Source organism: Schistocerca serialis, chromosome 3 (assembly GCF_023864345.2).
Source record: "Schistocerca serialis cubense isolate TAMUIC-IGC-003099 chromosome 3, iqSchSeri2.2, whole genome shotgun sequence".
Lineage (NCBI taxonomy): Eukaryota > Metazoa > Arthropoda > Insecta > Orthoptera > Acrididae > Schistocerca > Schistocerca serialis.
In genome coordinates, this window is record NC_064640.1 from 754,337,086 (window position 1) to 754,481,264 (window position 144,179).

General features: G+C 43.4%; 1 protein-coding gene across 1 annotated transcript; it reads left to right on the forward strand.

Annotated features, from left to right (window-relative positions):
* Nucleotides 1-51,747: 51,747 nt before the first annotated feature.
* Nucleotides 51,748-116,745, forward strand: LOC126469574 (uncharacterized). Its single transcript, XM_050096693.1, has 6 exons — nucleotides 51,748-51,883; nucleotides 91,880-91,976; nucleotides 93,045-93,125; nucleotides 96,011-96,100; nucleotides 96,231-96,332; nucleotides 116,486-116,745. The coding sequence occupies exons 1-6, from the start codon at nucleotides 51,777-51,779 to the stop codon at nucleotides 116,660-116,662; spliced, it is 654 nt and encodes a 217-aa protein (XP_049952650.1). The 5' UTR covers nucleotides 51,748-51,776; the 3' UTR covers nucleotides 116,663-116,745.
* The last annotated feature ends 27,434 nt before the right edge of the window (nucleotides 116,746-144,179 follow it).

The window sequence follows — 144,179 nt, forward strand, 5'->3', positions numbered from 1 at the left end:
CACGGTCTTGTTGGAGGTGGTATGCCGTTGCTTTCCTCCGATCTTTGAGTTGACTTACCTAGCCAGTTAATAGGGGAACCTACAGTTTAATGTGGCTTTCGGACCACAATGCAACTCGGCATTTTTCAGATCAAAAAACACTGCTCGAGGGGAAATAAGTGTAAAATGGCACATAAAAATCGTGAGACTGTTGAGCGATCGAACCTCAGACCGTCGTATCCGTAGTCTTGCTCTTTATCACCTTGCCACCATGCAGCCAACACTGTGGTTTCTGCTTGGCATTAAAATTAGGATCTCTCGTTTGTGCCTGCGCTGGCAATTGCGTGTCCCTTAGGAGACCTTACCTTTTGGATTGCCCTCGTATACGTGTATGTAAACGCCTTCCAATGCCCACTCAAGGAAGACAAGGATACACAGTCTAGCTTCAGTATTACAAATACGCCTCAGTTTGGGGATGAACGCAGATTTAGGTTGATAATCATTTTGAATCTTTAGCAGTACTGTACCCATTGGTGTTAAACTCGTTTTCAACCAATGATTCCCACAGATACAGGAACACTACTTGTGACACCTCTCAGACAAAATACTTACGCAGTGGTATCAGACGAAAAGATCAACCTGACACAAACTGTGGGAAGTTTGTTTTACAATCTTTGTGCCTGGATAAAGAGCTTTTCCTATTTGAGATATCTGTGAACGTTGGTGCATAAGACGATTTAAGATGATACTAAATTCCTTCAGCTACGCCATCGTTTATAGAAATCGTTTTAAAGGCACTAAATCGTGGTTTGTGAATCGTTTACCGGCCGTACTCTGCCGCGTTTCGCTGGTTGGAAGGCAAAAAACTTACAGACAGATTTCACAGAAGGAAAAGGGGAACGAAATGTCTCCCACTGGAAGGTAATGTCGTTTTATTTAAATGATTACAAAATCAGGTAAGACGACCAGTGAGGTTGTCAGTATAGCACATTACTGTTGTCAATATGATGTTGCACTGCCCAGGGTCTGTAATGATAAAGGGCCCGTTTAGGTCAGGCATATTGTATACAGAAGTGGAAGAGGGAGCACCACCAAAAAATTCTACAATCCGTATGCATTGTACACGCACAGAAATTACTGTTACAGTGTACTTATGGAGCCCAACGAGTGAACTGCATATTTTCCGGTGAGAAAGATCACTGGCAAACAGTCTTCGCTACATTAGGTTTCTTAAACTGGTGTCACTCTGAGCTAGAATTTATGGTCAGCGGCTAAGTGTAAGGACAATGAGTCGGATGCGGATTTTGCAACTTGAAATAATTTTCTACAGTATAGAAGCGAATATTCAATTTGAACTAATACTGAGAAAATTATGGACTTGGATAGCTTAGAATGAAAGCCTTTCTGTTTATCGCAAAGGAAAACAATTGATTTTCTAAAACATTACCTGTCATACACAACTTGAAACAGGTCACGTCGAACAAATCATATGGAAGAACTGACAGTGACGTACATCGGAAGGCAGTAAGATCCCTTGGCTTTTGGTTTGGCAGTATTCGACAGCCATTTCTAGGCGCAAGTAAATGAAGACAGGCAGCACGTTTTTGTTATCAAGTAACCTCTTCATCAGTTACTTTAGTTTTAATGTGATCTACAAGTAATTGCTGATGTTTGATATTAACATGAAAAGGATTCCGTAGGCGGGGAAAGAACCTCTTCTTTGGCAACTACTTCTATAATGACAAAAAGGCTTTAATGATCTTCAAGCACTTGTGTTCCAACAGCAGTATGAAGAAAATGATAGTAATAATGACGGTAATAATCGAATTATCCGGTAACTTCGCACTTCACAGTGGTTATTCTCGAACTAAGAAATTTCCTGAATTAGTGAAAATTTCAAAATGGCTTCACATCGAGGCTATGATGCCCAGAAGAGTCTTTACATTCTGCTGACATGAGAATAGCATAATCTCCACTTCAGAAGCTTCTACTTAACCATTTAATAGACTCGCATTTTTTCCACCGTAACTATTTTGTAAGCTAAGCTCGTCATCCGTTACAGCACACTCCTGGGGCTGGGAAATGTGTCCGCAATGGTCTAGTGGAACGAACTATCAGAAGTACAATGCGTGGGTTCAGGCATTTACTTTTAAGAGGCACAAACAGATTTACTTTACCTCTGGTAACCTCAAGAGAAAGATGTTATAATCCGGAATCCTCATTAAACATCACGTTCCTTCATTCCCAACTGGACAGAGCCGGTTTACGTTGGGAAATGACATAGGTGGAGGTCATGGTAACAGAAATACTGTCGCCAGTAAATTTACTTACACCAGAAAATTTTATTTTACTTGATGAACCGATAGCCATTTAAAGGAAAAGGGCTCTTATTTTACTTGTACTTGATTGAACTAGAGACGATGAAAAATTTGGTGCTGGGCTGTGATTCGAATTCATATCTCCTCTTTCGAGGACCTGAATCTCTCGGAACAGTATAGTTCAATAATTTCTTTCCTTTTCCCAAGACAGCAATCTTCTCTAGGTCTCCTGCAAAGGTAAGTATGTGGGTCTGAAACCTGATCCAGTAGAAAAATATTCATAATTTCATTTCAAGCCGTATCACGTGCACACCGGCCTGCTAGTGAAAATTAACGTGCATTTTTAATGTCTGTTCATGTGTTGCCAACAATTTCTGGTCAAACACGCATACATATTACTGTTGGTGAGTAAGCAATTGATACTTAAGCTATATTCGTGGACGATAAAGAAGAACGATAGGAGTGCGATTCGATTGTCGCTCAGGCACAAAAATTTGTATCCTTATTTTAGATTCAAACACCTAGCAACTGGTAAGAAAAATCGATACGTCACATTTGATTTTACTTAGTTAACAATCCGATTACGTGTTGGGTTTGTATCTCCGTCACAGTACTTCACATCATGTGCTTCATCTTTAAATGGATACACACTTTGTTACTTATGAATTGAGGTATATCAGACATCTTTCGTGGTTAGTTAACAGGAATGAAAGGGTCTTGATAAGAGTCCCGGTTTATTACAAAAACCGTCGTCTTTTAGTTCCGAGTTTAGATTTGGTTACTGATATTGGCGAAAATTTCGGTAATTCATGACTCTTCATGACTCGTCAGCAATATGATATGATTAGATTAATAATTGTTCCATAGATCATGAATACGACATTTCGTAATGATGTGGAGCGTGTCATTTTAATGAAAGATTTCCTTACATACCAATATACAATTTCTTTACAACAATTTTTTACCCTCTCCCTCATTCTTTTTTATTTTTATCTCTCAGTCTCTCTATCTTTCTTTCTCTCGCTCTCTCTCTCTCTCTCTCTCTCTCTCTCTCTCTCTATCTCTCTCTCTCTCTCTCACACACGCATTCTCTTTTAATTTTTATTTGTTTGTTGTGCTCGAATATCGGCGAGGTACGAACACGTCCGTGAACGAGTTTCTTAGTTTTGAGTACAGTTACGAAAGAAATATAAAAACAACTATGAGAGTTACTGATTTATGATGCTTAGTTAGCAGTCAGTTCTGAGTATTATGAGTAACTACGCTCCAGTCCCTAATACTAGTTACAGAAATGCGAATCAGACGCACTACGAATTTCAGGCCGTAGCAGCCGCGTCTTTGAGACGCCAGCTGTGGTCACTTCCCAGCCCGCTGTAGGATCACATCGGTTCGTCTTCTTCCTGCTGGTACTGTAACTGAGATTTGGGAGCAAGGCAAAGTAAGTTTGGCAACACTGTGATCGACGAGTTACTTCCTGGCGTGAACGGAATTAAGCCTCAAAGTTCACTTGATTTTTCCTGTCATTTCCATGAATAATCTGAGTTATTATCGCTTTAGGTGTAACAGGAGATTGTAAATTTACGGTTTTCAGCCCAGGAAAGTAGTTGCACGTGGACATCGCAACTAATCTCGTCCTTTAAATAGCGGGTTACGAGTTGTAGCTCCTAGTACACTCTCAAGAGGAACGCCGACCACGTAGCTCTTCGCTAGCTTTGTGGTGAGGTAGTGACCTGTGGAAAAACGTATGTTATGGTTCGCGGTTCCAGTCTCGCTGATTATATAATTTTTATCCCTTCTGTAAAAGAGCTACAGGCACTAAGATCAAACATCGATAAGCAAATCGCAAGAAAATAGTTTCAGCTCATAGTGCAATGGTGAAAAACTTACAATGCTGCACAGCAGGTAACGCCTCTTTCCGCTGCAGACAAGCAAATTTTGGATTTATAAGAGCACATAACTTTATTTATGAAATGCCACATTTGCATACCTGTTGAGTATGACACAGCATACCAATTAAACACAGACCCAATAGAAATCTAAGTAAGTAGTATTTTAATTATTCGTGCCGACAGAGGCACGCTTGTGTACAGATACTCAGTTTTATTAAACCAGATTTTCGTCGTAAGGTTATCGTGGGTAGTTTTATTTCATTTCTTATAATACAGTGCACAGTTTTCGTAAGGTTTGTTTTTGTCTTGTTAAAACAATACTTAACATGAGAGAAAAATTAATCATCAATGATATATACGAATTCTCTGGTGTTATCTATAGCAGTCTGACAATGCACATCCAGTTTATTGATTACACGCACGTAGAAAACTTGTTCTAAGTTAAAGCTGTCAGACAAGGTTTGAAGAAGAATAAAATGCCACTACCACATGACACCTAATGTAGAAAATACTTTTCTATTTTGGCACGATGCGCTCTCCCCATACATAATACAAATGCTGGGAGATGCATCTGCTGCCTGGCTGTCTATTAAACCTGAAAAATACAAAAAGTCGCAGAAGTTAGCCCTTTTTCCACATGTGACTATTTTGGGTTTAGAAATGAAGGGAATTATGTTCAAAGTTCCATTAAATTGGTAACTTCAGCAGCCAGCAGAATAGCGTTCTAAAAAATGTAGCAGTGAATGTACGCATACTCACAACACCTTATCTACGGTGCACAACGCTTTCCATCAAGCTACCAGCTAACACATAGTTACAGCCCCTCAGAAGTTAACAACAATTCCTCTAGAACTTCCGTATTCCACAGTGCTGTGAGATAACGCATATGGCCGGATCTACTCTTCTGAGAGACGGACAGTTACAGCTTTTCTTTGCACTGCACGACGTTTTCAACAAACAGATAGGGCAATATATTAGCTCAAGTGGAAAGGAACACTTCCTATTTAAATATTTGCATCCTACAGTGTTGGCAGTTCTGTGTAGGTGGCAGTTATGTTAATTTATTTCGGTGATTACAAAATAGAGTTGAACGTATGCACTGGGTAGCCGAGGCAGCTAGTTCATGGCGATTCGGTCAACCAAGTAAATGAACGTACTGAACATGCTGGAAACCACTACGGGGAGCCTGTGCGTCATAAGTCTAATCCAGTGTGGCGCAATGGCGCTATGATAAGAAAATAAGTCGACGCAAAGAGGGTTTGGTGGTCTGTTGAATTGATGAGAAGTTCATATTCTTGTGGTCGGGGTTCGATTTCATCTTCTATCCGTGATTTTTGGTAGGGAGAGACAGATTCTATTCTCTTGTGGCTACACCAAGTGAAGAAGGTATAGTAGCACAGTGGTCTGAAATTCACGTTAAGCATGATATTCCTTCTCTACCAAGTAGACGTTACGTTGAACCACAATAAAGTCAGGAGTGGCGACATGTAGGAACTCTATCATCAGTATCCTTTCTTATACTAGTTATTTATTTCTAGTGTCGAAACATACGCTATGTAGGGTCACAGGACACTTATTCCATCTTTTATTTGAGCTTCTGTATGCCGATAAAATAGGTTCTGAACTGGGAATGCAACTCAGACCGCCCTTAACCCGGAATTTGATCCCTTCATGACAATACAGCTCGACTACAATTTGTTGTTTGTTCAAAACTGCGGATTCCTCAACATCTCCACATATTGCGCGTGAATGGGTTCGCATCTTGGCCTGGCACTAAGGTTTTCATTATGATTTATCAAGCTCTAGCATGAGAACACCATCTGCTGGTCGATAATAATTTTGATTTTTAGTGCATTTTCATTCGTTGTCAACACTAAAGATATTTGACGTTTTTGACTCCCGATGAGTCACTGTAAGTTCAAGGATGTTTTTCCGAGCTGCTGGTGGAGAAAAATTTGGTAGCTGACGTCTGTGTGTAGAGCCGATATGTGTGGGGTTCGATTCCCAGTCTCTTCGTCATATTATTTTTAGTTCAAACATGCTCACATGTCGCTGCTGGTGTAACAAACCCACATTTAACGTAAGTTTTCTCTAGAATATAACAGCAATAGGTGCCGGGTTGGAGTCCTGGGAAGGAAAAAATTAATGTTTCGTCTCATCACTTCAGTTAAAACATCTAGCTACTGCCGAGAAAATCCGATATGTCACAGTTGATTGTGCTTCGATAACAATCCGATTAGATTCTTGGTTCGAATCCCCGTCCAACACAAAGCTTTGCCGGCCGGTGTGGCCGAGCGGTTCTAGGCGCTTCAGTCTGGAACGGCCCGACCGCTACGGTCGCAGGTTCGAACCCTGCCTCGGGCATGGATGTGTGTGATGTCCTTAGGTTAGTTAGGTTTAACTAGTTCTAAGTTCTAGGGGACTGATGACCTCAGCTGTTAAGTCCCATAGTGCTCAGAGCCATTTGAACCATTTGAACAAAGCTTTACCTCACGGCATTTCAAGCAAGTTACTTGTGAAGAAGCAATATTTAACATCTCTCGTAGTTCGTTAACAGGGACAATAGATGCTGAGTAGGTATTCACGTCCGTTAAAAATGTTTACTTTATGTAATTTAAAGTTTATATTTGCTAACTGATACTGACTAAAATCGAGATATATCACTCTCTGTATGCCTGGTCAGGAATGACTTTTAGTTTTCGTCAGTCACGAAATCTTAGTTTGGATGACCTGGGTTTCAATCCATATGCAGAACGAGACGGTTCGTCGTGTCATTTGAAGTTCATACATATTCTCAACTAGCTGCTCGTGAACAACTTAATGTCATCAGTCCACTAGACTTAGAACTACTTAAACCTAACTAACCTAAGGATATCATACACATCAATGCCCCAGGCAGGATTCGAACCTGCTACCGTAGCAGCAGCACGGTTCTGGACTGAAGCGCATGTGTGGATGTCTGTTGTTGCCAATCACATCGATTATAGTTAATGCAAAAAAGAATCACAGAGGACTGCAGCGACAAAGTAACATCAAGTTCTGTTACAAAGTTCGGAAAACATCGACATATATCTCTGCGGTGTTGTTGCAAGTTCTCAGAACAGAAATCATGAGCAGAAAATGTTTTTCAAGCTATCTCAAATGCTGTCAGAACGGGAAACCCACTGGTAATGACACGCCACGCCTATATTGAACATCAGCAAGCAATTCGACAGGGAACATTAAGCAAATGAGATACGTGCTAGCAAAGAACAGGCGCCTGCCTCGCAGACTGATGCCAGAAGCTCTTGAGTATTCACAAACAGCGTTAATTCAAAGATTTGCGAAAGCATTTGTTTCGTAAATACATGGCTTATATTTTCTAATTTCACATATTTCTCTATAGATATTGTTGACAACTGATCAGGTCTGTGTTGTATCACTACGTTTAACATCTGATTTCTTGACAAGTCTGTTTGTTACTGAATTGTGCAGATCGGCACACGCAAAATGCCGTTATTTGATTATAGTTCACTCGCATACAACGAAGTCCTAAATAAACATACGCTGTTAAAAACACGACAGATTTCTAAGTGTCAAACTGGCACATCGTAATTAGTGCATCATTAATGGCTTGCCGAGCAGTTCTTAGATTTCACTGCCGTTTACTTTAGTACACAGTATACGACAGTTAAGTTATACTTACACATCTGTACGTATACACTGCTAATTATGCACAGTTTAAGGTAATTTTTGACCATGTGGATGGTGTGTTGACATTTCCGACCTCAGCCGCAATGTGTTATGATTTGTTTTAATGAACTTGTTTTTATTCCGTGCCCAGTCTAGCTGTTTATAAAGGGTATATTTCCAGCTGCTGATAAATAAAATAGTGGTATGACAGTATGACGTCTGAGCAGATAATATCTTTCAAAACTGTTCCTTTACAAAGGAATACTGCCTCAGAAGTACTGCCCCAGTTCAAATCTGTCATTACTTCAAAGACGAGTGATACAGTTAATAGTATCAGCGGCGTTGAGAAACAGCTCAAATAGCTAAAACTGAACAAGGCTTCAGGGCCCGACTGAATTACTGTCAGACTCCATATGGTGTTTCAGGATCTCACCGACAAACTTTGAAGAAAGATGGATCACCCAAAGAGTGTGGTGTCACCGCCAGACACCACATTTGCTAGGTGGTAGCCTTTAAATCGGCCGCGGTCCATTAGTATATGTCGGACCCGCGTGTCGCCACTGTCAGTGATAGCAGACCGAGCACCACCACACGGCAGGTCTAGAGAGACGTACTAGCACTCGCCCCAGTTGTACAGCCGACTTAGCCAGAGATGGATCACTGACAAATACGCTCTCATTTGCCGAGACGATAGTTAGCATAGCCTTCAGCTACGTCATTTGCTACGACCTAGCAAGGCGCCATTACCAATTTGTATTGCGATTATTATTGATGTATCAACAAGAGCGATGTACACCACTTATGGATTAAAGTTAAGTATTACATCAGCTACGTACTTTATTTGCTACTATTAATTCCCTTAACTGTTCCAGACCTCGCGCCAGTCAGCGTGTAATTAAACGCGTGCATTTCGGCTTCCTCTCATTGTGACTTGGCTGTCTTGCCAAGTCACAACAAAGAGTATCATTTTTATGAAGGAACGTGTAGCTTTGAATGCTTCCTTAATGTTGTTGTGTTGTTGTGGTCTTCAGTCCTGAGACTGGTTTGATGCAGCTCTCCATGCTATTCTATCCTGTGCAAGCTTCTTCATCTCCCAGTACCTACTGCAACCTACATCCTTCTGAATCTGCTTAGTGTATTGATCTCTTGGTCTCCCACTACGATTTTTACCCTCCACGCTGCCCTCCAATGCTAAATTTTTGATCCCTTGATGCCTCAAAACATGTCCTACCAACCGATCCCTTCTTCTAGTCAAGTTGTGCCACAAATTTCTCTTCTCCCCAATCCTATTCAATACCTCCTCATTAGTTACGTCATCTACCCACCTTATCTTCAGCATTCTTCTGTAGCACCACATTTCGAAAGCTTCTATTCTCTTCTTGCCCAAACTGGTTATCGTCCATGTTTCACTTCCATACATGGCTACACTCCATACAAATACTTTCAGAAACGACTTCCTGACACTTAAATCTATACACGATGTTAACAAATTTCTCTTCTTCAGAAACGATTTGCTTGCCATTGCCAGTCTACATTTTATATCCTCTCTACTTCGACCATCATCAGTTATTTTACTCCCTAAATAGCAAAACTCCTTTACTACTTTAAGTGTCTCATTTCCTAATCTAATCCCCTCAGCATCACCCGATTTAATTTGACTACATTCCATTATCCTCATTTTGATTTTGTTGATGTTCATCGTATATCCTCCTTTCAAGACACTGTCCATTCCGTTCAACTGCTCTTCCAAGTCCTTTGCTGTCTCTGACAGAATTACAATGTCATCGGCGAACCTCAAAGTTTTTACTTCTTCTCCATGAATTTTAATACCTACTCCGAATTTTTCTTTTGTTTCCTTTACTGCTTGCTCAATATACAGATTGAATAACATCGGGGAGAGGCTACAACCCTGTCTCACTCCTTTCCCAACCACTGCTTCCCTTTCATGCCCCTCGACTCTTATAACTGCCATCTGGTTTCTGTACAAATTGTAAATAGTCTTTCGCTCCCTGTATTTTACCCCTGCCACCCTCAGAATTTGAAAGAGAGTATTCCAGTTAACGTTGTCAAAAGCTTTCTCTAAGTCTACAAATGCTAGAAACGTAGATTTGCCTTTTCTTAATCTTTCTTCTAAGATAAGTCGTAAGGATAGTATTGCCTCACGTGTTCCAACATTTCTACGGAATCCAAACTGATCTTCCCCGAGGTCCGCTTCTACCAGTTTTTCCATTCGTCTGTAAAGAATTCGCGTTAGTATTTTACAGCTGTGACTTATTAAACTGATAGTTCGGTAATTTTCACATCTGTCAACACCTGCTTTCTTTGGGATTGGAATTATTATATTCTTCTTGAAGTCTGTGGGTATTTCGCCTGTCTCATACATCTTGCTCACCAGATGGTAGAGTTTTGTCATGACTGGCTCTCCCAAGGCCATCAGTAGTTCTAAAGGAATGTTGTCTACTCCCGGGGCCTTGTTTCGACTGAGGTCTTTCAGTGCTCTGTCAAACTCTTCACGCAGTATCTTATCTCCCATTTCATCTTCATCTACATCCTCTTCCATTTCCATAATATTGTCCTCAAGTACATCGCCCTTGTATAAACCCTCTATATACTCCTTCCACCTTTCTGCCTTCCCTTCTTTGCTTAGAACTGGGTTGCCATCTGAGCTCTTGATATTCATACAAGTGGTTCTCTTCTCTCCAAAGGTCTCTTTAATTTTCCTGTAGGCAGTATCTATCTTACCCCTAGTGAGACAAGCCTCTACATCCTTACATTTGTCCTCTAGCCATCCCTGCTTAGCCATTTTGCACTTACTGTCGATCTCATTTTTGAGACGTTTGTATTCCTTTTTGCCTGCTTCATTTACTGCATTTTTATATTTTCTCCTTTCATCAATTAAATTCAATGTTTCTTCTGTTACCCAAGGATTTCTATTAGCCCTCGTCTTTTTACCTACTTGATCCTCTGCTGCCTTCACTACTTCATCCCTCATAGCTACCCATTCTTCTTCTACTGTATTTCTTTCCCCCATTCCTGTCAATTGTTCCCTTATGCTCTCCCTGAAACTCTCTACAACCTCTGGTTCTTTCAGTTTATCCAGGTCCCATCTCCTTAAATTCCCACCTTTTTGCAGTTTCTTCAGTTTCAATCTGCAGTTCATAACCAATAGATTGTGGTCAGAATCCACATCTGCCCCTGGAAATGTCTTACAATTGAAAACCTGGTTCCTAAATTTCTGTCTTATCATTATATAATCTATCTGATACCTTTTAGTATCTCCAGGATTCTTCCAGGTACACAACTTTCTTTCATGATTCTTGAACCTTAATGTTATAAGAATAAATAACTACAACTGCACAAAAATTACCGTTTATTATTATTAGGCATTTTCTTCACTAATTTACAGGGATGGTTCAAACAATCCACCCAGTGCCTTAGTGCATGCTGCACATGTTCGTATCAATAGCCGTCCAACTCTGGAAATACATTAGGATCGGATTTGGTGGAAATGAAAAGAAATGAGCGTATGGCATCATTGGACGGAAGGCCCCATGTGGGGAAGTTCGGACGCCAAGTGCAAGTCTTATTTCAGTCGACGGCACATTGGGCGACTTGCACCCCAGTGATGAGGATGAAATGATGATGAGGACAACACAACACCCAGTCCCCGAGCGGGGAAAATCTCCAACCCTACCGGGAATCAAACACGGCCCCACTTGCATAGGAGGCGAGCACGTTACCACCCAGCTAAGCAGGCGGATAGATTTGGTGGAATGCATCAGTGATTGGGGCTAGTGGCAACTGGAGTAATGTAAACTATACTCTAGAAATGTTCGCAGAGGAAATAATCAAGGGGCGTCAAGTCAGCGGAACGCACTGGCCTCGCATTGGGTCCTCATCGTCCTATCTAATGTTCCCCAAAATCGACTGTTAGCTGTGCCCAAGCGTCAACGTTAAGTCGTGTTGGAGCTCCATCATGCTGGAACCAGAGACCACAGTGCTCAGCAGACGGTGTGTTATCCGGCAGTTCCAGAAGAGTGGTCTGCACGAACTGTACGTAAGTTGCTCCTGTTAAAGTAGCTTTCACTATTACAGGTCCTAGATGATTAGCCATAGGTCCTGCCCACTTGTTTACGGAGAACGTTATGTTGGTGCTCTAGAACAGCAACTGCATACAGTTTTCTCACAGTCTCAGGTGTGGCTGTTCACGCTATTATGATACCTGTCACGTGTAAAGGAGGGCTCATCTGTAAACAGGACATGTATGTGGAATGCAACATCAATCACTCTTCGGTGTATAAACCACTGCACAAACTGCAAACGATGTGGGTAATTAGCTGGTTCTAAAATCTACACCCTTCGAAGATGGTACACGTGTAAGTTGTACTCCTGCAGTATTTTGGAAACGCATACGTGATCTGTTCCCATTGCAGGAATACAACACCCATGCTGCTTGAAGGTTCATTGCTAAATCTACGGATCACTTCACCCTCAAAATCTGGCGTTCTCATGTCACGCCTATCACCATCAACATGTTAAGCATGCGAACTATGTTTCTCGTAATCGTCCAAGCATCGCAGCAAACGTACTGTGATGTAGGTGTCTTCTGTTAGGGAACCGAGCTGCATTTCCATTTCCCCTCACCTCACCGTAACAAATAATCATATCAGTGAGCTCATCATATCCACACTCCAGGTTTCATTGAGTGCTAACAACAACAAACATGAATTCAGCACTAGTGAGAGGCACGCTAAAGAAGACACAGTATTGCAACAAATCAAGCTGAGTGACAGGACTTGTACGACTCCACGGAATGGCAACATCATTATAAGCTGCGGAGCAGATCGCTAGGTAGCCGTGCGCATCATGACCATGCGTATGTACCTCATTAACGGAGGACCACAACGTATGTGATCCTTTATGTGATGAATGATCCCTCGAAGTTTGTCGGTGAGGTCCTCAACCACGCTTTATATGTGGAATTCGCAGCTGAGTCAGTTCCTCTCTTAATCATAATCTCTCCAATAAGAACTGTCACCACTGTCTGGAAGAAAGGACGGATAACTATCATCTACAAGAAACCTACCACAAATGATCCACAAAACTACGGTCTTCTATCATAGACATTAATTTGTTGTGGAACCTCATAACGTATTCTGAGCTCAAAAGTAATGAGATAAGTCGAACAGAAGGATCTCTTCCATGCCAGCCTTGCAAAGACATTGGCCATGACAATCCCAACTCACGCGTTTCTCACTTGACATCCTGAGGTCAAAAGATCAAAACATCGGGGCATCAGTATTTCGTGACTTCAAAAAACATTTTACTCCGAACCACATTGGAGACAAGTTGTCAGTATACGAAGATGATTAAAAAACAGTCGTGTGACCCATCGCAGGATACTGCTGACTTGTGTAGATTCCTTACAGATTGTGACTAACAGAGAATTTCTATGTACATACAAAGAAAGGCGGCGCGAATGGTCACGGGTTATGATATTCACGAGAGTGTGTCACGGAAGTTTCACGAACCGACATCAAGCAAAAAAATCCATGAATATGCTTCCACCCCCTATGTATCGCTCCTGTAGGGACCGCGAAGGCAAAATTAGACTAATTAATAGCTTGAACAATAGTATTTAAGCAACTTCCCACGTACTCGGCAGGAATGGGACGAGATGATATATGGTACAATGGGCAGCACCATCTACCAGAAGTTCAGAGTGGTGTGCATAGTATGGATGTAGATGTACGGGTACATCGATATGAAATGTCTGCAGCTGCGATGTGTGGTGCCCAGAAAATATCTATACATAGGCGAGGAGTGTGCCGTGATTTGCTTCGCTACGTCTGGGGTCCACATTTACATCTTGCTTATCATCTGTCATACAAGATATACGGGACCATGTGATGCAGTTTCCAGGGCTTCAGTCTCTACTTAACTATTCAGCACACTCTGCAAAAAGTAAAATAAATAAGTAACAGCCACACTGTGACACCAACTGTTACATCGGGAACGTGAAATTTCTGTAGTTAGCTTTATAGCAGAAAGTCCGGCGTAGTTTTTCTCCTATGTTAGCTATTGATTGGCCTAAGTGTTTACAACCCGACGTCAGAATTATAAAACATATGTAGGTGGCTTTATATGAGAAAGTACGACATAGGTTTCGTCTCTTGACATATCTGGGCAAACCTAAACGTTATGCTGCTCTATGATTACTTAAAAACTTCCTCTGCAAGCCATTCGCAAGTTGCATGTATTCATTTGGCTGAGAGTCCTAACTGTACGACAGCATAAACATTTTTCAAAGCAGATTTATCCAGTTTGGTGGAGACTTCGTATTACTTTGATAACGATGTGCGTGTTTCCGCAGACTGTTCTCAGAATATGATGTAGCGATTTCTATTTTAGCTTCGCTGGAAATGAATCGCCAAAAGCGTGAACGCCAGCCTGCGTCACGACCTTGGAACAGAGAGACGTCCCGTCCTGGCACGAACTTTAAATGTCAGCAACAGGGATAACCGAAGCTTTCTGTGAGCCAGTATTACGAGTACAGAAATGTAACTTGCAAAAATCAGTCGAACTTTACAAATGGCCGAAAGGAAACATGGAACGACTGGCAGAGAGAACGTATGAGGAACCCCTCCAAGCTTGTGACATCTTCGTCATATCTGTGTATGTCAGACTTTGGTGAATTATGAATTGTTCACACGCATATCATGAACATTTCCCGGTCGACATCAGGACTTTGGCACCAACGCCAATATGAAAAGTTTTACTCATAGTGGAAGAAATAGCTAGGATGGACTACGAAAACTTCAGGAATCCCTTCTAGTGCTTTCTGTCTCGATCGTTGGATTGATCATACAGAGGTATTGCGCAGCCATGAAGGTCATCCGAACATTCACCCCACACTGCCTGTATAGTTTGTGAGGATGACTGCAAAAAATGATTCAAATGGCTCTGAGCGCTATGGGACTTAACTTCTCAGGTCATCAGTCCCCTAGAACTTAGAACTACTTAAACCTAACTAACCTAAGGACATCACACACATCCATGCCCGAGGCAGGATTCGAACATGCGACCGTAGCGGTCGCGCGGTTCCAGACTGGAGCGCCTAGAACCACTCGGCCACTCCGGCCGGCGAGTATGACTGCAGTCCGAAGTGTATTGGCAGACAGTGCAGACAGGGAAGAATTCCTCGTTCATGTTCATGTACATTCTGAAGCAGAACATTGACAGATTCAGGTGAACAGACATAGGTTTCCGTAAGGCGCTCTACTTGATGCCACATCTTCGAATAATTGTAGGTTACTGGTATATTCTAGGACTCGTCAAAGGCATTTGACCTTGTACATCGCAGTATACTTTTATGTAAATAGGAATATTCGGCGTAACAGTAAAGGCTGCAAAATGGTTCAACTCGTATCTCTCTAATAGGATATAAAGGATGATAATAGAAAGGAGTCCCGCATTAAGTTATCAGGCGTCATCCAACTGGGAAATAATTAAATTTTGTGTATCACAAGGCTCATGTTATGGTCCTTAATTTTTCTTGTGCATATTAATAACTTTTCATCAGTAACATTGCCACATGCCAATTTGTTTTGTTTGCAGGTGATACAAACATTGCAATAAACTGCAAACAAGTATCGTTTTAGGAAGGTCTGTTCGTAGAGCAGAGATTTTTTTTGGCCTATAACAAGGCGTGAAAAGACAACGACTTCAACCCTATCGAGCCTTTTGCCAAAGAGAGAGTAATAAAATAAAATTCAGTTAACAGTTCCGATCGTTTTTGCCAAAGAGAGAGTAATAAAATAAAATTCAGTTAACAGTTCCGATCGCGGATTCGGAATTTCCTTGAAATTACGAACCAAATGATTGAGGTCACAGGCGGCTAAGAGTAATATTTCAAAACTCAATGAAAGCAGTCAGAGTCCACCATGCCCTTGCCTCAGCATTGAACTCGTCTATTGGGGGAACAGAAATTTTCCGAAACTCGGTTTGATTATTGCAAATAATTTGTAAGATGGGGAATTTCTACAATGGCTTGCAGGCCGTTTGTTTGAAATTCATGCCTCTGCTACTTCGCGACAGAGGGACACTAGACGGTCTTGCTCTTCTCAGGATTGCCGTCACCCCAGTACCCCGAATTTCTGAGCACTGTGGCTTGGCTTCGCTGGCCAGAACAAATCGTTAACTGCCAGGCAGGTTAGGCTGAACACGGAGTCTTCTTTCAGCTGGAGGACGTATACTGTGTGGTTTGGTGTCCGAATTCACAAAAGTGACGGGAGACGCGGTTACCATCAGTTCTTGACAAAGCATTTCGTGATCCGCAATAGCGCAATACTGCCGCCAGTTACGAAGTTTGATACATGATTCCGGGGCTTGATAGGTGCCGTTAACAGTGCAGATCACGTTGGTACACGGTGCGTATTACCGATCGTGATTTTTTAGTGAAGCTTCATCTAGCTTGATGAAGCTTTCCATGCTTACTCGATAAGTAAACTTGTGCCGCCCCTGCCTAGGGCTTGTCAACGCCAATCTCTTGGCTAGAAGTTCTTTCCGTCGTAGTTTTCATTTCGCATTCTCTCTCTCAAGAAAGGGGCTGAAGGAATTATTTATTTTCCTTTTAAAAATAACTTGATTTCAATGAATTTGTCTTGACCTGCAATAAAACATTTTCTATGTCACGTTTGTGCTAATTCCGTGTGTGGAGTAATCACTATTCAAAATGTAACAGGCTACCTCGCATTTATCGTATTTATGGAATAATATATTCAAGTTTTTATCGGATCTGTTTGACTCCTAGTCTGTAGTATTCCCTTGTAGACTTACATAAATTTCAACTTAACTGCCTGAATCCACAGCTAGAAGAGATGAAGTCTGGTGCCATTACGGTCGAGACAACAGTGAAGTAACAGGCGAGACCTTTATTCCAGCTAATAGGAGATCAGGAATAGACACTCTAACAAATAGTACCGTCATTTCTTTTACCATACAGCAACAAAGCAGCAAAGTTTACAGCTTAATGAAATTTTCATGGACATTACTAAATGGCACATAGTCAATTCTTTCTCTCTAAACCTCGAAAAAACACATTGTAGGCAATTCAGTACATGTCTAAAATATGAATAAAATATGACGGCAAGCATATAGAAGACGTTGACAGTGTTAAATTCTTGTAATCATATATAGATAATAAATTCAATTCGGAGGAGGACAGCGCAAAACTACTGAAACACCCAACAAATCGTTATTTGTAAGGGCCTTGTTGTCAGATATAAGTGACAGAAAAATAAAAATCTAGCTTACTTCTCTTACTTTCAGTCAGTAATATCTTACAATACAATTCTTTCGAATAACTCATCAAGCCACGCTAAAATTTTCCGAGTTAAAAAGCATGTAAAACCAATTACACTGACAGAATAAAATCGCAACACAAAAGAAATAATTAACGTAGGGTAATGCAATTTCGGAATACATCTGACTAGGTAACATATTTAAGTGATTAAAACTACAAGATCATAGGTTAATGTAAGCGCGAGATAAGCCATTGCAAATGTGAAATATTGGTACATTAATAAACGGTGCAACTGGCAGAATATTACATGCAAACATGCAATCGTGCATACATTGTGTTGTACAGGTGCCGGATGTCAGTTAGTGCGACAGAGTTCCACGTCTGTTACACTTGGTCGGTTAATACAGTGACGGTTAATGACGGTTTTGGATGACGCTGGAGTTGTCATTCGATGATGTCCCATATGTACTCAATTGATGTCAGATTTGGTGATCGAGCAGGCCACAGCAACGTGTTGGCACTCTGTAGGACATGTGTGGTTACAAGAGCGGTAACTGAGAGAACGTTATCTTGTTGGAAATCCCCCTGGAGTGCTGTTCAGAAATGGCAGCGCAACAGGTAGAATCATCAGTCTGACGTGCTAATTTACAGTCAGGGTGTGTGTGATAACCATGAGAGGGCTACTGCTGACATAAGAAATTGCTCCCCAGACCGTACCTCCAGGCGAAGGTTCCGTGTGTTTAGGCCGCAGACAGGTTGATTTCAAATACTCGCCGGCCGCTGTGGCCGAGCGGTTCTAGGAGCTTCAGTCTGGAACCGCGCTGCTGCTACGGTCGCAGGTTCGAATCCTGCCTCGGGCATGGACGTGTGTGATGTCCTTAGGTTAGTTAGGTTTAAGTAGTTCTAAGTCTAGGGGACTGATGACCTCAGATGTTAAGTCCCATAGTGCTTAGAGTCATTTGAACCATTTTTTCAGATACTTAGTGAGCCTCCTCATAACACACGGTCATCACTAGCACCGAGGCAGACCAGATTTCATCAGGAAACACAACGGACCTCCGCCCTGCCCACCAATGAGCTCTCGCTAGAACATCACTGAAGCCGCAAATGGCGGTGGTTTGGGGTCAGTGGAATGCACGTCACAGGGCGTCTAGCTCGGAGCTGTCCTTGAAGTACTCGACTTGTGACAGTTCGTCGTGTCACTGTGGTGTCAACTGCTGCACAGATTTCAGCTGCAGATGCAGTACGATGCGTCAGAGCCATACGCCGAACACGATGGCATTCCCTCTTGGTAATGGTACATGGTCTCCGGAGCCCAGTCATCCTGCGACCGTACATTCTCGTGACCACCACTGTCAGCAATCATGTACAGTGGCTACATTCTTACCAAGTCTTTTTGCAGTATCGCCGAAAGAACATCCAGCTTCTTGTAGCCTTCACACTACTCATTCAAATTTAGTGAGGTATTGATGATGGCGTCTTTGTCGCCAACTCATCACGTCCAGTATCAAAGGTAAATACCACTGAAGATCGTAACAGATGTATTTAAAGCAAACCTGATTTGCATCCTTCTAGTGGCGCTGCTAGCGCCACTCTCATGCGATTGGCGCGAAATCTGAATAGACATCATCTTTCAGATGTAGAAATTTGCCTACCAACTTTCGTTTATGCCGCACAGCAGCTTCTTGGTGTTGCTATTTTTTCGGCCAGTGTAAATGTCCTCCAGAGGTATAACAATGGAACTTGAGGGTACTAATTGCTGCTTTCCAATATAGTTATTCCTCAATGAAATCTGTCATAAATACACTACTGGCCATTAAAATTGCTACACCAAGAAGAAATGCAGATTATAAACTGGTATTCATTGGACAAATATATTATACTAGAACTGACATGTGATAACATTTTCACGCAGTTTGGGTGTATAGATCCTGGGAAATCAGTACCCAGAACAACCACCTCTGGCCGTAATAAAGGCCTTAATACGCCTGGGCATTGAGTCAAACGGAGCTTGGATGGCGTGTACAGGTACAGCTGCCCATGCAGCTTCAACACAATAACACAGTTCATCAAGAGTAGTGACTGGTGTATTGTGACGCGCCAATTTCTAGGCCACAATTGACCAGAAGTTTTCTGTTGGTGAGAGATGTGGAGAATGTGCTGGCCAGGGCAGCAGTCGAACATTTTCTGCATCCAGAAAGGCTCGTACAGCACCTGCAACACGCGGTCGTGCATTATCCTGCTGAAATGTAGGGTTTCGCAGGGATCGAATGAAGGGTAGAGCCACGGGTCGTAACACATCTGAAATGTAACGTCCACTGTTAAAAGTGCCGTCAATGCGAACAAGAGGTTCAAAAATGGCTCTGAGCACTATGGGACTTAACATCTATGGTCATCAGTCCCCTAGAACTTAGAACTACTTAAACCTAACGAACCTAAGGACATCACACAACACCCAGCCATCACGAGGCAGAGAAAATCCCCGACCCCGCCGGGAATCGAACCCGGGAACCGAACAAGAGGTGACCGAGACGTGTAACCAATGGCACCCCATACCATCACGCCGGGTGATACGCCAGTATGGCGATGACGAATACGCGCTTCCAATGTGCGTTCACCGCGATGTCGTCAAACACGGATGCGACCATCATGATGCTGTAAACACAACCTGGATTCATCCGAAAAAATTACGTTTTGCCATTCGTGCACCCAGGTTCGTTGCTGAGTACACCATCGCAGGCGCTCCTGTCTGTGATGCAGCGTCAAGGGTAACCGCAGCCATGGTCGCCGAGCTGATAGTCCATGCTGCTGCAAACGTTGTCGAACTGTTCGTGTCTTGTTGCCTTGCAAACGTCCCCATCTGTTGACTCAGGGATCGAGGCATGGTTGCACGATCCGTTACAGCCATGCGGATAAAATGCGTGTCATCTCGACTACTAGTGATATGAGGCCGTTGGGATCCAGCACGGCGTTCCGTATTACCCTCCTGAACCCACCGATTCCAAATTCTGCTAACAGTCATTGGATCTCGACCAACGCGAGCAGCAATGTCGCGATACGATAAACCGCAATCCCGATAAGCTACAATCCGACCTTTATCAAAGTCGGAAACGTGATGGTACGCATTTCTCCTCCTTACACGAGGCATCACAACAACGTTTCATCAGGCAACGCTGGTCAACTGCTGTTTGTGTATGAGAAATCGGTTGGAAACTCTCCTCATGTCAGCACGTTGTAGGTGTCGCCACCGGCGCCAACCTTGTGTGAATACTCTGAAAAGCTAATCATTTGCATATCACAGCATCTCCTTCCTGTCGGTTAAATTTCGGGTCTGTAGCACGTCATCTTCGTGGTGTAGCAATTTTAATGGCCAGTAGTGTAATATGCTGCGAGCTAACCGTTGTCTTGTAACTTTACTTAAACGCAGAATAGAAACCAACTTTTAAACAGATTAATGGCCATTTTCCAGGCAAAACCATCTGATGACGCTATCTGACTCGATAATTATAACAACAAACGTTTCAGCTTTCCCAAGCGCAACGTAAATGTCACTGATGTTTTAGTGGAGTTAAATGGTTAAAATGGCTCTGAGCACCATGCGACTTAACTTCTGAGGTCATCAGTCGCCTAGAACTTAGAAATACTTAAACCTAACTAACCTAAGGACATCACACACATCCATGCCCGAGGCAGGATTCGAACCTACGACCGTAGCGGTCGCTCGGCTCCAGACTGTAGCGCCTAGAACCGCACGGCCACTCCGGCCGGCTTAGTGAAGTTAACAGATATACCACGGAATTCTGCAGAGCTATTGAATACTTCACGTAATGAGTTTCGGCTTATAGACAAAGAAAATAAACAACTGTTACAACCCCCAAGACTCAGAGGTTGTAATATATCATAACGAGCAAGAGATATATTCTGGAACAGAGGGGTGACTGCCGGCCGGAGTGGCCGAGCGGTTCTAGGCGCTACAGTCTGGAACCGCGCGACCGCTACGGTCGCAGGTTCGAATCCTGCCTCGGGCGTGGATGTGTATGATGTCCTTAGGTTAGTTAGGTTTAAGTAGTTATAAGTTCTAGGGTACTGATGACCTCAGCAGTTAAGTCCCATAGTGCTGAGAGCCATTTGAACCATTTTTAGAGGGGTGACTCACGTTGACGTATGCTGAGAAACACCGACAAGTGTGACATTTTCTCTATCGCTTCGGAGGTACACAGCGGGCCTTCCACTGATCCCAGTGATGGCGCCGCTTAGCTTGCATGTGTGGGTCAGTGCAAATGCCACCGCCGGAATCTGTTGCATCAGCGTCCGGCCGCCCAGCCTTACAGACGTAGTGCTCCTACTCACGTCACGGCTAAGTGGCCGCTAAGTGTGTTGGCTGTGCTGGTAGCACGGGACGTGGCCGGCTGCTCCCTCAAGCGCAACTTGTGGATGATATGTAGAGTACCGAAGGGAAACAGCCGGCCCCCGTCACTGTAGTAAGCATTAGCGGCTTCTACCGTCCTCCCAGGACAGCTCGGTCGGTGACCGCAGACAGCTCTGGAAGGCCGAAAGTTCACGGCCCTGCCTCGTCCTTGCGGACAGCAGCTTGCAGTCCGCCGGACGATATCACCGAGAGAGCGGAGGCTAGCAGCCCTATCGCTCCTTGCGCCGGTGCAGCGCCAAGGTGCGGCCCGCCCACCGCGGCTAGGCGCGTCCGTGCAGCGGTGGTTGATCGCAACTTAAACAATCGTCTTTCTCTCTGTTTCTAGACGTAGACAGAATGACGACATACGGGGTGTACGATAAATTGCACAAATCTAAGGGCTGTCAGTTCGACTAAATACCTAGGAATTACAATTACGAGCAACTTAAATTGGAGAGACTACATAGATAATATTGAGGGAAGGGGAAACAAGACTGCGCTTTGTTGGCAGAACACTTAGAAGATGCGACAAACCTACTGAAGAGACAGCCTACATTACCCTTGTCAGTCCTCTGCTGGAATACCGCTGCGCGGTATGGGATCCTTACCAGGTAGGATTGAGGGAGGTCGTCGAAAAAGTGCAAAGGAGGGCAGATCGTTTCTTGTTATCGAGCAGTAGGGGTGAGAGTCTTACTGACATGATACGTGAGTTGGGGTGGCAGTCACTGAAACAAAGGCAGTTTTCTTTGCGGCGAGATGTATTTACGAAATTTCAATCACCAACTTCCTCTTCAGAATGCGAAAATATTTTGTTGACGCCCATCTACGTAGGGAGAAATGATCATCATAATAAAATAAGAGAAATCAGAGGTCGAACGGAAAGATTTAGGTGTTCCTTTTTGCCATGCCCCGTTCGAGAGGTGAATGGTAGAGAAGTAGTATGAAAATGGTTCGATGAACCCTCTGCCAGACACTTAAGTGTGAATTGCAGAGTAACCATGTAGATGAATATGTAGATGACTGTCACCACACGTTAGTGCCCCGTGCTGCCTTGATTACTTCACACTTGTATACAGTGCCGGCTGTGTTATGCCTTTTCGCTTGCGAGTGGTGTTGTCAACACTGCCATCCGATGTGACAATCGGTTCCTTAGCTACCGCCTTCCAGCCATCGCTGTACGAAATTAGCAACAATTCCCCAAATCCACGCCTGTACTTATTCGTGGTGCAGCATACCTCCTCCCTTCCAAGAAGATACATTCCTGATTTTTAACATCGTGCTCCCACTTTACTACCTTAACTCTAATAATTTACATATTGAGGATAATCTCCCGGATTCACCATACAGGACTTCCGCTCACACTTTACTGCTACCATAAACTCCTTATCGTTCCCTTATACCCTCATTAACACCTTAAAAGTAATTATTTCCCCAGCTAATGCTGGTCAGCCATTCTACCGATAATTGGTGTGTTGGCATATTCACCGCCTCTGCACTCTTGTATCTTACCCAGAAATACAGCACGAAAAAGCCTGCTAGATAGATGCCACAGCTGGTGGCCGATACGCTAACCACTAATACTTTGTGCTCCTGTTCTTCCTGGAAATGGTGTACAGACTGCCACATTTGTTCCGTCGAAATTCCCCTTTGCCGGGAGTGTATTAAGCAAAAGCTCTGGACTGAGTCTTCCATATAAATATATTAAATTTTGAATGGGTAATACCCTCATAAATCCTCCTCGCAAATATAACATTTTCCACGACAATGTCATAGCAGTTGAGCCTGTACGCATAGCCGGTAGAGGAAAATCTGTCCGGACTACCTCACAAGTCGTGCCGTTAATGATCATTTCTCTTTCCCAGAGCTCGAAGTTTTTCAACCCTACCGGTCTGCCTCCTTTGAAGTGGTTCAACCGTGTAGTTTCCGTTGTGAATATGGAGTGTAACCAATGTCTACCCATCCTCTGGAAGTATTATAGGGCTGCTAGAAGCTCCTTCCCTCAACTCGTCCCTTTTTCTTTCCCTGGGAACAAACTTACTTCACATGTCCGCATATCAGTCCGTACTTGGCCACCCGGAGAGATCAAAACCTTGCCTTGTACAAACCTTTCCAGCTCTGCCTGCGACGTTACCACGTGAGCCTGCGTACCCTTCGAGACTACCAATACTTCCCATGTTCTCACATCCACTTCCCTAATATCCCCCTTTTCACAGGATACAGGTGAATGGCTCCATTTGTTTCCACCTACACCCTAGCTATATGGAAGAACAGTACCAAACTCCCCTGTGACACCTTAGCTATATGCTGTAACCGTGCGGGAAACTGACTTCTTTCAGAAAACTCTCTGAAACCACCACATATGGTCCACATCTCATCGTTCTACACAACAAACTCTAATGCATAATGAACTGTGGCTGTGACTTAAAATGCCTGACACTTCTTATCCGTTGCCTGTGCCCGCTGTCACTTTTCAAAGCTCTTCCCTAGCGTACTTAACATCGCTACCCCGAGGCTTAATGAATCTGCATTTGCGTGTGATCTTGGTTTATGAATTACCTCATACTCAAACTCACAAAGCTTAAGTGCCCACCTAGTTAATCTACTAGATGGATCTTTCAAACCAAGCAACCATTTAAGTGAGACATGGTCTGTCACGACCCTAGACTTCGTACCATACAGATAACATGGAAAACACGTAATACCATTTGTGGCTGTCAACATCTCTTTCTCCATTGTTGAATAGTTATGCCCCGTCTTGTTAAACTACCATGAAGCATAAGCTACCGGATGTTTCTGACGAGCTACCACATGTCCCAAAACACAACTGACTGCCTCATTTGAAGCATCACACGAAAGGAGCAGCTCTTTCTAGAAATCAGGAAAAACCAAAACTGGTTCTTTCAATTTTTCAAATGCCTCCTGAAATTCCTGCAACCAGTGGAATTTCGTTCCCTTCTTCAGTAGCCTGTTCAAGGATCCGACTATTTTCGCAAAGTCCCTTACGAACCGCCTATATTACTTACAGCGGCCAATGAATGACTCTACCTGCTTAGTTGTTTGTCGTATTGGATAATTTTGAAATTCATCTGTAAGACGAGGATCAGTCTGTATGCCACACTCATTAATCATGTGTTCCAGATAGTTTACCTGGTTTTGCGCAAAATGGCAGTTCACACTTAACGTCAAATGTACCGATCGTAGTGTAGTAAAGAATCCTCCAAACGTCTCACACGCTCGGGTAAATCCTCTGAATAGATAGTTATGTCATCGAGATAGACTAATCCAGTTTTTGTCTGTAATCCTCTCAGTACCCCATCTAACAACCACGGGAAAGTTGTCGGTGCATTCTTTAGTCAAAATGGTATGCGTTTGTAATGAAAATGTCGTGCTTGGGTGGTAAACGGTGCTTTCGGCCTATCTTCAGGGGCCACCTCCAATTTATGGTATCTGCTCCTGAAGTCCATACTTGTAAAGAACCGACACTGATCCAGATTATCCAAATTTTCCACGATATTTGGTATTGGATAAGCATCTGAAACAGTTCGCACATTTAGATATCTGCAGTCACAGTAAAATTAATATTTCCATGTCCCATCCTCCAATTTCTTCATCACGACGACAATATTCGTGCTCCAGGGGCTATCACTCAGTTCTGTGTTCCCATCCCGTAGTAGTTGTTCAATAAATTCTTCTACACTTGGTTGCAACTGCTTTACCATACAGTATCGCTTCCTATAAACTGGTGCGCTATTCCCTGTCGGTATGTGAAGTTGCTTCAGCCGACCTGCTGGTAACCCTCCGTTCGCACAAAATAAATCACCAATAAGTTCTCCGTTGTCATTTGATCACTGCCCTTCAAATGACCACATTCCCTCGTAACAGCTCCATATCAAAGGTTTGCTTGTGGCTTTCCTCGAGGCTCGACCTATCGAAGTCATCTTCCAAGATTTCCAGAGTGGCTGTTATTGCACCGTTTGACAGATTCACCTCCCCTCCGACAAAGTTATCCACACTAACCAGAATGCTCTGTTCCCCATTAATGTCACTCACATGCGCCAAACTTCTGCGGATAAAACAATGCGAACTAACCAACCCTTCATTGTTTAAGAGCTGTTCAATCATATAAAATGTTTCCTTAGCAAATCGGTATCAACAGAAACCCACAGTATCTCTCACATACCTGCTGGTATTTTATCCTGCTGACTGATCTTTACGGAAAACGTACACAGTTTAGTTGGACGCAGCCCCATGATAGGTGAACCTTGCGCCATTGCCTCAGTTGCTGCTGTTTCTCACAATAGAAACGAAATCCTACTGACTTATACTGTGTGTTGCAAAAGATAATCTTAGCGTGATGCTTGTCGAGAAAGTTTAGCCTGAGAATCATTGAATAACCTTCGCCTATACATGGAAACACCTGCATGCGTTCGCTGAACTTATTTTTCCCAACCGAAAAGTCCAGTAATGCTGTACCCAATGATTCTACTCTATTACCGCCAGATACACGTAACCTATATCGTAGTGTCACCAGTCTCCTCTTTCCCACGAGCTCCAGACTGATAACGGACATATTCGCACCTGAGTTCATGAAAAATCTATGTTTCCTCCCATCCATTAAGCCCACTAAACTGCATTCCGTCCTTGCACTAATTTGTGCCGTGTTACCGTCTATCGGGACTGTCTTCTGACGGTTGAAGCAATCCCGTTCGGCATTTAACGGCTGCTTCCCTTGCCAGTGCTTTCCACCCTTTCTACCTCTACACTCAAAAGCCCGGTGGCCCACTATGCCACATGCATAGCACTCTGGTTGCGTACACTGCTTCCTTACATGCCCCTCCCGACCACGTCTATAACTCTTGACTTCAGAAGCAAGAAGCGGTGGTCCACACTCTGCTTTGAGGGCATATCCGCCTCTGCGTTCCTAAGAGCTCGCTCAAAGTCCTCCAGGTTCTCCATCCGTGCCCTTTGTGACATTTCAGCCGTATACCACGCAAAAAAACATCCACCGCTCTATTACTGCCTCTTGTAACAGTACCATATTAGCTACTGCATTCTGGGTCTGTACAAATGTAATTGCATTTAGCTTACAGATTCTATCCAAGAATGCTTCCATGCATGGGCAAAGTACTTAAGTTCTCCCGAAAAATTCGCGCGCTGTTCTGCTTTCGGTACCGCTGGCACGTTTCAGCGACCCACTTCTGGAACGTGTGTGCTTTACTCAATGTCTCGTGGTAGACAACATATACTTCGGCTTCCCCCGCCAAAAATATATTAGCAACATATAAGGTTACTTTATCTGACCACCCTTGTGCGTCTGTAGCGTCCCTGACATCCCTAACGAAAATTGTCACGTCTTGTGTTGCCTTGCGCGAGAATGAATTAATCAGTGCGACCATCGCCTGATCATACGGAACAGAAGGCACTCTCAGTCCAGACTTACTTTCCTCAGACTGATTGAGACTGATCGCGACACTGTGTGAACCTTTAATTCAGATTAAGTTCGAAATATCTCTGTTTCATTTCTTCAAACTGCTCTGATAACGTTTGCAATTGCATCTGAGGTAGAAGCACGTGTTGCCACCATTTTGTGTACTCTGCTTCCATCTTAATTCAACCGATTTTTTTAAGAGGCAAAACACAAATTTCATTTAACACTACACAAAACATTGTAATCACAAATTAATTCCTCCAGCGAATTAACACATGACCAGTAAGCCTACATACAGAACAAACTGGAGCTGCAAACTCTGGTCATGGCAACTCGTGCCCAGGAAAATGCAGACTGGCACTAAATTATCACGTCCACCATAACCTCTAAACAAAGAAAAGTCCACGAATTCCTGTGGCTTCACAAGAGTAGCTCTAACATCGAATATCTCAGCTCACACAACTAACTCTGACGATGAGACCAAACATCAAGAATAATATAAATAAAACTGACTCACCACACCACGTTGTGCTGAGCTGGTATCTGCAGCAGGTGCCACTGCCTCACTCACCACTCACCAAAACCAACTCTCTCCCAACACGTAGTGTTAGACGTGTATGAATACTTGCTGACACCACGTAGTGTGGTGGAAAGCGAAACGACTACTTCCTGACATTAAATTGTTACAACCCTCTCAGCCCAGAGGTTTTAATACGTTGGAACGACCAAGAGAGGCCGGCCGGAGTGGCCGAGCGGTTCTAGGCGCTACAGTCTGGCGCTACAGTCCGCTACGGTCGCAGGTTCGAATCCTGCCTCCGGCATGGATGTGTATGATGTCCTTAGGTTAGTTAGGTTTAAGTAGTTCTAAGTTCTAGGGGACTGATGACCTCAGAAGTTAAGTCCCATAGTGCTCAGAGCCATTTGAACCATTTTCGGCCAAGAGGTATGGTTTGGGAGAAAGGGGTGACTCACGTTGAAGAGTGCAGAGAAACACCGGCAAGTGTGTCTCTGACTTTATTATATCGGAGGTACACAGTGGACCTTCCGCTGATCCCGTTGATGGAGCAGCATGGCGTGCGTGCAGGGGTCAGTGCCAGTGCCAATGTCGAAATCTCTTATGCCGGCGTCCGGACGCTCAACCTTGCAGACATTGCGCTCCTACTCACCTCACGGCTAATCGGCCACGCACGTGTTGGCTGCGCCGGTAGCCCGGGACATGGCTTGCTGCGCCCACAAGCGCAATTCGCGGACGCCATGAGAGTGTCGTAGGGCAACAGCTGACCGCCGTCGTTGTGAGCTTTAGGAGTTACGGTTGGCCGCCCTGGGCATATCGGTCAGTGACCGCAGACAGCTCTGTACCCGGGAGGCCAAGAGTTTGCGCTCCAGCCCTGCCCTTGCAGACGTGAGCTTGCAGCCCTCCAGACGATGTCACACAGAGAGCGGAGGCTAGCAGCCCTCTCGCTCCTCGCGCCGGTGCTGCGCCGAGGTGCGCCGCCCCCCCCCCCCCCCCCCCTCCCATTATATCAAAGGCGCGTCCATGCAACTGTGGTTGATCGTAGTTTCAGCGGGCCAGTTGGCCGCCGATATCCATCACCAAAATGTCGTAGTGGCTGGCCTCCAACTTAAACAATCGCCAATCTCTCCGGTTCTAGACGCACACACAATGGCGATACGACTGTCCCCCATTTGAGTCTCCGGGCTCACATATTTATACATCTTTTCCTATGCCTGTGACGTAGTTCCTCTTGAGGAGGGGAAAAGTGGAGTGCTCTTTAATAATTAAGTCAACTTTTCTCAACCTGCTTTCGGCTCCTACACACAGGTCAGTAGGTACTGTTGTAACTGCAACATATGTGTTCTTCACCGCATGTCAGTGCCCTGTGCTGTCCTAATTACTTCACACTGGTATACAGTGCCCGCCGGGCCATGCCTTCTCGCCTGCGAGTGGTGTCGTAAACTTGACTTGCAGATTAGTTTGCTAAATATCGACACTGCCCGTGCCTGCCGTCCGATCTGACAATCGGTCCCTCAACTACTACCTTTCAGCCATAGCTGCACGAAATTTACAGGAATTCTTCAAATCCACGCATGTACTTATTCGTGGCGCAACACTACTAAACCTTAATAATTATCGACGAAATTGCATAGAGGACTGATTTGCTGCAGAACTGTAGTCAGCTCCAAACAGGAACAGTAATACCTACCGAGGAGCTGAATATGTTACATATGAGAAGAACAATGAGTGGCAGTACAAAGTGTGCATTCTCCACTGCAAAAGAGTCATTAAAATGAGCCAAGAGTCAGACAATCCAAGTACTGGTCTCGAATAAGCTAAACCAAGTGGTTTCATACTTTCAGAAAGGTCAAGTTTAATGAACTTATTAGAGGATTGCTAATACTTTTTACAAAGGCGATCTAAATTCAAGTACTGTACTCTGATTAGAGGATATGTAATCGTATATGGGTGACTCCAAACTGTCCCAATTATAGCACAAAGGTCATCAAAATCCTATTTTTAACACATAAGCAGCAAGATGATAAAGGTCATGGGAGACCTCCTAATATCGTGTCTGGTCTCTTTTTGCGAGGCTTAGTGCAACAGCTCGACGTGGCATGGACTCAGTAAGTCGTTGGCAATCCCCTGCAGAAATAGTAATCCATGCTGCGCTATACCCATCCATATTTGCGAAAGGGTGGCCGGTGAATGATTTTGTGCAAAAACTGACCTCTCGAATATATCAAACAAACGTTCGACGGGATTCATGTCGGGCGATCTGGCTGGACAAATCATTTGCTCAAATCGTCCATAATGTTCTTCAAACCAATTACGAACAATTAGGGCCCAGTGACAATTGCATCGTTGTTCAGAAACATGAAGTCCATGAAAGGCTGCAGATAGTCTCCAAATGCCGAACGTAACCATTCCCAGTGAATGATCGATTCTGTTAGACCAGAGGACCCAGTCTTTTCGATGTAAACACAGCCCACATCATTTTGGAGCTGCCACAAGTTTGCACAGTGCCTTCTTGAGAACTTAGGTCCATGGTTTCGTGTAGTCTGCTCCACACTCAAACCCTACCATCAGCTCTTACCAACTTAAATCGGGACTCATTTGACCAGGCCACGGTTTACAAGTCGTCTAGGGCGCAACCGATATGGTCACGAGCCTAGGAGATGCGCTACAGGCGATTTCGTGCTGCTAGCAAAGCCACTCGTGTCAGTCGTCTGCTGCCCAAGACTATAAACACCAAATTTCGTGGCAATGCCCTAATGGATACGTTCGCCGTACGTACCACATTGATTTCTGCAGTTATTTCACGCAACCGCCGCTGCTCTCAGTCGTTAAGAGAAGGTCATCGGCCACTGCATTGTACATGGTGAGAGGTAATGCCTGAAACTTGGTGTTTTTGGCACACTCTTGACACTGGGGATCCCACAGTATTGAATTCCCTAATGATTTCCGAAAATGGATGTCCCATGCGTCAACTACCATTCCGCTTTCAAAGTCTGTTAATTCCTATCTTGCTGCCGTAATCACGTTGAAAACCTTTTCACATGAATCACCTGATTACAAGTGACTGCTCCGCTAATGCACTGCCCTTTTATGCGTTATATATGAGATATTAAAGCTGTATATATATTCGTCCTTTCTGTCTATCAACTATTAATTAACCGATCACTTTGATTTAGATTGTATTTATTTACTTATTTACACTGAGGTGAAAAAAATGGTTCAAATGGCACTGAGTACTATGGGACTTAACTTCTCAGGTCATCATTCCCCTACAACTTATAACTACTTAAACCTAACGAACCTAAGGACATCACACACATCCATGCTCGAGGCAGGATTCGAACCTGCGACTGTAGCGGTCGCGCGGTTCTATACTGTAGCGCCTAGAACCGCTCGGCTACTCCGGCCGGCCCACTGAGGTGACAAAGAGCCATGTGATAGCGATATGCGTATTTATATGTGCATATCGCTGTGTATATTGCAATCATGTATGCAATCACTGTTTCGGTTCTAGCCATCCCCAGAAGGTGTTACCCCTCCACCAAGACTCTTTCTCAATCTCAAACAATCGAAGTCAGTTAATCATTATGTGATAATCAACAGCGTACCAGTGGATGGATGGGATGGAAAAGACACCGTCAGTGTACTGTAATAATAAGCATCACAATTGATAGTGTGAACAATTTTAGCAATTTTACAGTAATTTCAACACTGACCAATGATGCGACAGAATGCTGCCCAATTTCAGCATCATCACTAAATCGCCCCTCCTCTATTTTCCAAGTACCATCGTCAGTGAAGATAGATGACTGTGCAGAACGTCCATTCATTGTTAATTCTCGAACATATACATCATCAAAGTATACCAGATAGCGATCTACATATCTCTAGCAGCTCAAGCATAGTACGTAATTTACGATCTTTCTCTATGCGGATGGAGTCACAGGGCATTCTCGGATTCTTAGGATAAAGTTAGAGACTGAAAGATCCCCTCGCACTGTCTTTCAAAAATGGTTCAAATGGCTCTGAGCACTATGGGACTCAACTGCTGAGGTCATTAGTCCCCTAGAACTTAGAACTAGTTAAACCTAACTAACCTAAGGACATCACAAACATCCATGCCCGAGGCAGGATTCGAACCTGCGACCGTAGCGGTCTTGCGATTCCAGACTGCAGCGCCTTTAACCGCACGGCCACTTCGGCCGGCGCACTGTCTTTGACCAACCCGCCCTGCAGCACCGTTACCGATTTAATCTGCAGCTGACCAGAAGTAGACCGCTATATTCTGCGTTTAGTGAATGAACAGTGCTTGCCGCACCCATCCAAGTGCACAAGATTTCTCCAGACGCGAGAATGTCGAGTAGGTTAGCACCCCTCATCGGTGTATAGTAGTAGATTTGAAAGTGGTGTGGTGTAATAGCAGACGGTTAAGAAGAACAAGAATCCGGTGGTTTTATGCATGATGGAGCTCCAGATGGATGGAGTTCGAAGCATTTTACGTAAATCAACTGCGCTATCAATTGTAAAGTATTGTTCTAGTGTCTGGGACCAGTACCAGGGAAGTATTTGTAAGAGCGAACATAAACACATTCCCTCATAAGGCTACACGGTTCTGCACCTAAAATAAGGCTATAATGTTAGATCACTGCAGTTTCTGACCTATTAGTCATGTGGAATGCAACGCTGTTAATATTCCAGTGTAAGAAATATATTTCCATGGAATGACACGCATCCTTCTTACAGATTTCTCTACGATAAACTATGGTAAAAAACTGTAAAATGAAAAAACATTGCTTCCTTTAAACATCGATTCTGTGTGACACATGCACAATATAGCTTTCCAGATACGTATAGCATCCACTGTTCATATCCGATCACGATTCAGAAATTACACTATGCCCGCATCAGTCCTTTATAAAATGATGATTAGTAACGGAGAATACCTCTTACAAGGAAACAGATAAACGCATAGCAGCGGCGTTTGCCACGTCATGCCGCCACTAACTCTGTAAACAGGACATCTGTCAAGCAGATGTATGCATGGGGATTGCAGTGCCTTACAAACAGCTCTCGCTAAATTTGAATCACCTTAGTTATGAAACTGAAGTCTCCATATTATACCCAAGACGAGACAGTGGAATGGAGTATGTCACATAAATCCTTGTTTATGTAGAGGAACATGTGGAAATTGGATGCTCACGTTTCATCACACATAAGATGTAAGTCCACTGAGGAGCGAGAGGTTTGCTGTTAAGGATCGTAAGTAGACAGTGCTCTAAGTCACGCACAGATCACATGCGCAAAGCTGCAGGGATGGCGGTGCAGAGACTGAGGGGCAGTTGCAAGATGCACAGGACCGTTGGAATTTTACTGTTGCAGACAGGTCCGAAAAAGGTGCCTCTTTTCGAGATATGAGAGTGCTACAAATATAAGTCACTAGTGGCAGTAATTGTTAAAAGACTTCTCCATAGGATCCAATCCGCAGGTATGTGGCTGAGTGGAAAGACTTGACTCCAAATCGCAGACAGCGTTTCTACGGGAAAGCGTAGCACTAGCAATCTGAAAAGCCTGTGTACATTTCTTACGACCTCAATCAGCACAGAATATGCTGTTTGTGATCATTCTCGATGAACCATCGCCTATAGCCCAATGGATATATCGCAGAACCTCTGATGTGGCATCGAGATAGACTGCGTTACAAATACTGGAGGAATATCTAGCGGGGTCATGAGGGAGCTCCAAATACAGGCATCATACCGCGTTCCTTAGCCAAATCATTTTCTAAATTCGGTGGTTTTATTACGAGGTTACACCGTCGGCGACGTGTAACTGCACTTTGTCTGTTAATAAACACTCCGGCGATCACCGTCTATATTCAGTGTCGTAGTATTTGTGTGGAAAAACCACTTCATTCGGAGGTAATGCCTTGCCAAGATTTATAAGGCTTGTACAGTTTTTAACATGGATATCGTTAGCGATACTTGTGAGCACCTTAGAAGCAAGACGGCCTGTGACAGTAACATAATCTTTGCGATCGTATTTTTAACATCTGGGGAGTTGTAAGACAATTACATCTCTCTTTCTAAGACACTGTGGTACCATTCCCAAGATAAACTTCAGAGGCATGTCCACCCATCGCTGATTTTCGCTCAGTACTTTTTCGTATCGCCAGCCATCAGTTATTGGCGAAGTATTATACTTAATAGGAGGGAATCCATACCTTGAGCATCAGGCTTATAAAGTGTGTGTGTGTGGTGTGTGTGTGTGTGTGTGTGTGTGTGTTCCGACATATGCAAAGAAAATCATTATGTCCTGTCGTAAGGGAAGGTATGGATCTGACGTGGAATACTAAGACAGCCGCAAAGGGAATGAAAGATTTTTTTTTTACTTGTAAATGTATGTCAAGTCATAAGAATGGTACAGATATTTCTATTTCCAGAGCCACAGTCGTCAGCAGCGGGTTTTTCCGATACTTCGCTCATTGCCGAATGAGACCGCAATCGTAATACTTAACTGTAAGTGTATCGATTGAATATGTATTTGGCCGATTTCCTAGGACGATTCTGTCTGGGGGTGCGTGGCGCGCAGCGACGGTGGTCTGTGGTGGCTAACAGCAGGAGCTGTCCGAATGGAAAGGCCTGTTGGGGTACAGGAATGTACCTGACCTAACCGTGTCGTCGTCTAGGTGGCTGAATAGCATACTGATATTCAGTATTTGTTGGGCAGCCATCGTGATCGTGTCTGTTCTCCATGGAAATTTTAGAAAATTCAATATGGACGTGTGTTCGCGCTGGACCATTATTTCCTCCCATGTAAATTGTCGGGTTGACTGCTTCTGCACATTTTCCATCTTTATTTGTTTGAGACAACATAGATTGTGGTGTGTGTTATGTGCATCTAGCAGGAGAAAGACGGGTGGAAGTCACTTTTTCTGGTTCTCTAGACATGAGAAACTCCTTAGTTGACTTTGTAAATTATAAGGATGATTTGGAATCTCTACACCACCGACATCGATATTCGCCAGTGAAAATATCAGTTTTCTCTTTTTTTTACGTTTTCACGTAAAGGTCTTCACAGACGAGATAGGTTTCTAGTTACTCAGTAGTTTACCTCGCTAAAGTTTCGGATTTCTAGAGAAATAACTTCCAGTCTAACTCTTCGGAATAATAGCGTGTAAGCGATCGGTTGCATACTGTTAAGTGCTTGATATCGAGAAGTATCGCGAAAACGGTATGATATTCTGGCAACTCATGTGAAAATACATAAGTCCTTGTAATCCCAGAGTCTGGAGATATGTGTAGAAAGCAAGCAAGCAGGTGGGGGCAAAACAAGGTAATGCCTTTGTGCCGAGGGGAACCGAACCAGCCTTTGTAAAACAGTTTGGAGAGTGACATCGTTTCGCTGTGGGCGCTCTGCTCATGGGTCGGGCCAATGTGTGTGTGGAGGTGGAAGAATTGTGACCTTCGGATACAGTGGATGACCGCCCGACCTTGCGGGTAATATCTAGTGCTGTGAGGAGTATATACGATGCATGTGCTTATGCTGTCTGTCTTTGAGGTATATGTACGAGTGTCTGGTGGTCGATAGCTATAAGCAGGATGCAGAAGTGGCGATTTTGTATGGCGCAAGATACGAATTTTGTGTTTACTACATCGATATGGTACTGGGAGATCAGTTTCATGCTGAAATATTCAAGCTTCCATCGTCAGTGGCAGAGCAGTGTAATTGACGAAGTGTCTTTCCCTGTTTGGCGATCTGTAGACCACTTCTGCAGGGTTTAACTGTCAGAGCAGTATGGCCATATGTACAAAATAGTTTTGCTGCTGAAAGTCCCATTTGCAGAAAAAAGTGGCGGACAACGCTCCCACACTGGCAGCAGCAACAGTTAGTTGGTTAAATTCAGTATGAGCCAATCAGAATGCTACATTCATTCACAAGACATCCTTTGTGCTGGGACATAGGAGCCTCTACAGATTGGTTCGAACAAGTTGGGGGCAAGATATGTATGGAAAGCTCTGAGAGCGAGGTGATGCATTCTTTGTTTAAGTGTTCAGCGACAACATGAAGCAGACTATCCATCTGTGGCTTGATGCTGTCCCTCATCCGCCATGTGGCATTAGGACATCTCCCGACCAGTGGCTGTAGGACACCAAAAATTCAAGCTACGCTATGCAAACCTCTTGCGTCTATGCATCAGCGACATTGGGCAGGTAAACATGTGTGCCGCCTGATGCGTCTCGCATGTGGGACGGGCTGTCTCGTTAGGATCGCTAGGAAGATTGCAACCTATGTTATTCTGGGAAGCATTTCAATAGATTTCTGTAGTGCATCCAGATGGAGACTTGGCTGTTATTTAATAGTCATGTGATGTTAGTATACCACTGACCACCTTTTTGCTGTGCTTCCAATGGTGAGGCGCTAGGCAAACATCTCTCATTCGGCCATTAGGCTTGCGCAAGTACAAAAGCTATGTGTCAGCAACAGTGAATATGGGCACACCCAGAGACGTCCCACATGAGGGACAGGCTGAACCGGTGTGTGCGTGCCACCCCAGCGTGTGCCTTGGACCTCTGTAGAGAACAGTTCACTGATACATTGCAGTCGAATTTCTTAACATTAGTTTGGAAGCGTATTTACATGCAATGCGTGTTTGTGCAGTGCATTATTTTCGCCTGTTTAAGCATTGTGAGCGTGTCTGCAGAGCGTTATACAGGCTTTATTTTGCCAGTTTCATGTGTAGTGAACGTGTCTCTTGCATAATTTTGTGAACAGGTCTGTAGGCTGTGCAATGTATTATTTCGACAGTTTACAATTAGTGAGCATGTTTTCAGAGCCTCTTACATTCATTTTTTTTTTTTTTTTGGCAATTCACGAGTTGTCTGCACATCTGTACCTCAGCGTACAGTATTATTTCAGTACTTTACGAGTAGTTTGCAGGTTTGCAGGCTATATATTGTGATCCTAGGCGCATCAGAGCGAGTGTTTTGTATCAGCATAATATACTACGTGAAATCTATCCCTCAATAAATTGTTTCTACTTTACACTGAATATAAATAAAGTACACTCCTTCCTCTCTCCAGCAACTGGACACAGACTAAGTCCCAAGTCTCCATCTGGATACGCTATAAAAATCTCTTGAAATGCTTCACAGAATAACACAGGATGAATCTTCCTAGCAATCCTTCCTGCCATTTTTCCTCACATCACCATGGGATGACAGCGCCCTCTGGTGGCAGTACTGTGTACTAGGTCTACATCTACATCTACATCTACATTGATACTCCGCAAGCCACCCAACGGTGTGTGGCGGAGGGCACTTTACGTGCCACTGTCATTACCTCCCTTTCCTGTTCCAGTCGCGTATGGTTCGCGGGAAGAACGACTGTCTGAAAGCCTCCGTGCGCGCTCTAATCTCTCTAATTTTACATTCGTGATCTCCTCGGGAGGTATAAGTAGGGGGAAGCAATATATTCGATACCTCATCCAGAAACGCACCCTCTCAAAACCTGGCGAGCAAGCTACACCGCGATGCAGAGCGCCTCTCTTGCAGAGTCTGCCACTTGAGTTTATTAAACATCTCCGTAACGCTATCACGGTTACCAAATAACCCTGTGACGAAACGCGCCGCTCTTCTTTGGATCTTCTCTATCTCCTCCGTCAGACCGATCTGGTACGGATCCCACACTGATGAGCAGTACTCAAGTATAGGTCGAACGAGTGTTTTGTAAGCCACCTCCTTTGTTGATGGACTACATTTTCTAAGCACTCTCCCAATGAATCTCAACCTGGTACCCGCCTTACCAACAATTAATTTTATATGATCATTCCACTTCAAATCGTTCCGCACGCACACTCCCAGATATTATACAGAAGTAACTGCTACCAGTGTTTGTTCCGCTATCATATAATCATACAATAAAGGATCCTTCTTTCTATGTATTCGCAATACATTACATTTATCTATGTTAAGGGTCAGTTGCCACTCCCTGCACCAAGTGCCTATCCGCTGCAGATCTTCCTGCATTTCGCTACAATTTTCTAATGCTGCAACTTCTCTGTATACTACAGCATCATCCGCGAAAAGCCGCATGGAACTTCCGACACTATCTACCAGGTCATTTATATATATTGTGAAAAGCAATGGTCTCATAACACTCCCCTGTGGCACGCCCGAGGTTACTTTAACGTCTGTAGACGTCTCTCCATTGATAACAACATGCTGTGTTCTGTTTGCTAAAAACTCTTCAATCCAGCCACACAGCCGGTCTGATATTCCGTAGGCTCTTACTTTGTTGATCAGGCGACAGTGCGGAACTGTATCGAACGCCTTCCGGAAGTCAAGAAAAATAGCATCTACCTGGGAGCCTGTATCTAATATTTTCTGGGTCTCATGAACAAATAAGGCGAGTTGGGTCTCACACGATCGCTGTTTCCGGAATCCATGTTGATTCCTACATAGTAGATTCTGGGTTTCCAGAAATGACATGATACGCGAGCAAAAAACATGTTCTAAAATTCTACAAGAGATCGACGTAAGAGATATAGGTCTATAGTTTTGCGCATCTGCTCGACGACCCTTCTTGAAGACTGGGACTATCTGTGCTCTTTTCCAATCATTTGGAACCCTCCGTTCCTCTAGAGACTTGCGGTACACGGCTGTTAGAAGGGAGGCAAGTTCTTTCGCGTACTCTGTGTAGAATCGAATTGGTATCCCGTCAGGTCCAGTGGACTTTCCTTTATTGAGTGATTCCAGTTGCTTTTCTATTCCTTGGACACTTATTTCGATGTCAGCCATTTTTTCGTTTGTGCGAGGATTTAGAGAAGGAACTGCAGTGCGGTCGTCCTCTGTGAAACAGCTTTGGAAAAAGGTGTTTAGTATTTCAGCTTTACGCGTGTCATCCTCTGTTTCAATGCCATCATCATCCCGTAGTGTCTGGATATGCTGTTTCGAGCCACTTACTGATTTAACGTAAGACCAGAACTTCCTAGGATTTTCTGTCAAGTCGGTACATAGAATTTCACTTTCGAATTCAATGAACGCTTCACGCATAGCCCTCCTTACGCTAACTTTGACATCGTTTAGCTTCTGTTTGTCTGAGAGGTTTTGGCTGCGTTTAAACTTGGAGTGGAGCTCTCTTTGCTTTCGCAGTAGTTTCCTAACTTTGTTGTTGTACCACGGTGGGTTTTTCCCGTCCCTCACAGTTTTACTCGGCACGTACCTGTCTAAAACGCATTTTACGATTGCCTTGAACTTTTTCCATAAACACTCAACATTGTCAGTGTCGGAACAGAAATTTTCGTTTTGATCTGTTAGGTAGTCTGAAATCTGCCTTCTATTACTCTTGCTAAACAGATAAACCTTCTTCCCTTTTTTTATATTCCTATTAACTTCCATATTCAGGGATGCTGCAACGGCCTTATGATCACTGATTCCCTGTTCTGTACATACAGAGTCGAAAAGTTCGGGTCTGTTTGTTATCAGTAGGTCAGTAGGTCAGTTGGACTACAGAACTCATGGTGAACACACTGGATGGAGTTACTGCCTATGATAACTCAAATTGCTTAAATAAACACTGCATGCAAAATAAAGACATATGTCCATCCTATCCAGCAGCCCAGTACAGGCTGAGTCCTTTTCGCGCCAACTCCAAGGAAGAGGTGGTGGTCGGATGATTTAGGTTAGTGGAGGTATCCCAAATGACCTTTTTCCCACCAAAATTTGAACTTCCCACCATTTTTTTGGGAACAAGGGTGGGGAGGGATTTGAACTTCCTACCATGATGTCACTGTGACAATGCCACATCTATCGCCGCCACCTTGGATAAATTTGGCAACAATGCAACATGGGATGACACTGTCTTTGCCCTACTTCTAATAATATCAAAATGTTCGCCCTTGAGCTGACGATCTGCGTAACTCTTTATGGAAAGAAAGCAAATTTGTTGTATTGGACAGTCAGATCCAGGTGTTTGTATGTAACAGCATTTTTCTCGAATCTACAGAGAAAAAAGTTTATGATCTGTATACAGTATTTACAGTTTTAAAACATACATACATACATTCATACTGCGAAGGCAAATACCTTGTCAATGTGACCACTATCTTTTGTCATTGACTAGTCGTTTCAGTTCCACGTAATTATCATAGACTATCCCCTGCTTGCTGTCTTGCAAATAATTCATCCTAGACGGTCAGAAGATAAGTATTGGCGTTCTGGGAGACAGTTCATTGTTGCCAGACTACTCCTCACTTCCCCACTATGATGTCATCGATGACATGCATTGTTGCCACGTTCCTCCTAATCTCCCAAAAGTGCTATGTAAAGAATGGCAGAAAATTCAATAATTCACAGGAAATGCAAACATTTGCAGGAAATTAAAAAAAAGTCTCAATTTTCAAAGAGAACAGTTGTGCTAGTGGGTCCCCCCCTCCCCCTCGCATTCCTATGATGTCACTGTGAAACCAAGGCTATTGTCCTAAGTATAAATCGGTGCAACATTAAAAAATCCAATATGGAACATTGTGATATTGGTCTGAAATTCAAAAATTGAGGATAGCATTCCAAGATGGTGAGCTTTGTGTACTAGCACAGGCTCCATTAGGTCAGAATCCATGGCTGATCAAGGATACTGACAGTCTGCATTGTTGCTAAATTTCCTGGGTTTTTCCTGGTGTCACTAACATGTCTCCCAAGGTTACCCCCCCCCCTTCCTGTGTACGAGATATAGGACAAAGGGCATTGTCTTACTGAGGCAAAGGATGTTTTTCTGCAATGTAGGTCCCAGCTTGTTTGCTGTTTACAGCCAGAATGAAGGGTGTCTGTTTTCACTGCAGGTCCATACCTGTCTGTTAGACATTCAAATAGATTTCAGTTCAAATTGAATCCAATTCATTTCAAAATCCGAAGAAAATTTTCCCTGAGTTTAACAACGTCCGTAGCCCATCTGTCCTGAGTTTAAACAGTTGCTCCTCTGACTAAGTTTAGTAAATTACCCTCTGACATCGAAGTTTAAATAATTTCCCCATTCCCGTGATGTCAAAATTTCAACACTTGTCAATATAAGTTTGGGTCTGACGTTTGCTGCATTTAAATCCTCTTGCACTATGCACGGCTACCGTCAAACTGCCAGTGGACCCTAGTTTCCAGTCATTGTACAGAGCATCGTTGCAGGGAGGCTGATTCTACCTGTGGGTCTGGATTGTACTGAACCATCACTTAGGAATGTGGACAGTTCTTTACACATATTGTGCTCTCAGGCAATGTACACCTATCACAACTGACTACATTATAGCGCACTTAACCATAGAAGTGTACAACAGGGTCCCTTTGACCTTGGAGTTTTTTGTTTGTTACTGTGCGTGCACCATAGCACATACGCAGCCCTCTGCCACAAACGTAAATTCGGTAAGTATTGAGTGAGACCTTGTAGAGGATGGCTGTTTGAAGTTTTGAGACATTGTTGTTTAGTTAATTTGACGGAAATATTTTCTGAAGGGTCACTGTGAGCCTGGAGTACATATCGTGTAACTGTTCTGTTGCCGAGTATGAAATACATTTAGGTGAATGTCGCACGCTGGAATGACATTTTGTTGACGGAAGATAGTATACGGGAAACACTGCCAGAAGAACTCAACAGTGAAAGTAATGTAAGTGAGTTTCTCAACGAAAGTGATTCTGCAGACTATACTCCTGCAGCACTTATGGACAAAGGCGAAAGTGCCTAATTTTAGACAGGGATGAAGAAAATACAGTCGTCCAAGGAAAGAACGGTCATTGTTGGAACATAGCTGTCCGTAGTGGAAGAGGCCAGCCAGTTGGCTATAACATTGTAGTCCATATTCCAAAAGCGTGCAAGTAATGATTGAATCGATTTATGAATAATTGATAACACCTCAACATATTTGTGTAATATGCCCGTTTTATTAAATGAACAGCGCGTTCATCTAATTAAACTGCAAATAAAGTCTTAAGAAAAAGCTGACTTTTGGGTTTTACCGTTGAAAATCGTCCATGGCAGTATTTACTTACTCTCGAATTTTGGATGTATTAATACCAATACTGATTGGAAAGTACATTATAGAGGTGAAATAAAATGCATTCAGTATGTGAGAGTTCAATTTCATTACAAAATATTCTGTATTCAGACAATTTGTAAACCAAATAATTCAGGGACACTGTGACCCTGATGTAAAGTTCATTTAACTATTTCAGAGATATACACCGCTAGGATTAAGAATTGTAAGGAATCTTTTTGTGCTGTGTGCCGGATCTCCTCTGCTACTATCGCAAGCGAGCTCGTTCACCGCGCTCCCGTCTCTGCCCACATACACCCAGCACAACACGGTCACAGGGTATTTCTCTGGCGTTTAAGGGCATAACAGGACCATACGGAAGCACACCTTCGCCCGTTTGCTTCATTTTCGAAAGGAATATGGATGTTATTTTCGCAAAACTTTAACGTGAAAATTTACAACAAATACAGTTGCGATAATGATTTCGCAAAGTCTTACAGTCCCTAGATAGGTATTTTAAAGTAGAATCGACCAGACAGTGCAACTCATATCTATTGGATACGCACATTTATTAGCGCTGTATAAGTACCAGGTACTTTCCTCTAAACATAGACTAATGAAGATGATGATGTTTGGTTTGTGGGACGATCAACTGTGCGGTTATCAGCGCCCGTACATTTCCCAATCTTTACTCAGTCCAATCTCGCCACTTTCATGAATGAGGATGAGACGTTGAGGACAACAAAAACACCCAGTCCCCGAGCAGAAAAATCCCCAACCCGGCCCGGAATCGAACCCGGGACCCCGGGATCCAGAGGCACCAACATTAGTCACTAGACAACGAGCTGTGGACAACAGAGACTAAACACTTAACGTTCGGAAGTGTACACTTGTTTTCCCCTTGCTAAAGTATCGTTACTTGAGATCATAGACCATCGGTCAGACCATTTATCATTTGTACAGAAATGCGAAAACATGTGAGACTTACTGTCAGTTCTATAAAATGGCAATGACTGCTTAATAGCATGTTTGCATGCATTACAGCGCCGATTCTGTACTTCACAGTACGAGGATCTTGATCACGACACCACTACGTCTTAAATTTGACACAAAATGTAGAATCAATCCTGTAATGTAAGTCGAACAACAATTCGTCTATAAGTGTGAAAGGTTGTCATGATCATAATCGTAGCGGTTTGATATGTTTTACGCAATTTTACATATTAAATGGCACTTCATCTCTTAATTAAATTATGCTTACGCATGTAGCTGGTGATATGTAAAGGGCAATGAAAAAGTTTCGGTTCGAAGGCCGCACAGTCCAGAATCGGTATGTCAATCAGGCAAAATCGCCGTGTGCATTGAGTCAGCCATTCCATCTACGCACAGGGTTGAAGATACCGATTTGGTGAAACACGTGTCCTGCTGCATGAGGAAGTGCATGACTGCCTGCTGCACATCCAGGTTCAACAGGAATTGTCGATCCTTAAAGGCCTTTTTTTAAGGAATCAAAGGCATGAAAATCGCATGGGGAGAGTTCACAACTATAGGACTGATGCTCAAGTATCTCCCACTTGAGTTGTGTGATTTCTGCATTACGACATTTGTCATATCGGGACATGCGTCATCATGAAGCAGCAGGACCCCTTGACGGACCAGTTCTGGTTTTCAACAGACATGCTGCCCCATAAACATTCTTTATTCTCCGATGGATGCCTACCGGTGTTGGTCCTTCGTCAGCCAAGAAAAGAATAACAACACGTTGGTTCTATTTGAACGCACCTGGTAATAACGTAGCCATACTTCACGATACCGTCTTCATTACGCGCATGTCGGAAAGATACGAATGCCACACTGCGAGTAATCCCTTGCGCCCATGTCAGTGCCTGTACATACGCATGAGATCCGCGCTACGTTGAGTGTATGATGCAGCAACGCCCTCAAACGGAAACCTTTCGATCGGCCCTATACGTTTCAGTTCTCTGGAAGCCTTGAGAATGATTTCTGTGGTTACACGGATTGGACAAGAACCTGCTTGGTTGAAAGGTACTGAAACGTGTCATTTTTAAAGCGCTATACAAAAATGTTTTGATCGTAGCAAGCAGTCTTCATTTCGCTCGATATCTCTTGTCATTCACCAGAAACAATATTCAAGAACTGTTCGTCTAGCGTCTTCTTTGCCATTCTACTTTACAGTACATGGCATTTTTCGCGTACCATTCCAGAAAACTGTCTTACATCCGCTTCTCCATTACTTAATGAAAGCAAAGAACGATTTCACCGTATCTACAAAAGGTTTTCATAATCACAAACGTAACGGTTTGATCTTTTTGCGTAATTACACATGTTTAGCCGTATTGTACTTCTCAAGTACACAATGTTTAAGCAGATATTTAACTGGTGATACAGCGTCTCACAGCTGGGCATTCCCTGCATTTCGTCTCTACGTAACTGCAATACCCTACACGAAATAGCACACAGTTAACTTAGAAAGTGGTAGAAGTGTCATGACTACTATCACAGTGAACTACATGTACCTCCAAACCAATGCAGCAAGATTCAGCCCTTGTACCACTGTGCCGTGTGGTACTTCCTGCGAGATTTTCTTTTGCCATCGACCGTCGTGAGCTACAGTGTTAATTATAAGACCCGCTGCTTCAAACCTTGTTGCACACTGGGTAGTGGGCAATGCCCTCTAGCGTTAGCCAGTGGAATGCCGGCGGCGGCCTGGAGAGCGTGCAGTGAGTCGGACGGAGCCTGCTCGGTGGTATGTGCAGTGAGCCATCGACATGTTATTGTCATTGGGAGTTGCTGCAAGTTGTTTTTATTGTTGACTTTTTGTTTGGTTTGGTCGATATCCTTTGAAGAAATGCGTAGCTACAGATCGTTGACTACCTCGATTAGCTTCTGGCCGTCGATGTTTGCAAGTTGAATGGTACGTTTTTCTGCTGGTGTTAGCTGTTGTTAAGGAAATACGAGCAGAAACTAAGAATTTATCACTCTTGGTGATACGTTGTTGTACTTGTTTACTTCTCCTTGAGAGAAATTCGACTGACTTTTGTTAAGCTATGAATAGCATAGCTCGAAGGAAGAAAGAAAGATTGGGTTTAACGTCCCGTCGACATCGAGGTTATTAGAGACGTAGCACAAGCTCGGACTGTGTCAAGGATAGGGAAGGAAATCGGCCGTGTCCTTTCAAAGGAGCCATCCCAGCATTTTCCTGTAGCGGTTTAGGGAAATCACGGTACACCAACATCTGGATGGCGGGACGCGGGTTTGAACCGTCGTCCTCTCAAATGCGAATCCAGTGTGCTGATCGCTGCTCTACCTCGCTCGATAGCGTTGCTTCAGTTGTTCTTCAAATATATATGAGGTTGTAAGTGTTGCGCTGACGAGCCTGGCACGTATTAGGTATGGTGTGCTGATGATATGTCCCTGTCATTTTACCATGTACAAGTCCATCAGAGTTAGTAATATTCATGTGGAGTGCATTGGATTACCGTATACGCATATCCCTTGAAGTGGATTTCTTTTAGTTTCGTGTATTTCCTTAAATTGCCGATTAGTGCATATACTGGTGCCCAAAATTAAGGCAACAAACGGAAGTTTAGCGAAGTTGCATTTATTTTCCCACAAAAGAGTATAAACAGGTGATAGTAAAGTAGAAACAACGTAAAGGATGCAGAATTTAAACAAACTGCAACATACAAAATGGTAGACAAAAATGTTTCGTGTATTTTCTTAAATTGCCGATTAGTGCATATACTGGTGCCCAAAATTAAGGCAACAAACGGAAGTTTAGCGAAGTTGCATTTATTTTCCCACAAAAGAGTATAAACAGGTGATAGTAAAGTAGAAACAACGTAAAGAATGCAGAATTTAAACAAACTGCAACATACATAATGGTAGACAAAAATGTTCGTCATTTTTTCCACCTTAACGGCTTTGTACACATATTCCGACAACTCGTCAACGCGCTCAGTATGGGGAGTGACTACCTCTGTCAGCAACACAGGCCTGACAACGATGGGGCACGAGTGGATGATGTCATCAATCTCACGTTGAGGCAGTAACGCCTGTTGTTCCTGGAGAGATGCTCGCATGTCTCGGAGGATGGTTGGTGGATACTGATGTGATGCAACCCGTCTTCCTAGAGCATCCGAGACACGCCCGAATTGGGGGAGCGACCAGGCCACGCCGTGTGTGCAATATCTTCTGTTTTCCAAGAAAACATCAACCACCTGTGCTCTATGAGGTAGAGAGTTATCGTCCATCAGTACAAGGTCTGAAATGAGTTCAGTCCAATATGAAACTGAATTGTTTCAAACTGAGTTGAAAGTGAACTGAATTAGAATTGAATAGAATTCGAATTGTAACTGAACTGCACTGGAATTGAAACTGAAATGAATTGGAATTGAACTGAATTGAATGTGGGTCAGCAGGGAAGTTCAGTCTGGTCACTACCTGTTGGGTGAGAAATAAGTTTATGTAGCCGACTGGCTCAGACTGGTATCCTTTGCGAAACAAGCATCTTTTGTCCTGGCTGTGAGTAGCAGACAGCAGACGGGCGCGGACCTGCTAGGGAGGGGGGGGGAGGGGGGGGCGGAGGGGGGGTGAATCATCCTTAGCCTCAGGGGGATACAATGTGGTAACCTTAGGAGGCCATGCGCTTTTTCTCAAAACCACAGCTCAGATTAGCTAGAGAGAACCATCTTTTGTCTAATAGGCAGGCTTGGACCTGTATGGAGGGGGGGGGGGGGGGGGGGGAAGGCTCTGTGTCAGGCGAGTGATGTCAGAGGAAAACCCTAAAACAGCAGTGAGGGTGGCATCATGAGAGAGTCCTACGTGCTGGTCGCTGTGGCCAAGCGGCTCTAAGAGCTTCAGCCCAGAACCGCGCTGCTGCTATAGTCGCAAGTTCGAATCCTGCCTTGGGCATGGATGTGTGTGATGTCCTTAGGTTAGTTAGGTTTAAGTCGTTCTAAATCTAGGGGACTGATGACCTCAGATGTTAGGTCCCATAGTGTTTGGAGCCATTTGATTTGAAGAGTCCTACATAGCAATGGGATCTTAAAGCCGATGATGGCTAATCTTGCTAGTTTCTGCATAAGTTTGGCAACTTTATTACATACATATGTGTGTGAAAGCTACGCTTCTCGCCTAAGTCTATGCCCAAATACTTACATATCTCACTGCGGCGCCCTGGAGATCTTCCAGTGTTCAGAGTAGTATTCCGCGACCGGGAGAGGCTGTCTTTGAGCAGCAGTTAAGTAGTATTACTTGTTATGATCTCTAATTTATTATCTGAGCGTCACTTTTGCATCTGAACAAGCACATCACATGCTTTTCTTTCTGCCCTCGTTCTTGAGTCCCTATTTAAGCCAAATTTAGTACATCTACATCTACTATCTGCTAACTAGCATTAAATGTGTGCCAGAGGGTACTTCCTACTTTATTACGTATTTTGGTTTCTTCACGTTCCATTCGCAAAGGAACATAGGAAAAATTACAGCTTAAATGACTTTGCATGCTGTATTTAGTTCAGCTTTGTTACTGTAGTTCCAGTGAGGGTATACCTAGGGAGCTGTAATGTATTTCTAGATTCTTCACTTAATACTGCATCTTGAAATTTTGTAAGTAATTTATCCCAGAACAGGTTCAAATGGCTCTCAGCACTATGGGACTTAACATCTATGGTCATCAGTCCCCTAGAACTTAGAACTACTTAAACCTAACTGACCTAAGGACATCACACAACACCCAGTCATCATGAGGCAGAGAATCCCAGAATAGGTTCACCAAACGTTCTAAGACCATAGTTTTGATGCATTGCTAACAACTCTGAATAAAAACGTTCAGATGTCAGGAATACTAGCCATTCCTGATGATAATCTTATTGTTGTTGCTGCGGACTCAAGTACTGGGGTGGAAACAAAAGAATGTGATGTGCTTGCTCAGATACAAAAGTGACGCTCAGATAATAAATTAGAAATCATAAGGCCGATTACACTATATATAAAATATGAGAAATTGATAAATTGGCAGGAAATTTAAAAACTGCGGGAGGCCCTTGTGAACAACGCTCACTGATCCATCTCAGTACTCAAATGGATGTCGAGCCCCATGTCACAGCGCGCAATTCACAGTACTCTAGGAAACTGTGACACAAACATTATGGAACCTGTAGTTGTCTCAGACGTCAAACATTCCGGGCCACCACAGATTGTCAATGTGCCCGCAATGTCAGCCATAATCTCCACTACATACTTTGCGCTACAGTTATCCGCATTACTGAGAGCACAGTTAATTGCGTCCCCTATGAGTCTGCCTTTTCAGAAGTCGAACTGGCTATGGCTGAGGCCGTGTAGCTCCATATTAGACTGTAGCCTTCTGTACAGCAAGCGCTCCTGTACTTTACTCAAGGCGCCAAGAAGGCAGATTGGTCTGTAAGTCTTTGGAATCATTGAATCCTCACCCATGCTCTATTTAGTTTCACAGCATGTGCAGACTTCCACACTACTCGAATGCTAGCTTACTTTAGTGATTCCTTGAATAGGTGTACGACTTATGGAACAGGGGTTCCCGTCAAAAAATGATCAGTATACCGTCCTACTCCACGTATTGGAGTTGTGTTTGATGGCGGTAAACTGCGAGGTAATGAGCGCAACGCTTCACATACCAAACATTCCGCCGGCGCAGTCCGTGTATCCACTTTAAACTGATGGCTTATGAGTTGCATAACTGATTAGGATACTAAACAAACTCTGGAGAAGCTTTCACATCAAACTGATAACCATTTGAGTTGACTAGCTTCTCGACATCTTACGAAGTGTTTCGAGCCTGGCGAAATTCTCTAGTGGGAAATTGAAACGGAACGGTCTGAGACAATGGGCTCCGATGATTTAGTTTACTCTAATATTAGATTTGCTAGGCACTGTATATTTCCTGATAATAGGTCATATACCTGGCGACAGAAATTACTTCAAGGTTTCTCGTTCTACAATGTAGATATGCGAGCATGGGTTAATAAGCGCAGTGTCAGACGCCATCTTGAGAGAAATCGTACCACGCTACGTCCAGCTGTTGTTGCAGCTGATCAAGGCGTGTCGTCAATAACACAGAAAGAATTAGACGCTGTATCGTAAGAACCCACACCATACATAAAATTAGACAGTCCCAGGAGACATGACGCTAATACCGTGTCACAACTAGTATAGCCCTATTAGTGGCTTCAATTCGGCAAGAAATCCCATAAGTTTCTTCAGGTATGCCAATCGAGGTGCAACCATTTATTTCTGATTATATCAACTGCAGGTATCAAACAACAGTGACGTTTCATTCATTGTTCCAAATTATAAGAAACATTTTTTCAAGGGATTGAGATCGGGTGATTTGGAGGGCCAGTCGCGGTATAGTACGGTGGTTACGTATTTGTCAAAGCAGGAACATATGAGTGCAATCCTTTGATCACGGCTGTTGTTATCTTGGAAGGTGCTAGAGTCCACAAAATACTGATCATCAGGATGTAGAAGAAAGGGCAGTTGTAATCTCTCAAAATCGGGTGTACTGTCGTTGGTCTGCGTTTTTCGAACACGATATTTCAATGTCGTTGTTCCGCGTCTTCATCAGTTGTTTCCTGAAGATGGTGGACTCATACGTTCCTGCTTGGACAAATACTGAGGCATCCTATTGTACCGAGATACCCCGCTAAATCACCCGATCTTAATCTCTTGAAAAATGTTTGGAATAATTTCAAACAGCGAATGACACGTCACCACAGTCTAAGGAAACACCCCATGAAGACGCCGAGCTACGTGTGGCCGAGCGGTTCTAGGCGCTACAGTCTGGAACCGCGCTACCACTACAGTCGCAGGTTCGAATCCTGCCTTGGGCTGGATGTGTGTGATGTCCTTAGGTCAGTTAGGTTTAAGTAGTTCTAAGTTCTAGGGGACTGATGACCTCAGCAGTTAAGTCCCATAGTGCTCAGAGCCATTTGAACACCGAGCTACAACGTCGAAATATCGTTTTGGGAAGACGAAGAACACCTGTAGTACACCTGATTCCACGAGATGATAGCGAATCGCTGGAAAGTCTAAGAAATTGTGGCAACACGTGGTCACTGAGAAAGTTGAAACAAACATCTAAGTTCAGGATAACCTCAATCAGTTAACCCAACTCACGGTAAGCAAATCATCCCCAAGACATCACAGAACAGCCTCCAGCCTGAACTACTAAAACTATACAGGACTGCCAGCGCACTCGAAAATCGCGACTCGTCGGACCACACTATACGCCTCTAGTCAACTACCGTCCATTTTCTGTACTGTTTAGCCTCCTGATGATGTGCCGATTAATGAGCCACGATGATTAATAACCTTTTGCGAGATGTCGGATTCCAGACGTCTACTGTATGAAGCTTTCTTCGCAGAGTTCACTACGGAAGTGACTGAGATGGACCTGCAGTAGCTGATAGCGGCAGTTGCTGAGTGTATGAAACCGACAGTAATTAGGAAGGCGTCACTCTCGTCTCTGGTCTCTGTCTTTTTACAGTCCACGTTGACATACCAACAAATCGGCCAACTTCATTCACAGGATGGTCAACGGCACGCCAAAACACGATAGCGCCTACCTCCTAGTATGTCACATCTCCAGGTCGATCTATCTTACAGCGGCAATCCAAGAAACCGACCGCCATAATATGCACACTACTTCACCGCCATGACCAGCGTCGGAGGTGTAAGGTCGTGTCACCGCCTGCTTCCAGTTCTACACCATCTACAAACCTCCAAAGCGACCAGAGCACTCAATTCAAAATGCGAGGGCATTCTGAAAAGTAATGCCTCCGAAATTTTTATGTGAAACATCTTAACGCTTTTTAAATGAAGCAGACGTTATTAACATTCTTCACCTTTACTCTTCATGTCTACATATTTGCAGCGCTCTGCCGTTAGAGGGCTCCAATATGTAGCGTATAACGAGCTGGTGTGTAGCGTAGCTATGTCGGTGTATGAGAAACAGCATGCTTTAATCGAGTTTCGAAATCGAAAAGTTCGACCACATATGGAACACTCTTTCCTTTAGAATGACAATGCCAGACCAGATACGAGCGCTGCGACATCGGCAACAATCCGATTGGTTGGTTTGGGGAAGGAGACCAGACAGCGTGGTCATCGGTCTCATCGGAATAGGGAAGGAAGTCCGCCGTGCCCTTTCAGATGAACCATCCCGGCATTTGCCTGGAGTGATTTAGGGAAATCACGGAAAACCTAAATCAGGATGGCCGGACGCGGGATTGAACCGTCGTCCTTCCGAATGCGAGTCCAGTGTCTAACCACTGCGCCACCTCGCTCGGTGGCAACAATCCGACGTCTTGGGTTCACTGTCATCGATCACCCTCAACACAGTCCCTACTAGGTCACATCCGATTTTCATCTGTTTAAAAAACTGAAAGAACACCTTCGAGGTCTTCACTCTGATAGTGAAGAAGCAGTTCAAGCAGAGATGAAGTTGTGGCTCCGTCAAAAAAGTCGACTAAAGTGACAGTATCATCAAAAATGGTTCAAATGGCTCTGAGCACTATGGGACTAAACATCTGTGGTCATCAGTCCCCTAGAACTTAGAACTACTTAAACCTAACTAACCTAAGGACATCACACACATCCGCACCCGAGGCAGGATTCGAACCTGCGATCGTAGCGGTCGTGTGATTCCGGACTGTAGCGCCCAGAACCACTCGGCCACACCGGCCGACTCACGGTATCATCAAACTGGTCTTTTGTTGGGAGAAATGTGTTCGTCGCCAGGGTGACTGTTGAGAAATAAACACGTAGACATGAAGAATAGAGATATAGAATGTTAATAGCGTTAGTTTTATTTTTAAAAAAAAAACATAAGAAATTCGCTGGCATCGCTTTTCAGTACGCCCTCGTATTTTGCTCGGTGAGCTATGAGCATCGAAAATTTGACATGAGGAGCGTAGGATCCCAAGTGGCCCCTTAACCACTGCGCATTCTTACTCTGTCTGAAAAATTGTCGTGAAGCGACAGGTAAGCACAACGCAGAAGAACTGCGAGCGGCGTGGGAAATCCCTAGGCTCAAGGCTGTTGTAAGTGCAGGTAACGAAGCGCGCGTTGTTTTTTCTGCGAACGCCGTGACGTCAGAGCGGAAGCTCTAGGCTATGCAATCGTGAGTGTGTGTGTGTGGCGGTATATAGCGGCAGCCGCTGGCTCGCGCCGCACCACACCGTCCCAGCCATGGCCGTCGCACCTGTTCTGCTCGCCGTTGCCGTTGCGCTGCTCGCCGCTACCGACAGCGTTGCTGTGCCCCCACACAGGCCTCCAGTCAACGCCTACACAACCAGGTATATACATGCCGAGGCTCCTCGAAGTCGCTACCTTTACATGGCATCCTAATGCCTATACTCAGTAAACTGACTACGCAAGTCCGTGTCTAGTTCCTCTTAGAAACGCTCCAGAATTGTATTGCCTGTTCGATTTCGTCTCTAGACCTTCGGCAGACATTTGCTTAATGATTTTGCTGGCGTTTCGTCAGCACGGCTGGATGGCATTGCAATGCCAGACAATGGAGTGTGGCGTAACGTCAGAAAAATCGTTATAAAAACTTTGGGCGATGATTCCGAAATGAAAGCAAACAGGCAATATGTAAGCAAGTGATCATCAAAGCTTCAAAAGATTTTTACTCCAAAATGGATTCTGTAGACACAATTTCGGTTACCAGATTTCAGTTTCCACAATCTATGTTCGTCTCCACGTAAGCGCCCTACTGAATTTAAATCGTGATTCTGATGTCCGGTTGCTATTTGCCTGTTAAAGTGTCGCTTTAAGTACTGACCTAAAGAAATCAGTTTCTTTTATTTAACTGCCGAATGTTTTTATACTTGTTCAGTAAAATAACTGATGATGCCCGAAGTAGAGATGATATAAAATGCAGACTGTCAATTGCAAGAAAAACGTTTCTGAAAAAGAGAAAATTGTTGAAATCATAAGAGTACAAATATCGATCCTATAACTGAAAGATCTAACCAACACCATTGCTACAATGCAGCAGCATCGCTGACAGGGATGCTCCATCGTCCTAGAAAGAAACGACTCGTTCCTGGAAATCCTTCGGTGCGAAGTAGGGAGGAAGCAGTAGAGCCTGAAAGCTGTAGGCCAGGTCCCGTGAGCTCGTGCTACGCGCATCGCATGTAAAAAAGTGAATTAGTCTTGTGGTATTGCGGATTATTGTCAGTAGGGCTGGAGCATGATTGCAGAGCAGATCTCGAGTGTATCAAAGTGATAACTTTGAAATCAGATTTAAATTTGGTATCGAGGGAATTGTTACGTACTGAAAAGACGATCGTGCAGTAATGAATCGACAATGGTAAACTCATACAGTTTCGTGATAAATGAGTGACTGCATTTGCAGAGTGAGTGGAATCAGATCCAATGTGGACGTGTTATATGAATTCAAAGTGGAGTGAAAGTAACTGTGTGGTACAAAAGTTTTTACATATTACAAGCTCTTCATTATTAATAGAGTATTTTGGAATCAGAGAACTGTGTGGGAGAATACATAGGGCATGCATCACAGGCTCACGTTCGGCGCATTTACCTTGGGAGTAGGTTCGCCCTCTATATCCGGCAATTTATTAGTGTCCGATGTTTAATTTTAATGCTAGGAAGTCTTTGATGAAGTCAAGGCTTAATTTCGGTCGGAACGTGCCAGAACGTCTTGCGGCACCTCCCAGGGCACTTGTCAGCACCGGAGATTTAAAATAGCACAGCCACGTAACGTCGTTTCTCCCGCTGCAAACACGGCCGAACCTAATGCGAGGCTAGTACACAAAGACAGTGTTGTTTTACTTCAACTTTTACTCATAGTCTCATGTTAATTAAATGGTAAAGACGTTTCTCTTTGGCTAGCATAATAGAAACGGCTTGTTTAATTTAAAAGGTGCAAAATACACACACATTTCCAGTTAGCCATTTACTTATGTACACCCCATTTCCACCACCTTGCTCCTCATCCGCTTTAAAGTTAATGCGAGCCTATTTACTTTAACTCTTGTGCAGTTGTTTCCACAGCGTGTCTGCTTAACTAAATACGGCACTTCTTGGGTCCGCAACAAGAAAATGTAGCTTTATAGAGGTTACATTATATAAAAGTGTAAAACATATATCACAGATATGAACTTAAATCATTCCAGCTGTAATTCAACTCAATTAGCAGAAGACAAACGACATTTAAAGCGTTTACGAAACACCCAACTCCTTGTCCCATGTCACATCATGTTTCGTTTTTCTAATTCTTCAGGAAGTCGGAATTGTACGTAATCTCAATAACCCAGTAATATCTTCATTGTCATTCGTTGCTAAATCCTTTACTAATTAATTCTGGACACACGTTCACGGATCAGCTAAGATGGAATTGTTTGTATGTTGCGGCAGACAACAGTCGCAAACATGTCATAGTTACCAAGACTACGACTTGTGCTGTTATGTATAAAACAAAACTAGGGAGCAAAGGGGCACCGAAACGGAGATATACGGTAGTTATAGGTTTTATCACAGGTTTTCAAAAATCGTAGCTTGTGATTTTTTATGGCTAAGTGAGGGGCTGGGATGGAAGGTGGGGGAGGAGGTGGAGGTAAGGGTTGTATGGTTAAAGAGGTGCGTTCTAGCACCTAAAATTTAAGAAGGTGGCTGAAGGTATTTTGTCATGGTGCTGCATTGTATGAAAGTCAAACGTGAACGATAAACAATTCAGACAAGAGGAGAATACAAGCTTTTCAATTATGTTGCCACAGAAAAAGCTGAAGATTAGATGGGTAGATGGAATAACTAATTAATGAGGAGCTACTGCATCGAATTGTCAGGAAAAGTAATTTATGGCACAACCGTACAAAAGTTGGGTCGGTTGACAGGACACATCCAGACGATCAAGGAATTGTTAATACGGTAAAAGATGGAAGTGTGTGGGGTACAAGTTGTACAGGAAGACCATGGCTTCAGAACTATGTGATAAAAAGTACCCGGACACCTGGCTGAAAATGACTTACAAGTTTGTGCCGCCCTCCATCAGTAATGCTGGAATTCAATATGGTGTTGGCCCACCCATAGCCTTGATGACGGCTTCTACTCTCGCAGGCATACGTCCAGTCAGGTGCTGGAAGGTTTCTTGGGGAATGGCAGCCCATTCTTCATGGAGTGCTGCACTGAGCAGAGGTATCGATGTCGGTCGGTGAGGCCTGGCCGGAAGTCGGCCTTCTAAAATATCCCAAAGGTGTTTTATAGGATTGCGTTCAGTACTCTGTGCAGGCCAGTCCGTTACAGAGATGTTATTGTCGTGTAACTCCTCCGCCACAGGCGGTACATTATGAACAGGTGCTCGATCGTGTTGAAAGATGCAGTCGCCATCCTCGAATTGCTATTCAACAATGAGAAGCAAGAAGATGCTTAAAACATCACTGTAAGCCTGTGATGTGATAGTGCCACGCAAAACAACAAAGGGTGCAAGCCCCCTCCATGAAAAACACGATCACACTATAACACAACCGCCTCCGAATTTTACTGTTGGGACTACATACGCTGGCAGATGACGTTCACCGGGCATTCGCCATACCCACGCCGTGCCATCGGATCGTCACATTGTGTACTGTGATTCGTCACTCCACACAACGTTCTTTCTCTGCTCAATCGTCCAACGTTTACGCTCCTTACACCAAGCGAGGCGTCGTTTGGGATTTACCGGCACGATGTGTGGCTTATGAGCAGCTGCTCGAGAATGAAATCCAAGTTTTCTCATCTAACGCCTAACAGTCATAGTACTTGCAGTGGATCCTGATTCAGTTAGGAATTCATGTGTGATGATCTAGATAGATATCTGCCTATTACATATTACGACCCTCATCAACTGTCAGCAGTCTATGTCCGTCAACAGACGAGGGCGGCCTGTACGGTTTTGTGCAGTTCGCGTTGCTTCACGTTTCCACTTCACTGTCACATCGGTAACAGTGGACCTAAGGATGTTTAGGAGTGTGGAACTCTCGTGTACAGACGTATGACACAAGTGACACCCAATCACCTGACCACGTTCGAACTCCGTGAGGCTCTCTCACGATGTCTAATGACTACTGAGGTGGCTGATATGGAATACCTGGCAGTAGTTGGCAGCACAATGCACCTAATATTAAATAAGTATGTTTTGGGGGTGTCAGGATACTTTTGTTCACATAGTGTAGGTTGAAATGGACGTACAGGAGGTGGAAAAAATTACGAAAACATTCTTAAACGTGAACACAGATGCCAGCCAAGCTCTCAAACTGCGCTGTTATATTTGACCACGAACGACACCTGTGCAATGCCCTCAATACGTTTCAAGTGTCAGTCGTGTCTGGAATAGTGTTCTGTGTAGTTGTGAGTGCATTGTATTGGAGCTAAGTGACTTCCAACTTGGCCAAATTGTTGATGCTCGTATGGTGGGCGCTTCTGTAGCTAAGCTAGCCGAAGTATTTGACGTTTCAAAAGGTATCATATCGAATATTTATAAGGCGTACAGGGAAAGAGGAAAAACATCATCCGCTATGTCACAACGCGGACGAAATTATTTTTTGATTAGTCGTGACAGACGGTCATTGAAGAGGATTATCACGAAAAGCAAGACGATGACAGCATCGAAGGTCGCTGCAGAACTGAGTGTTGCACTCGCGAATCTTGTCAGAAGCAAAACAACACGAAGTGAGCTCAATACGCAGGGAATTGCAGGGTGACTTGGAATTCCAAAACCAGTCATTACTGATGCAAATGCCCGTAACAGGAAAATGTGGTGCCGAAGCCATAAAATCTGGCTACAGAGCAATGGAAGAATGTTATTTGGACGGGGGACTGTTGTTTTACACTATTCCGAACTTCTCGCCGAGTTTACGTACCAAGAATTAATCATGGTGGGATTAAGTGATGATTTGGGTAGACATATCATAACATTCCATCTGCCCCCTGGTTACTCTGCAAAGTCACACTACTACCAAAGTTTAGCTGTGCGACAATTTTTGCTGGTCAGGTCCGTCCCATGGTATGATGTTTGTTACCCAATGGTGATGTTACAGGGCCCCTGTTCACACAGCTCGTGTCGTCCAGGACTGGTTTTGTGAGCACGATGATCAATTTTCGTGTCTATCCTGGCCGTCAGAGTCACCAGATCTCAATATTATTGATAGAAGTGTGAATGGATAGAAGTGTGAATGATCGCTATCCATCACTATCGTCGTTGCCTGAACTTGACACTGTTTTTCAAAAAGAATGGTATAACATTCCCTTGAAAACCATATAGGACCTGTATTTATGTATTCTGAGACGACTGGAAGCTGTTTTGAATGCCAACTGGTTTCTAACGCCGTATTAAATATCGCAGTGTGTTCTTTTTGGTTTTATCAAATTTTTCTCCAACCCCCTGTAGGTTATGGTACTTCAGAAAAGATGGAGAGGCTTGTCTAGGATAGATTAGACTAGAGTGCTACATGAAACCAGTCTTAGAACTAAAGACCACAACAAAAATTGTCAAGAAACACACTATTCTCTTAATGAGATGGAGATACACGAAACCTGATAATCAACTGGTAGAAAATGTTGCGACATACCTACCATTTACATGAATTCTCAATACGCTCTTCCTGTGGTTGAAGCTGACTTTCTGTGTTTGCTTTTAATTTTATAATCGTGGAAATAGGTTTCTGCTTTGAACAAACATAAATTCTTCCGTAACACCTCTACATGTTTCGGTGAAGTTTCATCATCAGTGGGTTCATTTTATTTTCTGTCAAATAACATATAAAAATATTAGGTGATAATATATGCAGTTCTGGGATAATGGGAATGGTATTCATAACATTTTTAACAAAACGTATACATTAATTTTACATATTTATGTTTGTGCAGCTCTCTTTTGTTTTCAGTGGGGGAGAGCGTTGTAGCTTGAGGAAAATGTACTTAGCAACACATGTTTCTTGGTCGATGTTTCAATCTAATGACCGATTTCAGAATCAGCTGAATGAACGGGCACTAGGTACTATGGCAGTTTCCAGCAAATTCTACTGTTTTTGTCATTGCGAGACTTTAAGGTCGTGTTTCGTGCATCATCTATAAATATTCTGAATTCTGCATGTCACTGGATAGAGGAAAGTTCAAAGTTTTATATTCACACAGACACTATACCGTGCACTCAACACGAGCACCAAGCGTTACTCGAGAAACATCAAAGCGGTAGACCATTTCATTCCACACACAAATGAACGGGTCCCTGTTTAGAGAATCGACAGCTTCAACAATTGATTTCTTAGCTCTTGAAGAAAGGCTGTCATAGGTGGGACAAATACTGTCTTACTTCAACAGTAAAAATCCCAAGGCTGGAGGTCGGGTGACGTGGGAGGCCAAAAACAATGATTAAGATCTTGTTGTCACTTCTTAAAAAAAAAGGTTCAAATGGCTCTGAGCACTATGGGACTCAACTTCTGAGGTCATTAGTCCCCTAGAACTTAGAACTAGTTAAACCTAACTAACCTAAGGACATCACACACATCCATGTCCGAGGCAGGATTCGAACCTGCGACCGTAGCGGTCTCGCGATTCCAGACTGCAGCGCCTAGAACCGCACGGCCACTTCGGCCGGCTGTCACTTCTTCAAATTCAACGGTTTGGCATGGCGTTGTTAAGATAACGCTGTACACCAAGGTGAAAATGAAATCTTTGGAATCTTCGCGAAGTTGAGGAAACACTCAGTTTTGCAGCATGTCGAGGCATGACTTTCCTGTCAAAGTTTCCTCCGCAAAAAGAAAGGTCCGTAAAATTTGTGAACAGAAACGGCACAAAAAGCATCCAGTTCGGTGAGTTTCTCTGATGTTCGACGACGACGCCAGGATTTTGTAACCCCAAGTTCTTACATTATAGTGGTACACTTTACTCCATGTCCGGCCCTGGTAGTTGAGTGGTCAGCGTGACGGAATGTCATACCCAACGGCCCGGGTTCGATTTCCGGCTGGGTCGGAGATTTTCTCCGCTCAAGGACTGGGTGTTGTGTTGTCCTTATCGTCATCATTTCATCCCCATCGACACGCAAGTCGCCGACGTGGCGTCAACTCGAAAGACTTGCACCAGGCGAACGGTCTATCGGATGGGAGGCCCTAGCCACACAGCATTTACATTTTTACTTTACCCCATAAATGAAAACTTCGTTTTTTCCAGAAAGATGAGTTGTTCGGAAAAAAGTGTCTTCTGTCATATTGAGGAGACTTGAAATGCAAAATTCGTACCTTCTGTTACGGTCGGTGGGACGCAATTGATGAGGTAACTGCAACTTGTAAGGCTTCATACGCAGGTGTCGTTCCACAACACGCCACATCGTTGTTTGAGAAAGTTCATACTCCTAGGCTGCCCATATTGTGGATATGTGAGGGTTCCGTGTGATCTCGGCATTTTCATCAGACGTGCGTGGCCTGCAAGCACTCTTCCCTTTGCATCTGCAATCAGCATCTAAGAATTTTTTATGCCAGTTACAAATCTGCTCATGCAGAGGCGGCTTCTTGCTGAATCGACGGCGGAATGTACGTTGCACGTGAACAATGGACTAACTTCGCGAAAATTTCAACACACAAAATGATATCTCTTGTGGTGTAGTCGTCATGTTGCTACAAACAAACAATAGCGCAGCTATGTCAAAACTTTGATCCTTCCTCTATCCAGTGACATGCACAATGTGTTTCTATCTTTTGTAGTTTTCTGCAATGAACAACTGAAATCCGTTTTTCTTAATCGCCCGATAAATTAAAGATATTTGGAAACTAGTTTTAACTCTTCAGTTACAGAATTTTATGGTGAGTAAAATTATGTATCTTTTTAAAATTGTTTGTATAACGTGTGGACGGTCAAATTCTGCTTCATCGATCGTGCACCTTCTTGTGTCTTGAAACGGATGGTCTTCTTCCATGAATCATGTAGTATTTGTAAATGAACTAAGACCATTTAATTTCTTATCGCCTTTATCAGTCTTGAAAATGAAAATGTATATTAATCTGCAGTAGCCTCTATTTCAAAATGTATTTAACTTGTATCTAGGTATACACAACTATCGGAATAGAAAAGCTGTTCATTGTGCAGGTATTATAGTAGCGGCGTGCATAATGAAATTCGTCCTGTGCAAGCAGTCTCTGCAATCACATCACAATCTCTTCTAAATTTCCATCACTCGCAGTACGGATATCGCGCTAACGATACAATGAAATTTGTCATCACATCCTATAGTATCTCAACGGAAATGGATTCAGATGTCACTAAGATCGCTGATTCAAGCTCGTCTAGCGTGATGGGATGTTACCTGTAGAGAGTGGCTTTTAGTCTGCCCCACAAAAAGTATTAACAAGGAGTTATATGTGACGAATTGGAGACCAATCTATCCATTCACCAGAAAATTTGCAATAATCCAATGGAGTGCTCGGTGCGATGGGCTCTAGTCCCATCTTGTATGAAAGACGTAATACATGTTCGATCCTCCAACGCTAGCTGTGTGCGATAAATTGTTCTAAAGTTGCAACTTACCCTTCACTAGTGATCCATTTTTGCATAAAAAAGGGCCAGTAACGCCTCTGCTGCATAACGCAGCCCAGGCGGCAACTTTGGGAGAATACAAGAATTTCGCTTCACACATATGGGGATTTTCGGAACCTCAGAATCAGCAGTTTTCTTTATTCACCACTCCATGCAGGTGCAAGTGTGCTTCATCTGTGAACCAGATGCAGCCAACATCAAGTCATTGTGATAACCTGGTTCGCAAAGTCAGCCAACTGTGTCACAGCTCGTACAAATATGGCCTGGTGGCTTCGGATTTTGAATGAAAACATTTGTAGGCTCTGACTCAGTATTTTCTGCTTGCTGGAACGCTTCAAACCACTCTCTGCTGCAGTTCTACGGATTTTGATGAATAATTCCAGAAACCATGGCGACTGTTTCAGAAATAGCTACTGTTAGCCGCGCCGTCTGTCCGTTGGAATTTGGCGTAGAGCTTGCGAATGGTTTTCGCGTCAAGTCCTTTTCGAACATCTAGTTGTGTTTGAAAACTGGGTGTTTCTGCCATAGGACTATGATCTATATCAACCAGATTAACACGTTGTTCAGTGGAATACTTGATATCAACCTCCTTGCAACGGAGGAACTGATGGCTCTTAGCTGCGGCGCAGTATTTAAAAAAAAAAAATGTGTGAAATCGTATGGCACTTAATTGTTAAGGTCATCAGTCCCTAAGCTTACGCACTACTTAACCTAAATTATCCTAAGGACAAACACACACACACCCATGCCCGAGGCAGGACTCGAACCTCCGCCGGGACCAGCCACACAGTCCATGACTGCAGCGCCTGAGACCGCTCGGCTAATCCCGCGCGGCGGCGCAGTATTTACAGGAATTATGTATTTCGATTACAGCTTCATCTGTTAGCAGCTTTTCGAACTATATCGAAATTTCTGTATAACTATCCAAGATGCTTATCCAGGCGGGTGTAAAATGAATGTGCGCAACGGAAAATACTGAATGCGAAAATGAAGATTTGGCCCTGTCTGACTACACCCTGCAGCAGATCTGAGGACCTCTGACTGATGATATTATCTCCTCCTTCTTGCTCTTTAACATATAAATGACAACATAAACATAAATGAATAATTAAGGGAACAGGTAACTACAAATGATAAATGCTGTTTCTGCTTATATATTTATTGTGGATTAATACTCCTTTATATATAACAATTGTTTATATATCAATGTTCAATGGACATAAAGAGATACAAATGGATTTGCTAACTAATATGATTGATCGACTGCCCAAATCTGACCCTTTTTATGGCTACGCGATCTAATATAAATAACACGAAATGACTGACATCACCTACATACCAAACACTAGAAGATACTACTTTCAAAGATGATCTACAGTGGTGTGCAACCTCAGTGGAAATAACATTTACGTAATCACAGCTGTTTAGCTTTATAGCCCTAATAAGCCGAAGCAATTAGCAATATCACCGCATGTACTGCGTCCTGTGCGTCGGTGTGATGGTTCTCGTACACGTATGCGACGATGGAAGAACTCTAGCCACAAAAAAAAAAAAACTCTTTCAAATACAAGAACGGCAGAAGGCGGTCCTCTGACTAGTATGATCTAATACAATCTTCTCCTCTCTTTGTTCTACAGACAAGAAACGCGAGCTCCCAGTCACAAAGACGGAATTCAGATAACGTCTCTATGTGAGTATAAACAGAGGATGTGCTCTCAATCACTGAACGCTGCGTATTCGATGACGACTCCCTACCCGGAGGCGAAGTCGAAAATCGTATAAGTTCGCAACACTACAGTGCCTAACCCTTCTAACTATAAAATCTCCTGAGAGAAAAGACGGCAAGTCCGTCTGTACCAACAAAAGCTGATACTCAAATGGTTCAAATGACTCTGAGCACTATGGGACTTAACTTCTGTGGTCATCAGTCCCCTAGAACTTGGAACTACTTAAACTTAACTAACCTAAGGACATCACACACATCCATGCCCGAGGCAGGATTCGAACCTGCGACCGTAGCAAAAAGTTGGTACTAAGCGAACATCAAACACAGGAGCTCAAACCGAAAGACCTCTTTCTCTCCACCGCTGGCTTCCCAGAAAAGCTCGGCTCCCCTCCCTCGTAACTGCAGAAGGCGAATCATATTCTCAAAACCACGGAATATTCTCGCTCTCTACAGATTCTTCCGAACGCCGACAAACCATATTTTAGTCTTTTGTCGTCCAGCGCGGAAAGTTTGCGAGGAAATACCTATCCCCGTTAATTAGTAATTCATACAGTGGCATGCTTCTCAGAATAAAAATCCTCGGAAATAACCCAGCCTGCGTGATTTCCGAAGTAACGCTTCCTTGTTCCTCTCTGCTGCATGCAAGATTTTCAGAATTTCCGGTTATCCTTTCGGCTTAGCTACAATACTGGCCAGCCGCCACTCTGTTGTGCTTCAGCGCTCAGGTGACCCGACCGTCCGATCTGGATTACTTCTTCTGTTAAGCAGGACCAACACACCTCTGCGGGCTTTTCCACCCATGGCCTGAGTTACGTCTGCCGTTTCATTCCTACTGGCGTTCCAACCTCTACTAGTATAGGCAAGCATTCATTACGCCGTTTTGATAATAAAGACACTCCATCACCTTTCATGCAATAAACGTTATCAACTATTTACAAGGTGTACGTGACAGTGACATTGTTCTTTAAATATTCATATATACAATGGACAACCTATCCAATGATACCTAATTCTGGGTGTAAATCAAGGCAAAGTATGTAGATGACTGCTTGTAAGGTGCGAAATTATAGCCACCTTACAACTTCTCACACCTCTTACAATAAACATACAGTTTGTTGCAGTCGTCTATCGATCTTAATTTTGGAGATATTTAACTCTGAAAGCAGGGACTGCTTCGCTGTGTATTCTGTAGGCACAACTGGCTGTCTTTTTTGGGGGCGTTTCTATGATTGGCAGCTATTTTCATTTGTGCTTATTATTCTGAAAGAAGACTGCTTCATTCTGATATGAGGTCATCAAACAAAAGGTTAGTCACATACTCAGAAAAACACGTTTGGAGAACTGTAGATGACGTACAGTCTTAGACAATAAAACTGACCGCCGGCCGGCCGCCACAGAGACTAAGTCCGAGTCATTCACTTACGGTTGCCAATAGAACTGACCGCCCCTGACAACTCTCAGTCCGGCAATCTGCACAATCTGGCAACACTGTAAGATGCGGAGGTGTCAGGAGGAAGTGTTATCTACTTCCGAGACTTTGTCGGACTACGTGAGCCCGTGGTCTAGTGGCAGTCTGCTTTAGGCAGTGGCGCGGCACGGACCTGCTGTCCCGGCCGCGGGCGCGCGTGAACGAGGAAGTGTTTACACCGCCGGTACTCGCGCGTGTTGTTGTCTGACTCGATCGCCATGGCACACAATTTTCGAAAGACTACGCTCCAATTTACGTTCGACAACGAATTTGCCAGACCCAAAGCTTTCGAAATAGAGCGTTTTTTGAGGGAAGAAGTTCGTTTACCTGCTGCAGACATAATTGGAATACACCTGTCCATTGTAAGCAGTACAATGTACGTAAAGATGACCGATGAAGCTGCGTGTGAAAGAACTCTCTCCGCTGCTCAAAGAGGATTTAAATTTCGACACTCTGATGGCCATATCAGCGATGTAACAGTAGCTCCTTCAGGATTGGGTGTGAGGGTCATTCGGATCTTTGAATTGCCGTTTGAGGTGCCAGAATCGATGGTTACTGAATCGCTGCGACCATATGGAACGGTACTTAGTCATACGCCTGAACGCTGGGCTAGTTTTAATACCTATCCTGTGCTAAACGGCGTGCGACAGGTGCGGATCGTCCTTACTAAACATATCCCGTCTTATTTATACATTGGCGGATGTCGAGCTATTGTGATCTACGATGGCCAGCCACGCACCTGTTCTGGCTGTGGTGGAGAAGGACATATCCGCTCGGAGAGCATACAACGCCACGTCGTGCAACTGCCACGTGGAGAAGCGTCACAGCGAGAAGTTCCCACGCAACTGCCGATGACGTACGTGTCGGTGGTCCGCCGGGAAGTGTTGCCAAGTTCGGAGCGTGACAAGGACGTGTTTATGCAAGAGCAGACCGAGTTACGGGAGCATGGAGGTGACTCGGAGAATGTCCCTGCACCCATGTCACGACAGTTGAGGGAGGAACCTTCCGGAAACTCACATGTAGCAAGAGACGTGGAAGTGGAGGTCCAGACGGTGGCGCCGGCAACGGACCAACGAACGACCGACGAACACAGTGAGGCAGCAGAGGGTAGGGCACGCAAACAGCGGTCGCCGAAGCGTCGCAAAAAGCGTCGCCATAGTTCGGGTGACACGTCCCCCCCTAGCCTAGGGGACACGGAAGGTATCCTAGCCGAAGAACTGTCTGACACAGAACACGTGTCTTCAGAGGACGCTGACAGGATTCCGTCCGATGGTGACCGGATGTCCTGCCTTTTAGATGGTCCCTCTTCATTGATACCGACTGACCCAGCGCTGCCGACGAAGGAGTCAGGGACACCAATGTCCCGGCAGCCACGTCGAAATACATCAGAGGACGTTTCTCGGATGGATGACCACTGCGACTGGGCGGAACCAGTCGAAGACATACAGGAATTGCCACCCCCAAATGATGACCACTCACCTACAGGATGCACACCACGGAACGACAACGACGGAGGACAGCCCGTTGGCGGGCACCCCTCTGAGCACGAATAGTGGACTAAAGGCCTTGGAGTTCTCAATGACATGACACGAGCATGACAACGACAACGAACCAAGCATATAAGGTGGGCACAGTGAACATTAACACCGCACGTTCGCTTGCAAAGATGCAACTTCTCCGGGACATTTACGCCACAGACGTTGATATTCTGCTGATGCAGGAAACCTTCAATGCTGCTTTTCCCGACGTGCATGGATACAACACTCTACATCTACATCTATACTCCGCGAGCCACCTTACGGTGTGTGGCGGAGGGTACTTATTGTACCACTATCTGATCCCCCCTTCCCTGTTCCATTCACGAATTGTGCGTGGGAAGAACGACTGCTTGTAATTCTCCGTATTTGCTCTAATTTCTCGGACTTTTCGTTGTGATCATTACGCGAGATATATGTGGGCGGTAGTAATATGTTGCCCATCTCTTCCCGGAATGTGCTCTCTCGTAATTTCGATAATAAACCTCTCCGTATTGCGTAACGCCTTTCTTGAAGTGTCCGCCACTGGAGCTTGTTCAGCATCTCCGTAACGCTCTCGCGCTGACTAAATGTCCCCATGACGAATCGCGCTGCTTTTCGCTGGATCATGTCTATCTCTTCTATTAATCCAACCTGGTAAGGGTCCCATACTGATGAGCAATACTCAAGAATCGGACGAACAAGCGTTTTGTAAGCTACTTCTTTCGTCGATGAGTCATATTTTCTTAGAATTCTTCCTATGAATCTCAACCTGGCGCCTGCTATTCCCACTATTTGTTTTATGTGATCATTCCACTTCAGATCGCTCCGGATAGTAACTCCTAAGTATTTTACGGTCGTTACCGCTTCCAATGATTTACCACCTATGGCATAATCGTACTGGAATGGATTTCTGCCCCTATGTATGCGCATTATATTACATTTATCTACGTTTAGGGAAAGCTGCCAGCTGTCGCACCATGCATTAATCCTCTGCAGGTCCTCCTGGAGTACGTACGAGTCTTCTGATGTTGCTACTTTCTTGTAGACAACCGTGTCATCTGCAAATAGCCTCACGGAGCTACCGATGTTGTCAACTAAGTCATTTATGTATATTGTAAACAATAAAGGTCCTATCACGCTTCCCTGCGGTACTCCCGAAATTACCTCTACATCTGCAGATTTTGAACCGTTAAGAATGACATGTTGTGTTCTTTCTTCTAGGAAATCCTGAATCCAATCACAAACCTGGTCCGATATTCCGTAAGCTCGTATTTTTTTCACTAAACGTAAGTGCGGAACCGTATCAAATGCCTTCCTGAAGTCCAGGAATACGGCATCAATCTGCTCGCCAGTGTCTACGGCACTGTGAATTTCTTGGGCAAATAGGGCGAGCTGAGTTTCACATGATCTCTGTTTGCGGAATCCATGTTGGTTATGATGAAGGAGATTTGTATTATCTAAGAACGTCATAATACGAGAACACAAAACATGTTCCATTATTCTACAACAGATTGACGTAAGCGAAATAGGCCTATAATTATTCGCATCTGATTTATGACCCTTCTTGAAAATGGGAACGACCTGCGCTTTCTTCCAGTCGCTAGGTACTTTACGTTCTTCCAGCGATCTACGATAAATTGCTGATAGAAAGGGGGCAAGTTCTTTAGCATAATCACTGTAGAATCTTAAGGGTATCTCGTCTGGTCCGGATGCTTTTCCGCTACTAAGTGATAGCAGTTGTTTTTCAATTCCGATATCGTTTATTTCAATATTTTCCATTTTGGCGTCCGTGCGACGGCTGAAGTCAGGGACCGTGTTACGATTTTCCGCAGTGAAACAGTTTCGGAACACTGAATTCAGTATTTCTGCCTTTCTTCGGTCGTCCTCTGTTTCGGTGCCATCGTGGTCAACGAGTGACTGAATAGGGGATTTAGATCCGCTTACCGATTTTACATATGACCAAAACTTTTTAGGGTTCTTGTTTAGATTGTTTGCCAATGTTTTATGTTCGAATTCGTTGAATGCTTCTCTCATTGCTCTCTTTACGCTCTTTTTCGCTTCGTTCAGCTTTTCCTTATCAGCTATGATTCGACTACTCTTAAACCTATGATGAAGCTTTCTTTGTTTCCGTAGTACCTTTCGTACATGATTGTTATACCACGGTGGATCTTTCCCCTCGCTTTGGACCTTAGTCGGTACGAACTTATCTAAGGCGTACTGGACGATGTTTCTGAATTTTTTCCATTTTTGTTCCACATCCTCTTCCTCAGAAATGAACGTTTGATGGTGGTCACTCAGATATTCTGCGATTTGTGCCCTATCACTCTTGTTAAGCAAATATATTTTCCTTCCTTTCTTGGCATTTCTTATTACACTTGTAGTCATTGATGCAACCACTGACTTATGATCACTGATACCCTCTTCTACATTCACGGAGTCGAAAAGTGCCGGTCTATTTGTTGCTATGAGGTCTAAAACGTTAGCTTCACGAGTTGGTTCTCTAACTATCTGCTCGAAGTAATTCTCGGACAAGGCAGTCAGGATAATGTCACAAGAGTCTCTGTCCCTGGCTCCAGTTCTGATTGTGTGACTATCCCATTCTATATCTGGTAGATTGAAGTCTCCCCCTATTACAATAGTATGATCACGAAACTTCTTCACGACGTTCTGCAGGTTCTCTCTGAGGCGCTCAACTACTACGGTTGCTGATGCAGGTGGTCTATAGAAGCATCCGACTATCATATCTGACCCACCTTTGATACTTAACTTAACCCAGATTATTTCACATTCGCATTCGCTAATAACTTCACTGGATGTTATTGAATTCTTTACTGCTATAAATACTCCTCCACCATTGGCGTTTATCCTATCCTTGCGGTATATATTCCATTCTGTCTCTAGGATTTCGTTACTGTTCACTTCCGGTTTTAACCAACTTTCCGTTCCTAATACTATATGCGCACTATTTCCTTCAATAAGAGATACTAATTCAGGAACCTTGCCCTGGATACTCCTGCAGTTTACCAATATTACGTTAACTTTTCCTGTTTTTGGTCTCTGAGGACGGACGTTCTTTATCAACGATGATAATGTCCTCTCTGGTAAGCCGTCAGGTATTTTATCGTTTCGCCCAAGGGGGGGTCCCTCTAACCTAAAAAACCCCCGTGTGCACGCCACACGTACTCTGCTACCCTAGTAGCTGCTTCCGGTGTGTAGTGCACGCCTGACCTGTCTAGGGGGGCCCTACAGTTCTCCACCCAATAACGGAGGTCGATGAATTTGCAACCATTATAGTCGCAGAGTCGTCTGAGCCTCTGGTTTAGACCCTCCACACGGCTCCAAACCAGAGGACCGCGATCGACTCTGGGCACTATGCTGCAGATATTAAGCTCAGCTTGCACTCCGCGTGCGATGCTGGTTGTCTTCACCAAATCAGCCAGCCGCCGGAAGGAACCAAGGCTGGCCTCAGAACCCAAGCGGCAGGCGTCATTCGTTCCGACATGTGCTACTATCTGCAGCCGGTCACACCCAGTGCGTTCAATAGCTAGCGCCGACTCCAGATGGAGGACGTGGCACAGCGATACTAGTCCGGGAAGGGATTCCGATGTGTGACCTCGATTACCTTCCTTCGGCTCGGGGTTTGGCTATGACCGTGAACGGCATTCGTATCGTCAACATCTATGCACCCTCCGGATCTGACAATCGACAGGCGCGTGCACGATTCTACTCGGAGGAGATTGCCCCCCTATTCCATGGGAGGTATGACCACATCTTGGTAGGGGGGGATTTTAACTGTGTACTCACACCGAAGGATCAAACTCCTAATTTCAGCTCCTGCCACGCATTGAACACGATCTGCCGGGACATGGCCCTTATGGACACGTGGGAAAAGATCCATGGGCAGCGAGAGGGCTACACGTATTTTACTAGCCACTCGGCGAGCAGGCTGGATCGGATTTATGTTTCTGACGGATTAAGAGATCACGTGTTGGCTGCTGAACGTTGGCCCACAGCTTTTACGGATCACCTTGCGTATTTATGCACGTTAACCCTCCCACGGCAGCGGGTCTGGCGGAGTCGTAGTTCCTGGAAACTTAATTCCTCCTTATTGGTGGATCTCGAATGTCGCCAGCGGATCGAAGAAACATGGCAGACTTGCACTCGCCGTCTACCGCTGCACCGTACGGTTCTTTCGTGGTGGCTGCAGTGTGCAAAACCGGCGATACGAAGAGCTCTCATTACGTATGGCAAGGAAAAAGCGAAATGGCTCCGAGATACACTTGACTATTACTACATGGTGCTCCGCGACCTGTCCTCCAGGGCCCCATCGCCCGAACGTCAAGCGGAATACATCGCATTCAGGCCTGCATTTTATCGATCACGAGACGTCGACTGGAGGGACTTTCGATCCGTGCTCGGTGCTTGGACAACGTCGATGGAGAACGTATTGGCGTGCATCATGTGTCCAAGGGAAATGCGCGTAATCGCCGATCCCTAATCACAGTCCTCCATGATGACGATGGTCGGCCCTTGACGTCACAACAGGCCATTGCTGCTGAGTTTCTGGAGCATTACCGCCTCCTTTTCACTGGAACGCCGACGGACAATCGGACAGAAGAAGAAATTTTGCGACAGATGCAAACGGAGGTGGATGGTCCGGATGCAGAGGTGCTATTGGCACCCCTAACGGAAGATGACATCCGGGGCGCACTCGCGAAGGGTGCGGTGCATAAATCCCCTGGGCCAGATGGGTTGACACACGAATTTTACCGCGCATTTGCGGATTTAATGATGTCCCAGTTGGTATTGATGTATAACGAGTTATTGAGCCCTGACACGGATGTTCCGTCGCAGTTCATGGCGGGACTGCTTGTACCAATACCAAAATCGACAGCGAGTGACAGCGCCCATCAATTTAGACCGCTCACGATGCTCAATATTGACTATAAGATCTTTGCGCGAATGTTGGCGGCAAGGCTCAAGATTGTAGTATCCAAAACAATACCACCAGACCAGGCTTGTCTAGGGGTTCGGAGCAACATACATTCTATCCTCGGCGAATACCGTGACGTAATTTCCCTGACGGAAGCTTGTCGCATGCGAGCGGCGTTCGTATCGGTGGATTTTGATCGCGCCTTTGACAGGATCAACCATGATTTCCTTGACTCGATCATGCGACGCATGGCGATACCACAGGATTTTACTACCGTCCTCATGCGCCTCCTTCGCAGCGCTTCTTCGACGGCGAGAGTCAATGGCAGGGAGGTAGGAACGATTCCTGTTCGCAGCTCAGTTAGGCAAGGATGTCCCTTGTCGATGATACTGTTTACAATAGCGCTCGAACCATTGATGCAGACTCTTAGACGGACTCTAACAGGCGTCCGACTCCGTGCGAGCTCCTTCACGTGTCGTGCATATGCCGACGACTTGATGATACTCGTCCGGTCGGAGAACGAAGTAAGTCAGGTGGTTACCCTTCTTACTACGTACGGGGTAGCTGCGGGAAGCAGGGTCAACATGAATAAAACCAAGATCATGCACATCGGTCGAGGGCTGGACGCTCTGCGAAGTCCGTTTACGACGGTGGACATCTTGCGATGCTTAGGTGTCTTGTTCACCCGATCGCTACGGCAATCAGCGGCGGCGAGCTATCGACGTCTCCTCCAGAACGTCCGACTGCACATACGCAACAATTCACTCCGAACGCACGACCTGCTCCAAAGGGTGGACTACACTAATGTTCACCTGGCCTCGCGACTGCCGCACTTGGCACAGGTACTGCCAATGCCACGTGGTCTCGCTGACAAATTAATGGCGGCCTTTGGATACTATGTCAGCCAAGGAATGTTGTTTAAGATCAAATACGAGACTTTAACTCTCCCATACCACTCTGGTGGACTTAACCTCATGGATGTGCGGAACAAGGCTCTAGCTCTATACCTGCGAGCGACGCTACGAAGTTGGAACCAGCGGCAACACGCCATCACGTCGGCCATCCTGGATGTGCTTCTTCCCACGTCCTTTGAACCACCGGTAGCAGTAGGCACCATCTCGCCCTCGTTTTCTCACGTCACGCGATTTTTTGTTGATTTTAGTTATGTTCAGTTACAGATACCTTCTACCACAATCCCCACTACCCGTGAGATATATCGATACTTGCGGCGTCATCATGGCAGCAATGTTGTCGAACTTAAATACCCAACACGAAACTGGCGACAGATTTGGCGAGCTGTCCACACACCTCTCCTCACCACAGCAGCCCGATCGTCATGGTATACACTAATCAACCGCAAGACAGTCAACCGCCAACGATTGTACGACATTCGCATGGTAGATTCCCCGCTCTGCCTTATATGTGGCATGCAGGACACCGACGAACATTCTCTGCAGTGCGGTGAGGCAAAGGATGTTCGGCGGCTGACGCAACGCATCATGGCCCTCCTCCGACGCACCGACGAATCCACGATCACGACGGACGCTTTATTTTTCCCTGACCCTGTCTTTTTCCCCTCACACAAAACATCGGCAATCCGATGGATTGGAGGACACGCATCACACTACGTGCTCTCGCGGAAATTGATATCGGTCATGGACTATTGGCATTATCTACTAGAACAACACGAAATCATCAGACGCCACTCTAAATATAAAACGCATTTTGCGAATTTTCTAGGCAGTATGTTTCATAACCCCCCGAAGCGGTGGGGAGTCCCAGGTTTACGTTGTTTCGAGGGATAGGATGTACTCCCAGTGAAGTGACGAGGATGTCACTTCGGCCCTATATTTATTTCCCTTCTTTTTTATATATGATTTTTCTTTTGGGACATTAAAATTAAATGAATAGATAAAATATTACTGTTACTAAAAAAAATAATTAAAAAAAAGATGGTAGAGCACTTCCCCGCGAAAGGCAAAGGTCCCGATTTCGAGTCTCGGTCGGGCACAAAAAAAAACGGGTAAAAAAAAAAAAAGTGGCAAGCGTCGGGCGTTCTAAACTGATAGTCGCCTGTTCGATTCCAACTGTGTATATATATATATATATATATATATATATATATATTACCACAGTTGGTCTAAAGTTACGAGTCTGATTGAACATCAAAGATAATTCGCTTAACATTCTACCCACCAGCAATAACAAGTATTCCAGAAACAATTCCGCAGGATAGCTCATGGCTGCGCCGCGATCATAACAGCTTACGCTCGAGCGTTTCTTCGCGCTGCAGCGGCTACCGGCCACTGGCCAGACGCCACCCGCCGCCTGATTTCCGGCGCCGCCCAGGTGAACGCGTCGCGACGCTGTCAGTGTGTGTCTCAACTGTCATTTTCGAGTTTCAAGTTCTAGTTATCATCTGGCAGCTAAGCAATGGATTTTGCAAACTTGAAAATCATGAACTACAGTTAAGCATTGTAAAATTGAGTCGTAAGTGGAAATAGGTGTAACATCTGCAACACAACGTTTACTTTTGGTACAACAGAGGGGTTAATGCAGAGGAGGCAGCTAGAAAGATTTGAATTGTGTGTGGAGCGACTGATTTTGGGAAAAATACGCCAGAAAAAGATATTCTTGTTTCAACAAAGATCGTTCTGGCATGAATGATTTTCCACATTAAGGAAGTCTCGACTACTGATATATGTGATAGATTACCATTTTACCATCATGCGACATTTGCATTCAACAAGCAAAGTTCAGAAGTCTGGTGTAGGAGTACTGCATGCTCTAATTCCAAACAACAAAAATCAACGGAGTGACTATTATTGAACGTCATCAGGTCGCTCATTGAGCATTCGTATGCAGTACTGTTACTGGTGACGTGTTATGATGCCTTTATCGTTAACTTCCTAAGAAGAAATGAAAGGCTGAGCCCCTCCAAAAGACATAAACTCGAGCAAAGAGTAGTATGAACATAATATTTTACATCTGATAGCTCCAAAAGTGTGTTTTGGGCTACGAATTCTGCCCCAAGGGCTGTGTGCAACACAGCTGTAATTTGTTGCCAACAACTGAGACACCTTTCGGTCTTAGCGTAAGAAAATCGAGCAACACAACTACATTACATGTGCTACTGTATGATAACGCACTTCTTGATTTGAGAAACAAAACTATCCAGGAGATTGAAATTAAAGTCGTCTCTCAAGCACTTGTATTGATAGAGAAGTCCTCTCTCAAGCACTTGTCCCTCTCGTCATATATTCGAAAAGATTTACCTTTCCCGCTCTTGATCGATCAACCGTCAACGCAATTCATTTCTAGACGAAAATACTCTTAAAACTGCTCTGGTATAATGATATCGTTAGAACCAGTAGGTTTCTACTGGCGTAGAATTTGTAAACAACCTTAGCATTGTCAGATCGTTTTAGATATCGTGAAAGAAAATTCTTTTGCTGATTAATTTCTCTTTGATGATTACTGTTGCGTTTAGTAAACTAATGGAAAATCCAATTAAAATATTCACTGTACTAATGCAAATTAAATTCAGCTTACTACAGAAACATCACGACGGCAGACTATCTTAATAAAGCATTAAGTATCTGTAAGACGATTGAGCCTATTTTAACACGAATTAGTAAAACATTACCGACTTTTGACTTCGAAAAGATCTGTATTTACTTCATTTCCTGTATCGTTCGCAATTATTATGAAAATGTGACATTTCATAGATAAAATTATGTATTCACAACAACAACAAATATGTCGTCATTATGAATTTGGCGGTACCGTAAGGTTTACGCTCTGACACTAAGGGTTACTGAAAGTAGCAAGGCGCATTTTGCTCGAGCGTTGTCTTGTGATTTCCTTATTGCGTTTGTATCTGCCTGCTTGTAGCTCTGCTACAAAAGAATTAAAAATCTGGCTCCCAGCGAGTCTCAAAAGGCGATCGAAAGCAGCTTGCACCTGGTAGCCAAACAAGTTTCTTGGGAACAGGCTTCTTCCTAAAGTGGGAAGACATTCTTCTGTGGTTGAATTGTTGGCAGATGTCAGTCAGACGTGTGCCGTTGGTCTAAGCGTTTCGGTGTGTTGAATTTGTACCAATTATTTTTCTACAGGTTTTTTCTGTCCCAAATAGAGAGTTGAAGTCTCCCATTAGTATTTTCACGTCATGTTGGAGAAATTTTGCTGATAGTATTTTCGAGTGTGTATCTTTCATAGGGGCTCTGAATGAGCACAGTCATAGGTCGATTGTTGATGGTTGCTATTTCTTTGACAGAGTTGATGATAGATCTGTGTTCGAGAAATGCAGTGCCGAAGATTGGTACGCCTTTCGCTACCTTTCGTTGTATTTTGCTCTTGAAGATGCCATGGTTTCCGTAATGCAAGTTTTAGTTGTCAATTAATCGTGATTCTTGAAGAGCAATGATGAGAATTTTATGGCGGACGATTTCTTTTGTGAGATTATTGAGGTTTCTTGTTTGGATCAATGTACCGATGTTTAGTTTTTAAATGAATGTTTTCTGCTTGTAGGGAAATTTACCAGAGATCTTCGATATTCTCTGCCGTGCTAACCTGGACTCCCCAGAGTGCGAAAATCCAATTGCCGCCTATCGGTGGCCAGGTTGTGTACCACCTCGGGTAAAGATACCTTTGCTTGCATTGTTCATGTTTTCTTGTGTTTCATTGGTTTGGCCTGGGTGATACCGGGACCAGACAGGACCAGAGGGTGTTGAAGCCTTTGGAAGCAAATAGTTTCAGCCAAGCTCATTGAGATAACAGACGGTGACCAGAGTAGCGGTGATTTTCACTCAGATTTGTCTGGATTTTGGGTTTAATGGATTAAGTAGCCGTTCAGGATTGTGTTAGTATTTGGTTCACCCCAAGTATTTTATTTCCTCGGTACCACCCATATGGGGGACGGTTTCCCCTATCGGCCACAGAGGATTTTTATTATTATTATTATTATTATATCATCAGCAAATCTGATATGCAGTATCTTCCCTCCACTGAAATAGATGTGTATTGTTCGATTCAATATGTCCATCAGATAAATATGGGTTATAATTACGTTACATTGCTGCTATTCGACATATTTCTCACTTTTTCTTAGACAGTTGCTAGCTGTTACTCCATCATAGGAATTTATGTGCGCAGAATTGTTGCAATACAGACGTTCAAATTATCCGATTTCTGTAATTTCATTTCGATGCAAGATCGTCCTAATCGGATTCAGCCAGTCAGTCTTAATGTGGATATCCGATTACGACTTTCATCATATGATACACTGGGCGAACCACATTCTTAATCGGACTAATGAATCCAGATCACTTATCTATGACAGGGAATGAACTCATAAACACTGTGGAAAATAATAAGTTATTTAAATATAAATATATGAACTAACGAGATAACAATGTATTTACAGGAGCAGTAAAGCAGTGCTAAATTGGTTTCAGGGTCAAGAGAGGATAAAGCTGTTGCCGTTTGTTCAACGATCACCGAATATCAACCAGATAGAGAATATGTAGGCAGAGGTAACAAGGTCATTGCCATGTGTCCCTACAAATGCAAGCGACGTTTGGACGAATATAGAAAACGTATGGTGGGAAGTAAACCATCACGCTACACTGTCGACGACTTAATGAAATCAATTCCCCTACGCCCTCGAGAAATCTTACGTAATGATCGTGGGTGGGTTGGTTACTAAAAGTATACTAGCCCACAAAGCCCATGTGGACAATTATCTGATAATCGGTCAAGCTTTGCTTTGTCGCAGCTCTTTAGCATACAACAAGTCCATTTACGTTCACTCCCCTCCTTACAATTCTTGCAATGCAAGGTAATTGAAAAATCTCATCCACTCTACGCCAACTGAGGAACTGACTGGTGCATGTGTTGTTCAACCCACAGTAGTTGTCACCCTCACTTGAATCAATAACTGTTTGTGTTTGTGTGTGTGTGTTAGCGCACATGTGTGTATTCAGCAATGACTGCCAGCTGCCACAACACTTCACAGAATCCTTGCGGCAGGCAACACAACTGTGCGTGCACTTCAGACTTCATTCAGTGAGACGTCAGGAGATGGATGAAAACGTCAAAATAACGTCGCTTTCCGAGTCGTATTCAATCCAGAATGAGGTGTTACTAAGGTAGTTGAGCGTTCTAGCAATTACACTTTTATGATTCCCATATGAGTATTTCGAAAGCCAAAAGAACCCGTTAGTGTGAAACTATCGGAAACTGCATTAATATCAAACTGCAAGAACTTGAGACAATACGTGGACTCTTCTCTTCGCTGGGTGACCTATTACTGTTATTTAGCATTCTATCCGTCCTAGTCGTAATGCAAATGGAACTTCAGAGTCGCTTTCCGCTATTCTTGATAAACATCAGCAACCTGTAACCACTGAGAGGCACAACTGCGTGATGATAATGGTTCAGGTTGTCAGTAGTTGTGGTGGTGTTATGCTGTCAAACTGCTTACGGTAACGTTAATGGTGGCGCACATAATTTAGCGCTGACTACCTACTTAAGTAAAGATAGTGTTGTGGCGTCATCGCTTGTCTTTATTTGGCCTCAGCTTGAGTAATCCGATTCAACTAACATAGTACTTCAGTCGCGGACTCCTAATACAGTATGACAGCTGAGATTATCGTGCGGGTATTATATTATTTCTGCAATGAAATGCTTAACAAATCTTACCCTCAGCTATGCAGCTGGAATGACTCATCACACAGGTACTCCATGTTGCACTTGGTTAAGTCATCAGTTCGCTGCAATCCTGCTTGTACTGTTCGTAAATACTCGTATGCTTCCGAAATGGTTCAAATGGCTCTGAGCACTATGGGACTTAACTTCTGAGGTTATCAGTCCGCTAGAACTTACAACTACTTAAACCTAACTAGCCTAAACACCTCAGACACATCCATGTCCGAGACAGGATTCGAACCTGCGACTGTAGCGCCTGGAACCGCTCGGCCATCCCGGCCTGCATACTTGTATACTGACCATTCGTTATTTGACTAAATATGAACTACAATCTGATTCGCATATATATGACATCGGCTAGCGTTGGCACAAAGTAATCACTAAGGGTTGGATGCCGTTGAAGTCCTGTTACATTGATGGCAAGACAAATGTTCGCAAATCACCTCTATTGCCTCAAAAAGAATTGCATCTTAAATATCGAAGGACCGACGACCACACTGTCACAGCGCGTTAAAATACAGCAACGACGGCAGATGAAAATTTGTGACCGACTGGGATTCGAACACAGACCTCCTGCTTACTAGACAGACGTTCTGATAACTGGACTATTATTATTTGTTTTAATGTTTGAGAAGACTTTCAGCACCAGGTAGGCGGAGGCAAAGAGGGCAGGGGTCGAAGATCTGACTCCTGGCCGCAATGCCTCTCCCATACCTGTACTGAGCAGCTGCTATTATTCCCACGTATTCCATGCTTGAACCCGTATATTCTTTTAAATTGTAGAACAAAAGTGAAGTAGTAATTTAGGTAAAATAAATTACAGATTGCCGCCTCCAGTGGAGTGCGTTCCTTGTAGAACATAACTTATAACAATGGAAAGGGTGACGGAAAAATCCATAACAACATTCATTCAGAAATATATTTATATTTTAATTTATTATGCACTGGATGCATATGAGGTCTGTAAGGAAGCCATATATTTTTCAACAAATAAAAGAAATTTCGGAGCCGGTGGGGTTTTGCCAAATTAGAACAGTTCTGATTTTAGATCCAACGTAAAAGAGTATTCCAGGAATAAAAAAAGTGAAAGAATAGTATTCCTCTTCTAATGAATAAAAGTGCCCACCTCTTTGTAGATAAAAAATTGAAAACCATTCCTTATATTTGTTATTCTTCTTCAGCTTGAAATGTTCTACTGCAATATAGAACATATACTCTACTATGTTTTGTTTTTTATGACGTAAAACACAAACTGTCCCAGAAGCCACGAATAACTGTTATTCTTTGCGGACGGGTAACATTTCCAGTCGGGTTGTAAAGCTTCAGTTATCGGTATTTGACTTTCTGCAGTTCTACTGACAGTGCTAACTTCTTCGAAGTCCAGTTCCAAATTCTGATTCTATCTTCACATGAGAAGATGTGCGCTACAGTTTCTACAAGCCGTCATTTGTCGCCGTATGGTGATAGTTTCAATTTGATTTTACATAATCGTTCCGCTGTGGGTATGGTTTCGTTTACAAAGTCGCACCATACGGCATTTACTCTAGTTGGTATAATTTTATTGTTGATATTTTTCCAGACGTTCCTCCAGTTTTTTGTAGGTTAAGTTACCGGAATTGGTTTGTGAAGACGATGTATGGTAATATAATCATAAACGGTTCTAGTGTTGGTTTGTGCTTGTGGAAGTCTTATACAGCTCCAAACGCCATAGTACTTTCGGACGTAATCGAGGCTGGCGTGCTACATTAACAGGAGCGTTCCTATCCCCAGGATCTAACGAGAGGAACAGAAGTTTCGTGATGCCTGTCTTAGTGGCGTGTATTAGTTTCAAAGCACGTCTTTAATTCCAAGTCCTCCGTTTTGCCTCTGCAAAGTCGCTGTGTCGAAGGATACTTTGATGATATTTTATTTCCACACGTACCAAGAGGCTACAGCTTATATTTTTATGTGCAGTGACCTGCAGTATCGGTAAGACTGTTCCGACGTAATATATTTTTCTAAGTATGTATGTATTTATAATCTGAACTTTGTGCAGTCGGTCTAACTATCGCATGTCATGGTCCTTCAACAAGGTTCTGATGACATTAAGTTTCCGCTCCCAATTGTTCGTGGCCTTGCGCTTGGCATTCGCCCTTAACTACAATCCGAGTTGGAGTCTCTCTTCAGTTACATCCAACCAGTGCGCACCTATTGCACTATTGCAAGAACCGAGATGCAGTATTTTGGTATTAAAATTTTGTAAATCCGGGTTCGAATCTGGTCAGGCACAAATTTTCATCTGACGCTGTTGTTCTGTTTTAATGCCCATGACAGCCTGGACATCTGACCTTCAATCTTTAATTGATTAAGAAGTCTGTCTATTTCGATTCGTAGTGTCTGTTCTTTCGGAAATGTCCTAAGAACAGACATACATGCACACACACACACACACACACACACACACACACACACACACACACCTTTATATCATAAGTGCTATTCGGAAAACGTTTGGCAACTCAGTGATAGTGCCGGACTGGAGCTGCATCAACCTACTCATTTCACTAGATATTGTTGTAATTTTCTGAACAATTCCTGTTTAATAAGTGACAGCGACAGTGTCTCTCATCGTTTACTTTGTCGGAAACCTGCTTCTTCCTGCCCTAGGCTATACTATAGCAATGAGTGATTGCTCACATTCTTGATACCTCACTGGACGTGCTACTGCAACCGTAACCAAAGATTCAAATCCCACTGGAAAAGTATGTTTCAAGTCAGATGGTTTTGCTCCTCCGCTACTGTCATTGAAAACGATCACAATGAAATTAAGTATAGGTATTCTATGAAACCCTTGAGTTCATACTGCGGTGCTGTGAAGATGAAAAAGTAGTTTTCACAATTATCAGATGACAGATGGAACTTGTCAGATTCCACTAATTATGATTGCATCATTAACTGTTGGTTCACAGGCGCTTTTCTGCCGCTTATTGTAACTGTTATTTGTATGTTAGAGCTGGAAGAATAGGAACATAAAATTTTCGCCATATGGAATGTTCGAATTCACCTTAAGTCTTCACGTTTCGAGCAAAGGCAGAATATCCATCAGGAAAGCTGACAACAATAAGCCAGGCCATGCCTGTCTTCTGGTGGATGTGCCAATGACAGTGATTGTACAGCAAAGAGGCATTGCCAACTCAACCACTAGAGAAGCTCCAAAATTGTGAATCGCGTATGGTGAATACGCTTTCAAGGTTTCGATCCGATTAAGACAGTAAAACACAAATAATTGTCGCAGTTATTAATATATGACATTTACTTTGCATTCAGTGCATCGATGTATTACAAGTAATTGCACTCTAGCCTCTAAACCTAGTTACAGAAATGTGAATAAGACTCATGGGCATATAATGAGGATCTTGCGGCCCTTGCCAACCGCAACTTTGAGATGAAGCTGCAGTCACTTCCGAGGTCACTCACAGAACACATCAGCTGGTATCCTTCCTGGCACTATAACTGAAACTTGGCAACAGCGTAGAATATGTTTGGCAACTCTGTGACCGACGAGTTACTTCCTTGATGGCACAGAACTATCCTGCTAAATTCACTTGATATTATCGTGTCATTTCAATTGAATACTGTAAGTGATTTTCTCTTGAGACGTGACGTAAGGATATCAGTTAATGCTTTTGAGTCAACGAAAGTGATTTCACACGGGAAATACAACTACTCTCGTCTCTTATGTTGCGATTTATTTGACATAGCGGCTACTGAGCCAGTAAGTACGTCAAAGACCCGCACCTGTTCGCTAGCTCCTAGGTAACGTGCTTGCATGTCAGGTGCACGCTGCCTTTGTTCGCCTTTCGACACTCGCTGAATGCAAGATTTTTAATTCTTTTGTAGCAGAACTACAAGCAGGCAGATACAAATTCAATGAGGGAATGTTAAGACAACGCTCTAGCAAAATTCGTCTTGCTACTTTTAGTAACCCTTAGTGTCAAAGCGAAAAACCTTACGGTACTGCCAAATTCATAATGCCACTTTTATTTTCTGCCGACATACTTTTTTGTTATTGTGAATACGTAATTTTATCTATGAACTGCCACATTTTCATAATACTTACGAAGCAAATCATGTGAGGTAACACTTCACCAACTTGTCGGGAAGGTGGAAAAAGCACTACCCTTTCTGGATGCTCTCTGTATCTTCCTGGATGTCGAGGGGGTTCTAGTAATACGACCTTCGAGTAAATGGTTAGAGATGAAGAACCTAGTGGTGAATGAACTCATAGATGAGCTGAATGCGAGAGACTACTCTTGAAAAGAATAAGTAGACGATTTATTCACAGTAAGACTTAGAAAATTTGATAGTATTGTTAAACCTATGTGCACTGAACATTGTGAAAAAGTATTTCAAGACAAGCCGCACGAAAATTAGTGTAGTATTATTTATGGGGAAGCATGTCCAGCACATACACTGAAAAGTTATGTTTCTCGATGAAACTCTAGAGAGGGTTGAAGTGTATCTAGAGGTAGCCCTGGATGGAAAACTATTATGAACACCTCACATAAAGAATATATTCCACTGCGAAAGATAATCTTATAAGCACTAGAAGCTGCTGTATGGTAAACTGGGGTCTAAACCCAGTACGTACTGGATATACACCTCTGCAAAAATACCAATGATAATTTATTGTCATATAATATGAACAAAGTCGAACAGAAGGTGGCTGCTAGGGAGTCTCGCAAAGTGCAGAGACTGGCCTGCTTTCACAAACAGACGGAATTAGCAGGACATCCACTCTTGGGATGGATATTAGGCTAGACATGCCCGCCTTACACCTGTGGCTTAAAATGGAGGCCACAGCAGGGACATAAAAGCTAAAAATTGTAAATAACTGGATATAGTTAGAATATACGGAATCCCAAATCAGTATGGCGATGGCTGGGGAAATGCCGACTAACTATACAGTAACTTCTAGCTGTTTCAATAAACCTTGCCATGTAACAGTTGGAAGCAGGGAGCAGTGGAAGAACGAACCACTACACCGTTCAGGAAACATAATATAGTTGTATACTGACAGGTCGAAAACAGATGAAACCACCGGGTCTGGTGTACTGCCTAGAATCTCTTTAGGGAAGATGGCCACAGTATTACATAGTATCTTCTATCAGCATGTGCGCGGAGGAGAATTAGAGTAGACCCTACAAAAATCGTAGCATCTACTGTTATTCAGACAGCCAAGCAGCTCTGAAATCTCTATCAGCCCCTGCGACCGAAGCTCGTTGCAGAATGCCATGAAGCATTTTCTTTCGGACATGTCCGAAAGAACAGACACCACACATATATCCATACACAGAGTGTTTCAGGAGGAATATTAGATATTTTAGTAGGTGGTAGTACAGACGAATTGCATTAAAAAATTCCATATAAATACGTCCACTTTTTATTTTGTACAGAGATACAGCTGTTAGTACGTAACCCTAACAAACTGAAAGCAAAGGCAACGAGGACATTCAAAGTTGATTTTCAAAAATTCCCCCACCAACTTCAATGCACATTTAACTTCTCTTGATAACACCATGTGTAGGTCGTCTTTGCGTTCTTTTATGAGGACTGCACTATTCATAATCCGAACGATCAAATCGGCTCTTGGGTTTACTTTTTCTTTGTAGACTTCGCCTTTAACCATCCCCGCAAGCAAAAATCGAAAGAGATAAGGTCCGGGGACCTTGAAGGCCAAGAAAAGTGCCCATATCCAATGATCCATCTTCCAGGAAATGTTAGGTTTCGATAATGTGTCACCTGACGACTAGAATGTGCAGGAGCCCCGTCATGCTGGAGGAACATACGCATTCTTGTAGCCAAATGAACCTCTTCCAATGACGCTGGAAGCTCATTTTCAAGGAAGTGTAGACAACTGGGTTCTGTAAGGACCAACATACGAAACGGAAATGCATTGAACCCAGCTATCTGTATGTTCAATAAAAATTGGACGCATGTTATATGTCATTATTTCAACAATTTGTCTATACTACCATCCCCTAGAATATTTACTATTCCTCCTGAAACATCCTGTATAATTATTTGGGTCTCCACGGGTCATCGAAAGTTTTCAGTGCAAGACGCACGACTTCGTCCGACCCTCGCGGGAATACAGTGTGGACGCAAGTTAGTGGAACAATGGCCGGGGGGTAACGCGCATGTGGTATGCGGCAAAAATGGGAATTCGCGTCTGACGAAGAGCGTGTGTAGATAAGTGCTGCAGAGAGGTTGACTGCTGTGTCATCATAGTATCCACCGTCGGAGGTTCGAATCCACCCTCCGGCATGGGTGTATGTGTTGTCCATAGCGTAAGTTAGTTTAAGTTAGATTAAGTAATGTGTAAGCTTAGGGACCGATGACCTAAGCAGCTTGGTCTCATAAGTTCTTACCACAAATTTACAAAATTTTAATACCAAAATACTGCACCTCGGTTCTTACAATAGTGCAATAGATGCGCACTGGTTAGATGTAACGGAAGAGAGTCTCCAACTCCGACTGTGGTTAAGGGGGAATCCCAAGCGCATGGCCACTAACAACTGGAAGCGGAACCTTGTTGAAGGACCATGACAGGACCGGACCTTCGACCCCTGCCCTCTTTGGCTCCGCCTACCTGGTGCTGAAAGTCTTCTCAAACATTAAAAAAAAAAAATAATAATAGTCCAGTTATCAGAACGTCTGTCTAGTAAGCAGGAGGTCTGTGTTCGAATCCCAGTCGGTCACAAATTTTCATCTGCCGTCGTTGCTGTATTTTAACGCGCTGTGACTGTGTGGTCGTCGGTCCTTCGATATTTAAGATGCAATTCTTTTTGAGGCAATAGAGGTGATTTGCGAACATTTGTCTTGCCATCAATGTAACAGGACTTCAACGGCATCCAACCCTTAGTGATTACTTTGTGCCAACGCTAGCCGATGTCATATATATGCGAATCAGATTGTAGTTCATATTTAGTCAAATAACGAATGGTCAGTATACAAGTATGCAGGCCGGGGTGGCCGAGCGGTTCCAGGCGCTACAGTCGCAGGTTCGAATCCTGTCTCGGACATGGATGTGTCTGAGGTGTTTAGGCTAGTTAGGTTTAAGTAGTTGTAAGTTCTAGCGGACTGATAACCTCAGAAGTTAAGTCCCATAGTGCTCAGAGCCATTTGAACCATTTCGGAAGCATACGAGTATTTACGAACAGTACAAGCAGGATTGCAGCGAACTGACGACTTAACCAAGTGCAACATGGAGTACCTGTGTAATGAGTCATTCCAGCTGCATAGCTGAGGGTAAGATTTGTTAAGCATTTCATTGCAGAAATAATATAATACCCGCACGATAATCTCAGCTGTCATACTGTATTAGGAGCCCGCGATTGTAGTACTATGTTAGTTGAATCGGATTACTCAAGCTGAGGCCAAATAAAGACAAGCGATGACGCCACAACACTATCTTTACTTAAGTAGGTAGTCAGCGCTAAATTATGTGCGCCACCATTAACGTTACCGTAAGCAGTTTGACAGCATAACACCACCACAACTACTGACAACCTGAACCATTATCATCACGCAGTTGTGCCTCTCAGTGGTTACAGGTTGCTGATGTTTATCAAGAATAGCGGAAAGCGACTCTGAAGTTCCATTTGCATTACGACTAGGACGGAGAGAATGCTAAATAACAGTAATAGGTCACCCAGCGAAGAGAAGAGTCCACGTATTGTCTCAAGTTCTTGCAGTTTGATATTAATGCAGTTTCCGATAGTTTCACACTAACGGGTTCTTTTGGCTTTCGAAATACTCATATGGGAATCATAAAAGTGTAATTGCTAGAACACTCAACTACCTTAGTAACACCTCATTCTGGATTGAATACGACTCGGAAAGCGACGTTAATTTGACGTTTTCATCCATCTCCTGACGTCTCACTGAATGAAGTCTGAAGTGCACGCACAGTTGTGTTGCCTGCCGCAAGGATTCTGTGAAGTGTTGTGGCAGCTGGCAGTCATTGCTGAATACACACATGTGCAAATATCCTCACTGCTCTAGTGGAACTCGTCTTTGTTGCATTTTTTCCATACCGTAATTAGCACTATAACATAAGGCCTGTTCTGCTGAAGAACTTGATGCCCTCAAGTCCTTAAATAAGAACCTCCTAGCGGGAGTAATACATGAAAGGAAACAGACTGTTGGACAAAAGAATGGACAGCTCCCTGCTTTTGGCGTTTCCGATAGCGCCTACGATAAGAATCTGGTGTCATATTATGCTTCAGAACTCTAAACTGGTTATTTTTTACTTCATACTAAAACAAAAGTTGTGATATGAGAAGAGGAAATGACTTATATGCTTCTCAGGAGCTTTAGTTTTTCGTGTTTATTTTTTCACTTCATATTAAAACAAGGGCGTTAATATGAGAAGAGGAAATGAAATATACGCTTACCAGATATAATATTTCCTTGTGTGCTATTACTGAATACATGAAAGCCCTCCAATTAATTTTTGTATGTTGGATATATTTTGATATCACCTCACATTCCTTTGTGAGAAGGTTCCTATTTTCTTGGGATTCAAATAGAGTGGACATTTCATCACTGGTTAATATTCTGATGACTAATGACATGATACCCGTTGCAATTGCTCAATGGCACCTGTAAGTAGGGTCTCACGTTGGTTACTATAAGAACACGCAGGCAGTGATATCAGCTCACTGCAGTCAGAGCAAAGGTGATTTCTCTCTGTTTAGGGCGAAGCGTCTGCTGCAGTGTACACGCTCAGCCAACATAAACAAATCGCGGCGGCATTGGGCACTGCTGATCGCTGCACTTGTCGCGAGCCTCGACAACAAGAGCGCACTGTCTCTGCTAACGATACTATGGAATTAATACATCTTACTTAAAGTAATACACAGGACGTGGGATAGATAAAAATTCAGTTTGTAACTTCCCATCGCATTAAAATACTTTACAGTCATATTTGGTGCAATATTTAGTGTTGGTTGTCTCTCTAATGTTAATAGTATTGATTCAGATTGTGCGTTAACACGAAAACACACACACACGCGCGCGCGCACGCACGCACACACACACACACACACACACACACACACACACACACGCGCGCGCGCGCGCCCGCGCGCTCGCGCGTGCCGAAAGCGACGTTAATTTGACGTTTTCATCCGTCTCCTGACGTCTCACTGAATGAAGTCTGAAGTGCACGCACAGTTGTGTTGCCTGCCGCAAGGATTCTGTGAAGTGTTGTGGCAGCTGGCAGTCATTGCTGAATACACACATGTGCGCTAACACACGCACACAAACACAAACAGTTATTGATTCCAGTGAGGGTGACAACTACTGTGGGTTGAACAACACATGCATCAGTCAGTTCCTAAGTTGGCGTAGAGTGGATGAGATTTTTCAATTACCTTGCATTGCAAGAATTGTAAGGAGGGGAATGAACGTAAATGGACTTGTTGTATGCTAAAGAGCTGCGACAAAGCAAAGCTTGACCGATTATCAGATAATTGTCCACATGGGCTTTGTGGGCTAGTATACTTTTAGTAACCAACCCACCCACGATCATTACGTAAGATTTCTCGAGGGCGTAGGGGAATTGATTTCATTAAGTCGTCGACAGTGTAGCGTGATGGTTTACTTCCCACCATACGTTTTCTATATTCGTCCAAAGGTCGCTTGCATTTGTAGGGACACATGGCAATGACCTTGTTACCTCTGCCTACATATTCTCTATCTGGTTGATATTCGGTGATCGTGGAACAAACGGCAACAGCTTTATCCTCTCTTGACCCTGAAACCAATTTAGCACTGCTTTACTGCTCCTGTAAATACATTGTTATCTCGTTAGTTCATATATTTATATTTAAATAACTTATTATTTTCCACAGTGTTTATGAGTTCATTCCCTGTCATAGATAAGTGATCTGGATTCATCAGTCCGATTAAGAATGTGGTTCGCCCAGTGTATCATATGATGAAAGTCGTAATCGGATATCCACATTAAGACTGACTGGCTGAATCCGATTAGGACTCATCTTGTATCGAAATGAAATTACAGAAATCGGATAATTTGAACGTCTGTATTGCAACAATTCTGCGCACATAAATTCCTATGATGGAGTAACAGCTAGCAACTGTCTAAGAAAAAGTGAGAAATATATCGAATAGCAGCAATGTAACGTAATTATAACCCATATTTATCTGATGGACATATTGAATCGAACAATACACATCTATTTCAGTGGAGGGAAGATACTGCATATCAGATTTGCTGATGATATAATAATAATAATAATTATAAAAATCCTCTGTGGCCGATAGGGGAAACCGTCCCCCATATGGGTGGTACCGAGGAAATAAAATACTTGGGGTGAACCAAATACTAACACAATCCTGAACGGCTACTTAATCCATTAAACCCAAAATCCAGACACATCTGAGTGAAAATCACCGCTACTTTGGTCACCGTCTGTTATCTCAATGAGCTTGGCTGAAACTATTTGCTTCCAAAGGCTTCAACACCCTCTGGTCCTGTCTGGTCCCGGTATCACCCAGGCCAAACCAATGAAACACAAGAAAACATGAACAATGCAAGCAAAGGTATCTTTACCCGAGGTGGTACACAACCTGGCCACCGATAGGCGGCAATTGGATTTTCGCACTCTGGGGAGTCCAGGTCAGCACGGCAGAGAATCTCGAAGATCTCTGGTAAATTTCCCTACAAGCAGAAAACATTCATTTAAAAACTAAACATCGGTACATTGATCCAAACAAGAAACCTCAATAATCTCACAAAAGAAATCGTCCTCCATAAAATTCTCATCATTGCTCTTCAAGAACCATGATTAATTGACAATTAAAATTTGCATTACGGAAACCATGGCATCTTCAAGAGCAAAATACAACGAAAGGTAGCGAAAGGCGTACCAATCTTCGGCACTGCATTTCTCGAACACAGGTCTATCATCAACTCTGTGAAAGAAATCGCATCCATCAACAATCGACTTATGACTATGCTCATTCAGAGCCCCTATAAAAGATATACACTCGAAAATACTATCAGCAAAATTCACCAACATGACGTGAAAATACTAATGGGAGACTTCAACTCTCTATTTGGGACAGAAAAAACCTGTAGAAAAATAATTGGTACAAATTCAACACACCGAAACGCTTAGACCAACGGCACACGTCTGACTAACATCTGCCAATAATTCAACCACAAAAGAATGTCTTCCCACTTTAGGAAGTAGCCTGTTCCCAAGAACCGTGTTTGGCTACCAGGTGCAAACAGCTTTCGTTCGCCTTTCGAGACTCGCTAAGAGCCAGATTTTTAATTCTTTTGTAGCAGAGCTACAAGCAGGCAGATACAAACGCAATAAGGGAATCGTAAGACAACGCTCGAGCAAAATGCGCCTTGCTACTTTCAGTAACCCTTAGTGACAGTGCGAAAACCTTACGGTACCGCCAAATTCATAATGACGACATATTTTTTGCTGTTGTGAATACATAATTTTATCTATGAAATGCCACATTTTCATAATAATTGCGAACGATACAGGAAATGAAGTAAATACAGATCGTTTCGAAGTCAAAAGTCGGTAATGTCCTACTAATTCGTGTTAAAATAGGCTCAATCGTCTTACAGATACTTGATGCTTTATTAAGATAGTCTGCCGTCGTGATGTTTCTGCAGCAAGCTGAATTTAATTTGCATTAGTAGAGTGAATATTTTAATTGGATTTTCCATTAGTTTACTAAACGCAACAGTAATCATCAAAGAGAAATTAATCAGCAAAAGAATTTTCTTTCACGATATCTAAAACGATCTGACAAAGCTAAAGTTGTTTACAAATTCTACGCCATTACAAACCTACTGGTTCCAACAATATCATTATACCAGAGCAGTTTTAAGAGTATTTTCGTCTAGAAATGAATTGCGTTGACGGTTGATCGATCAAGAGCGGGAAAGGTAAATCTTTTCGAATATATGACGAGAGGGACAAGTGCTTGAGAGAGGACTTCTCTATCAATACAAGTGCTTGAGAGACGACTTTAATTTCAATCTCCTGGATAGTTTTGTTTCTCAAATCAAGAAGTGCGTTATCATACAGTAGCACATGTAATGTAGTTGTGTTGCTCGATTTTCTTACGCTAAGACCGAAAGGTGTCTCAGTTGTTGGCAACAAATTACAGCTGTGTTGCACACAGCCCTTGGGGCAGAATTCGTAGCCCAAAACACACTTTTGGAGCTATCAGATGTAAAATATTATGTTCATACTACTCTTTGCTCGAGTTTATGTCTTTTGGAGGGGCTCAGCCTTTCATTTCTTCTTAGGAAGTTAACGATAAAGGCATCATAACACGTCACCAGTAACAGTACTGCATACGAATGCTCAATGAGTGACCTGATGACGTTCAATAATAGTCACTCCGTTGATTTTTGTTGTTTGGAATTAGAGCATGCAGTACTCCTACACCAGACTTCTGAACTTTGCTTGTTGAATGCAAATGTCGCATGATGGTAAAATGGTAATCTATTACATATATCAGTAGTCGAGACTTCCTTAATGTGGAAAATCATTCATGCCAGAACGATCTTTGTTGAAACAAGAATATCTTTTTCTGGCGTATTTTTCCCAAAATCAGTCGCTCCACACACAATTCAAATCTTTCTAGCTGCCTCCTCTGCATTCACCCCTCTGTTGTACCAAAAGTAAACGTTGTGTTGCAGATGTTACACCTATTTCCACTTACGACTCAATTTTACAATGCTTAACTGTAGTTCATGATTTTCAAGTTTGCAAAATCCATTGCTTAGCTGGCAGATGATAACTAGAACTTGAAACTCGAAAATGACAGTTGAGACACACACTGACAGCGTCGCGACGCGTTCACCTGGGCGGCGCCGGAAATCAGGCGGCGGGTGGCGTCTGGCCAGTGGCCGGTAGCCGCTGCAGCGCGAAGAAACGCTCGAGCGTAAGCTGTTATGATCGCGGCGCAGCCACGAGCTATCCTGCGGAATTGTTTCTGGAATATTTGTTAATGCTGGTGGGTAGAATGTTAAGCGAATTATCTTTGATGTTCAATCAGACTCGTAACTTTAGACCAACTGTGGTAAAAAAAATATATATATATATATACAGTTGGAATCGAACAGGCGACTATCAGTTTGGAACGCCCGATGCTTGCCACTTGATCACGGGCTCACGTAGTCCGACAAAGTCTCGGAAGTAGATAACACTTCCTCCTGACACTTCCGCATCTTACAGTGTTGCCAGATTGTGCAGATTGCCGGACTGAGAGTTGTCAGGGGCGGTCAGTTCTATTGGCCACCTTAAGTGAATGACTCGGACTTAGTGTCTCTGGTGGCCGGCCGGCGGTCAGTTTTATTGTCTAAGACTGTACACTTGGTGGCTGGTGGTCAAGCTGCACTCCAACGCTGATGTAAGTCATGGCAGTGAAGTGGTATGTGCGTGACATTGTGTGCCAATAGTACGTTTGAGTCTTAGTCAAGAAAAGCATGTATTCCTGCATCCCTGTGAACGTGGCTTTTAGCATCTTTTGAGATGGAAGTGTCCACAGCAAATTCATCACGAAGGAAAGCGTAACATATGGTCAGCGAGAATGTTGAAATAAACACCATAATTTTTAGCGACTATTGCCCTTACATTACACTATGTGATCAAACGTATCCGGAAACCCCCAAAAACAAACGTTTTTCATATTAGGTGCTTTGTGCTGCCACCTACTGCCGGGTAATCCATATCAGCGACCTCAGTAATCATTAGACATCGTTAGGGAGCAGAATTCATCTTAAGGGGTAGGGGGTGAACTTCAGGGGCGACCTACGGAGAGAGGAGTGGCAAGACTTTCGGAACAAGACTTTATCTGGTGATACTGAATTGTCCTGGCAACTGTTGGCAACTGTGTTCATCCTCTGCTAATGTTTAGTGCTCGGCCTTTCCTGCAGCATGTCGGTCTTCAGTGCCACACCAAAGTGGATACATATTTGACTAGACATTATTGTGAATGTCATCCACACACCAATTTTGTTCTCAAGCATTCTCGGGTGACCAATCGTTGATCAACCAAATTATTTGTTACTGTATTCACTTTCATGAGAGTGTTATCAATAACTATTTGTAACCAAACGTGTTTTTACATTTATGTTTGATGGTATTTCAAGTGTAGCTATTTTGTTGTATTGGTAAATTGTTTGAGTTTTTGAAATTATCATGCATCATCTGATATGACTAGTCCGCTTTACCACTTATCTGGATGCGCATGTTCATACATACATACATATACTGCACAAGCTACTGTAAAATGTGTGGCAGAGAGTTCTACCAGGTGTATTCCTCTCACATATGGATCAAGGAAAATGTGCTGTCGGCATACCTACACTCCATTACTTAATCTTAAATAATTCCAGAGAAATTAAAAGAGCTTTCTTTACCAAATTAGTGGTCTTAAATAAAAGAGAACAGCATGTCCGTTATTGTTGTACTGTTTCATTAAGGATATTAATTTCTATTAGATCAGGTGGATAGGATTTTTTGCAGAAAGGTACATATTTTCTCCAATTTTATTCTGACTACGAATATTTAGGGCCACTGAAGACTGCTAGTGTTTATAAACATTTATCTTCAATAAAATACTATTTTTACCGTGGATTTTTTTGACAAAGCGCAGTCACACTCTCAAAGCATCCAGCATGTGCTATATCTTCTCCACTATGTATTTTTCTTATTGATGCACATTAGAAAGCAGGAAGCTAAAATCTCCATTAGACAATTTGCAGAAAGTTTCATATTTTCAAAGTGCTTCTGTCAGTAAGTCTGCTAATCAGTTTCTGTCACTACACACATCAACAACAAATTTCACCAGGAATCTCAAATACCTATAAAAAGTAAATTGAGCAAGAAATTCATCTAAAAAAGTTAAAAAAATTCATCTAAAGAAGTTCACAGAGTGACTCGATGGACAGCGGTGAGCGCATATTTAGTGCAAGGCTCTTACTATCCAGAGTTTGCTCCTCAACCCCACGTCGTACATCTCGTCATTGATGCATTGGTGAGCAGTTGCTCTATGATCGCCGAACGCCGCATGTCAGGCACTTGCTGTAGACAGATCAGGGAATTACCGCAGAATTAGGTTTTAGCTTGTAGGTATTTTTCCTGTGTTTATGTGGAATTAGGTATCGTGTATGTAAAAGGTTCTTTTCTGATCACATAAGATCCGCTTTACCGTCTTGATGATTGTCAGTGATCAGCACAATAACTTTTTACCTCCTTTCCGGATAATAATGTATTTAATCTCTACAGGTGGTGTGCTCCCACAGGTGTGGCCAACAAAGTGCGTGATTTTAGTGATGCTTTGCTTTTGTGTTGGCAGCCCTCTGTTCGACGACCTGATGCAGCCGCTGTGTTCAGAATCGTCAACCGACGATGCGTGCTATGGGTGCTTCGCGCGCTACTCCAGGATGAAGCAGGTAGTGTATACAGTCTAGGAGACACGAAAATTTGCCAGCTTTGTAAAAGAAAAAAATCGTAAGATATACAACTGCCATAACTTATAGACAAAAAGTGAATCATTAAAACGCGTCTTTAAAGGGATAATAACCTAAGCTATAATTAGTATCTTATCCTTTGCGTGTTAACGAATATTTATTTACGTATTTTTTATTTATTTACCATCATATATGAGATGTGTCGTCTAGAGACTATGGAAAACTGAGCAAACTACTACAGAAAAAAGAAAAGGTACACTAATATACTACAATTGTAGGGTACAAGTTTTGTTGCTACTGACGCTTATATGAAATTAAATCAAATCTATGCATATGGTAACGGCAGACTCAAATGAATACGTCCAGTAAAATCACGGATGAACTGCTCTAGTGAACCACATCATCTGTCACTGGTTTCCCGTCACTCAAGTGTTCCTAAACAACATTAGCTACAAACATGTAACACCTAATAATCTAATAATCACCAAAAAATGGTCTCGTGTGATATTTTAACTTTCTTAATCTTATTTATAAGAGCAGCACTACAACGGTGCATCAATTTTGTATCCTGAAAACAGTCCATCCATAACGACAACTGTCTCTAAATTAGGTGGTCTTCAACATAAAAAGACAGATAAACCGAAAAGATCATATTCCAGTTCCCAGTTGTGACCACAGGTCACAGTTAAGGTCGATGAGTATCTTATAGTGTCAAGTGTACCACGAACGTATGTTTCATTCATCTAATGGACGACACTGACCTTCTAATAGGCGGACATATTACCAAAACACTCCAGTTACGGACATTGGCCTAGCAGAAAAACTATTTTTACTTACTATTATTGAGCTATCTGAGCTCTTTGCGCACATAGCCTGTCCCAGCCACTCCGTTCTGTACTCAAGTCTTTCCTTGGTATCTCAGAAACGGAATATTTCATTTCTCTTAATGTTTAAGGTGAAATATACAGTCATAGTTTCTTTAAGATAGCATAGTGAGCTGTGCTTTATAATCTTTTGAAAGCAGGACTATAACTGTGCTTTTAATTACAGACACCAGATGCATATGAAGAACTCAAAAAATGCACCACAAGGTACCTGAATGGCACAGCTTACGCAGAATGTCAGGCACTGGTGAGTCAATAGATTATTTACCTAATTGTAACAACACATAATGTTAACGGTATTTGACCTTTTATTGTGAATACAGACGTAATCATGCAATTCCAAAGCACTAAGCGCTATTCCGCCCACGCACCCTCTGTCGCCCTTTAATCATTTACTGCCGCGCCTTGCTTCAGCTGTCCTCTAAATGCCGTCGATATGCAAGCTATCTTCAAAGTGTTTCAACTTTCACAATCACTAAAGTACACTACTGGCCATTAAAATTGCTACACCAAGAAGAAATGTAAATGATAAACGGGTATTCATTGCACTAGAACTGACATGTGATTACATTTTCACGCAATTTGGGTGCGTAGATCCCGAGAAATCAGTACCCGGAATAACCACCTCTGGCCGTAATAACGGCCTTGATACGCCTGGGCATTGAGTCAAACAGAGCTTGGATGGCGTGTACAGGTACAGCTGCCCATGCAGCCTCAACACGATACCACAGTTCAAGAAGAGTAGTGACTGGCGTATTGTGACGAGCCAGTTGCTCGGGCACCTTTGACCAGACGTTTTCAGTTGCTGAGAGATCTGGAGAATGTGCTGGCCAGGACAGCAGTCGATTATTTTCTGTATCCAGAAAGACCCGTACAGGACCTGCAACATGCGGTCGTGCATTATCCTGCTGAAATGCAGGGTTTGGCAGGGATCGAATGTAGGGTAGAGCCACGGGTCTTAACACATCTGAAATGTAACGTCCGCTGTTCAGAGTGCCGTCAATGCGAAAAAGAGGTGACCGAGACGTGTAACCAATGGCACCCCATACCATCACGCGGGGTGATACGCTTGTATGGCGATGACGAATGCACGTTTCCAATGTGCGTCCACCGCGATGTCGCCAAACACGGATGCGACCATCGTGATGCTGTAAACAGAACCTGGATTCATCCGAAAAAATGACGTTTTGCCATTCGTGCACCCAGGTTCGTCGTTGAGTACATCATCGCAGGTGCTCCTGTCTGTGATGCAGCGTCAAGGGCAACCGCAGCCATGGTCTCCGAGCTGATAGTGCATGCTGCTGCACACGTCGTCGAACTGTTCGTGCAGATGGTTGTTGTCTTGCAAACGTCCCCATCTGTTGACTCAGGTATCGAGACGTGGCTGCACGATCCGTTACAGCTATTCGGATAAGATGCCTGTCATCTCGACTGCTGGTGATACGAAGTCGTTGAGATCCAGCACGGCGTTCCGCATTACCCTCCTGAACCCAATGACTCCATATTCTGCTAACAGTCATTGGATCTCGACCAACGCGAGCAGCTATGTCGCGATACGGTAAACCGCAATCGCGATAGGCTACAATCCCACCTTTATCAAAGTCGGATACGTGATGGTACGCATTTCGCCTCCTCACACAAGGCATCACAACAATGTTCCACCAGGCAACACCGGTCAACTGCTGTTTGCGTATGAGATATCGGTTAGAAACTTTTCTCATGTCAGCACGTTGTAGGTGTCGCCACTGACGCCAACCTTGTGTGAATGCTCTGAAAAGCTAATCATTTGCATATCACACCATCTTCTTCCTGTCGGTTAAATTTCGCGTCTGTAACACGTCATCTTCGTGGTGTAGCAATTTTAATGGCCAGTAGTGTAGTTCGACGTTTATCCGTACTGAATCTTGTACACAGTTGCTTGCAGTAATAGAGGAAATTAAATCCAAATGTCCCTTTCATGCTTGAGAGGAAGCGATCTGTAAACGAGTAGAAAAAATGGTTTTTAATAACTCCAAAAATATTAATTTGCTTTGGACATTCTTAGTAGGTGCTACTTGTTGTAATGATTCTCTCCCTGTAAAGTACGTAGAAAATGTTTGCTTTCGCCCACATTGCACGTGAGTGAACAGCACTGCAATACGTCTGTTTGCACTGTAAGAGAGACATCATCATATGTTATAAAAAAAGTAGTTAACTTGCAAATCCAGTCAGTGTCTAGTGATCCACGTCGTTTTAATTTCATCGATTAGGTCGTGAATTGTTTTTTAAGACAAGCTTGAAGCACCAGTTCCTGTTTTCAAAATATGTCGTCTTATTCCCATTCAACGTAAAATAATCCACAATCACAAACACAGTGAAGAACCACAAGAAAGCACGTATATCTAGAACGAACAAAAATACTTGAGATCAGTTTCATTGTCTTTCTAATACCCACACGTCCAAAGAGCTTCACCTTATGTTAACCCTTTCAACAGCAAATTGAATCTGAGGCAACGGACGCCAAGCAAGGGTAGTATAAACCAAGCTAATTGTTCTCTAAGTTTCCAGTGAGTTCTATCAGTCAAAACATTGTTTATGTAACTTCCGTTTTTAGAGCTAAGTTCAGTTTTAATTTATTAACTATTTTTCTTTAGTATTGATTCCTTTGACGATTTTGAAAATAGCAATTGTTGATAAAGTTTTTATGTTATTGAAAGGATATAAATAATGGTTGACTATAATAAATAATATACTTTTGTTTTATTAACATTTGCTGCCATTTATTTGCAAACTCGGCTTCATAGTGTAGCATAACAGTATATTAAAATATCGATATATAAGCGAAAAATTATAATTGTGGCAAATTTACTCCTGAGGACTTCAAAACTTAGTAAACATCCGAAATTTTGGATTACATAAATTATTAATAAAAGGTAGTTCAAATCTGTCCGGAATTTAGGTGGTATCGCAGATTTGTGTAAAGGTGAAAAGTTCCATCAGGTTTTGATTTATTACGTTACCTACTGTTTATTCACTTTCCTGTGAGCAATAACTTGATGTGAGAGACCAACGTGTTTAATATTACCTTATTGTAATATTTTCACAGAATGTATGAAAGAGACCTCTGCATTTAATTTTTCGTTCCATTTTCAGGTCGGAGATGCTACAGTGCTTGAAGGTGGACTGTCGCCTGTATACTGCGATTTTGAAAAGTGCGTTAGGAAACGAGACATGTTGCAGCTGGTAAGTATGACGAACAATAATTTAAGCACATGTATGCAGCAATTTATGAATAGTTACTACCTTTGTGAAATTATGAAAATTTCTGAAACAATTTTGTTCATTTTTGTTTTCTTTCTCCTTTTTTTATTAGGTCGATGCATGCGCCAAGCAGAACGACAATTCCAAAACTGAAGCGGAGAAGTACATACAAACAACATCCTGCATTGCTGAAGAACTGAAGCGACGTAATTATGTAAGTGCTTAGCTAACGAAAAAAAAAAAAAACAGAGATGTATGTCGAAAATCAAACAATGTACAGGCCGTGTTGAATGGAATCTAAGAGTTGTGCACCGTTTTTCATTTAATCCGATATTTATGAAAGTACTAGAACCCTGCAACCGCGTGGCCCGCACGCTGCGGTGTGCGAGTGAGAGTGCAAATACGCTTCGCCAACGATGGCGGAAGTGGAAGTTGCCGAAGACTACCGATGCTAATTACAGCCGCGTGAGTGCATGTACACCAGCCATACGGCTGGCACAGCCGCGTGAGGCCTTGTCCGCAGACACACAGATTTCATGCATCTGCACTCACTTGCACATGGGTTGCAACTCTGCAGGGTGCACGTGCGCGATGCGCTTTGCTTAGCACGAGACTTGGGTGAAATTTATGAGAATGACGGATAACGAATAGAAATAGAAATTACTATTCGTTATTCACCAATAAGAAATATTATTTGAAACATTATTCACGTATACGAACAAGAACATTTCTTTGTCGTTGTGGATAAAATCTGTTTAGAATAATAGATAAATTTGAAATCCAATTGTATTTATTGCTCAAATTCTTTGTCATATATAAAACGAATGTACCTCACGTTTCTTTTAAATTACTTTTCAGAACAGCTCCCTTTTATAAGTGTCTCATCAGAAAGTTTATTTGATTTATGGAGAGTTACTGTTGAGACACTAAAGAAAATACGTTCTACACATGCAATGCACACCTGAATTCGTCTTTAATCATGACGTCGAACTATGACTTTCAGCTTTTCAGCTTAGAATCTTCTTTAGCAAAAATTGTGAAACCATCAGTTCTGCCGTAGTTTTTGGCAAACAAGTCGTTGTGATTCCAACTTAACTACACTTCTCAAATCACATTCCAAATAAAATCTTCTTTTCACATCATAATGTCATTCGAAACTCATAACCCGACTTCTTTCACATTTATTTGGCTATTATATATCTGAAGTTTGTTGTAAACCTCCCTTGGTCATGAGCAGCAATAAAGGTGAACTACTTATTTTTAAGTCGTGGGTAAGACTGTGCTGCAGTAACTGCAATGGGCATAGAAAGACGAGAAACGTCTTCAATCCTCTCTTCACAACTTCAAGAGACACAAGTTGCAAGTGTGGTACAATATTACGAATTCTTCTGTATTCTTGAACCCAGTGCCTCTCCCGAAATTTTTGAATCTCGTATCTCTACTTAACTTCATAGACGAATGTCTTACCGAAAAAACTATTCCACATTGTAACAGGAAACTTATTCAAAGTTAATCTTAAAAGCACTTTGTATGACTTTATACATCCAGCAACATTCCATGAACGTTTTAGGAGACTTTAGATGAAAAGTCTGTTGATGTTAATAGGAACAGCTGAGATCTTGCTTGGTTCACTCATTTTGTAGCACTACAAACACGAATTACGTAATTATACCAAGGAGACATGCATATCTGATAGTGTTAGCAATCTAAAAGAGGTGCTGAAGCTTGAGAGATTCTGCCGTCTGCATTCTAATCGTTGGCTGCTAACGTACAGTTCTTGCTCATGTTAGTGGTGGGAGGAGGAGACGTAACTGGCAGGTGCAGAGACAATTGAAGGGGGCGAGTCGGTAAGGGCTTTACAGCACTAGGCAGGCAATCTGGGGTAGTCAATAAAAGATGACGTGTATTTTAGCCCGCGCACTAGGCCGCTGTAATTTCGTGGCTCCACGCTGCTAGTTGTGAGCAGGCTGCCTCGTTTAAAAAGCATGTGGCTGCCTTCTGTCTTTGTGCACTTGTCGAAGCAGCCAGACTTTTCATGCATCCTGAAATAAATTGCACGATGCCTTTCGAAAGCTTGTAGGACCTGGGGAAATTTACAGTACTGGATGGACGTACAGTACACCGTCAAATTTATAGCCATCTCCTTCTGGCACACTATTTTGTAAAACACAGCATGAATTTATTATGATAATTGAAAATTCTTCTCGAACGTCCACTGGGCGAGGAAAAATTCCCCTTTCTCCATTTAATTGAGAGAATGCAATAAGTGTATTCTATAAACCGCCTAGTCCGAGATAGTCGGTTTTTAGAGATTCTTTTGGCCTTCCAGCATAAGGACACATTAAATTTTCAGATATACTAAATGCCTTGTCTCCGACAATGACGCATGGCATCAGTATTCCCTTGTTTGATATGTGGTTTTTCTCAGATATTCTTAAATTTTAATTAACCAGAGTCTTATGCAGAACTGATTGCATAGATGTGTCACTATATTTTCCGTGTGCCCCAACACCTATGTAAGTGAACTTATAATCCACAGCGCATAAAGCAAGTAAAATAATATATTATAAATATAGTGAAGTGCATTTGTTACGAGAAAAAGAGGCATAACATATTCCACGTCCGTCTCGCTCAGCTGATCGGTCACGAATGACCGTCAGCTGGCTGACTAAATTGGCTACTCAACATTGCAGCAGCGCAGTGCGTTATGACCCAAGCTGATGCGATGGGCCACCTATAAGCATTTTTACTTTTCATTTGCCACACTGTATATCGTATAAAACTGAGCTGAACTTGAAGGACGGTTTCAGCACTGCAGTGCTTTACACCCATCTCTGAACAGACTTCTTTAGCCAGTTAGGGTGGATCTATACTTCAACACATACTCCACGGTGCATTTTGACTTGGTATTATTGTCATTGTTATAGGCGAAATAAGGGAAAAGTGACCGATAAAATCATAGTACCAACCGAGGATCCTACCTCAAGCCTAAGTTTTGTAGTCTGGAACTTAAGCCACTGGAACAAAAAGGCATATTTATGGATAAACAATTAATAAGTTATTTATCAAACAGAAACGGCACTGAGCCAAGGAAACAAATACTAATTCTGTACAAGAAGTAAACAAAGAAAATATGGTGGGGTGTATGGTATTCGTTATTTAATTTATAGATAATTTATTGGCGAATAAATTTGTTTGAATTATCTACCTTTCAAATAATTGTCGAGATAGAAATCTGTTCGAATAATATCCATATTTTTTCACCATTACACCTTACACTTCCTTTCTCTTTTTGTACATATTATCAAATATAACGAGTCCTACTAGTTCATTTCATCGATGTACTCGCAAAAACCTACATTGTAGCTTGATTGCAATTTTTTTGGTAGTTATAAACAAAGTTAACAAAAGAAGTATGTAATCACATTCCTCAACATAAATATTTTTAATTTGTTCTGTTCAAAATATGTCTAAATGTCAGTAAGACTTTAGAAGCTGACTGAAAGCGAGCATTAATTTATCAGCTATTATTTCACGGAGATACACCTTTCCACAACTGAAACAATGACCTTCAATAACATTCAATATTCTGTTATAATTTTAATTTTCGTTATACTGTGGTAACACCTGGTGAATGTCAGGTGTACACCACACACCTTCTTCATAGAAAACGTGGAAAATGGACAGCTGAAAGAAATTCTAATTCTAAATGCATTCATTGGCTTACCAGTCCCATTAGCACAGCTACATTGTGTCGGGGCTGAGTAGGTAGAGTCCATGTTTCCCTACCAGCGTGGCAAGGGCACGCGGCTGTTTCCCGTCACTCCGTGAGTGAGCGTCACGTGATACCGAGCGAGTGAACTATCCAGTCACGTGCTTCCACGTGCACGTGCAGAGCGAGTGATGTAGATGAAGGCTACTCACACAGATTCGCCACGCGGATGCACTGCCCTAGAAGTGCCGCTATTTTTCTGCGAATCACAGAAAAAATGTATAAGAACGTAGTACTAACTAATTCGTATGCAAAATGATCATATTATAAGAATTTCATGGAACTGCTTGGATTAATGATAGCATGTTGCTCACAAAACGCGTGAAATATCTCAGTCACGAACCAAGTTAAAGAGGGCAGAAGCTTTGACAACATCGTGCTTAATTACTGTCTAAGCAAGAACCTAGAAGGGGAATTAAATTCTGCAAATTACCTATACTGTCTGCAGGCAACGTTTCTGAATCCATGGAAAAGTACCGGACGTTCCCGATATTTCATAAAAAAATTCAAGATACCACAAAAAACTTTTCGGAAGAATATTAGAAAGAAAAGGGTCTGTTGAACTGAGCAGACAAAAGTTGCAATGGATGGCTCGTTCGAATGTGTTCCGTATCTGGCGTCCGAATGTTGCGGCTAGATGCGGCGTATAGCGCGACTGTAGACACAACACCTGAGCTGTCTCTTAAAGGCAGCTGTCTTGCGAACTTGGCAGTTTAACGACTTAGAATGTTGGTTGGTAATTTGTTCAAGATTCGCAGGACATACCTTATCGGACATTACATAAGAATTCGGGTTTCCAAACTAAATTGTGTCTACGGCGGATCTCCAATATCACAGAGTCAGTGTTTCCACACGCATGAACCACCGCACAGGACAACAGCCACAACTAATTGACGAACGGACGTCACGTCGTCTAAGGAGAGTAATACAGGGAGATCGAATGATTCAGATGGTTCTAAGTGCTATGGGACCTAACATCTGAGGTCATCAGTCCCCTAGATTTAGAACTACATGTTTTAAACCGAACTAACCTAAGGATATCACACACATCCATGCCCGAGGCAGGATTCGAAACTGCGACCGTAGCAGCAGCGCAGTTCCGGACTGAAGCGCCTAGAACCGCTAGGCCACAGCGGCCGGCCAGGGAGATCGATAGTGTTGTGTAGCATAAAACGTAATTCATCTGAAAAGGCCTCCAGTCGCCACTCAATGGACGTCCTGCTGTCACAATTTCGTGCAAATTCCAGCCTTTGTGGCCGATAAACAGCCGTCAGCATGGGTGCATGAACCAGGCGGCTGCTGCAGAGGCCCATGGGCAGCAACGTTCGCTGAACAGTCGCTGAAGAGACACTGTTGGTAACCCCTTGGTTCATCTGGACGGTCAGTTGCTCAACAGTTGCATGTTTATATGCCCGTACACATCTCTGCGGCCATCGTTCACCCCTGTCATCTATGGCCCATTGTGCACAACAGTTGCCTCAGCCTGGCTTTTGGATGGCGCCATTTCGCCATGCACGGTATATTTTAACCATCGTGGTGCGCGAATAGTTTTTTTCTGAAAGTAGATTGTTTTTATTCACGATTATTATACACCGTATTATTCCCCCCTCTTTTGGCTACAGCCGGCCGGTGTGGCCGTGCGGTTCTAAGCGCGTCAGTTTGGAACCGCGTGACCGCTACGGTCGCAGGTTCGAATCCTGCATCGGACATGGATGTGTGTGATGTCCTTAGGTTAGTTAGGTTTAAGTAGTTCTAAGTTCTAACGGACTGATGACCTCAGTAGTTAAGTCCCTTAGTGCTCAGAGCCATTTGAACCATTTTTTTCTTTTGGCTACAGAACCCAGTTCGAGGGCCATACCTTACTGGGAGGGCCTGTATGCTGGCACGGTGCCTCTCTGCTGGTCGTCTTGCTGCATCAGTAACCTCCCCATAATCCACATACTGCTTCCTGCGGAGTGCATCCCTCATTGGGCCAAACGGATGGAAGTCGGAAGGTGCAATAGCCGGGCTGTAGGTTGGATCAGGAAGAATATTCCAATTTCCTGAGCTCCTCTCAGGTGCGCAGACTCGTGTAAGGCCTTGCGTTGTCGTGGAGAATGAGAATTTCGCTTGCATTTTTCTGGCGACGAACACGTAGATTTGAACAAGCAGCCGTATGTAGCCGGCCGGTATGCGGGAGATCTGATAGGTTTGAGGGACCTTATTGCTATGACGACAGACGCCTGGCGCAACGACTCTGTCTTTGGCGCTGTTAGTGTCATCGTTTACTACTGTACTTTAAACGTAAGTTTAAGTAATACAGCGCAGCCGTTTTAATCTTTAGAGTTGTCATCCAACTTTAAACGTTATCTTTAATGTTATCAGCCAACTTTCAATTGTATATTCTCATGATGCTTCTGTTCATTTGAAGAGCGAGGCTGGTAAATAAAAAATACAAAGAGCGACTTGTGGCTGTTTTCAAGAACTTATAAATTTGGTAGCATTATGAATTTGTTTAAAATGCCATATTAATGTACCAATGCTTTTAATTTATATAATTGTGGAAACTAAAAATTTAACTTCCACCTTAGAATGCTCCCTGTATAGTGGTAAGGGGTAGATTAATTTACAACCGAAATCAAGAAATCAGAATCAAAGATATACCTACACGTTAAAGTCTAAGCTGTAACTTTCTCGGAGTGCACCTGCGTGAAAATTGAAATTTTAATGCACATAGAAACGTGGCATTTTAGAAAGGTTTGGTTAATATTAACTAAATTGTTAACGTTTCACAAATAATTTCAGGTCTAGCTCCAGCTGCGATTCAGCACATCTAGTACACCTGACGTATCCTAATGGAAAGATCAGTTCGCGAATACTTTGATTATACAGGAGAGCCCATAGCTTCAGGGCAGTCCAGTTGTGACATAACTCTACTGATCTCATCGCTCTTTTCATAGATACTCTGCAAATTACATTAAAGTGCCCAACAGAGGGTTCATCGAACCACCTTCACAATTCTCCATAATTCCAATCTCGTATGGAGTGCGGAAAGAACGAACACTTATATACATCTTTCCGAACGAGCTCTCATTTCCCTTATTTTGTCATGGTGATCGTTTCACCCCATGTAGGTCGTTTTCAACAAAATATTTTCGCATTCTGAGAAGAATGTTGGTGATTTGAATTTCCTGAGAAGATTCCGCCGCAACGAGAAACGCCTTTGTTTTAATGATGTCGACCCCAAATCCTGTATCATTTCAGTGACACTTTCTTCCCTCCTCGCCATAATACAAAACGAGCCGCCCTTCTTTGAACTTTTTCGATGTCATGTGTCAGTCGCACCTGATGCGGATTCCACACCGCACAGCAATACTCCAGAATAGGGCGGACAAGTGTAGTGTAAGCAGTCTCTTTAGGTGTTGCACCTTCTAAGTGTTCTGCCAATGAATCGCAGCCTTCTGTTTACTCTACCCCCAACATTATCTATATGATCGCTGCAATTTGGGTTATTTATGATTGTAATCCCTGAATATTTGGTTGAATTTACGACCTTCAGATTTGACTGATTTATCGTGTAACCGAAGTTTAACGGATTCCTTTTAGCACTCATGTAGATGACCTCACACTTCTCGTTAGTTAGTGTCAGCTGACAATTTTCGCACCATACATATATCTTTTCTAAATCGTTTTGCCATTTCTTTTGATCTTCTGATGACTTTATTAGTCTATAAACAACAGCGTCAGTAGTGGGACATAGAGGGCACCACCCCACTCTCCATTGTTGCCAAATTTATTCAAGATGGCGGCGATGACGTCATCCAAGATGGCGGCATGTAGACTTGGCAACAGTGCATGACGTCATCCAAGATGGCGGATTTTGGCGGGAGAATAGTCCAATTGTGCTATGTCCACTAACCTAACCTCAAGAAAAAATGGCGGGAAGTTTGAATTTTGGCGGAAAAATAGGCCAATTGTGCTACGTCCACTAACCTAAGCCTCCACAAGAAAAAATGGCGGCAAGTTTGAATTCCAACATGATAATGCATGCAAAACCGTATTCTCTTTATTATTATTATTCATTATTATTGATTATCATTTATTAACATTCATTATCATTTATTATTATTTATTATCATTTATTGTTATTTATTATTACTCACCTGCCTCCACTAGAAAACTCCCTCCAAATTCAAATTCCAACATGCTAGTGGCTGCAAAACCTTACTTTTGTTTATCATTCATTATCATTTATTAACATTCATTATCATTCAATGTCATTTATTATCATTTATTATCATTCATTATCATTTATTATCATTTATTATTATTTATTATCAATTATTATTATTTATTATTATTGACCTGTCTCCACTAGAAAATTCCCTCCAAATTCAAAATCCTACACGATAATGGTGGCAAGACCTTAGTATTGTGTATTATTATTCATTATCATTCTTTCTCATTTATTATCATTCATTATCATTTATTACTATAGGATTACCTCCACTAAAAAATTGCTCCAAATTCAAATTCCAACACGATGTTCTTTCGAAAACTGTACTTCTATATATTATTATCATTTATTATTTATTCAAGATGTCCGATTTTCTCGGTGAGAAAGCCATTCTCCTTACATCCATAACCAAAATCTATCACAAGTTCAAATCCACAACACCATAATTGATCACATGTGTGAGCTTTCTCCGTCACTTATCTTTTTTCACTGGTAGCCTATCATAATCAAGTCAAATAATAAACTCCACTTATAGTAACGTAATTCACGTCCAGTCTGCAGCTCGTGCTCGTGCGGTAGCGTTCTCGCTTCCCACGCCCGGGTTCCAGGGTTCGATTCCCGGCGGGGTCAGGGATTTTCTCTGCCTCGTGATGACTGGGTGTTGTGTGATGTCCTTAGGTTAGTTAGGTTTAAGTAGTTCTAAGTTCTAGGGGACTGATGGCCATAGATGTTAAGTCCCATAGTGCTCAGAGCCAATTCACGTCCTTTGATTTTGCAGGGGGGAAGGGACTGAAGACTTTATTTCAAGCAGTATGGTCATCACTTGTTCTCCAACACAGTCAGCACACACATCTTTGATATCGCAGTGCAGTCACCACGACGTCCACTCTCCAACTGAATTAGTTCAAATCCTTGCCATCCCCTTGCCAGCGCGCGGAGACACTGCGTACGCCTGTCACGTGAGGCGGCCGGCCACTAGCGCGGGGTCGAGCCCAGCGATCGCTCCCACGTCGTAAACATGTTTTCGCTGGACACGCTGGAACTTGTCGAGTTTGACGTCACAGCGGCCCCTTGTCCACTCACCACGTGTATTCGTCGCCTCCACGCATTTCCTGCCAAAATTGTCTCCCTCGGAGCTGAATCGCACAACGGTCGGCCAATTCCCTGCAACACTTTCGGCGCCACGTTCAAACCTGTCGATGCCGACCGCTCACCGTCCACCACGTGTCCATGTGTGAGCGAGAACGCTGTGCTACACTTTTGGCGGCAAAGTTTGCTCGACATCCGCCATGACTATATAACAGCACTAGAACGCCTGCTAATTGACTTGCTCTCGCGCGCGCGTAATAACTGTACAATCGCTGCGCCGCCACCCCGCTTACGTCACACACCCTCCATACACGCGACGGACATAGCCTTCTGTAAATATCGGGAAAATGACTCTTTATTGCAGACATTACAGTCATGCAGGTGTGTTCCAACTGACTTCTCCATGCTCACTCAGCGAAACTCCAGAGTGCAGCTGATGTACGCGCGGCCGGCTGAGCCCACTCCATCGGCAGCTCCCTGGCCGTCTGACGTCAAGCACACTCCTACGCCCAGTGCGCCAGCTTGCGGCGAGCGGCGCCTCAGGGCCCCGCCACAAACGGTCAGCCGTGCCCGTCAGCACTTAACGCTGGACACTATGGAACCTGTCGACCGCATGCCGGACAAAGGATACGCTTGGCGCCAGAGTTTCACTGACAGTGGAATCCACCATGACCGTATAACAGCGCGTTTGCTCGTCGCGAGAACGCTCGCTAATTCTCTCTCACCACCCCGCTATATTAAATAATTCAATTTACAATTCCATATACGTATGCAAACGTGTTCAACTCCCTAATTTCAACTACTTTTCGAGGACCAGACCACCACCACCTCCTCCTCCTAGGAACCAGCGCCAGGTTTCAAATCTGCCAGTAAACAAAGCTCACTTGCGCTTCTGCCACCAACCTAAGAAAATTGTTTCAAACCAAGCCACCAGCACTCAACGTCTCCCTACACGTTTCTGGTAAAACGGACTCACCTTGCAGTAAGTCCATGGATGGAGGAACGAATTTACTTTATTTAGGAATGGAGTATATTTATCACACCGACATGTCCCACATCATACAGTCCTGCAAAACTCTCGTACATAACTCATTTATAATGTTCTACACACACGCTTGCTAATTGTAAACAGTTAAAAATAAGTCATAGAACAGCCTACAGACATGCGAACTGCTCGTAAATGATGCAAAACATTTACCTCCAAATAGCCAAACAACTGCTAATTTTCGGAAATAATTTCAGTTCATAGGCTGATGGAAGGAGGAACGAGTGTACTTTATTTATTTGCAACATATCTTTTTGAAACTTTTACTTCTCATAGGTTTCGATATGTGAGACTGACTGAAGGCAGCTTCTGAACTCCAGTAGTGCACTACACTTGGCAACACAACCACACCCATCAAGATATTCATTCCAATCCAGACCTGTAACTCCTCTACAGAAAAATTTGTCCAGTTATTTGTCTACTCACTCACATTTTGACCAGATTGCCGTTATTGCGCAAAAACAGCTCAGACTGCGCTGTGCTGCTCAGGGAAGTAAGGAAGGGCTGCACTCTATTTATTTGGAGCCCTTTTATTAAGTCGTGGAGTATATTTGTCACAAAACACCTGCACTGATCCCACTGTGGTATTCTGACACAGGCCACAAACACGTAAACAACTCCTAATTTCACCACACAATACCAAACAGCTCTTAAATAATGCAGTACACAATATCAGCAGACGAGCTCTGTACTCTTAAACTCTCCAAATAAAGCACCGCACAGTGCACAGACATGCTCGCAAAATAGTGCAACAGACGCGCCCAAACACCACCAGCTGCCAAACCGACCAAAAGTCTCTGCTCGGCCTCCCCCAAACATGACCTCAACACAGTCGCATTCGCACCTATCACCGGAGAAATTGATATCGCCTATGCGCCTTAGATTACGCTCCAAGGCAGGCCTCGCGCGCGTGCGGTCAGTGGGGAAGGGGATTCCAGAGTCTCCAGCCAAGTTCAGCTTCCGAGCTCTCATGACAGCCGACACATGTGAAAGCTGCATTGTTCTTCTCATGTATACCGCCGGCTTCTCAGGTCTGGACCTGCCTTCACGTCTATTCTCAGAATAGCTCATAGCTCGTTGACACACTCGATTAACGCGGCCGGGAAAACATTTACTACTCGCATGCAACCGAGATGGTGACGGAAAACCAACCAATCTGATCTGCACTGCAGGCGCGTGTAATCATTGAGAACACTCTATTTATTTTTTTTTGAACAACTTATTTAACCATACAGTGTATCTATCACGCTATCACAAAACACCAATCCCAGATGTGCCCTGAGCCATGTTGCACAGCCCACAGGCACGCACCCAATCATAATTTCAGTACACACTATAGCAAACTGCTACTAAATAATACATCATACAGATGTGTAGATACGCTCAGTACTTGTAAACTATCCTAATAACGCATAGCAGAGCCTGCAGATCCGCTCGCAAAATAACTCAGCAGACGTGCGCAGGTACCCCCACTCTGCACCCTGCCCACAGGATCGTGAAGTCACTCATCCGTCTGATTTCAGACCTCGCACAGCCCCTGCTCGGCTTCCGCAAGCGTGAGTTGGCGCGGCCAACGCGCTCGTCAGCGGTCAAAGCACACACATACGTCCGTCCAGGGCCGCGATCCCGAGCCGCGACCACCGAACGCGGGTGAAAGTCAACTTTACATCAACGTAGCAAAATACAAAGCGCAGCCTCCATACGCTAGACTCATCATAGCAGCACATGTCTTTATCTCCTATGACACTGTAGCACACTGCACATTGCTCCTCACGCGACATTACACGGCCCTTTAACTAAACATAACTACACATCCCTGCTCTCGCCTCGTCGCGTGACCAGCCATCTAAAAACCTTCTCAATATTATTCTTACTTTACAACATTTTTTTTTAAATAACATCCCACCGCACGTAACCTCACACCCGTCCCACCATCAACATACGCAAACGTCCTAAACCCTATCTTGAACTCATATATCATCCCACAAAGCATGCCTATCAATCAATTTACCGTTCTCATACCCACTTTTCGAATTACAAACGTAGCCTCTATCTAAACACCATTCAACTCATCTTTCTCGCACTTTCAACAGTAAAATTAATTTTACACACAATACCAAACGCAATTAAAGAGTCAAACTTTTATACAGAGCATCAAGCACACACAACAATATTCAAAGCCCGGTCCATATTTATCCCCTCCACCTTCAATTAAATGTTATTACCATTGCCCCAACATTCTGCCAGCGCTCGATTTGTACCTATTTTTCCGCTCTTAACTGTTGTCACTAGCGGTCGAATACCTATATCTATAGATTGCATAAATTTCCACATAAAAAAATCTCGACCCGCCGTTTAGAGACTCCTATATCCAAACACATAGCATCATTCAACTATCACTTGCTCTTATCTAATAACTCATCCATAAGGTCTGGGGGCAAGGTCATCCCTTTCTTTCTTTCTTTTCTTTCTTTCAGCAGCAGACAGCTATTTTTTTTACTGTGGTAGCTAAACTGAGCCATCAACTTAACATCACCATTCGCGAAAAATATCTTCAAATACGTAAACACACTCACTCAATTACACAGCGGTCCCGCTGGGGACATGACCTTCAATATTACAGTTCTTAATCCAATAACCACCCAAACAAGTACTAAATGCTCAAACTAATCCCATAGCGCCTTACAAAGCGAGTGTCCGAGCGCCGCCGCCGGCATGTCAAAGCCACATAGCTGTCCATCCAAACAGCCGTCCACTCAGCCCCAGGACCAGAATGCTGAAGTGGGCTCTCCCTATACCTGCTATTTTCTAACGACGTACAATGCACAAATGGATTCCTGAATAGCGCAGATCTGTATCTCCCCCTTGCATCTCCAACAGGACATGTAAACAGTGTCCCCCCCCCCCCCCCCCCCCCCAGCCAGTGAACCCGACGTCATTCACCCTTCGCTCACAATTTCCACTCGCATATATAAAACCATATTCACTCCTGCCAAAACTCACTTAATAATAAAAAAGCATTCTCCCTTTCCAAGCATATATGAGTATGCATTTATCTTCACCCATCTGATCTCTGCAATTTAAGTCGGAGAAAGACATATCTATTACCTTCTGCAGCCTGTCTATAAACAGAACGATCTCAGTTACTACAACAGGATCTTGTTTTGACCATTCGCCGGAAATGCGCGCAATGTTGTACGCCTCAAACTAGGTACAAGTACAACAGATCCTCAACACCCTATCATCTTTATCCTCTACCATCAAACAGTGAAAAGTCACGAAGGCACCAATGCGACCCACCTCCAGCGTGGACAAACGGAATTCACAATACTCCCCCCGAATAACTCAGAGTGCAGCCATCCAAGAATTCCTAACAGCTCGCCAAATCCAACACCTCAAACTACAAATGCCTATATGAACAACATCATATTAAATATACACACACGCTGCAGAGACCCCTTTAAAGTTTGATCACCCATACTCTAAGCCCTTGTTCAAACAGTGTTTTCTAACACGCTTTTGCACACTGCCGAGCATTTCGTCTTTCTGCCGCGGCTTCGAAGTCATTGTCTGATTCTAAACAGACATTAACACGGGCTGATGCACGGTCTCTCACAGGAAACTATACCTTGCACCTTATAAATCATATTCTTACAGTCGATAGCATAACATTGAATGATTTTAAATAAAGGACACCCACAACACAAGGAAAATAGACGAGCCTGCTGGCGTTGTAGCCACTTCCCTCTAAAGTGATTGACCACCTCTACATTTAAACTCATATGTCGCAGTGACCGAATAGTTTATAACTCTGCATTCAACTTCTAGTGATTGGTCATTTTTGCACACAAGTACAGGATCACCGTTTTCGGTGCTAGCAACCCTGGAAGTTGCGGTCCATCAATCAAAATTTCTCCCCCAACTAAAGCAAGCTTTGTCAGTCAATCATTATGTCGTACCCAATGCACAGATGCGATGGATAAGACACCCCCGATCTACTGTAATATTATCCATCACAGCTGATATCGCGAAAAATTTTACAGTAAGTCCAACACTGGCCAATCATGTGACAGCTTGTTTTTCTTAATTTCAGTATCATAGCTAAACCATACATCCTCTACTTTGCAAGTATCATTGCGACCATTCATAGATGACTGCTCAGCACGTCCTTTCACAATTAATTCTCGAACACGTAAAGACGATCAAATTATACCAGACAACGCTATACATATTTCTAAGACCTCGCGCATAGTACTCGATCAATCTCTCTGCGTATGGCGGTCACAGAGCTATCTAGTCCTCTTACGTTAAAAGACCATCCTCACCTCGGCATTGACCTACCTACCCCGCAACATCGCTACCCAATTATTCCTCAACCGAGCAGACGAATACAGCTGCACTCCACCTCTCTTGACTGAATAGAGCTTTCCTAGTCCTAATCCATACAAGTGCACCACATTTCTCGAAATGTAACCAAGTCTTGGAGCTTAGCACACCACATCGATCTATAGTAACAGATCTCAAAGTGCCTTAATTTAATAGCATACAGTTAAGAAGAAGAAGAACGGAGCGATATTTATACACAACGTACTTCGATAGATTTTTAAGCAAATCATCCAATCTATCATGTGTAAAGTATTGTTCTAGAGTCCATGATCGGTGCATCGAAGGTTCCGGTAGGTGAGAGAGAAAGAGAGAGAGAGAGAGAGAGAGAGAGAGAGAGAGAGAGAGAACATAAACGCACACACACTCCTAAGACTAGAACGTTCAGCACTTAAAAACGGGCAGCAACCTTAGATCGCTTACTTTTCCGTCCTGTCAGACATACATCCTTCTCCCCGGTCACCTTACGCTGAGCTATCTCTACCCCAATCGTAAAACTTTTCCTTTCTATGATACGAGCCCAATATAGCCCTGCGGACAGGTCTAGTGCCCAATGATCACCCCGGATCACGAGTCAGAAATAATACTATTACTCCATCAGGTCTATATAAAAAATGATAGTTATTAGCAGCCGGTACATCCTACAAGCAAACAGATACGTATAACAGCAGCGTCCAACATGTGAAAATTAAAAGTCATCCCGTCACCGACTCGGTAAACACCCGTCTGTCGGGTAAGTGTGTACACAATGATTACAGCCCCTCACACATACCCACAGCTAACTTAGTTATGACGCTGAAGTCTCGATTTTACACCAAGCATGCGATATTGTGGGGATCGCGTAAATCAAAGTGCATTTAGAGGAATGTGTCAACCTTCATCACACATGAGATGGAAGTCCTCTGATGACCGACGGGTTCACCGTTAACGATCGCAAGTAGACAGCGCTTTAAGCCACATACCGAACACGTACCCGCATACGACTAGAACGCTGGCTATGTCACGTGACTAAAACATCCAAATAGAATACTGGGAAAAAAAATCTACCTTCAGCAACTTGTCCTTCTCTAGAATAAATGAGTCAACGTTTGAATCGTACCTAGTTGCAGCTCTGTCTCAATCGATCATCTCGTACACCCTCTGTTATGATTTAACACAGATGTGAGTAAGTTTAGACGTAAATTGTTCTCTGTCCTCCTGAAAAGCATCAAATAGAGTATTCAACTCGCGTGTATCGCTGCTACCTCAGTAGACATACACTATAATACGAGAAAAAATTGACTGACTTCCTTATTGGGCTCGCTTCGAAGTCATCGTTTTCCTGCATTCCTCTTGTTGCCGCATACTTGACTCCATGTACAAATTCCCCCCCTGCGAACCAGAAGATAAGCAAGTACGTTCTCATTTTCACTGCATTTCGGTGTATATTAGGTTAGTTTATATCTATGCGCTAATCAGTTTTCGCATTTCTTTCGATTTTATGTCAGATCCATCCATGCGACCGCGACATAAGTTATCGTTCTGTGCTCTAAAATTGTCTCTAAATCTAACCAAGGCGTATCCAGTCACCTCCACATTCGGAGAGCGCATGTTCCCAGGACCCGGTCCCATCGGCTGGTGGACCAAACTTCGAGCATAGAATACTTCTCCGGACGTAACGCGTGCTTGGTCCACCCGTGAACCCTATCAAGGATGCTGCGTATGGTGGATCCGCCTCTCGGACACAGCTCCGGATATATAGTACGCAGCAAATCCACACTCGGACGCTAACTCGGGTATTGAATACTGTGGATCTGCATTCAAATACAGCTTCCTACCTTGCGCGAGGCGGATCCACCTTCAAACACTACCCCGTGCGCGGCGTATTGTGGATCCGCATCTGAACACCGCTCTCCATATAACTCGCGGCGGATCCACATTCGAACGTTAACCCTACTCTACTGCCGGTCCTGGTCTCCGAGCTGATAGTCCATGCTGCTGCAAACGTCGTCGAACTGTTCGTGCAGATGGTTGTTGTCTTGCAAACGTCCCCATCTGTTGACTCAGGGATCGAGACGTGGCTGCACGATCCGTTACAGCCATGCGAATAAGATGCCTGTCATCTCGACTGCTAGTGATACGAGGCCGTTGGCATCCAGCATGGCGTTCCGTATTACCCTTCTGAACCCACCGATACCATATTCTGCTAACAGTCACTGGATCTCGACCAACGCGAGCAGCACTGTCGCGATACGATAAACCGCAATCACGATAGGCTACAATCCGACCTTTATCAAAGTCGGAAACGTGATGGTACGCATTTCTCCTCCTTACACGAGGCATCACAACAACGTTTCACCAGTCAACGCCGGTCAACTGCTGTTTGTGTATGAGAAATCGGTTGGAAACTTTCCTCATGTCAGCACGTTTTAGGTGTCGCCACCGGTGTCAACCTTGTGAGAATGCTCTGAAATGCTAATCATTTGCATATCACAGCATCTTCTTCCTGTCGCTCAAATTTCGCGTCTGTAGCACGTCGTCTTCGTGTTGTAGCAATTTTAATGGCCAGTAGTGTAAATTTTGCTACTTGGTAGAGTCACCATGAAAAAAGAGTGGTCTTATGACATTGAAACTTCATGTAAATATTTTTAAGGACACGCGGAAGAAGTAACGAATAAACCATTGAAAGAAACACATTTCGGTTTCCATGTGGGAGGGTAACTTTTGTTAAATGTGTACCACGTTTACGCTCCAAATTACAGGTGTTGCTCAATCTGCAACCACCACAGCATGGAACCGCACAAGAGATACCATTTCACAACTGTTCGCAGCAATTTTCTAACGGTGGAGCATGGAATGTTAAGCTGTCGTGACGCTGCTTGTGCACTGCTTGAAGATCGCATTCTGCGTCCAGCGTTCTCAGCCATGGAAACAGTAACTTCTTTAACATTTTGTAGTGCAATCGGCCATAGGCCTCTCTCAGGAGCAATTTCGAAACCGCGAGTTAATTCGAAATTCCGAATCATATTCTTCAACCACAGTGTGGGGTTTATTCCTTTAACGCGTCGATACTTGAGTAGATCAGCGTTACTATATTGGAGTTATTTTGATAAAACAACTTTTGGAGTAAATTCTTGCTCACCTTGTCCAGATCCATGTTGACTGCCGCTGTAATGCACGCTGATGCTCGTGTTTCAACCCTACGTAGGTGCATTAGTACCAGCTCACAGTCTGAACATCATTCCTATAAAGTTGGGTACTCATTCGGTAAATAGTTTCCCGTCTATACTGACTCAGGTGGAGAAAGTTTAATTATAGCCACCCTGTATATTCGTCCTGAATGACTTGTATAAAAAAATTTTACGTAAAATCATTCTGTCGAAATTAGTTACGTAGGTGACTGACCATTAACAAAAGACAATCAAATAAGAAATTCGCAGACGAAGCAGATGAGAATACCCACCTTTCGCATTTAGAAACGTATTACGAAACGCAGACATTTACGGATGTTCAGCACCAGTATCGAAAAGTGCTAGCTGACTCTAAATATAAATAGATGTAGTCGAATGAGGGTAAACAGACGGAAACATCCGATATCGTTTGACTACGCTATCACAAACATCAGGTATATGGGTGTTTCTTCCGGAGAGATGTGAGGTGGGATGACCACATAAATCTGGGAACGAGGAATGCAGACGCCAGCGTCAAATTTGTTGGGAGAATCGTGAGGGAATGTGATTCACGCATGACGTGACTGAGGTCGATTGCAAGACACTAGTTACACTAGTTACTGAATATTATCAGCCAGTCATGGTCACTTGCTGTTGTTGTTGTCTGTAATCCAGACAGTGTTTTGATGCAGCTCACCATGCTGTTGTATACAGTGAAAGTGTCTTCATCTCTGAATAACTACTGCAACATGCATACATTCGAACCTGCTTACTGTATTCTTGCTTTGGTCTTTCTCTACAATTTGTACCGTGCTCACTTCCCTCTGTTTTCAAACTGACAATTTCTTGATGCCTCAGGATATGTCATATCAATCGATCCCTTCTTTTAGTCAAGTAGTGTCGTAATTTTCCTTTTTGCCCACTTTGACTCATTACCTCCTCACTAATTACTCGATCTATTCATCTAATCCTCAGCATCCTTCTGGAACAGCACATTTTAAAACCTTCTATTCTCTTCTTATCTGAACTGCTTATAGTCCATGTTTCGCTTCCGTACATGGCTACAATCCAGATAAATACCTTCAGAGACTTACTAATATTTAAATTTGTGTTCTCTGTCAACATTTTTCTCTTTTTCAGGAACGAATTTCTTACTATACCCAGTCTGAGGCGTCTTGTCACTGTTCGCGCGGCTCCCTCTGTCGGAGGTTCAAGTCCTCCCTCGGGCATGGGTGTGTGTGTTGTCCTTAGCTTCAGTTGGTTTAAGTTCGATTAAGTAGTGTGTAAACCTAGGGACCGATGACCTCACCAGTCTGCTCCCATAGAAAGTTACCACAAATTTCCAATTTCCAGTTTGCATTTTATATCCTCTCTACTATGGCCATAATCAGTTATTTTGCTGCCCAAATAGCAAAACTCATCTACTGTTTTAGTATCTCATTTTCTTACCCGATTCTGATTTAGTTCGACTGTGTTCCATTACCATTGTTTTACTTTTATTTATGTTCATATTGTAATAACTTTTCAGTACACTATCCATAACGTTCAAGTGCTCTTCCAAGTCATTTACCATCTCTGAGAAAGCTACAGTGTCATCGGAAAACACTGAAGCTTTTATTTCTTCCCCTTGAACTTTAGTTTCCTTTCCCAATTTGTTCTTAGTTTCTTTGGCTGCTTGTTCAGTGTACAGGTTGACTGACGTCGGGGTTAGGCTACATCCTTGTCTCATTCCGTCTTGAAGCACTGCTTCCCCTTCATATCCTTCTACTCTTAAAACTGTAATTTGATTTCTTTACAGGTTTTAAATAACCTTTCGCTCAATGTATTTTATCTGTGATACCTTCAGAACTTCGAAGAGTCTCGTATAAATGATGGGACCGTTTTAATCACCGTAGGCTGTCAATTTCATTCCTTTAATGTACCATGCAAGTAAATAGTTTCATCATTTAGATGGTACATTGAGGCTGTGGACCCATACATGAAGAAATTATTCGAAGAGTGTATTTCGATCAGCATTATCAAAAGCTTTCACTAAATATACAGATTCAATAAACGTAGGTTTTCCTTTCTTTAACCTGTCTTCTAAGTCGAGGGTCAATATTACCTCACGTGTTCGTACATTCCTCCGGAACACCAACTGATCTTCCCTTCTAATAGTTTTTTTTCCTTTCATCTTTAAATAACTCGTCTAAGTACTTTGCTTCCATGACATTAAACTGATGGTTCGGTAATATTAACACCTACCAGCACCTGTTTTCTCTAGAATTGAAGTTACTGCATTATTTTTTAAGTCTGTGAGTATTGCGCCTGTCTCATATATTTGCACACCAGTTGCAATAGCCTGGAGCACTTACCAAGTTGATTAACGTAAGACATAGAAAACTTTCAAATAAATGTTTCACAATTCTTCACAGATTCGTCTGGTCTATGTGAGAGTGTTACATACTTGCTGAGCGAACAGTGGTTGAAGATGCTACAAGAGTGACGTTATGCATCGCGAACAGCCTTAATCTCAAATTTGAGAGGGCCCACTTCCCAAAATAAGTCGAGAACCACACAACGCCCTCCACCATACGTCAACGGTAAAATTACAGACATTCTGGCCCATACGGGAGGTTGCCGACAGTCCTACGAGACTGGTGCCGTACGTACATCGGACGGTAGATTGCGGAGTACAGATGTGCTGCTTGTAACACAGGTTGTCTGCTTTCAGCTGTCCGGGCCTCGGTACCCAGGCGGCTACACAACCCCGAAGTCGTACGCGGTGTACGTGACGGAGGCTGGCGAGCTGCGTGTGATGTCGACGTACTGGGGCAACGACCAATACAGCTGCGAGCCATGGCATTCCCCATTGGGGTCCCCTGGCGCCTCAGCTGGAGGGTCCTTCTGATCGCATTAACGATAAAAACTCACAACAAATTTTCCTTAATGTAAAATTAAATTTTTCTCCAACAATTAAAACACCTAATAATACTCTGTGTACGTTTTATTTCTATTCACGAAATTTTTACATTTGCATTTAGTGTAATTTATGGCAGCTCTGAAACTTTATTGTCGATTAGATGTGGTTTTCACAGGTGTTGCTCTTACCTACTGAGCTGATCCCCAATAACTACAGCGAGCAGCATACGTTACGGGGGATCGATAAAAGACAGCCGGCCGCTGTGACCGAGCGCTTCTAGGCGCTTCAGTCCGGAACCGCGCTGCTGCTACGGTCGCAGGTTGGAATCCTGCTTCGGGCATGGATGTGTGTGATGTCCTTAGGTTAGTCAGTTTGAAGTAGTTCTAAGTCTAGGGGACTGATGACCTGAGATGTTAAGTTCCATAGTGCTTAGAGCCATTTGAACCATTTTTGCTAAAAGAGAATGTTGATATAGTGTTAGTTAATTCCAGGAGTCACCACGGAACGCTTGCAGAACCATACCGGATCAGAATAACAATTGAGTGACAGCCTGTTGTTTACAGGGGAGTTGCGCTAGCAACAACCAACCACAAAGTGAGATCGGTCTTGCCTTCTGTTTTGTATGCCCTTGACATACCACTCTTGCAACGAAGATTATGGCCGCTAACATAACTGCTGGATTCATTTTCGTCATGTGCTTTTTCACTTTGTGTTTATAATACTGAAAAGAACGTTCGCACCAAAAAGCGGAAGTGAGAGTTATAAGGCAATTAGGAGTGTACAAAACAAAATTACTTGATGAAGTTCGAACTTCGGTCATTATTTGTTGTGAAGTGGGAAAGTGATAGTGAATTGAAGTTTCGTGCATTAGTTAACTGTTAGCCATCTAGGCCACATCTCCGACTCGCAGTGTGCTGTAGTGTGCTGGAAGTACAATAAATCCAATGAATTTTGGTAAACTGTTTATTCTGAAGCAATCCCTGGAACTTTACATTGTTGATACAAGTAAACACCTCCATGGAACCTCGCATACAATGCAAATTTATGTTCCAGTAGACGGAGATCTTCATGGAAAAATCTTAGCAGAACAGGTACTGTACTTAATTGGTGACTCATCCTTAAATACACACCACGGCTTTCGCCATCAACCAGTTGGTTAAGGTCCAATTACATATAGCCAAGTGCGATTCGTATTAGTTTCAGATCAAACTTTTCTCCGGATTCTGCATTTGTGTGTGGACTCTCTTAGTTGCGGTCAGCTGGAACGTCCTATCAGCATAACACGACAGTTCTGCGTGACAACACAAACTTCCGCAAAATATAGCAATCAGTTCCATATGACCCCTTAGTTCTAAATATAAAACAACTGAAACAAAAAAATAACAGGGAAAGGAAACTAAATGAGAGTAAGCAAGCGATATGAGAGCAGGGAAGCGCAGCACCCAGCTTAGTAGTTACTTTTAGAATGGAAGAATACGTGCAGCCAGGTGTTCTATGAAGCCAGACGGGTAACGTTACGTATGTCAATTTCCAATTTGAAATGTCAATGCACCCACGTGTCTTACTGGCGCGAGACACTCCCTTCGCATCTGTCGTAGCTTTGGTGTTAAAATGTCTTTTCTTCAATTCTTACAAACGTATACTTTCGCTTATCAACGCTAATAATATCCGCATGCTATGCACTACGCACAGATTTGCTGTCTGAAACCACCTGTTAATAGCAATAAAACGCCAAATTCCGATCGGTATGTGTATCATAAAAATAGACTTAAAGACAGTGGTGGAGGCGTGTTTATATTCGTAAACAATACGATAATATCCAATGTTGTTAATACAGAACCGATGTGAGATACACTGACAAGCCAAAACCTCATGACCACCGGCATACGAGGAAATGCATCACCAATTCTGCGTATCGAGGATCAGACAGTTTGTGGTAGTTTTGTGGAGGTATGTGGTATTAGATGTCTGCGCAAAAGTTATGTAATTCGCGTTAATAACGGGCCGCTGATTTGTGTACACGGTGATGGCGCCCGATAGCGACCGACATGGGTTTCACAGAAATTACATGAGGCGAATTTTGTCACCTAGACATCAACGTGAATTCACTATAACGCTCCTCAAACCACTGTAGCATGGTTCTGGCTCCGAGATATTGCCAGTTATACATCTGAAAGATAACGTCGCCGTCAGAGAGGACATCTGTAGTGGGACAAGGTTCGTTTCAGCGCATTTGTTAATGCCGGTTGCCTACATCAGGGGTAGGAATTCACTCAGGAGCAAACCTATTTTGATCCTTTGATTGACAGGTCATTAACCTGTTGTTATTCCTTGGTTGACACATCTTTAACCTATTGTTCTGCTAAAAGTATCCTTCCTTTTGATTGACAGGTTTTTATATTATTGTTGCTCCACCCCCTCCCTATTCCCCCACCCCTCAGGAAACCTCCAAGCCACCATCTCTCCACAGAGCTGCAGGTACACTTTCAAGTTATTTTTGGAATAGACCTTTTCACTCTTATCAATTCGATTGACCACATAATTAAATTGATCACTTAATTAACACCTCCCCCACTGGTAACCCCCATTCCTGGAAATTTGCTGGATAAAATTGATCGGGCATTTGGAGGGCATTCGATTGCAGTGAATGGAATATTGTTTAAACAGTTTAGACAATGTATAGAATAATTGCTTAATTATTTATGGCGGTGTATGGAATATAGTTTATTTATTTAGTTGAAGAATTTGTCAGGAAATCGATTGCAGTGTATGGAATATTGTTTAAACAATTTAGACAATGTATGGAATATTGTGTATTTAAGCAATTTAGGGGATTCAAGGCAGTTATTGAATATAGTTTATTTATTAATTTAAAGAATTTTGTAGGAAATCGATCCCCCCACCACAACCACCCTCTCCCCCCTCCCCTCACCCCCTCCCCTCCTCTACCTGGAAATTGGGGGCTCTGTGTTGAAGAGGAAGGATCTCATGCAGTGAAATTCAGGGGTATATTGTTTAGTTCTAAAAAATTCAGTTTGCAGAGGTTGGATTTCTCTTGTTCATCATTCTCCGGTGTGTAGAAAGATATAGGTCTTGCAAGAAGTAATTGCATGGGGCAAACATGTTACATATCCTAATGTTCGGCACTGCACTCTGAGTTTTTTAACGTAATGTTCGGCCGTTTGTTGGCACATAACCTATTGTTCTGTTAAGTGGTTTTCCAAATCACTTCCATCCTCTTGAAGTATGGTACCGCCTTTGAAATGCAAATAAGTAATTAGTTATATTGTTCCACCATTTTCTGGTACACTTTTCGAATTTCACGCGCTTTTAAATGTCATTTCTAGGGCTCTCTTCTTTGTTGCCCACCCCCACCCTTTATACTATTCTACCGCACTTTACATAAAAATTATGCAAATTAATTATGCAAATTAACATAGTGTTCTGCACTTAACCTGCTGCTCTGCTCCATGTCACCCACCCACCCACACCCACCCCTTAAGTATAGTACTGTTAACATCACGTTGATATAAAAAATTTAAACAAATTAATTGTGAAAATTTATTAAATCGATATCCATAGTATCAGGTAGTTTTTTTAATTCCCAGCATCCTATTAGTAGGGGAAATCGATGTAATATAGTTTAAACAAAATATCGCTAGTAAAAAACTCAAACCGCCACCCGACGCCCGACGCCGACGACTCAGCACATACTGCCAGGAGTCGAGAAGCACCGACGGCCCCTGCGAAGTCACGATTGCTGGGGCACGAGCCACGGCTCTCACGCCGCTGCCGCCGGCAGCCAGCAGGTGAAAGTAGCGTCTATTTTCAGGGTATACAGTTACAATTCTTCGATGTTATACTGATGTCCCATGTCTATGTAAGTAACAGCTAAGTTCCCCTCTGGAAGCATTACACAAATCTTTAACAATGCTTCCCAGAATAATATAGGTTGCATTCTTAATAGCAATCCCAACAGGACAGTGAGGTGCGCCTAGCTGCGCACGTGTTTACCGTTGCTGATGTAATGATGAATAGCCTTTGTACCTGTGGTCCAGTGAAGACCTAATTGCCGTGCAACTCACCATCTCAAGCGCCGATAAAAGGTTGTCTGTGTTATACCAACGTCACAGGTCTATCCAAATAAGAGCCAAGTCTTCCTCTGGATGCGCTATAATAATCTTCTGCAAAGCTTTCAGAAACTGTTTACGTAAATAGTCCACAATAACACCAAATGGAATCTTCCTGATGCTCCTAACAGCAAAGCCTATCCATCACATATCAGCCCCTCACAGAAATCGTAAAGTGTCGCAAAAACAGTTAACGGTCGCTTTTGTAGGAGCTTTCGTGATGTCTCAGCTTGTCTGGATGGAAATTCTTGCACAAACAAGAGCTGTTTACGAAAATAGCTCAGAAAAACACAGAATTCATTCGTTCTGATGGTGGTAACGAGACATCCCGTGCTACTCTTCCTTGAAATCGTGCTTTTAAGAAACATCTCTGAATTGACAAACGTTCTCACTGCTATGTAGAGGATCCTATATCCCAGCACAAAAAATGTCTTGTGAATGAATGGAGTATTCTGACTGGCTCTTACTGAATTTACCCACCAACCTGCTGCTGCTGCTGGTGCAGGAGCACTGTAGGCCATTTTTTTCTGCAGGCAAGGGTTTCAGCGTAAAAACTATTTTGTACAGATCGCCATACTGCACTGACAGTTAAACCCTGCAAAAGTGGCCTACAGATCGTCAAATATGGAAAGACATTTCCTCAATTACACTGCTCTGCCACTGACGACAAAAGCTTGAATATTTACACATGAAACTGATCTCCACGAACAATATCAACGTAGTAAACACAAAATTCATATGCTAAGCCATACAAAATCATCACTTCTGCATCCTACATATAGCTATCAACCAACAGACAATAGTACATATACCGCAAAGACTGTTGTACAAAGGGTGGTTCGGTTCCACTCTGCACAAAGGGGTCACTGTTTCTGGCCCTGACCTGCTAACTTGCTTGCTTTCTACACACATCTCCTGATTCTGGGACTACAAGAACATATGTATTTCATATGGTTTACGAGAATATCATACCATTTTCGCGATACTTCTCAGTATCAAGCAGTTAGCAGTATGCTACCGATCACTTGCACAGTATAATTCCGAAGATATAGACTGGAAATTATTTCTCTAGAAACCCGAAACTTTAGCAAGATGCAGCGTGCTATAATCCACTGAGTAACTAGAAACTTATCTCTTCTGTGAAGACCTTTATGTGAAAACTAGAAAAAAATAGAGAAAACTGATATTTCCACTCACGAATATCGATGGTGGTGATATAAGAGATTCCAAATCATCCATATAATTAACAAAGTCAACTAAGGTGTTTCTGATATCTAGAGAACCAGCAAACATGTGTTCCACCCGTCTTTCACCTGCTAGATGTACACAACACACACCACAATCGACGTTCTCTCAACTAAATAAAGTTGAGACATGTGCAGAAGCAGTCAATTGGACAATTTACATGGGAGGGAATAATGGTCAGGTGCAAACACACGTCCATGTTTTTTTTTGTAAATAAGAAATATACCCTTGAATTTTGCTTCGTGAAATCCTTCCTCTTCACCACAGAGCTGCCAATTTCCTGGTAGAGGAGGGGAGGTGGAGGGAGGAGAGAGAGAGGGGGTGGTGGTGGGGGGGATCGATTTCCTGCAAAATTCTTTAAATTAATCATTACGCTATATTCCATACACTGCCTTGAGTCCCCTAAATTGCTGAAATAAACAATATTCCACACATTGTCTAAATTGTTTAAACAATATTCCATACACTGCAATCATTTCCTGAAAAATTCTTTAACTAAATAAATAAACTATATTCTATACACTGCTATAAATAATTAAACAATATTCCATACATTGCCTAAATTGTTTAAACAATATTCCATTCACTGCACCGGCCGGTGTGGCCGAGCGGTTCTAGGCGCTTCAGTCTGGAACCACGCGACCGCTATGGTCGCAGATTCGAATCCTGCCTCGGGCATGGATGTTTGTGATGTCCTTAGGTTAGTTAGGTTTAAGTAGTTCTAAGTTCTAGGGGACTGATGGCCTCAGATGATAAGTCCCATAGTGCTCAGAGCCATTTTTGAACCAGTCACTGTAATCGAATTCCCTCGAAATAACCAATCAGCTGAGTCTTTTTCCAGCAAATTTCTGGGAGGTTGGTTTACCAAAGGGGTAGGCGTTAATTAAGTGATCAATTTAATTAAGTAGTCAGTCAAATTGATCAGAGAGAGAGGGGCTATTCCAATGGCTCTGACCTGAAAGTGTACCTGTAGCAGCCTCCAGGAAGGGGTTGGTTGGAGGTTTCCTGAGAGGTAGGGGAAGGGGGTGGGGGAACAATAGGTTAAGGACCTGTCAATCCAAAGGAAGTATACTTTTATCAGAACAATAGGTTGAGAATGTGTCAGTCAAAGGAGAACACTAGCTTAAAAACCTGACTATCAAAGGAGAACAATAGGTTTGCCCCTGGGTGCAATCCTGCCCCTGATGTAGGCACCCTGCACTAACAAAATGCCCTGAAACGAACCTTGTCCCACAACTGACATCAAGCACAAAGTGATGCAGGTGGTTTATGTCTGTCAATGTGTCTTCAATTACCACCGCAGGTCCCTTGCAAGCGCAGGAGGATGTCTGCCATAGCATACTGCTACTCTTACTGGCCTGTGTCTGTGATGCACTGCATGTTTAGAGCCTTTCACCTTTCCCTGTTAGTGGAGGCCACCATAGACCTAGTGTAGCAAACGTGATTCACCCAAAGAGCCGACATGTTTCCATTGATCTACAGTCGAATCCCGATAGTCCCATGCCCACTGAAATCGTAATTGATGATGTCATTGTGTCAACATGTGAACACTAGTAGTAGGACAATGGGATCATGTGCAGTTTGCTTGTACAGGTTATATACATTCAAGGGTAGACTTCATTGACTTATGACCCCCTGGGAATTAATTTACTTATGACCTCCTAAGTATAATCAGTCCTTCTGGGAAACCCCCTCCCCGCCCCCACCCATCCCCATCCCCTCCACTTAACCTATTATTATGTTAATTGATTTATGACACCTTGGGGTTAAACTGTCCTTCTCAGAAGCCCCCAACACCCCTCCCCCTCCTCCTCCCCCAGCGTTCTGGGAAATCTCCAACCCTTCCTTCCTCCCCCTCGCCAATACAAGCACATTTTCGATATCAATTTAATTGAATAATTTATTAAATCGATAAATCAATTTATTTGATAAATTAATTAAACCCTCCCCCCTCTGGAAAATCCTGCATACTCCCCTCCCTTCCCCCACTTTCCCTCCCCTCCTCCACCTGGAAATTGGTGGGAAAAACACTCAGTCAGTGCTGGAGTACAAGGATCTCACAACACAAAATTCATATCAGCGTCAGTAATATATTGATGTGTAGTCTGGTCGTGCGGTAGGGTTCTCGCTTCCCACGCCCGGGTTCCCGGGTTCGATTCCCGGCGGGGTCAGGGATTTTCTCTGCCTCGTGATGGCTGGGTGTTGTGTGCTGTCCTTAGGTTAGTTAGGTTTAAGTAGTTCTAAGTTCTAGGGGACTGATGACCATAGATGTTAAGTCCCATAGTGCTCAGAGCCATTTGAACCATTTTTTTTTTTGGTGTGTAGTCTGTATTTAATCAGTTTGCAGGAAACTGGGCTTCCCCAGTTGGGTGAAGCTCACATCTGTCCCTATTTCCCAAGACGTAATAACTGTAAGAACTGGGGAACTGAATGAGTTGTGGTATATTAGCCTCTGTGTTCGATCGGCCACACATGGGCCTGCTGCGCATGTCTCCAAGGTCGGGTCCCTACTGAGGCCCTAGTTCCATGTGCTGACAGATGCTGGGCAGTGTGTCAAGAGCTGAGAGCTCTGTTTGCTGTGGAGGTCTGCAGCCTAATGGCATGTATGTGTCAGCATGTGCCTCTATTGTCACCACACGGAACTATCATGAGACTGTGCATATGCAGAGTGCCTGTCCACCACACTTACTGCATGCAGAGGAAACCCTTGTTGGGTTCCTCACAGCCAGCCACAGGGAAATTGCTGTTGGAGGCCCCACAGCCAGCCACTGGGTGCATCTGAGTGGATGCATGCATTTCAGCTCTCTGAAGTGGCTGCTTTCTGTCGAACAAAGCACCATGTGGCAGCAACCCTTTGATATTTGATACCTGGGAAACCACCTCCACTATCTCTCAAGCTGCTACTTCCTGTTTGCGCGTGAACCAGTATGTCCAAACCATGTGGATGGAGGTTTCATCCCTCCTCACAATACCATGTTCATATTGGATAATACTAAATCAGTGAAGATATATAGACCCTAAACCCTCTGCTGTTATCCTCGTTCTGCTATCGTCCATGGTTACATTAGTTTGATTGTCAGTTTACCTGTTTCTGTGTTGGAGTGATTGCAGGATGAAACTTTTTTTCTAGTAGCACCAGCAGCAGCAACACCAGTGGAAGTGACAAATGCGTGAGGCAAGGAGAGGTAAGTATATTACATATTTAATTTCATAGCATGAGATCGGATTATGTAGTGCATATTTACGTAAAAAAGTGTTGAAGTATCAAATCACTGTGTGTTCATATATAGAAGTATACATTCGTTAAAAAAAAGTTTCATAGCATCAACTAACACTGTTCAGATTTCTGTATCATAATTTTTTTTTCATATTTAGGTTTCATAACATTAGATCGGATTTCAGTGTTAATTTTTTTTCCTTCTTGTTTAAGTATACATCAACCAAATTGTGGACCAGCTGTAAGTGAGAGGTTGCAGCAGCAGCAACAGCATCATAAGTGTATATATTTTTGTCTTCGTACTATTGTGTGTATAAATAATATGTTGTTGTTAGACATATTCTTTTCAAAAAATTTCATTGTACACATGATATGATGTTGCTTAAGGCAAATTTTTTGTTGTTCTTGTAGATGATTTTAATGAGCAGGAACAAGAAGGGACAAAGGTTGTCATGCTATCCACATCACAGCTATTGTGTAAGTACATAATCGTTCATCAAATTTTTTCTAAGTTTTTGTATGTGTATGTTCTTTTTATTAAATAAATATGGTACTGTTGTAGGTGATGTAAGGGAGCTGGATCGATGGATTCATGGTGGTTCAGGTAAGGAGATGCCAGAGTGGGTGGGGGTGACAGAGAGGAAACTGTGTCATTATGAGATGCCAGATGGCCTGAGGGATACGTCATGGTGCCAAAGCAAGATAGGAAATTTGTTCGTGTACTCATTGTACTTACAAATAACCAGTGTTCTTTCTTTCCTTGCAGCAGCAGTCGATGTCTTGAACATTGTATATTTCTCACTATTCTTTCTCTACAGCGCTATAGTCCATGCAGTACCCAGTGGTATGGGTACTGGACACAGTGAAGAATCCACTGTCAAGACATGGCTCTGTGCGGCATGCTCCACCAGGTAAGACAGATGTTGTTGCTACGTGAGAAGCCGCCACCATGCAAGCAAAAGCAGCCACCTATGCCAGCTCCGCTTTAGTGTCCATGGGCGAGCCTCCCTCCAGCTACTGGCTCAGGATTGTGTCAACAAATATTGAGGAGTGAATCCCATTCACTAGGATCGAGAGTCCATCAGGAGGGTAATGAGACCCTGTAGGGTTTCTGGAAATGGTACTCCTCAAGGCTGTTAAGTATCTGTGGTATCCCGCCATTAAATGAAGCGCTGTGCTGTGCATCGAATTGTCGCACCCCACCAAAGAGGCCTCTGGCGTTGAAGAGCCAAGCCTTCACTACCTTTGGGGGAATGATGGCACAGTAATGCAAGCTCATCGATCACCGAGTGGTTTCATGAGTCTGCCTTGAGTGTTATAATGGACCAGTTTCCGTAGATGGTAGTTAGAGGGTCAACTAAAGCACTCAGCTGAATACCGCACCTTGACATCCATACATAAATCTGTGATGCTGTAAAAGCAGAGTCCAGCAGTATCACGCTTCCTAAGAAAAAGCTGATAAGAAGGCATGTATTAATGTTAAAAATAAAACTGACCAGGCTTGTTTTGCATGGTCAGTCTTGGCCCACAAAAGAAATTACATCAAAGATCCACAGCACACATCTCGATATGGTAGGTACCTTGACATTCATAAGTGTTATAACCTTGATGCTATCGAGTTACCCATAAAGATCCAGGACATAACTAAATTTCAGGTGTAGACTACTAGAACATCGGTTCATATTTATGGCCTGGAGAATTTCAATTAAGATGCGCAAAAGAAGCATATAGTTGTTGGAGCCCTCCATTTCTCAAAATTTGCAGCTGACCATAAGATGCATGTAAACATGCTGCTATTCTCAGATGGGAAAAATAAAGAGAAAAGCAGTTATCACTACGGTAGGGTCAGGGACATGTTCCACCTGCTTTTATCCCAAATTAGTAAACACAGGTGTAAAAAGCGTATTTGCTTAAGGTGCTTCAAGGCCTTTTCCTCAGGCAAGTTATTAGCAAAGCATCTAGTAGAAAGCACTTTCAATGACTTGGAATGTGTAATTACACCAACTGAGGAAAACAAATTCACGAAGTTTAAGAATGTTCACCATCAGGAGTGATGACTGTTTCTGGTATATGTCCACGCTGAATGCCTCCTTGTTCCTGTGACCCACAATGAAGGCGACTCTACAACCTTACATGCTACCTTCACAGAAAAACACCATATGCAGCAGCGCACCAAGTCGCATCATCCTATTCTTCGAGTCTTAGGCGCTACAAATCTTTGTCGTGGATAATCCTGCAGTTCGGCTTCTCACTGAGGTTGAAAAAATTTCATAGAAGGTTGAGTGCCATAATTGTGGCCTACTGTTAGACAGAAAAGCAAAAACACCTCACAGGGACCAATCTCACCTTACAGAAAAGTTCCACGGCACAGCTTAAAACACACGCTATTTGAATTATCAGTTATTGCCATACATACCTGTTTCCTTTCATAATTTAAGTGGGTCTGATGCTCACTTCCTTTTTAAGCACTTCGCTAATTTCGGCTGGGAGAAAAATTAGGACAGTGTCCTGCCTGAGAGTGTTGAGCAGTATACTTCATTCTCCAAACAAATGTCTCTAAGAATTACGCACCACTTCCTTGACTCACTCCGTTTTATGCAGGCGCTACTGCAGAAACTTGTTGAAAGTCTACATCTGAAGGACACGCACATCAACTGACCTGCTTTTCCAGATGAGTAAAAGTTTCAGCTCCAGGAAGGGGCTTTCTCCATACAAGTAACTGGATAGTATGGGAAAACTCAACAAAACCAGGCTACCCGATATAACTGCATTCTCCAGCAACCTTACAGGTGATGATATAACGGATGCAGAGTTTGAGGAAGCTGTGAATGTCTGCGAGAATCCAACATCTCCACTTTAGGAGAGTACACACAGTTTTATGTGGAGTCAGACATGCACTTGCTTGCAGAGGTTTTGGAGAAGTTTTGGAATTTATTCATGACCACATATTCCCTGGATCCCACCTTTTGTTACACAGTACTTGGGCTCTTCTGAGACGCTGTGCTCAAGAAAACATATCACAGCATCTGACTACTGACCGATGCTGAAGTGCTTCTTTTTCTCGAGTGAGGGACCCATGGGGGACTTTGTCAGAGTGCCCATGGGCATGCCAAGGCAAACAACTCACACATGGTGAGAGCGTCAGTGCATCCCTTGATTCGAGTTACATCATGTGCTTGAATGTCAATGACTTCCACAAGCACACTATGCAACAATCACTGTCAATTACGGAGTTTTGATGGGTGCACAAACCCGAATGCTAGGGATTAGGTGGAAAAATCGAGAGTAATGCAGCTGATTCTGATGTATGGTATGCCGTGGAGGCAGAATTCACATATTGTGTCAGTTTGTATGATGCACACGCTGATTCGCCGCTGTGTCCCGAGCAACTACTTCCCTGAGGAGGCTCCACCCCAAAACTGATCACAGTGCTGGAGAATAAGCGGAGATACATTATTCACTATCTTAATCTCCAGCAGTGTCTCAGATTGGAATGAGGCTAGTTAGAATCACCTGTGCTGTCTCCTGGTTAAAGGAGTATGTAGCTTTGAATCGACACTGAAGGCTCCTGTGATGTGTGACTTAAACAAAGATTTTTTAAAAAAATAATCAACAATTCAGTTTTTCGTAAAACAATAGATAATTTGAGGGAACATCGTGAAATTTTGATAAGAACCAATGACATGGGCGTTATGGCGGAAGAAAATGCATCGCCCGACCAAACTTTGAATGAGTCACAATATTCAATGAGAACTTTGTTGCTGTGGAGGTGGCAAATATTGCAGTAGAATTCACGAAATCTATCTATGTGGGATGTGCATACAAGACTATCCAAACTCCAAATGTACCGATTCCCATTATCAGTTTACGAAAACTCGTTTCACTGATCCTAAATTGCTTTATATGGATGCAGACAGCTTCATGTATTTGGTGAAAAACTGAAAGCCATATGATGTAAGAGGTGCCACCGTGAATCTTCATACATGGCTGATAAACCTTACGATATTGTTCCATAGAAGAAGAAGGTTATCAGCCTAATGAAACATGAGGTAAATAGGTCAGTGATAGTGGAGTCTGTGTGTCTGCGAGCATAAGTGTATGCATATGGCACATTGGAAGGTGCACCCAGGGGCGGGCTAACGGTGTGCATCGTGTGCCATCGAGACCCCTCTCTATCGAATCGAAGACTGTTTGCAGTGTCTGCAGAGCAGTGTTCATGGTGCTTGGTGCCCCACTGCAGACGCAACATATGGTGCGGCAAACTAGTATTCAATCGAGACGACATGAGGTGTACATTGCAGTGCAATCTTAAGTCAGCCTGTCGCCATATCACGATGAAAGTGTCATTTGTGATGATGGGATTAAAACTCTGCCATACTCATACTATTCATTTGTTGGGAGAGAGCGGTCTATCCGGTAGAATAGCTATTGCGCTTTTTTTAAAAATTGATGAATAGCCCTAGTACTTTCTTGTATGGTTTCGAGTATAGTGTTTTTCTGAGAGACCTGCGTGGGCTGGAATGAGGAAGGGGATAATTATGCGTGATGCCTTGGGTATCGGCAGAACCGGGTTTCCTTTATCTGGTTGTTTATGTTTCAGGGCACTTTTAGCTGCGTACACCGCTGTCAAGATATGGTATTTGAGACACCTCTTCTTCTTTATCATTGTTGTCTTCTTCCTCTTCTTCTTCTTCCTCTTCTTCTCCTTCTTCAGTGCACAATGTGCAGTGTTCATAACTAGCTAGAAATTCACACCCAAGCCCAACTTAATTTTAGCACACAAATGCTGGAATGTGCTGCCCTATACCAGTATCCTTTCTCGCATATACTGCCTTGGCTTTATCAGCTAAAATTCGATCTGCAACGCGTCGTCTTTGGAGAACTTTATATTTTGCGTATGCAATGTCATGTTCCAAACACACCTCGTCAAGCAAGTTAATTCTCTTATCACCCCAAGCCAAACGTTTTTGAAGCTTTGTAACGGATCCGCACTAATTGTACCCTAGAATGTGCAATTCGACCGGAAGTCTGTCGAGAATAACACCATTTCCTATAATGCGTCTTCTATCATACATGTTATGCTACTGTGCTGTATGTGCTCTGTGCACCCCCATTATACACTCCTGGAAATTGAAATAAGAACACCGTGAAATCATTGTCCCAGGAAGCGGAAACTTTATTGACACATTCCTGGGGTTAGATACATCACATGATCACACTGACAGAACCACAGGCACGTAGACACAGGCAACAGAGCATTCACAATATCGGCACTACTACAGTGTATATCCACCTTTCGCAGCAATGCAGGCTGCTATTCTCCCATGGAGACGATCGTAGAGATGCTGGATGTAGTCCTGTGGAACGGCTTGCCATGCCATTTCCACCTGGCGCCTCAGTTGGACCAGCGTTCGTGCTGGACGTGCAGACCGCGTGAGACGACGCTTCATCCAGTCCCAAACATGCTCAAAGGGGGACAGATCCGGAGATCTTGCTGGCCAGGGTAGTTGAATTACACCTTCTAGAGCACGTTGGGTGGCACGGGATACATGCGGACGTGCATTGTCCTGTTGGAACAGCAAGTTCCCTTGCCGGTCCAGGAATGGTAGAACGATGGGTTCGATGACGGTTTGGATGTACCGTGCACTATTCAGTGTCCCCTCGACGATCACCAGTGGTGTACGGCCAGTGTAGGAGATCGCTCCCCACACCATGATGCCGGGTGTTGGCCCTGTGTGCCTCGGTCGTATGCAGTCCTGATTGTGGCGCTCACCTGCACGGCGCCAAACACGCATACGACCATCATTGGCACCAAGGCAGAAGCGACTCTCATCGCTGAAGACGACACGTCTCCATTCGTCCCTCCATTCACGCCTGTCGCGACACCACTGGAGGCGGGCTGCACGATGTTGGGGCGTGAGCGGAAGACGGCCTAACGGTGTGCGGGACCGTAGCCCAGCTTCATGGAGACGGTTGCGAATGGTCCTCGCCGATACCCCAGGAGCAACAGTGTCCCTAATTTGCTGGGAAGTGGCGGTGCGGTCCCCTACGGCACTGCGTAGGATCCTACGGTCTTGGCGTGCATCCATGCGTCGCTGCGGTCCGGTCCCAGGTCGACGGGCACGTGCACCTTCCGCCGACCACTGGCGACAACATCGATGTACTGTGGAGACCTCACGCCCCACGTGTTGAGCAATTCGGCGGTACGTCCACCCGGCCTCCCGCATGCCCACTATACGCCCTCGCTCAAAGTCCGTCAACTGCACATACGGTTCACGTCCACGCTGTCGCGGCATGCTACCAGTGTTAAAGACTGCGATGGAGCTCCGTATGCCACGGCAAACTGGCTGACACTGACGGCGGCGGTGCACAAATGCTGCGCAGCTAGCGCCATTCGACGGCCAACACCGCGGTTCCTGGTGTGTCCGCTGTGCCGTGCGTGTGATCATTGCTTGTACAGCCCTCTCGCAGTGTCCGGAGCAAGTGTGGTGGGTCTGACACACCGGTGTCAATGTGTTCTTTTTTCCATTTCCAGGAGTGTATAACAAATCGTCAGCGTCAATCCGGCTGTTTCATGTTGCAGGAAAACCAAACAATTTAACTACTCTTCTATTGCCTATCTGATGACACACACTATGAGAAACGTGTGATTCTGAGCTCTGCTGCATTTCCTCGGTGTAAAAGCATCCTGAAATTGCAGTGCCACTGCTATCCTTTAAGATGAAAGTTTTGGCATTTGTTAGCTGAAAACAGTGAACATCTTACTCAACCAGTTTTGGAGATGTGACGTCTCAAATGCTGTATTGTGCTTTGAGATACATACCAAATCACTCACATTAAATTTCTGTTGATGTGGATTCATAATTTTAATTCGATAGTACACCTCATCCATGACTCCGTTATCATGAACATTGATTGGCCACATTTTATTTTACAATGTTTGGTTCAGTTATACTGTGCAATTATTTCTCGAAGGATATCTGTCCATTTGTATGAGCAACGAAGATTGAAATACGTCCACATGCGACCTTTTATTGTTCAGTTCAGACATTCCATGATAACTCGCCTTCAGGTGGGTGAATGTTGAGCAGTGATGTATTCCATACTGCTGCATCACAGCCTTGAAATACCTATTGTAAATCTTTCCACTGTGATCAATTTGGAGGTTATACAGGCATTGATCAATTTCTTCATGCAACAAATGCTAAAACACCTCCGCAAAACCTCTCCCCATCTCTGTCTTGACAGGTAATGCCCAGGCGAATTCGGAGTATGTATCAGTAACCCTTATGATATATTTAGATTCATTATTCTCATGTGAGTATTCCCTCGCACCTACAAGATCAGCCTGTAACAAGTCATCCAGACCTTTAATCATAGCTTGCCTACGAGGCTATGTTTTGTGTGCTGTTTTGTGCAATCCTTGAACTACCGTCTCCATATTCATTCGATTATAGCTCTCTCTATAAACTGTGAAATTACTGAGCCAAGGTCATTCGAATGGGCAGTACTGTTCCACAGCAGCTGATGCCATGTGCAGTGGTATTCGGTCTATTATCTCATTGGGGTCATCATAGTATATGTACTGAGGTGGCTGATTGCTGACTCTTTTACACTGAATGTCTATACCTTCACCACTGCTATATCAGCCTTCGAATGATAATCGTTTTATAATGTCTCTGTATTTCTCACGGTGTTGGTTTCCAGCTTTTCTGTGTACAGTGCTCAAATGTAGTATTTCACCATACATCTCAAGGCCTTTGGCTGAAAATTTTACTATTGTTGAGGGTCTCCGGAAAATGACGTTTAGCAGACCTGGTGTTCTTTGAAATTCACTGTCGCCTATCTCTACTGTTTTTTTATTTTTTTTATTTAAACTTACAGGCTGCGTGGCCTACATGTATAGTTTTTCACACTGACACCAAATATTTTGTTCTATATTAGCATCGCTGTGACAGATAATGAAACTAGCAATAGCATCATTATCATCGTTGTGCAATTTCGCTGGGGGTTCTAAAGAGATTCAGTAACTAGTTTGAATGTTTCTCTCAGTGACTGCTCTCGATCCAAATTTCCTAGCCTTAGCGGCCATAACTTCTATCGAGCAGCCTTCTGTGCAGCAATGACCTTATGCTTAGTCGCCATCTTGTTATATACGAAGCGGGTTGCTCCACAGTCTGCATCTTATATACTTTTCAGTTCCATCAACCTTTACAGTTGAGTCATCTACTTTCTTTCTCAGAATGATACAGGTGTGTGTCTCTAGGTCTTTAACCGTAGCATCTAATTCACTGATCAATCTCAGAAGGGTCTGGTCATACATCTCTAGCTCTCTAACTTTATGTTCGAATGACTGAAATTTTCCATCCACATACAGACGCATTCACTGTCTATGCACTCCTATCTTCTTGGGATGAGTGCCTGACATACATGCAAACTTGTCCGTGGTGCAGTGTATACTAACATACTCATCACTTTTTCACTGGAAGTTCCGTCTACCCCTAAGGTCATTCAGTTTTCTCGATTTATCAATATCGAGAAACCTGTAAAGTGTGTGATTCGAGAGATGTACACATATCCTTACAAAATTATTGAATGGCGTGTTGGTTCCTACATGCAGCACGTAAAGGTGTTTTAAATTCAGATTGTCTTGTTTTAAAGCTATAATAATGTTGCATTATCCCTCACCAACTGTTTGGGAATTCTGGAATATGTCGGACTCAAATAAAATATGTCGACACCCATATGACGATCAAAACAGAAATATCGTAGAATTTAACCCTGGTTTTCCATAGCAACCTCATCCATTATCAACATTGTTTGGCTTTACTTTTTCTGGCGGGGGGATACTGACTGAATGTCGTGTATGTTACATCACCTACACCCAGCACAATCTTTTGCTGCAGCTGGTACTTGGGATGAATTACAGTTCTTGAAAACATGCATACAAGGTCAAAGCGGACTCCTTCCAGGTGTGTTAGGTGACATGAGAATATCTATTTTTCTGTAGTTGGTTGGATCTAAACTTATCACTTAAATATTATCAGGGAGGAATATTCTGTTCTTCGTCTCCTTCTGGTCTTCTTCCGCACCATCACAGGACCAGTAAATTACAACAACTTCCTGACGCTTCATCCACACTGTCATAACGTTGACTATGTCAGGTTTTAGTGTGCAACAGGCTTTTATAGAAAAATGAGCACTTATAGTAATAATAATAATAATAATAATAATAATAATAATAATAATATGTGTAGCCACCATAGTGCAATCGTCTTGCCAACTGAGCTCCAGTGACTGTACCTTACATCAGGGCTTCCCAACCTTTTCAGCTGGCGGACCCCTTCTTCAGTCGAAAATCCATGGCGGACCCCTAGTCAGTCAAGAGCACAGTATCAAATAACTTCCGGGAATTCAGCCAGGTAACACTTTCAGCGACCGCCGATATTTCGGCGGGAGAACACCCCGCCATTTTCAAGGCAAACTGCAACGGACAGGCGACGTACATGCAAATTTAATACCTCGGTTCTCGGACCCAAGCAGGAAAGATAACACACACACACTGAACACTAGTGCCACCAAAGATGGCCAAAGTCAGAGCTATCGATAGTGAGACTATGAATTCGCAGGTGAGGTAGCATTGAGTCTGTCCCTCTGTTTCTTGACAAGGGAGAGAGCCGGATTCCAAACAGAGTTTAAACAGAAACCTCCATCCCTGTTAACAAGGTTGCTCGCTAATTTAATCTCAACTGCCTCCCGAATCACACTGTCCCAATAGCTGGACGTGCATGCCAATATCTCGGTGTTATTATATAACATGGAGTGACCAGTATCCAAGCAATGTTCGGCAATAGCAGATCTATTTGGCTGCTGTAATCGTGTGTGCCGTTTATGCTCAGTACATCTGTCCTCCACGGTCCTGATAGTTTGACCAATATATGCCATGCCGCAGCTACAAGGGACACGATATACACCCGCCTTACGCAGTCCAAGATCATCCTTAACGGAACTCAAAAGTGCTCTAATTTTAGATGGAGGTCGGAAAACACATTTCACATCGTATTTCCGTAAAATACGACCGATCTTATTGGACGTGTTTCCTACGTAAGGCAAGAAGGCAGTAGACTTAGGTGTTGACTCAGAATTATCATCAATCACCTGATGTACAGTTGGTCGATAGCGCAACGCACGTTCAATCTGTCTATCACTGTAACCATTTTGACGAAATGTAACTTCAAGATGGGACAGCTCAGCTGGCAAAGTCTCAGCGTCAGAAACGATATGTGCCCTGTGTACCAAGGTACGAAGTACCCCTTCACGCTGAGCCGAATGGTGACAACTATTAGCTTGTAAGTACAAGTCGGTGTGAGTACGTTTCCTGTAGACTGCATGTCCCAATGATCCATCATCCTTCCTCCTAACCAACACGTCGAGAAAGGGAAGGCAACCATCCTTTTCCACCTCCATCGTAAAACGAATGTTCGGGTGGATCGAGTTCAGATGTTCTAGAAAGACATTCAAATTCTCCCTACCGTGAGGCCAAACAACGAAGGTATCGTCAACGTATCTATAGAAACAGGCGGGTTTTAAAGGCGCCGACTCCAATGCACGTTCCTCGAAGTCTTCCATAAACAAATTTGCGATCACAGGAGACAACGGACTACCCATCGCAACTCCATCTGTCTGCTCGTAATACTGGTCATTAAATAAAAAGTAAGTGGATGTCAACACATGCCTCAAGAGATTAGTTAAATCAGCACCAAACCTGGCTTCAATTAACCGCAACGAATCAGACAGAGGAACACGAGTGAAGAGAGAGACCACATCGAAACTCACTAAAATATCAGAGTCATTCAGCCTCAGTCCCTCCAAACGACGTAAAAAATCAGCTGAGTTCCTGATATGATGTTCACACCGTCCTACTTGTGGACTCAACAGAGATGCAAGATGCTTGGAAACACGATATGTCGGGGCGCCGATGTTACTCACTATAGGACGGAAAGGAACCCCTTCCTTATGAACCTTTGGAAGGCCATATAACCTAGGGGGAACCGCACTATAGGTGTTAAGCCTCTTGATTGTGTCCTGCGACAAACCACTTTTCTTCAGGAGGCTGTTGGTCTTTCTCTCAACACTTCTCGTGGGGTCAGCATCGATTCTGCGATACGTTGAATCAGATAGTAAACGTTGCATCTTTTGTACATAATCATGTTTATTTAAAACAACGGTGGCATTGCCCTTGTCAGCAGGTAAAATAACAATACTGGGATCAACCTTGAGAGAGCGTAAAGCAGCCCTCTCTGCTGCTGTTACATTACTCTTGGGTGGACGAGCCCTAGTCAAAACACGGCATGCCTCCCTCCTAACTTCCTCTGCAGCGTCAGGAGGTAGTTTGCAAACTGCCTGTTCAATTGAACTAATAAAATCAACTACCGGCAAATTCTTCGGAGTGGGTGCAAAATTTAATCCTTTCCCTAGCACTGATAAGGTTGCGTCGTCAAAAGATTTCTCTGTGAGATTTATCACAGAACGTCGAGATATAACATCCGACTCCGCGCGATGAAAACGTTCAAACTTTGTCAAATGCCGGGCAGTAACGGAGTTGTACTCCCAGTCAGCTTGGGTCCATGAGGCACCGTCCAACCAATCCCAAGTGAAATCAGACACTTCAGATGCAACCATTAAATGAAAACGATACAATTCTTTGGAAACAGAATCCAAACGTCGACGAGTAAAACGAATCCTTTCGCGAACAAGAGCCAAGCCAGCACGTTGCTTAATTCGGTTGGCGGCAGGAGAATTAATATGGTGCACAACCTTAGCAAATGTTGGGACATGATTTTCATCACGACACCTCAATAAAAACGACAAAGCACATTGCAGTCTAACTCGACAGCTACGAAGTTTATCCAACTTACGTAAACACCGATACATTTCCTCCCCGTAGAGGTAAACAATGTGAGACCTGAGTTTCTCCTGGCGTATACAACTTTCAAATAACTTCCGGGAATTCAGCCAGGTAACACTTTCAGCGACCGCCGATATTTCGGCGGGAGAACACCCCGCCATTTTCAAGGCAAACTGCAACGGACAGGCGACGTACATGCAGATTTAATACCTCGGTTCTCGGACCCAAGCAGGAAAGATAACACACACACACTGAACACCAGTGCCACCAAAGATGGCCAAAGTCAGAGCTATCGATAGTGAGACTATGAATTCGCAGGTGAGGTAGCATTGAGTCTGTCCCTCTGTTTCTTGACAAGGGAGAGAGCCGGATTCCAAACAGAGTTTAAACAGAAACCTCCATCCCTGTTAACAAGGTTGCTCGCTAATTTAATCTCAACTGCCTCCCGAATCACACTGTCCCAATAGCTGGACGTGCATGCCAATATCTCGGTGTTATTATATAACATGGAGTGACCAGTATCCAAGCAATGTTCGGCAATAGCAGATCTATTTGGCTGCTGTAATCGTGTGTGCCGTTTATGCTCAGTACATCTGTCCTCCACGGTCCTGATAGTTTGACCAATATATGCCATGCCGCCGCTACAAGGGACACGATATACACCCGCCTTACGCAGTCCAAGATCATCCTTAACGGAACTCAAAAGTGCTCTAATTTTAGATGGAGGTCGGAAAACACATTTCACATCGTATTTCCGTAAAATACGACCGATCTTATTGGACGTGTTTCCTACGTAAGGCAAGAAGGCAGTAGACTTAGGTGTTGACTCAGAATTATCATCAATCACCTGATGTACAGTTGGTCGATAGCGCAACGCACGTTCAATCTGTCTATCACTGTAACCATTTTGACGAAATGTAACTTCAAGATGGGACAGCTCAGCTGGCAAAGTCTCAGCGTCAGAAACGATATGTGCCCTGTGTACCAAGGTACGAAGTACCCCTTCACGCTGAGCCGAATGGTGACAACTATTAGCTTGTAAGTACAAGTCGGTGTGAGTACGTTTCCTGTAGACTGCATGTCCCAATGATCCATCATCCTTCCTCCTAACCAACACGTCGAGAAAGGGAAGGCAACCATCCTTTTCCACCTCCATCGTAAAACGAATGTTCGGGTGGATCGAGTTCAGATGTTCTAGAAAGACATTCAAATTCTCCCTACCGTGAGGCCAAACAACGAAGGTATCGTCAACGTATCTATAGAAACAGGCGGGTTTTAAAGGCGCCGACTCCAATGCACGTTCCTCGAAGTCTTCCATAAACAAATTTGCGATCACAGGAGACAACGGACTACCCATCGCAACTCCATCTGTCTGCTCGTAATACTGGTCATTAAATAAAAAGTAAGTGGATGTCAACACATGCCTAAAGAGATTAGTTAAATCAGCACCAAACCTGGCTTCAATTAACCGCAACGAATCAGACAGAGGAACACGAGTGAAGAGAGAGACCACATCGAAACTCACTAAAATATCAGAGTCATTCAGCCTCAGTCCCTCCAAACGACGTAAAAAATCAGCTGAGTTCCTGATATGATGTTCACACCGTCCTACTTGTGGACTCAACAGAGATGCAAGATGCTTGGAAACACGATATGTCGGGGCGCCGATGTTACTCACTATAGGACGGAAAGGAACCCCTTCCTTATGAACCTTTGGAAGGCCATATAACCTAGGGGGAACCGCACTATAGGTGTTAAGCCTCTTGATTGTGTCCTGCGACAAACCACTTTTCTTCAGGAGGCTGTTGGTCTTTCTCTCAACACTTCTCGTGGGGTCAGCATCGATTCTGCGATACGTTGAATCAGATAGTAAACGTTGCATCTTTTGTACATAATCATGTTTATTTAAAACAACGGTGGCATTGCCCTTGTCAGCAGGTAAAATAACAATACTGGGATCAACCTTGAGAGAGCGTAAAGCAGCCCTCTCTGCTGCTGTTACATTACTCTTGGGTGGACGAGCCCTAGTCAAAACACGGCATGCCTCCCTCCTAACTTCCTCTGCAGCGTCAGGAGGTAGTTTGCAAACTGCCTGTTCAATTGAACTAATAAAATCAACTACCGGCAAATTCTTCGGAGTGGGTGCAAAATTTAATCCTTTCCCTAGCACGGATAAGGTTGCGTCGTCAAAAGATTTCTCTGTGAGATTTATCACAGAACGTCGAGATATAACATCCGACTCCGCGCGATGAAAACGTTCAAACTTTGCCAAATGCCGGGCAGTAACGGAGTTGTACTCCCAGTCAGCTTGGGTCCATGAGGCACCGTCCAACCAATCCCAAGTGAAATCAGACACTTCAGATGCAACCATTAAATGAAAACGATACAATTCTTTGGAAACAGAATCCAAACGTCGACGAGTAAAACGAATCCTTTCGCGAACAAGAGCCAAGCCAGCACGTTGCTTAATTCGGTTGGCGGCAGGAGAATTAATATGGTGCACAACCTTAGCAAATGTTGGGACATGATTTTCATCACGACACCTCAATAAAAACGACAAAGCACATTGCAGTCTAACTCGACAGCTACGAAGTTTATCCAACTTACGTAAACACCGATACATTTCCTCCCCGTAGAGGTAAACAATGTGAGACCTGAGTTTCTCCTGGCGTATACAACTTTCAAATAACTTCCGGGAATTCAGCCAGGTAACACTTTCAGCGACCGCCGATATTTCGGCGGGAGAACACCCCGCCATTTTCAAGGCAAACTGCAACGGACAGGCGACGTACATGCAAATTTAATACCTCGGTTCTCGGACACAAGCAGGAAAGATAACACACACACACTGAACACCAGTGCCACCAAAGATGGCCAAAGTCAGAGCTATCGATAGTGAGACTATGAATTCGCAGGTGAGGTAGCATTGAGTCTGTCCCTCTGTTTCTTGACAAGGGAGAGAGCCGGATTCCAAACAGAGTTTAAACAGAAACCTCCATCCCTGTTAACAAGGTTGCTCGCTAATTTAATCTCAACTGCCTCCCGAATCACACTGTCCCAATAGCTGGACGTGCATGCCAATATCTCGGTGTTATTATATAACATGGAGTGACCAGTATCCAAGCAATGTTCGGCAATAGCAGATCTATTTGGCTGCTGTAATCGTGTGTGCCGTTTATGCTCAGTACATCTGTCCTCCACGGTCCTGATAGTTTGACCAATATATGCCATGCCGCAGCTACAAGGGACACGATATACACCCGCCTTACGCAGTCCAAGATCATCCTTAACGGAACTCAAAAGTGCTCTAATTTTAGATGGAGGTCGGAAAACACATTTCACATCGTATTTCCGTAAAATACGACCGATCTTATTGGACGTGTTTCCTACGTAAGGCAAGAAGGCAGTAGACTTAGGTGTTGACTCAGAATTATCATCAATCACCTGATGTACAGTTGGTCGATAGCGCAACGCACGTTCAATCTGTCTATCACTGTAACCATTTTGACGAAATGTAACTTCAAGATGGGACAGCTCAGCTGGCAAAGTCTCAGCGTCAGAAACGATATGTGCCCTGTGTACCAAGGTACGAAGTACCCCTTCACGCTGAGCCGAATGGTGACAACTATTAGCTTGTAAGTACAAGTCGGTGTGAGTACGTTTCCTGTAGACTGCATGTCCCAATGATCCATCATCCTTCCTCCTAACCAACACGTCGAGAAAGGGAAGGCAACCATCCTTTTCCACCTCCATCGTAAAACGAATGTTCGGGTGGATCGAGTTCAGATGTTCTAGAAAGACATTCAAATTCTCCCTACCGTGAGGCCAAACAACGAAGGTATCGTCAACGTATCTATAGAAACAGGCGGGTTTTAAAGGCGCCGACTCCAATGCACGTTCCTCGAAGTCTTCCATAAACAAATTTGCGATCACAGGAGACAACGGACTACCCATCGCAACTCCATCTGTCTGCTCGTAATACTGGTCATTAAATAAAAAGTAAGTGGATGTCAACACATGCCTAAAGAGATTAGTTAAATCAGCACCAAACCTGGCTTCAATTAACCGCAACGAATCAGACAGAGGAACACGAGTGAAGAGAGAGACCACATCGAAACTCACTAAAATATCAGAGTCATTCAGCCTCAGTCCCTCCAAACGACGTAAAAAATCAGCTGAGTTCCTGATATGATGTTCACACCGTCCTACTTGTGGACTCAACAGAGATGCAAGATGCTTGGAAACACGATATGTCGGGGCGCCGATGTTACTCACTATAGGACGGAAAGGAACCCCTTCCTTATGAACCTTTGGAAGGCCATATAACCTAGGGGGAACCGCACTATAGGTGTTAAGCCTCTTGATTGTGTCCTGCGACAAACCACTTTTCTTCAGGAGGCTGTTGGTCTTTCTCTCAACACTTCTCGTGGGGTCAGCATCGATTCTGCGATACGTTGAATCAGATAGTAAACGTTGCATCTTTTGTACATAATCATGTTTATTTAAAACAACGGTGGCATTGCCCTTGTCAGCAGGTAAAATAACAATACTGGGATCAACCTTGAGAGAGCGTAAAGCAGCCCTCTCTGCTGCTGTTACATTACTCTTGGGTGGACGAGCCCTAGTCAAAACACGGCATGCCTCCCTCCTAACTTCCTCTGCAGCGTCAGGAGGTAGTTTGCAAACTGCCTGTTCAATTGAACTAATAAAATCAACTACCGGCAAATTCTTCGGAGTGGGTGCAAAATTTAATCCTTTCCCTAGCACGGATAAGGTTGCGTCGTCAAAAGATTTCTCTGTGAGATTTATCACAGAACGTCGAGATATAACATCCGACTCCGCGCGATGAAAACGTTCAAACTTTGCCAAATGCCGGGCAGTAACGGAGTTGTACTCCCAGTCAGCTTGGGTCCATGAGGCACCGTCCAACCAATCCCAAGTGAAATCAGACACTTCAGATGCAACCATTAAATGAAAACGATACAATTCTTTGGAAACAGAATCCAAACGTCGACGAGTAAAACGAATCCTTTCGCGAACAAGAGCCAAGCCAGCACGTTGCTTAATTCGGTTGGCGGCAGGAGAATTAATATGGTGCACAACCTTAGCAAATGTTGGGACATGATTTTCATCACGACACCTCAATAAAAACGACAAAGCACATTGCAGTCTAACTCGACAGCTACGAAGTTTATCCAACTTACGTAAACACCGATACATTTCCTCCCCGTAGAGGTAAACAATGTGAGACCTGAGTTTCTCCTGGCGTATACAACTTTCAAATAACTTCCGGGAATTCAGCCAGGTAACACTTTCAGCGACCGCCGATATTTCGGCGGGAGAACACCCCGCCATTTTCAAGGCAAACTGCAACGGACAGGCGACGTACATGCAAATTTAATACCTCGGTTCTCGGACCCAAGCAGGAAAGATAACACACACACACTGAACACTAGTGCCACCAAAGATGGCCAAAGTCAGAGCTATCGATAGTGAGACTATGAATTCGCAGGTGAGGTAGCATTGAGTCTGTCCCTCTGTTTCTTGACAAGGGAGAGAGCCGGATTCCAAACAGAGTTTAAACAGAAACCTCCATCCCTGTTAACAAGGTTGCTCGCTAATTTAATCTCAACTGCCTCCCGAATCACACTGTCCCAATAGCTGGACGTGCATGCCAATATCTCGGTGTTATTATATAACATGGAGTGACCAGTATCCAAGCAATGTTCGGCAATAGCAGATCTATTTGGCTGCTGTAATCGTGTGTGCCGTTTATGCTCAGTACATCTGTCCTCCACGGTCCTGATAGTTTGACCAATATATGCCATGCCGCAGCTACAAGGGACACGATATACACCCGCCTTACGCAGTCCAAGATCATCCTTAACGGAACTCAAAAGTGCTCTAATTTTAGATGGAGGTCGGAAAACACATTTCACATCGTATTTCCGTAAAATACGACCGATCTTATTGGACGTGTTTCCTACGTAAGGCAAGAAGGCAGTAGACTTAGGTGTTGACTCAGAATTATCATCAATCACCTGATGTACAGTTGGTCGATAGCGCAACGCACGTTCAATCTGTCTATCACTGTAACCATTTTGACGAAATGTAACTTCAAGATGGGACAGCTCAGCTGGCAAAGTCTCAGCGTCAGAAACGATATGTGCCCTGTGTACCAAGGTACGAAGTACCCCTTCACGCTGAGCCGAATGGTGACAACTATTAGCTTGTAAGTACAAGTCGGTGTGAGTACGTTTCCTGTAGACTGCATGTCCCAATGATCCATCATCCTTCCTCCTAACCAACACGTCGAGAAAGGGAAGGCAACCATCCTTTTCCACCTCCATCGTAAAACGAATGTTCGGGTGGATCGAGTTCAGATGTTCTAGAAAGACATTCAAATTCTCCCTACCGTGAGGCCAAACAACGAAGGTATCGTCAACGTATCTATAGAAACAGGCGGGTTTTAAAGGCGCCGACTCCAATGCACGTTCCTCGAAGTCTTCCATAAACAAATTTGCGATCACAGGAGACAACGGACTACCCATCGCAACTCCATCTGTCTGCTCGTAATACTGGTCATTAAATAAAAAGTAAGTGGATGTCAACACATGCCTAAAGAGATTAGTTAAATCAGCACCAAACCTGGCTTCAATTAACCGCAACGAATCAGACAGAGGAACACGAGTGAAGAGAGAGACCACATCGAAACTCACTAAAATATCAGAGTCATTCAGCCTCAGTCCCTCCAAACGACGTAAAAAATCAGCTGAGTTCCTGATATGATGTTCACACCGTCCTACTTGTGGACTCAACAGAGATGCAAGATGCTTGGAAACACGATATGTCGGGGCGCCGATGTTACTCACTATAGGACGGAAAGGAACCCCTTCCTTATGAACCTTTGGAAGGCCATATAACCTAGGGGGAACCGCACTATAGGTGTTAAGCCTCTTGATTGTGTCCTGCGACAAACCACTTTTCTTCAGGAGGCTGTTGGTC

Excerpts from the sequence above, each read along its gene's own strand:
- LOC126469574 (XM_050096693.1), top strand. The coding sequence starts at position 51,777 with ATGGCCGTCGCACCTGTTCTGCTCGCCGTTGCCGTTGCGCTGCTCGCC. Across the intron at positions 93,126-96,010 it reads ACGCAGAATGTCAGGCACTG|GTCGGAGATGCTACAGTGCT; the intron begins GTGAGTCAATAG and ends TTCCATTTTCAG. Across the intron at positions 96,101-96,230 it reads AACGAGACATGTTGCAGCTG|GTCGATGCATGCGCCAAGCA; the intron begins GTAAGTATGACG and ends TTTTTTTATTAG.